Source organism: Hemibagrus wyckioides, linkage group LG16 (genome assembly GCF_019097595.1).
Source record: "Hemibagrus wyckioides isolate EC202008001 linkage group LG16, SWU_Hwy_1.0, whole genome shotgun sequence".
Taxonomy (NCBI): Eukaryota; Metazoa; Chordata; class Actinopteri; order Siluriformes; family Bagridae; genus Hemibagrus; species Hemibagrus wyckioides.
The window spans coordinates 10,925,952-11,070,130 of NC_080725.1; the positions used below are offsets into that span (position 1 = coordinate 10,925,952).

General features: G+C 39.0%; 5 protein-coding genes and 1 long non-coding RNA gene across 12 annotated transcripts in view; 1 reads left to right on the top strand and 5 right to left on the bottom strand.

The window, feature by feature from the left end:
* Positions 1-21,421: 21,421 nt before the first annotated feature.
* Positions 21,422-28,050, bottom strand: LOC131367137 (C3a anaphylatoxin chemotactic receptor-like). The gene is made up of 3 exons (XM_058412394.1): positions 27,990-28,050; positions 23,076-23,133; positions 21,422-22,901 (listed from the first exon to the last, which is right to left on the bottom strand). The coding sequence occupies exons 1-3, from the start codon at positions 28,048-28,050 to the stop codon at positions 21,872-21,874; spliced, it is 1,149 nt and encodes a 382-aa protein (XP_058268377.1). The 3' UTR covers positions 21,422-21,871.
* A 6,459-nt stretch (positions 28,051-34,509) lies between these two features.
* On the bottom strand, positions 34,510-38,503 carry LOC131366565 (C3a anaphylatoxin chemotactic receptor-like). Its single transcript, XM_058411136.1, has 2 exons — positions 37,442-38,503; positions 34,510-36,926 (listed from the first exon to the last, which is right to left on the bottom strand). Exon 2 carries the CDS (start codon positions 36,899-36,901, stop codon positions 35,831-35,833), a length of 1,071 nt encoding a protein of 356 aa, XP_058267119.1. The 5' UTR covers positions 36,902-36,926; positions 37,442-38,503; the 3' UTR covers positions 34,510-35,830.
* A 139-nt stretch (positions 38,504-38,642) lies between these two features.
* On the bottom strand, positions 38,643-68,824 carry apc (APC regulator of WNT signaling pathway). Of its 5 annotated transcripts, XM_058411132.1 has the most exons (17): positions 68,593-68,824; positions 63,613-63,927; positions 58,885-59,037; positions 51,452-51,545; positions 50,752-50,929; positions 50,408-50,516; positions 50,177-50,290; positions 49,500-49,583; positions 48,309-48,389; positions 47,674-47,772; positions 47,132-47,510; positions 46,903-46,998; positions 46,659-46,798; positions 46,490-46,567; positions 46,293-46,409; positions 45,994-46,208; positions 38,643-45,887 (listed from the first exon to the last, which is right to left on the bottom strand). In XM_058411132.1, the coding sequence occupies exons 3-17, from the start codon at positions 59,017-59,019 to the stop codon at positions 39,524-39,526; spliced, it is 8,283 nt and encodes a 2,760-aa protein (XP_058267115.1). In that variant the 5' UTR covers positions 59,020-59,037; positions 63,613-63,927; positions 68,593-68,824; the 3' UTR covers positions 38,643-39,523. The 5 variants fall into 5 exon arrangements, with proteins under 5 accessions (XP_058267115.1, XP_058267116.1, XP_058267114.1 ...); XM_058411133.1 differs by lacking the exon at positions 63,613-63,927 and having other exon boundaries at positions 51,461-51,545; XM_058411131.1 differs by lacking the exon at positions 63,613-63,927.
* Positions 68,825-70,984: 2,160 nt separating this feature from the next.
* Positions 70,985-120,366, top strand: epb41l4a (erythrocyte membrane protein band 4.1 like 4A). The gene is made up of 23 exons (XM_058412227.1): positions 70,985-71,590; positions 90,390-90,494; positions 93,871-93,922; positions 94,113-94,191; positions 94,345-94,442; positions 94,633-94,753; positions 104,794-104,881; positions 104,971-105,059; positions 105,370-105,433; positions 106,958-107,049; positions 110,056-110,133; positions 111,139-111,254; positions 113,928-114,018; positions 114,133-114,216; positions 114,551-114,664; positions 116,804-116,851; positions 117,149-117,226; positions 117,412-117,531; positions 117,931-117,978; positions 118,127-118,195; positions 118,761-118,871; positions 119,011-119,089; positions 119,725-120,366. The coding sequence occupies exons 1-23, from the start codon at positions 71,492-71,494 to the stop codon at positions 119,833-119,835; spliced, it is 2,034 nt and encodes a 677-aa protein (XP_058268210.1). The 5' UTR covers positions 70,985-71,491; the 3' UTR covers positions 119,836-120,366.
* Positions 120,367-126,413: 6,047 nt separating this feature from the next.
* Positions 126,414-131,607, bottom strand: LOC131366871 (uncharacterized). Its single transcript, XR_009206867.1, has 4 exons — positions 131,343-131,607; positions 130,032-130,084; positions 129,026-129,074; positions 126,414-128,890 (listed from the first exon to the last, which is right to left on the bottom strand). It is a non-coding gene; the product is annotated as an uncharacterized LOC131366871 (long non-coding RNA).
* Positions 131,608-133,589: 1,982 nt separating this feature from the next.
* The window catches only part of gal3st1b (galactose-3-O-sulfotransferase 1b), an 11,220-nt gene continuing 630 nt past the window's right edge, over positions 133,590-144,179 (bottom strand). The window contains exons 2-4 of one of the 3 annotated variants that reach the window (XR_009206866.1): positions 139,154-139,307; positions 136,487-138,758; positions 133,590-133,725 (exon numbers count right to left, since the gene is read on the bottom strand). Coding sequence is in view for 2 of the 3 variants with exons in the window: in XM_058411823.1 (XP_058267806.1) it covers positions 137,618-138,758; positions 139,154-139,272 (1,260 nt within the window). In the remaining variant the exon portion in view is untranslated. Of the gene's footprint in view, positions 133,726-136,151; positions 138,759-139,153; positions 139,308-144,023 lie in introns of those variants that run through there. The other 2 variants (XM_058411823.1, XM_058411822.1) reach the window with 2 other exon arrangements.

Below are 144,179 nucleotides of genomic sequence, written 5' to 3' on the forward strand. Positions count from 1 at the left end.
CTGAAATGTGTACAATGTTTATCTATCAATAAAGCTTTAGTTGTGTTGTTCTTGCATATGCTGTTGTGAAGAGATGTGAAATGTTTGCCCAGGGGCTCACACCTCTACCCTTTCCCATTACTCTGAACACCAGCAGCTAAATGGAAAATTTGCAATACTCTATGTACAGAAACCCAACAGTGTCCTGACTAATCTTATAGCAGACTTACGAGAAAATAATTCATTCATACTGATGGAAAATACAATATAGCAAACAAAAGGTGACTCTACTGCTAGAAAGGGTTAAATGACTGAGACGTTTATATTTTGGGAACTTCAGACAACTAAAGTTTTTAGAAAATATTGCTAGGAAGTTAAAATAAAAACAGTAACTGTGCAAGCAAGGTTTAAAAACATTTCATTGTACATCTCTTGAGTTGATGTAGCTGTGGTTAGGAAACAGTCAGAGCCAGGATTCTCAGATCTTACTGATGGTGCTCAGAGTTTGTTTTTTTTAATGAACATAATGGAAGGGATACTTAACATAATGTTAAGGAAAACTGTAGATTTGGCTACACTAAGGTTTCTGTGGATTACTGAGCAGAAGGCTAGGGTTTCAACCCTCAGAACTGCTAAGCTGCCATTGTCTTGAGCAAGGCCCTTAACCCTCTCAGCTCCAGGGGTGCTGAATTATGGCTGACCCTGTGCTCTGACCACAACTTCCTAAAAAAAAAAACCGGGATATTTGAAGAAAAGTATATAATGTACAGTATATGCAACAAAATAACACCTTCTTCTTCTTCTTCTTCTTCTTCTTCTTCTTCTTCTTCTTCTTCTTCTTCTTCTTCTTCTTCTTCTTCTAGTTTCACTCCAAACACAGATATGAATAGTCAGAGCACTAAACAGAGCCCCTTACAAGCTCATTATTAACACTTTGGAAAAGAAGTAAAGTTCACAAAAGTGTCGTTCTGATGCGGGAAAAAATAGGATTCATTAGTGAGTTGAGAGAGTGATACTCTCAGGATTTATAGTAACTCCCACTTGCCCTTCTCCCACCATTAGCCTATCCTCTTATCCTCCCGCTCCCCGCCGATACAATGCGACCCTTTCAACATTCAGCCAGTTCATATGCACAGGCTCCATCAAATCCCTTTGATAGAAAACCTGGCATGTGGGTTCCGCTGGGCTGAACCGTCACGGCAGGATCCAGCGCAAATGAAAAGCTCGGATGTCTGGGATTACACGCAGGAAATCTGCCGTTCCTTTGTTCAAAAGGAGTGGACACCTCACTCCGAGGGAGCCGCAATCATCTCCTCTGTCATGTCGGACTCCAATTAGACTCACTCAGACGAGCTTCAAGACAGCTCGTCCTTTATCTGTTCAAACGAGATCACCTTCACAGGGGGAAAAAAGAGGAAACGATAAAGCAATAATAATAATAATAATAATAATAATAATAATAATAATAATAACAAAGCTCCAGAGGTTTCAAATGAGATCTATTTACTGTCTCGGTGGGGGTTCTTTGTCGTCCATGGGCCCTCTTTAGGAAGATTTCCTTCAGATTTAATGCTGACGCTGACAGCTGTAGATTTGCAACTCAGTGTGAGAAGACTGAAGCAGTGCTGTGAAAAAGTATTAGTCCCTGATTTTATATTTATTGTTATATGTTTGTGATACAATACATTTTTTAGCATTTTTTAGCATTTTAGGCAGAATGACTATACTTCTTGTTCATTGTCACAACAAATTTTAGTCCATTGCTTACCTTATTTAAAAAAAAAAAAAAAAATTACATGCAAGCATTCCACCATGATCTACTCATCTCAGCATCTCCACTAGTTTTGACTACACCACTCCAAAACTCCTTTTTCTTTCCAGATGTTTTGCTGTGGACCTGCAGTTGTGTTTAAGATCATTGTCTTAAATGCTTTCAATCAGATATAGCTTTTTTAATATATATATTTTCTGACACATAACAGAACTTATTGTTCCTCCATTTATACACACGCCATCATCTCATTTAACACTGAGAGATATTTTAGCAAAAGATCTTTGACTGGATCCACAGAGTTTCAATTGTTCCATACTTCATTATTAGTCTTTCTGCATTAGAACATTAAAGATTTGGTTTGTAAGGGACGAGGTTGAGGTTTGAAAGCTGAGGAAAAGGAAATATATGATTAGAGAGACTATGCTTGGCTGAGTTCTTGATTTAGAACACACACACACACACACACACACACACACACACACAGTGTCTCTCTCCAGAAACATGACATCCTTTAAAGTCAGCACCAACATTCTGAGGTCATATGAATGAACTATTAACGGTCTAATACATTATTGTTTCCATAATAACAGGTCATCCAACATGGGTTATGATGTATGCCAATTTTTTCATATGTTCCCTGATATTTGACTTGTGGTGTGATGTTCTTCCTAATAAATGCCAAAGTTTCAATGATATATTTCAGATATTTCATAGTTTAGCAGCAGTTTCTTGAATCTTTCTCCTCATTTGTCTTGCTGCTCATTTTTGCCCTTTCCATTTCTGATTGAAGAGTCATGAGCGCTGACCTTAATTGAAGCAAAAGAAATCTGCAGCGCTGCCCTTACAGAGAAATGTTCACCAGAGTGACCACTCTTGAGAAGATTCACTGCTCGCTTCAAGTGCTCTCTTTCGGGAGACTGTGCTTTAGTGGAATCACGGGACTTTAGTAGAATAACGGCGCCGTTGCCCTTTCCTGGCCTGATAGTTATCATAGGATAAGCCGCTCTGGGAATTTCTTTTGATTGTGCATCAGCAGTGAGTTTTGTCTGTTGGTTAAACTGGTGAGGGTCAAAATAATTGAGGAGTAGACTGAGCAGAGCTGGATGTAATTCGGTCAATTCGGCCTGGCTGTGTTCGGTCAACTGACTCGAATGATCCCTTTAATCGGGGTGATTTAAACATGTAGGCAATTGGGTTTGGGGCAACAGAGAACCTTACTCACTAATTATATCATTAAATAATCTGTCATTTGCTCATTTGAGTTTTTTTTATCCCTCAATATTTTGTTTTGTTTTTGGTTTTGTAAGGATGTAGGTAATATTTCACGACATGCTACTCTTAAACTCCTAAATCTTTTTCCCATAGGCCAAAAAATGAAATTTGCTACTGTTTTCTTGCGTCTGTGTTCAGCATTGAATGAATGGACTAAAATGAATCTTGTCAATGTCATGTCACACTCCAAATTGGTGGTATATATAAAGCTCTTATGAAAGTAGACACTCATAGATTTAAGAATTTCTAGTTTTTCTTAAGTATTTCAGTTTTCACCTAGCCTACTAGGGACCTTATATTCATAGAAAAGTTCCAAGAAAAAAACAAAAACATTTTTCTTCAAAGTAAATAGTGATATCAAACCCATTTCTGCTCTCTGAGATGCCCCAAGTGCTTGTTCATAAGTATCTAAAATGTACAGACGCTATCTTCAAGTACTAAAAGTCTGTGAAAGGCTATCCCATCAGAAGAAAAAACAAACTTTAAAGTGAAAGCAGCCAGCGAACTTGCAGCCAGAAAATAACGTGTCAATTATTTAATCAATTTCCTTTCTGCCAGCAGTGTACTGGTAAAAAAGGGTTAATATATCTTGACATGTGCATTTTATATACTATATATCATGCCATACAGACACACACACAATTCTCTCTCTCTCTCTCTCTCTCTCTCTCTCTCTCTCTTTGGAACGTCAGCTCCAGAATGCAATTCATTGGTGGCAAATGCCTCTGCTCTGTGGCAGTAAACAATGGCGGATGGGGTAAACAAACCCTGGTGACCCTTTCTAACAGGGTGGGAATGGAAGGTTAGCAGGAAAGTGCTGTCTGACTTACACTCACACATCGAGCAATACCATATATCACACCAGCCAGGGACATATTTACCCTTAACAAGCACGCGGGGGAAGGAATCAGAGGTCCATCCACCCAACACACCACTAAAAACCTGCTGGTGTTGGACAAAACTGTAACATGTAGAAATGCAATGATGCTAATAATTGAATTTGTGGTAGTTGATTACTAATATTCCTAAGTAGATTGTTTTATACTGGAACGGTTTCTCAATATGTACAAATATTTATGCAAACGAAGCTTTGTCCAATTAAATATGCACATATTTGCATAGTTAAGTAATAAAAACATCTACTCTTTTGTTAGAATAAAAATGACTTCACTGCAGAGAGAGAGAGAGAGAGAGAGAGAGAGAGAGTTTTACAAAAAGTTTGTTGGAAAATCATTTCTTTTCTAAAGAAAACTATTCTATGCCAAACAATCCATTTTTTTTTCTATATTCAGATTTTTAAATTCTCCAGATTTATGAATTGTTTCATTCTCCAAACTGTTTGTGTATTCATTATTCATGTTAGATTTTAAACTGAACAGTGTTAGAAAATCTACAAGACTCTCTCAATAAAAAGACTTTTACAGAAAAGTGTGCTGTAATAACATTTTATTTGACTGGTTAGTAGAAATAACAATTCAAATAAATAAATAAATAAAATAAAACGTACAGTTTTATCAAAAGTCATTTTTTCATTATTTTCGTTCATTTGATATATTATTTAGATTTTTATAAGCAATAACTTGAGTGAAAGGTAGAATTTTAGAAAAGAAAAGTGGACCTTTTGTCAAAAGGTCAGTATCAATATCAAAAATTTGCTTCAAATGTAAACAGTGGCCTAGAATACTGAACACTGAATATTTAAGATATTGAACATTCTTTGTTTCATACATATATATATATATATATATATCCACAATCTAGGTAAATAAACCTGAGGCAGGACTAAATATTAAATATTTATTTAAGATTTTAGCTAAGAGCAGGAATTGCAGCAATTAAATAACAAATAAAATACACTAAATAAATAATGAAACCAAATCAGGATTAAATCAGAGTCAGCTTCCATCCTTACAGGAGGATTTCATCTTTTAATTCCTAACCACCTTTATTACAACCAACATTGTACTCGATTCCTCTTTCCTTTTCATCTTTCACTTAGGTATTCTTTCTCGAATTTTTTAACCTTTTCGTTCTCACTTTCACCTTTCTTGATCTATGCTGGTGCCTTCCTTCCTGTCTGTTCATTCCTACATCAGAGGCTTCTCTGCTTATCTGTTGGGTGGAGTGTCAATAGCGCAGACCCTGCAGATACTTCCCAGGCCATCTGGTTTCCTCACTGCTGCCAAACTCCGGGGCAGCAGCTGTGTACGAGCTGCAAGTGGTAACAGTCCTATAAAGAACCCCAAATACCAATTATGTTCCAGGCTTATCTTAACAGGCCGAGAGTCCTGACCCTGAACGCACTGCCAAGAGCCGGGTTAACAGAGCCAGTGGGAACCTGATTGCCTCTGGAATGGGACGTGCAATGTTTCAGCCCAAAGCCAGTGACAATTTCAGGGCAATAAGTCTCATCATTACCCAAAAGACAGCTCGCATTGGGCAAATGACAACTTGATTAATAGAGCAGGCGATGAAGTGTGTGCTCCAAACATACTCATCTTCCTGTCGCAAGCAGTGAATTATCCCAGAGGTCCAATGAATGAATTATACAAAGCATAGTACAGACCTCAAAAGTGAAACTGATACAAGATACAAGAACATTTCTATCTAAGCTTTTAGGAAGACTTGGAATTTGTAACTAAGACTAGAGTTAAAGTTGTAAATTCCTACCATTTTTTTTTTGATTGTGTGAGCATGTTAGGTTGATACACTTGCAGAAATAAAGGTATAAAGCTGTACTTTTTCTTGTTGCTGGATGTTTTTAAAAACCACATGCTGCATTATGATGGCAGAATATATGTGCAAAAGAAGTGTTTTCTTCCTAGTCAAATAATTACGATAGAAGACAAATACAGGGCTGAGGAAGCTCTTCGAAGAGCTGAAGAACCCACAGGGGTGTAGCAAATGAAAACAGAGAAGCGAGAGAGAGAGAGAGAGAGAGAGAGAGAGAGAGAGCAACAGAGAGAAAAACTGAGTTATTGAGACAGCTCGGTGGGAGACAGCTCCGTGTGGGCTTGTGGGATTGACGCTCGGGCGAATGGATGGGAGGAGGAGGGTTTAGGTCAGAGTCGAGGAGTGATTACTCCAGCAGGAGAGGACTGATCCTGCGATTTATCACTCCTCCCTGTCCTCCCTTCCCCTATCATCATGCTCTGCCTTCTTCCCTGGGATTACACGTAGGCCGAATGCACCTTGATCCCCTTTAGGCTGTTAGTGTTACTTCCTTAGCACCAGAGACTACAGCCACTTCATTAAACTGCAGTGTAAGTCCATGAATCAGGCAGGCAGGCACAGACCGAGTTCCCTTTCCTTCTCCTGCTTCTCGGGGGATTTCTTAATCAAGCACCCTAACCGAGGGCTCGTTACAGTGGCACTGCTCCTTTTCACACTGTTGCAGTCGGCCCAATTATTCACACTTATTTCAAGTCCTGTAGCCAGGCTTCGGAATGTAGAAAACACTCCACTTTTCATCTAACATCGCTCCTTAAGGCGGTGTCAGAGTTTGTAGGCATACGATCCGGGCATGTGTTCTACTTCTTGGAGACCATTTACACTTTCCTTCATTTATAAAACAAATTTATTAACCATTTCTCATTAAAATGGCCAAAATATTCTCTTTAAAAGTAGAATTCATAAGAAAATTATTCCAAATCTCTTTTTTTCAATGAAGTAGATGTCCCAGGAGAACATGTTGAGCTCTTGGAGAAATTAATGAAATGGGGAAAAAACAGGTATATAATTTGGAAAGAATATAAAATAAAATACACTGTTCTATTATTTGTTACTCTGTTATTAACTTATCCATTATCTATCAACAAAAATACCACTTTGCTTTAAAGAACTCTGATATTACTTATGTAACCTGACAATCAATAAGCACAATAGATAGATAGATAGATAGATAGATAGATAGATAGATAGATAGATAGATAGATAGATAGATAGATAGATAGATAGATAGATAGACAGACAGCTAGGTAGTTGGAAAGATGGATAGATAGATAATCAAATAATTTTAAAATTAACTGTATGCAAGTTAAACTTACCCTATGAACCACTCTTGTGTAAAACACCCACTACATAACAAGTGCACATTATTGTAAAGTCAAAAGTAAGAAATAAGAAAATCAACCCCACAATTCTTTGAGCAAACCCAGTTTCCGCTCCATTCCAATTTTCCTGAAAATGTCAGAACATATCAAATTATGAATGTAAATTCATGATATTCAATGTTATTCTGCTTTAAGCGTTTTCAAGACCTGGTGATTTAAAAAAAAAACAACAACAATAACAACAATATTATTATTATTATTATTATTATTATTATTATTATTATTATTATTATTATTATTATTATTATTATTTAATAATAATTCAGTAAGATGTACCTATTTTGTGAACTGTTCTTATTACAGTGAACTGCAGTTGCATCCACTCTCTAAAAGTCTGTGTTCATGTGTCATGACAAGGGGATTTTTGCCCGTTTTCTTTTAGACAGTGATGGATTCTGCGGTCCGGATTAAGGTACATTGAAAGTCAGTTTAGAAGGTTCTGGAAAGGGTCAGCCGTTAAGTGATCTAAGGTTGCCTCAGGACGAGAGTGAAGAAGGGGGGGCGCTGTTACACAGGATCCTGTGTAAACATCAAGGCCTTTTAAAGACATATGTGTAGAAGAAAATAACAGCAGCTGAAACAAAATGTGTATAAAACAATACAACAATGAACAGAACAGTGAGGCAATGGAAACAAATCAAACACAATCTTGTCTTGATGCAGATCCAGGACACACACGTGTAAAATACTCCAAGTGACTCGCTGGATAAATGTATATCAATTCTATTAAGAAAGATTATATATACAGAATCGATAGCTTTAAAGGAAATGTTTATTTGTCTTAATGTCCTTGTGAGGATTCATTATTGATCTTGTTAATAACACAGCTAATTACTGAAATCTAGCATTAAAAGGATTAAAAGCATTAAATGGTTTTTATTCAATAATTTATTTATTCATTCATCGATTATTTTTTAAATTTTTATTTATTTTATTAAACATGCATTATTTATACATCTTTTACTGCATTTTTAGTTGTTTTTTTTTCTTTCATTTTTTTAAAGTGTAGTTTTCCTACATCAACCAACAGTCAGATTTCCTTCACAGTTTTGATGCCCATAAGGATATAAAAACATTTCCATGCACCCAGAAAGCTGTATGAGCCTAATAAACTTCTCCAGACACAGTTGGAAGTATTGTATGCATGTAATATTCAAAATTTGCCAAAATGAATATGGTAATGGTATTTTTTAATAAAATATGTTTTCTCATGATTATATGCCTCTTAAAAGTGTGTATTTGTAAAAATTGAAACACCATATATAGCCAAACCCACACACACACACACAGATGGTGAAAGCTCTATAATCTGGACTTCTCCAGACGTGGGATTGAGTCAAGCCAGTTGGAAGTCGGTATAAACTTCACGTTCCTGTCAGCACACTGGGCTGGAAATCCTGTACAAACCTGACAAATCTCGGCTCTCCACTCTCCGAGTCTCTCCTCATGAATCTGAAATGCCCCTGATGCATGAGCAAACTGTCGATAATAAGCTTGCACACTGTGCATGAGTAGAGCGTGTACTCAGAGAGAGAAAGCGAGAGATTAACATATGCTAAATGTCTATGGATTCTCTCTCTCTCTCTGTCTCTCTCTTTCTCTGGGCCTGGGAATCGATGGAGCTCGGCCATCATTAACTCCTTGTCCAAGTCCTGGGTCATTGCACATCATCCAGCTCTCTTCTCTGCCTCAGCGCGCCCAAATTTAATCAATCCCTCAGTCTCGTATGACGGTGTCATCTCAGCTGATTTCTCAGCACCAGTGAGCACCAGAGAGCACCACAAACAAGAAGGATTTTTCTGGAACAACTGCTTACCACTAAAAGTGAAACGGTATGAAAATTTTATGGCATAATAACCACAGAACGCAATATTACAGTAGTATTATATCACCGATTTTATTTCTGCACTGTGGCGTCTGTGGGAAAGAAGGAAACTGCAGAAGGATTGTTGTCTAATCTAGATATAGATATACCTTCTGCTCTGCTTTATTTTCTTTTTGCCGATGACTTCACAAATCAGTTTGAACTAAGAACGTATTCTGTTATGCAGACAACAGCAGTCCAGAAGACAAACATTTACGTTTTTCCAACAGCTCAGTATCGCTGTTCTGTATGTTTCAGTGTCCTGATTTTGGAGAAGGCCAAATTCTTTGGTGAAAAAAATGTTACTCAAGAGAGATAAACAACATACTACATACTATTTATTGCAGTTATTGAAAAAGAAGAAGAAATAGAGCAAGAAGATGGAGAAGGAAAGAAGAAGAAGAAGAAGAAGAAAAAGGAAAAAGAAGAATGGTGGGAAGGAGAAGGTGAAAAAATATTGCAATAAGAAGACGACAAAAAGAAGAACAAGAAGAAATCGGACTGAAATCCGAAGCGTTAGAAGCGTTAGGCCAACACCAAGTTTGCTAGCTAGTGCTAGCTATGAAAACATATAGTCAGTCAACTCCTAGATCATTCTTGCATATAAACTTCTTTATGTTTTTGAAAATAAACGTTCTTTAAACAATGAAATGAACAATTATATCCGTGGAGCTGTATTTGTTATTATTATTTTTAAACAAATGGAGTAGCTATTTCAGCTAATGTGTACATTGCACTGTATTTTTTAAACGGCTGCATCGCCTCTAGGTATCAGTAAAGTGGATGCTGCTGTAAAGCTGGAAATGTTCTCAGGAGAACGCCTCCTGAGGGAAGTCATGCTCTTTCTGTTGCAGCTATGAAGCTGTCACTGCTCTCCTGCCATCATTTCCAAGCACACCACTGCTCGAGTCGCGCTGGGAGAAGTGCAAGGCATCTGTCAGCATATTTGGTGTCTTGACTATTTGGCTAAGAAAAAAAAAACAACACTCCTGGGGAACGTGTGCAAAAAAAAAAGTGCTTCCCTGAAGGAGTGTAGAGACGGAGGGAGCGAACCCGGCGTTAATGTGGCCCTGCTGTTGTCGGGAAACGGCAGTGATCAGCATTTATTAGGAAGCACGAAGGAAGCGCAGGGCGTAACACGCAAAAAACCTGCTGCTGCGCTCTTTGAACGGACGAAGTCCGGGTAATCGGTTCAGGAGGATGGAGCGGAAATGTAACACTGCCATCTAGGGGAATGGATAGAAAGCAGCTCCGCGGCATGCCGAGGGAGATTAAGGACTTATGTTGCACATTCAATGTAAATGAGAGAGCGCGTGCCAGTAAGGAGGCGCCCGGATGCCCTTGGTGTGTCTCTGTTGGGAGTTACATGAGCGCGAGACAAAGCTGCAGACCCAAAAGTGCCTCGTCTTCTGCGACAAAACAGGAGGAATAAGAGAGAGGGAACAAAAGAGAAAATGACAGAAATCTACAGCAATGTAGATAGGAGAGAGTGTGTGTGTGGCTGTAAAGTGTTTGCGTATGAGAGACAGGAAGAGATGGAGGTGAGACAACAAGACAACTGGAAAGCAGCAGAAGAGGTCTAAAATGTTTCGAGTGAGAAAATGGGAAGGAATATAATACAGATAGCTTACAGGGGGGAGAAAATGAGTGTGAAAGAGACTGAGACAGAGAGGGAGAAAAAGAGGAAGGTGCGACAGTGAGAGAGGGATAAAGACAAGCCAGTGGAAAGGTGAGAGGAAAGAAGACAAATGATGGAGGGGCAGCCTGGGTGAGAGTGAGAAAAATGGGGAGGGATGTAAAAGAGCTGAGGAGAAGGAGAGGGAAACGAGTGTGAGAGAGGAGAAAGAGGGCAGTGAGACAGTAAGGGAGAAAAAGTGGATGGTGAGACAGCGAGGGAGAAACAGAAGAAGGTGAAACAGCAAATGAAAGAGAAAGACAAAGTAGAAAGGTGAAATAGAAGACGGCAGAAGATAGCAATCTAGTTAGAGTGAAAAAAGTGCAAGAAAGCAAAAGAAAGAAAATGAGGGTGTCAGAGACTGAGAAAGAGAGTGAGAGCACTGAGAAGAAAGAGGTGAGAAAGAGAAGTAGAAACGTGGGAGAGATGCACTCGAACGATGGTGAGAAAGATAATGTGAGAAAGAAATGCAGCAAGGTAGCATGAGAAAGAAAAGGAGTATGGGAGAGTGGCACAGGGCACAGAGTGGCATAAAGAGGAATGAAAGAGAGAGAGAGAGTGAAGAGGGCAGATGATGGAGAGACACACTGGGTGGGAGTGAGAAAGGAGGAAGAATTTAGAAGAAAGGAAATGAGCGAGGAAAAAAAGAGAGAAGTAGGACAAAGGGATGGAGAGGGAGTGTAAAGAGTGAAAGAGACAAGAAGCAAGAGAGGCAGTGAGTGTGAGAGGAAGGGAGGAGGCAGGAGAGAGTGACGAGAAGCGGATGACATTTTTGTCAGTAAAAACAATTGCAATAAATTGCCTCTGGAAACTCACGTGTCGAATAAATAATGGAATAAACGTGAGGGTTTTCTCTCCCGCCTGCCAGTAAATGACCACTTTCCAGCTTCAGCTTCAAACATGCTCTGCTTTTATTTATGGATGACAAATGTGTCCATTAACTACAGCAAATGAGGAATTAGGACTTGGCCAGTTGTATTAACATGTGCATCCACTCTGTCCAAATCCTCTACTGTAAACTATTTAAAGAAGTGTCCTACCATCAGGAACATAAAGAGCCGATAATAGAACTCATGGGCTGTTTTATACAAATTGTCAATGACAGTTTTATTTGTCAGTTTCACTTTAGCCTGATATTTGGATAGAAACATTGCTTATGGCTGCTTCTGTAATGTAATTATAATGGAGACATTTGAGTTTTGTAGAAAAAAAATCTCTGCCCTAATGTAATAATGTACCGTCTGAATGTAATTATTCCTGAAAGTCTGTTAATTCAGCCTTTTTTACACACTGCGCGTTTCTAGGTCTGAAGAAGTAATACGTTGCAAGGGTATCCAAAAGTGACTAATAAAAATTAAACAGCAGTTAGGGGTGGGGCCTTGATGGCTTAGTGGTTAGCACGCTTGCCTCGCATCTCCAAAGGCCAGGGTTTGATTCCAGCCCTACCTGCACAAACTCCATAGACAACAACTCCCTGTTTGTTTTTTTCATCTTTTTGTCACCCTCACCTTGTGTAAACTGATCATATTCACTACATCTGGCAACATAACGGTCGCATGTTGGTTTTGAAACACGACACTGTCCCTAATAAAATGTAATCAATCTCAATAATTAAAAAAGAAGTTGTCTGAAAAGTCAAGCATGAACTAAAAACATGCTTTCTGACATGCATATTGCTCAGAATCATAGCAACTGAAAAATGTAAACTTACCTTTACTGCTAAATAAATCAGAGGCTAATAATAAATAAAAATAATTAGTGCAAAACATTTTGACTCGGCTAGTTAACAACCTACCAGAAGATGAGATGAGATTATGGCATGAAAGAAGCTTTGAAAGCTGATCTGTTTGAGCAGAGCATACAGATGAGGGGATGACAGAACTAAAGAACTAAAGCACAGCTGCTTCTCACATGTAGTTGAACTGCTTTGTGGGTAGTGTTGGAAACCAGTGAACATATAACAATACATGGATGAAAGAATTAAAAAAAAAAAAGCTCAAATGTTTAAGATTAATAATCTTTCAGGATGGATTGTTTTAGGATCCTGAGGATGAGAAAAATTGGACCTGTGGCATAATCTTAAAGAAGCAGAAGTCATTTAACATTACATAATACATATTTAACAAACCAGTTTGTTATTGAAGATCATTAGATGGACGATTTCAGCACAGTTCAAGGCATCTCCATCCTTAGACATGGCGCAGTGCTGAAAAACTTAATGCCAGGCAGAGCTCAATGCTGCCTCCTTGTGTTCAGTAAATAAAAATGAATAAATGTAGATTTTGGCACTGTAATAATCTATCAGGTTTCCTTGCAAAAAGTTAAGGAATGGTCTGTATTCCCAGGATCTCAACCCAGATTCATCCACACACATCTTTTAGGGTTTCACATCTCTACTGGTTTTCTTTCTAGTCTGTTTTTCCAATTCCGTCCTTTAATGTCTAGGGGTGCTTAGGAGACCACTATCAGTTCTTGCTGATTAACGCTATCAGTCCTGACCCTGCAGCTACTCTTTTAGAAATAGACAACCCACACCCCCTCCACCCCCTCCTTACAGTGGCCCCTCTCCCTCCTTCACCCTCTGATTGATGCCTGACAGTTTGAGTTGGGATTTTTGCTTTTCATTAACAGTCCAACTCATGTCCTGCTCTTTAGTTCACAACGGAGAATCTACAAGACATGCAAGGCAAGCAAGGATTAGGGGCCCAAGCACCAGTGAATTCTCTGAAAAGCTGCTCATGAAAGAAAATAATTCTAATTTCTGTAATATATCATTTATTAATAATAAACTTAACTCTGATATTTATTTAACTCTAAATTGTCACACACCAGGCCAAAACTAGGCCATAGAGGTGACAGTGGCAAGGACAATCCCACTGTGACATCATGATGAAGAAACCATGACAGGAACCGGACTCTTCTATACTACAAAGGCAGTTAAAAGGGAAAAAAATGACTTTTTTTTTAAATATAGATCTGTAAACATGGGTTTGTGTAAATAGTTATAGTTTATTATTATTAAACTATTCACTATTTTTTTTTCAAGCTGTTCATTCTGTCAGATGTTATTAGGGTATTTGTAGGATTTTAAAAATGAAGCTCCGAAAGAAAAAGAAAATGGTTACACTCCATTAATCTACTCTGTTTTCATTCCTGCTAATCCTCTTGTTGTTCCCTCTTGTTTTTTTTCCTAGGTTTCTTGTTCATCATGTTTCTCCAGGAGCCATTTGGTGATGATGAATTAAGCCTGTGGGTCGAGTAGAGACTCCTCTTCATTCGTTTTTGGGAAAACAAACCATTAAGATGTTTATTATGTGGCATACTAACGAAGGAATAAAACTGTGTTTATGTACCTAATAAAAAATTTTAGCGTCAGAAAATTGCTGTGGCGTAAGAAGAAAGTAGCATTCATGTGGGGCAAGCTGATGGAGAAAAATAACTGTCTGTCTGTCTGTCTGTCTGTCTGTCTGTCTGTTTACCCAACCATTCATCCATCCATCCATCTATAGTTGTTCCTATAGAAATGGTAGAAAAGATGATGTGCATTATGACAAGTCTATCTATCTATCTATCTATCTATCTATCTATCTATCTATCTATCTATCTATCTATCTATCTATCTATCTATCTATCTATCTGCTGCTATCCAAACTGCTGTTATAGAAAATGAATCCACACTTTCTGACCATTCAGAATGGAGAATTCAGCAGCACAGTTGTCTAATGACAATAATAATATATAATAATATGTCTATGAGCTCGACGTATCACAGACAGACTGACGTTGTGATGTAAATCCCAAGTGGTGTAATGATTAACGAGTACTTCGTTCTCACTTGCATCAGTTGCCGTTGGCAATGTGAAAGGCGTGAGACAGGTCAATTGCCATTTTGGCCTGTGAAGTGCTCAAATCAGCCAACAATCTTTTGGATTTAACACAAGGAAAGTTTGCTGTCATCAAACATGGTTTCACCTATCGGAGAAGCTACAGACAGTGTGTTTATGTGAGACGGACTTGTTATCCCACCATAATGAATTCTCCATGCATCACAAAGCCTGAGCTATGCCTTACACAGGTCCTGCAGCCTGCTTACTACTTCAGTTTTCAGCACCTTCAGCAACACACAGCAGAACCGACAACACTCAGGCAGAACCTGAACTGTGAACACATCATTTCCTCAAGTTGGCTTACTCACCTACACTATTGCTCATGCTTGAAGAAGTAGAAGAATAAGTGAACTAGCAATTGAAATAAAGAAATCAAGATTTTAGGCAGGATTATTAGGCCTAGCTGAATGAATGATGGATATATATATATACCCACACACACTAACAGACTGTCCCTGGCTTCTGCAACTCACACCCAAGAGAATTTCCACCAAATCCACTCAGGCAGCTGACTCTCCCTCTCCTGACACATCAAACCACAGTTTTGTCGTGCCTTCTGTGCGACTAGGATCGCTCGGGGACCATGATAAAAAAACATGTGAATGTGTAAATATCACAGCTGACTCCTCCAGTGTGATCACATCTAGTCACTCTGGCAGGATCGCGTTCCCTATGAGAGAGAATGCTACAATCAATATTTGTAAATCTGCATGTGAGTCAGAATAGGATGTGACATTATCAGAAGGGCATCAGACAAACACCGCAGAGTGCCAAAAGTATTAAAACATAATCACTGGTATGAGCTGGTATTAAAATCTAAAAATATAGGACTAGGCACCGCCAGCAAAAACACTCACTCAGTTTGGTTCCAGCTGTTTTTCAGATTTTATGGACATCCAAAAACGCATCCATCTCTTCAGATTTTCTGAAGAAATACTGAAGGCTATTTTATTTTATTTTATTTTATTTTATTTTATTTTATTTTATTTTATTTTATTTTATTTTATTTTATTTTATTTTATTTTATTTTATTTTATAATGAATACATTTGTGTTTTTTGGGTTTGTGTTCTTTGTGTGTGTTTTTTATTTTTTGGTAACATGATAAGCTGCACTTTTGTCATTAATTTTAGGAGGTAAACGTCACTTCATTGGTAAAGAAACGTCACTTTATAGCTACTATAATATAAACAATAACAAGAACTAGCATGTTTCATGTTGTAGATGTTGCACAACATTCAATGTAACTGTGAAAGGTTATAATGTGCTATTCTTTAACTTAACTCATACTTAACTTATCCTGAGGTACAACACTTTAAGACTGCTAAAGATAAAAAAGGAAATTGAGAACTTGATTTATATGAATATAGGATAGTCATTTCTATTATAAGCAAATTTTAGTCAAATTTTAAGGCCCACAAGGAGAAAAGGATGAAAGTCCAGAGAAGCACATTCAATATTTTTAAACATGTAAATCTTTTCGGTTTCAATTGCGGATCTGTTTTTGGCTTTGAAACTGCTACCACACACACACACACACACACACACACACACACACACATACACACAGATGTTCAAAACAAGTTGTCTGATTTTACATTTTCTTCTTCAAATCTTCTTCCCCTTTGTGTGACTCTGGGGCATGAGAGCAATATTCAGTTTGTAATAGTGTCAGATGCATGACAGTGTTGTGTATGTGTTTATTCTTCAGCAGAGGTGAAAAATCCTTAATTGTATTTCATTGCTATAGTTATTTCTAAGTATGAAATGGCGTTCACACTAGCTATACTTTCACATAAGGATCATTTCTCAGTACCTTGTCTTTTTAAGTATACTCTTAACAGCAACAGAAAAACATATTGAGAATACACAGTGTTTAAAGGCTAGAGAGAGAGAGAGAGAGAGAGAGAGAGAGATAGAGAGAGAGAGAGAGAGAGAGAGAGATTTGTCTGAAAGCCTGAAGGGACCAGCCGTGTTCTGTTTAATCCTCCTTTCATCATGAGATGGTCTGTGGCATGGCCTGGTTGGCACCTCTGGTGTTCTGCTTGGTCGCTCATGCCCTCGGCTCTGGTGGGGTACGGCTTGGCATTGTTGTATTGTAACCGCTCCAAAAAGCTGCCTGTCTGTGGCCCGTGTGGTCTGGATAGACACACATGAACAAGCACGGGTGCTGCACAGATACACCCGATGTCTTTTCAAGATCCCTCTTTTTGTCTTCTGTGCCAAATATTTTATTGGGTTCTTTCCGGACTCACATCAGTGCTCTCGGACCCAGGTGAAGATTAGCACAGAGGTAGGTGCCATGTCTTATCAGTAAGATTTTATTTAACACTAAACTGTCATAGTAGCTCAATGATTAACAGGTGCACCAGTGACTGGAAGCTTTTCCGATCAAATCCTGCACTAGAGATTATTTTTGATCTGTGAGATCGAAAAGCAGCTGCTAAAAGAATTGATGGTGACATTTTACAATAAGGTTCACAAACAAGCATGCAATCACTGAGCACTTTATTAGGAATACCTACATCTTCTGAGTCAATAAATCAGTTATCCAGTCTGCCTGTGGTGCTACCAGTTTGAGTATTGGAGTATGTATGGGTTGTAGGCTGACAAGAGTGGAAATTTTGGCCTTGTAGACCATTGTGTATATTCTGAGATGTTTTTCAGTTTACCATGGTTGTAAAGAGTAGATACTTTTCAAGCATGTTTATTTATTATATGTTCTCATCATACAAATGGACTGGTAATAATCAAACGGAGGTCAGATTAATTAATTAATTAGTCAGCCAAGTTATTTTTATACGACTAACACATATGCCTTGTTATTTACTTGTATGCTAAAGATTAGTGCATTTATTCCTTAATTCCATAATTGAAAAAGGTTTATTTTAAGAAATTAATCTGCCTCACAGGCTTACTGAAGTACAGTAGTACACATTATTTTACTGACCTTTATTTTATTGCTGATTTTATTACACACCGCTAGTAAAAGGCCAAAGCAGCTCCTGAGGCATTGTGGTGGCTCAATACAAAAGCTCCAAGCCATAGCATTAAAGCAGGGTTTGAGAAGCCTTCCTGTGTCTATCAATCACACTAAACTGTTTCATTCCCATCCATGCAGGCGATGAATTTGGCCCGGATTCATGACAAACAAAAGCTAAAGAAATTTTGGGAGCAGAAGATAGAGCGACACCATCAGATGACTGGGAACGAAGAAGCCAGAATGAAGCAAAGCGCTTTATCAAAGTACGTACGCCTGCCACTTCCAGCACCGGCTCAGCCTAAATGACTTTCCTTTGGGAGAAATGGTTTTTTATCAAAACCAGATTATTTGTTTCTGTCACTGGGACTTTCTTCAGGGCTTAGTATTGTCTGGCAGGGGTGATTACCAAGAAAACCCCTGTCTATTAAATCAAAATTGGAGATTATGATGAAAAATAGACTCGGTGTCAGGGAGCCATATGTGCAGTGAAGAAATACATGATTAAGACCGCTTGTGAAGATGGAAAAGGATAATTAGATTTAGAGTTTTTTAGATTTAGTTTTTTTTTTGATAAAGATAAGATTCAGTATCTTCTTTCATTTTACATGCAGATAAAACCAGCACCAGTTGGTTAGTTTTATTAGAAGAACTTCCTCAACTTCCACTGGCATGACCAAGACATCATGATGGAATGACTTAATTGACCATTAGGTTACTGTTTTCATAGAGGAATGTAAAAAATCTAGCTTGCTAGTAGCCAAATGTCATGCCTTCTATAATACTGTATATCTCTATATCTATATCCACCTGGCTTTTGTACTGCTTATCCTACATTATCATACAAGACGGATGACACCCTGTAGTGATGCCAAACCATTGTACACATGCTCATTCACAAACTATGGACAATTTAGAGATGCCGGTTAGTCTACAAGGCATGTCCCTTAACTTGGGGAAAAAACCTGAGAACCCAAAGGAAACCCCAGAAGCATGGGGAAAACATGCAAACTCCATGCACACAGGTCAGAAGCTTGTATGAAACCCTCAAGGCAATAATCCAAAAGGAAAATCAACATAGTAGTCGGTAGACTTTTTTCAGATTCAGACAATTCCAGACCTTAGAGTAACAGCTGAAGACAGAAATGAAGAGAGCTGAGCAGAAGTCCAGATCCTTTCCACTCACTTTTCCTAGCTCAGTAATCCAATCACAAACCGGTCCCCGACCACACTTCAGCTTCCACAATGGTACTTTCTTCTTTTAATTTTCTACAGTTCAGACCGTCATATCATATAATATCAGAAGTAAACACCCTATAAGTATTGTTTCTGTAAATATATTTATTTGCAGAGCCATTCAGCTCATTTTTACAATGCTTATTGCACAGAACACTAAGTTCCTGACTTTCCACAGGTTACGGAAGGAGTGGATCCAGAGGCTGCTGATTCGGAGCCAGGGCATGAACGAAAAAAAGAACACAGAGGAACTCAAAAAGGATTGAGGATAGAAAACTTAATTCTCCTCCCATCATAGATGCAGTCAGTTCACTTTAGTTCAAGTTTGCTTTTTCCCCATTGGATATTTAATAAAATATATTATAAGCCCAAACTGATATTGTGTGCATGTGCATCTTTGTTTAGAATGATTAGGATGGGGTTATTTGTGGGATTTACAGTATATAGATTAATGTCACAAGATTGCGTTCTTTCATGGAGAACCGACACCTTGTACAGAAATAGGAATGGCCTGTGAAACTGCATTATAACTATTTTTAAAAGATCACTTCTCTCTCTCTCTCTCTCTCTCTCTCTCTCAGGTGCATGTATTGGTGAGATGAACAGTTTTGTTTGATTTTTTTTTTGTGAACTGCTGACAATATTTCTCCTAAATTCAAAATATAACTATTGTTATTTAGAGTGAATATTTAAAGGAAATGACAACACATCAAAATAACCCAAGATCATGCAGTATTTGCAGAGCTTTAATAACTCAAATAAAACAAAATGCAAATAAATTGTAAACAAATTGTGTTAGTGTTTTGGCTAAATAACATTAAGACTTCAGTATTTGGTGGAATAACCCCTGATTTGCATGAGTTTTAGCTCCATGCTCTCCACCAGTTTTTTACATTGCTGTTGGGGAACTTTATAAGCAAACAGCTCAGCTTTTCTTGATGGTTTGTGACCATCCATCTTCCTCTTTATGACACTCCAGAGGTTTTCAATAGGGAGATTGGGCAGTCATCTCTTATTTTTTTTGACCGCATATACTGGGTGTGAATACTTATGCAATCAACTTTTTTTATTTATTTATTTGAATACTTTTGCATTATGCATACTGGATCAGTTCAAGATGAAGAATGGTGCTTTAGAACAGGACAAAATAGAACATCCTTCCGAACAAGAAACAAAAAGGTTTCAAAATTAGAACATTTTCTCCAATTGAAAGTGAGAAAAAACAAGTTTAGAAGAAGGTTGATCAGCAAAACTGACAGAAATTTGCATTTTCTGTAAAGTGGGTTTTAGAAGGTTAAACTGTGAACTCGAAACAGGAACTTGTCAGTATGGTAGAAGAAGTGGAGGAAGAAACTATTTAGTTAAGAAAAAGATAGCACACATTCACAGCTATGCATTTGTGCCTTTATTAAGCATCAAATAAGAAAAATTAAACAAAACAGCATTCAACCTTCACAAATGCTTTACACAGTAATAATAATTCAGGTTTATATTTGACTTTTGGTGCCACCCAGTGGAAAATACGGAATACAAATAGGATTCAAGCCGTGCACAAAGCATTAAGACTTCAGCCTTTTTTTTTCTTTTTTTTTTAAATAAGATTTTGAAATAAGATGTCCAGCAACACATACTTTTGCATGCACAATGCTCAAAGACACACACTGCACTAGAAATATTGTGCAAAATATTATACACACAAATATTTGTAACATAATATTAAATTCTACATAACATGAGGCAGGTATCCATGTGAATGCAGTCATTAATTTACTTTTATTTTTAAATCGTATGTCTTGGTACTTAAGGTAGATGTTCTGGCAGAGAAACTGAAAAAATGTCTTTTTCATAACAGATGAAAAGTCAGGGTCTGTAATTTAGATTTTTTTGAAAAACTGTGTTGCAGTAATAATAATAATAATAATAATAATAATTATTATTATTATTATTATTATTATTATTATTAAATAATGATTTGCAAGGCTAACCACAGCCTCTTGTGCATAATAAGGAACTTTGTACATGACACTGTTCTGCAAATCAGGCATTCCCAGAAATGGAACAGCTGCTTAAGCAAAAACTATTTACTGACACAAAAATTGTCTGTAGAACATGAATTGGCCAGGCTATAAGATGCAGAATAAAAAACATCTTTCGCTCAGTCTCTGTTTCAACTGGCTGAAATAACCAAGTCCACAGAGTGGCATTTTTTTTTAAAGGGCTTGTGTTTAAAACTCGTGTGTGGCTGATGAACACCATAATAATTATCTCTCAGCAGTTTCTGAAACCTTAGTCTCTGAATGGCTATAAAATTCCTACAAAGATCATGTTGTGTTAGTCTCTGCTTCAAGATGCCTAACACACTGCCGTCATAGCAAACTGGACATGAGCAGAATGTTTCTGCACACGACATTTAATGTCATTTTGTTCATTTTCACTTTTGAAGCAATAAGATTTTGAAATGCTAAACAGAAACCTAACAAAAGAGAAACATTTTTCCACACTATATAGTACAGTTATTGTAAATTTACAATAAAATCCTTTTCCTCAGCAAATTAAGCATCTAGCAAAAAGAAAAAGAAAGTGCCTTTTGCATTTCTAGGAAAACGTCACCCTGAATGATACTGGATATAAAACGATTACAATCATTTTGGTGCTAATTGGTCATTTGTGCTGTAACAAATATCAGCATTTTCAAACATATGGTATAACGGGGGTTTTTCTCTTAGGTCATAAAAAATGTTCTCTGTTCAAGTGGTGCAAATGTTGAACTCAAAGTCTTTACAAAACAGTTACAGCACAGACACAGCTCAGTTAGTTAGTTAGAGATGACCAGGGCAGTGGTGTCGATCTTAAAAGCAAGAGATTAAATCCTCTCGGCATTACAATCAACAAGCAGTCGCACCTACAGGTGAAAGATGAAAATGAGTACTGATTATCATTATTACATTGATACAGATTGTTGTGCAAATCTTCCAGGGTAGAGTTTTCCTTTAATTTTATTTCTAGAGATATTACACACTACACACGCTAACAAAGTCCAAAGAGTTAATAGGAATATGACAACATGCTGCATCCTTCAAGTCACAGTCACAGCTAGGCAACTGAGGAGTTGGTGCAGCGCGACTGCTGTCCTTGAGAGCTCACCATGATATCGTCACTAAAAGCCTTCTCAAAGACACGTCTCAACGAGAGTTTGATTGTCTTTTTAAAGTCCTGCCCCATAAACACATACAGTACCGGGTTCATGCAGCTGTTGATGTATGTGAAAGAGATGAGCAAAGGGTAAAGCTCTGCAACCACGGCATAGTATGACTTATCATAAATGAATATCAGAACTCCGACATAGTAAGGAAGCCACGAGAAACAAAATGCCAACACAACAGCCAGCATGATACGGAATGATCTTCCTGCCTGAATATGGCTGCTCATAATCTTACAGGCGATACCTGTGTAGCAAAACACAATGCACAGGAGTGGCAGGAGAAAGCCTATCACAAACTCGCTAATGAATATCAGCTTGGCCACATATTTAATTATGCAGTATTTTTTTTTTGTGGTGTCTGAGGTGACTGTTTCTCGCAATAAATTCGGCAGGCTGAGGAGTATGGCCAATGCCCATGCCAAAGCGCAGCATCTCCATGCTAGCCTGACCGTACGGTTGTTCTGAGCCCAAACAGGTTTAACAATCTGGATGAAGCGATCCAGGCTGATGAGGTTCAGGGTGAAGATGCTGGTGAACATGTTGATGATGATGATCGTGGGTATGACTTTGCACATAGCATCTCCATAAGACCAGTCATACTCTAGACGGATTTTATCCACTGTAAACGGTATGGACAGGCAGAACAGGAGGTCAGCAATGGCCAGGTTCAGAAACCAGATGGAGTTAACGGTCTTCTTCATCTTCACACCAGCAATCCACACTACAAAGGCATTTCCAGGAACTCCAAGGAAGCATGATATGCCGAAGAGCACGTATGCTGCGATTTTAATGGATTCCTTTGATTCCTCAGGCCAATCATTTTCAAAGGTAATATTGTCATAATAATCGTAGTCATAGTTGTAGCTATAGTTCATGTTGTTTCCTTTGAGTAATCCAGATGAAATCTCTAACTTTTCAGTTCTGGAAGCAATAGAAGTATGGAAGCAATAGAGACAAAGATTCAATTTACATTAAAGCCATGCAAACCTCCAAGTCTTATAAAAACACTATGCTGTCCCTTTTACAATATCTCACTAGAGAAGATGTTATTTATCATGATCTCGCATGTCAAGTCTAATTCGTGCAGGTTTTTACCCTTCCAGAGGGTAGAAGAAGTGACTTACCCTGCTGGCACCAAGTCCAATTTCAAATTCTGATTATGAAGTGCAAAAAAAGAAGAAGAAAAATAGAAGTTTGCACGAAAAGCTTTCACAAACTGTTGACACAATCGGCCACATCATTTCTTCAAAAGTAATCTTTAACCAGAGGAAACCAAGAAACCAGTGAGAGGAATGAAAAGTGGTTTCTTAACATCCAAATCAAGAGCTGGAATTAATATTCATGTCAAAATTCAGAATGTGGAAAAAAATGTGCTCTCAGTGACTCTGGCATGGTTATTTGTGTCGTGTGCTCTAGTTTGAGAATTTGATTAACTTGCCATTTTACAGTCTACAGAGTTTATGGATGCACCAACCATAGCCACAGTACCACCCACTCAACCATGCCCCCAGTCACCACAGTACTGAACACCTGCACTTGCGCCCAATCGCCGGAGCACTATATAAGCACTCTCACTCCACTGAGTCATCGGCTGGTACTAGGGTTACGGACTCTGTAACTTCTCTTCCTGCCTATGGAGTCTACACCGGTGCGTCTAAACCCTATTCATCTCCTGTGGATCATTGGACTGTTTACTTGCATCAGGAACATCACATAAGACTGTTTCGATTTACTTCACTGTATGCCTTATTCTAGTTATCATTGCATTTACATCACCGTTATAGCACTAATCGTGCACAGAATAAAGAGCACTTTATCTTACCTGCTCTTCCTGGTCTTCGTCCTTGGTGATATAGATTGTTGTGCAAATCATGTTGATCAAAGAGATTATGAAATAAGATTTTGAAATAAGATGTCTTGCAACCTGTACTTTTGCATCCACAATGTTCAAAGATGCACCCTGGACTGGGACTTTGCAAACACTGTGCAAACTATTATACACGCAAACATTTATCTTTCATTTCCAAGTATAGTAAGTTAGCCATGTTAAACTTCCAAAGTGTAACATTTCAGGACAGATAATTGAAGTAATGGATGAATGAATTGAGTAAAGAAAGTCTGAATGGAATCCGCTATTCAACAGCTATTTTACAGAGATATGATTTTTTTTATTTTATGCAAACAGCTTTTCACAACCTTGCTAAGCAGAACAGCTTCTCAAATCGTACGTCTTGGAACATAAGGTGGACATCCAGAGAAACTGAAAAAATGTCTTTTGTCCTCTTCAAACCTTTCAAAGTGATAACTGAATCAACAGATAAATAAAAGGATAAGAGTCAAGGTGTGTAATTCAGGTTTTATTGAAAGTGTGTTGCAGTCTACTTCTTCTTTTCTCGGCTTTTCCCTTCAGGGGTCGCCACAGCGAATCATCTCTCTCCACCTATCCCTATCTTCTGCATCCTCAACACTTGCCACTAGCTTCATATCCTCATGTATTACATCCATATACCTCCTTATCAGTCTTCCTCTTTCCCTCCTGCCTGGCAGCTCCATGTCCAACATTCTCCTACCAATATACTCACTCTCCCTCCTCTGAACATGTCCAAACCATTTTAATCTGTCCTCCCTAACTTTGTCCCCCAAACGTCCAACACCAAACGAACCTTAACATCTTCAGCTCTGCTACCTCCAGCTTTGACTCCTGTCTCTTCCTCAGTGACACTGTCTCTAAACCATACAGCATGGCCGGTCTCACCACTGTCTTGTACACCTTTCCCTTGATTCTCGCTCATATTTTTCTATCACAGGACTCCCAACACCTTTCTCCACCCATTCCAACCTTCCTGCACTCGCTTCTTTACCTCTTTCCCACACTCTCCATTACTCTGGACTGTCGACCCCAAGTACTTAAACTCCTGTACCTTCTTCACCTCTTCACCCCGTAATCTTACTGTTCCACTTAACTCCCTGTCATTCACACACATGTACTCAGTCTTACTATGACTGACTTTCATTCCTCTTCTCTCCATTGCAAACCTCCACCTCTCTTTTCCTCCACCTGCTCCCTGCTCTCACTACAAATCACAATGTCATCTACAAACATCATTGTCCAAGGAGACTCCTGTCTGACTTCATCTGACAAATGGTCCATCGCCATAACAAACAGGAAGGGGCTTAGAGCCGATCCCTGATGCAGTCCCACCTCCACTTTGAACTCCTCTGTCTGACCTACAGCACACCTCACCACTGTCCTGCTCCTCTCATACATGTCCTGCACCACTCTGGCATACTTCTTTGCTACTCCTGACTTCTTCATACAGTACCACAGCTCTTCTCTTGGCACCCTGTCATACACTTTCTCCAAGTCTACAAACACACAGTGCAACTCTCTCTGACTATCACTTTACTTCTCTATCAAAATTCTCAGAGCAAAAATTGCATCTGTTGTGCTGTTTCTCGGCATGAAGCCATACTGCTTCAAATGCTACAAATTTCCACTACCTTCCTTAACCTAGCTTCCACTACTTTTTCCCATAGCTTCAATGTATGGCTCATCAACTTTATCCCCCTATAGTTGCTGCAACTCTGCACATCACCCTTATTCTTAAAGATTGGCACAAATACACTACTTCTCTATTCCTCAGGCATCTTCTCACTCTCCAAAACCCTGTTAAACAAACTAGTTAAAAATTCCACTGCTGCCTCTCCTAGACACTTCCAGACCTCCACCAGGATGTAGTCAGGACCAACTGCCTTTCCACTTTCCATCCTTTTCAAAGCCTTCCTGACTTCATCCTTTCTAATCTTATCTACTTTCTGTTCCACAGAGTTCACCCTGTCTACTCTTTTTTCCCTCTAATTTTCCTCATTCATCAGCTCTTCAAAGTACTCCTTCCATCTCCTATGTACACTCTCCTCACTTGTGAGCACCTTTCCATCTCTATCCTTAATAACTCTAACTTATAACTCTTTCAGTTTGCCTCTTTAACATAGGATGTAGTCTATGTGTATGCTCCTACCTCCACTCTTCTAAGTCACTCTATGCTCCTCCCTCTTCTGAAAACAAGTGTTAACCACAGCCATGACCATCATCTTAGCAAAGTCCACTACCATCCGTCCTTCAAGGTTCCTTTCCTTAACTCCAAACTTGCCCATCACCTCCTCATCACCTGTGTTCCCTTCACCAGCATGTCCATTAAAATCAGCTCCTATCACCACTCTCTCACCCGTGGGAATTCTCTCTATCATCTCATCTAATTCACTCCAGAATCTCTCTTTCTCCTCTAACTCACAACCTACCTGTGGGGCATAACCACTAACAACATTCAACATCACCCCTTCAGTCTCTAACTTCACTCATCACCCTATCTGACACTCTCTTCACCTCCAGAACATTCCTCACAAAGTCCTCCTTCAGGTCCACACCTACCCCATTACTTTTACTATCCACACCATAATAAAATAGCTTGAATCCTGCTCCTGTACTACAAGCCTTACTACCCTTCCACCTGGTCTCCTATGCACACAGTATATCCACATTCCTTCTCTCCATCATATCAGCCAGCTGTCTACCTTTCCCTGTCATAGTACCAACATTCAGAGTTCCTATTCTCAGTCCTACCATACCTTTTCTCTCCTCCCTCCTCTCCTTCTTCGACCAACAGTAGCCCAATTGTCACCAGCGCCCTATAGGTCAACGGCGCCGATGGCGGTCGTTGTTAACCTGGGCCTCGACCGATGTTTTACGCCGGATACCCTTCCTGATGCAACCCTCTCTGTTTATCTGGGCTTGGGACCGGCACAGAAGTCACTGGACTGTGACCCCCATGGCTAAATTAAAAGTGTGTTGCAGCAGTAATAATAATAATAATAATAATAATAATAATAATAATAATAATAATAATAATAATAATAACTCATTTTGCAAGGCTAACCACAGCCTCTTGTGCATAATGAGGAACTTTCTTTGAGACTCGTAATCTCTGGCATGCAGTCAATTTTACTACAACACACTGTTCTGCAATTCAGGAATTCACAGAAATGGAATGGCTGCTTAAGCAAAAACTATTTGACACAGAAATAGAAAAAATATACATGCCACATGTGACTTGCTGATCAACAGATTTGTCATGAATCAAGATTTTAGGGAAATGAGTTCATTTTAACTTTTGAAGCAATACGACTTTGAAATGCTAAACAGAAACCTAACTTTTTTAAAGGGCTTGTGTTTAAAACTCGTGTGTGGCTGATGAACACCATAATAATTATCTCTCAGCAGTTTCTGAAACCTTAGTCTCTGAATGGCTATAAAATTCCTACAAAGATCATGTTGTGTTAGTCTCTGCTTCAAGATGCCTAACACACTGCCGTCATAGCAAACTGGACATGAGCAGAATGTTTCTGCACACGACATTTAATGTCATTTTGTTCATTTTCACTTTTGAAGCAATAAGATTTTGAAATGCTAAACAGAAACCTAACAAAAGAGAAACATTTTTCCACACTATATAGTACAGTTATTGTAAATTTACAATAAAATCCTTTTCCTCAGCAAATTAAGCATCTAGCAAAAAGAAAAAGAAAGTGCCTTTTGCATTTCTAGGAAAACTTCACCCTGAATGATACTGGATATATGTTTATATAGAACTATTACATGCTGAATAATTTTGGTGCTAATTGGTCACTTGGTGCTGTATATCAGCAATTTCAAACATATGGTATAACAAGGGATTTTTTCTCTTAGGACATAAAAAAATGATCTCCATACAAATGGTGCAAATGTTGTACTTTACAAAACAGTTACAGCAGAGACACAGCTCAGTTAGATATTGAAGTTGGATATGACCAGGGTAGTGGTGTTGATCTTAATAGAAAGAGATTAATCCCTGTAGGTATTACAATCATCCAGCAATCCACACTACAAGGGCATTTCCAGGGACTCCAAGGAAGCATGATATGTCATCTTATTAAAAGTGCTGTTAATGAATTCCTTTGATTCCTCAGACAAACCATTTTCATAGGTAAAATTGTCATAATATGTATCGTAGTCGTTGTTGTAGCTATCGTTCATGTTGTTTCCTTTGAGTAATCCAAACGATATCTCTAACTTAGTTCTTTTGTGTGGGAAGTATGGACGTAAGAGAGACAAAGACTTACATTAAAAGACATGTAAAACTCCATAAATGTTATTTATTATTATCTCTCGTATCAATTCTTTAACATCTAATTAATGCAGGTTTTTACCCTTTCAGAGGGTAGAAGTGACTTACCCTGCTGACACTAAGTCACAAATTCAAATTCTGCCCATGAATTGCAAAAAAAAATAAAAGAAGAAGAAAAATAGAGGTTTTGCACGAAAAGCTTTCACAAACCGTTGACACAATCGGCCTCATCATTTCTTCAAAAGTGATCTTTAACCAACAAACCAAGAAACCAGTGAGAGGAATGAAAAGTGGTTTCTTAAAATCCAATTCAAGAGCTAGAATTAATATTCACATTCACACTTCAGAATGTGGAAAAATTGTGATCTCAGTGACTGGCATGGTTATTAGTGTGAGATGGGCTGGTTTGAGTATTTCATTAACTTGCCATTTTACAGTCTATAGAGTTTATAAAGAATAATGTAATTAATAAATAAATGATACCCAGTAGCAGTTCTTTCTAAGAAAATTCTTTGTTGATGAATTAACCAGTCAGGTTTGTACAGGCAGGAATGCTACTGTTACTGAAACTGTGATCTTTCTCCCCTTAGGTCACATCTTTACGAAATTTGGTATACATTTCCGTTGTTATGCAGTTGATACACAACCTTATATGGCCACAAAACCTGACTCTACTTTTCCGTCCTCCTGCCTCACCAACTGCTTAAATGAAATAAACACTTGGTTTTCCTCCAACTTTCTCAAACTTAACAGTAATAAGACTGATCTCCTTATAGGCTCTAAATCTACTCTGTCCAAGTCAAACAGTCTCTCATTTTACATTAATGGTTCCTTAGTTTCTCCCTCTATCCAGGTTAGAAACTTGGGGGTCATCTTTGATAGTATCACATATCAAGTGTTTCCAGATGTTACTTCCATCTCCGTAGCATTGTTTGCCTCCACCCGTATCTCACCCTGCAAACTACTGCCATTTTTACACATACTCTGGTCACCTCCTGCATTAATTACTGTAATTCACTTTTATCTGGCTTACTACGAAAGCTTCTTCACAAACTTCAACTGATCCAGAACCCTGCTGCCCGTATCATAACCCAGATTCCCATCATGCATCACATTAACCCCCTCCCTTTAAAAACTCCACTGGCTCTCTATTAAACACAGACGATTCTTCTCCTCACTCTTAAAGCTCTTCACAACCTTGCTCCACCATAACTCTCAGATCTTATACAGTTATAAGCTCCCTCCTGTATTCTCTGCTCTTCCTCATCAAGGCTCCTCATTACATCGCCTGCCATTTAACCATCATGGATGCTAGAGCATTTAGTCGCACCATTCCAAGTCTCTGGAATTATCTCCCGGAAAACCTCCATAACACAGACTCTTACCACATCCAAAACATGACACAAAGCTTATTTATTCAGAAGTGCTTTTTCCACATGATCTTGGGCTGCACTCAAATCTTCTTTTTTTTTTATATTGTTTTATTGTTGTTTACTGCTATTTTATTATTTATTACTTGCTTGAATTTGTATGATGACCTTGCCTGACTTCAAAGGCACCTATAAAGAAAATGTATTATTATTATTAATTACAGTGAGCAGAAAAGCATCATAAAACAGACAACACACCCAAGTGTTCCTAATAAAGTGAAAGTTGTATATTCAGTATACACACCAGTTTGTGGTTTAGTGCTGCTAACCTGCTCTGATTATTTAACGCAAAGGTTCAGTTTAAATGCTCAGACATATTTCTTTTACTTTGTTTCACTGATTTCATTAAAATTGTTTCAAACAGCCCAAATTTCAGTTCAACATAAACCTACATCCACTAGATGGAAGGCAGATTCTGGGCTTAATAATCTCCTCTACATCTGATCAGAAGATTGAAATTGCTGGTCTTCGTTTCAGTTAATAAAATACATCATCTTTATTAGTTATTTCTTGTACACTGATTTCAAGCTATTTTCTGTCCATTCAAAGTGCTAGATATGGTTCTTGAAGCCTTTTCTTAATTTTGCCCATTTTTAGATTTGGGGTAACAAGATTTCAAAATGCTAATCAGAAAGCTAATAAAAGAGGAACATAATTAAATAGGTTTCAATACTATACAGTACAAAACACCATTTTGTTAACAATATGAAGGGCCACAGCATAATTCAGGTAGGTGGTCCCATATATTTGATAACTCTACAATGTTGCATCATCATCTCTTTATTTAATAAGTGGAATTGGTTTGTATGGAATACCGTAGTATATCACACAACCAGACATACATGTTTATGTTATTACAGAAAATTATCATAACACTTTAGTACTAGGTATAAAACCATCCTTTATTTACATTTTAAAGAATTCAAGTGAGCTTACTCTCAGATTTTAGACTTCATGCTGTTTGTGTGTGCATGCTGGAAATAATTTCTTAAATCATTTTTAATTATACTATTACACTTAATCATATTGAACCAGACTCCAGACTGAACCAGTGCTTATTCAAGAGCGATTAGACAAAAGTCCCTGAATCTGACAAACTGTCCAAGAATGCAAAACTGAGGTCATGTCCTTAAAATAACTACCGCTCCTGGAATGTGTTCTGATAAAATCTTGACTCAGGCTCATGGGTTTGATGTCCTGTAAACAACATGCAATCGTTCACATCACAGGAGGGCAAACATCTCAAGTTCTCCTAATTTAGAAATCCTGTAATTCAAGTGAAAAGGTGGCCTGTTACTCATACCAATAGTAAAATCAATGTGCACCTGATAAATCTGGTGTCCATTTGATTATTAGAATTACAAATGACATTAAGAACCTTGTATATTGGTTTTCCATTATAGTCATTTTTATAACATGTTACAAAAATGTTAAGCCATAGAATTTACCTTAAAAAAGTAATTAGAAATAAAAAAATATATATTTATAATAAACTTAAATAACCTCTCCAATTATTACAACCATGTTCAAATTATTGGAAGACTTTTCCTCAACAAAATAATAGTAGAATAATAAAGTGTCTAGCAAATGAAAAGGAAGACAAAAGTGCTTTTTGCATTTCAACCAAAAACTCCGAACATGTTTTTTTAAAAAAAAAAAAAAACTCTGTTGAACAATCATTATTTTTTGTATAGTTGTACAGTTTCAATGGAAAGAAATACCAGTGATTTCAAACATCAGAAATTCACTTAGTTCCTAAAAACAAAACAGTTTCGTTTCTCCATTCAGAATTTTCCACCATTGCATATTAATGAGGAAACGTGACATAGAACTAGTGGAGATTTTGCAAACGTTGGGACTCAAAGTCTCTACAAAATGGTTACAGCAGAGACACAACTCGGTTAGTTAGTGAACTAGGATATGACCAGGGCAGTGGTGTCGGTATTAATGTTGAGAGTTTAGAAAAACAAGTGCTTTAAAGAGTAAAGGATTAAACCGCTGCTGCATTGCTCTATTTAGTTACATCACCGTTATAGCACTGATCGTGCACAGAATAAAGAGCACTTTATCGTACCTGCTCTTCCTGGTCTTCGTCCTTGGTGATATTATAGATTGTTGTGCAAATCATGTTGATCAAAGAGGTTATGAAATAAGATTTTGAAATAAGATGTCTTGCAACCTGTACTTTTGCATCCACAATACTCAAAGATGCACACCGGACCTGGACTTTGCAAACATCAGATAAGACGGTTTCGGTTTACTTCACTGTATGCCTTATTCCAGTTACCATTGCATTTACATCACTGTTATTATATTACTGATCGTGCACATAATAAAGAGCACTTTATCTTACCTGCTCTTCGTCCTTGATGAACTGTGACATTTAGAAAGAATAGTGTGAAAAAACCAAACCAAAATACCCAGCAGCAGTCCTTCTGAAGAAAATTCCTTGTTGATGAATCTGGCCAGTCAGGTTCATACAGGCTGAAATGCTACTGTTACTGAAACAAGCACTCTTTACTATCACAGCGAGAAAAGCATCACTGAATGGACAACACGCCCAAGTGTTCCTAATAAAGTAAAAAGTGTGTGTATGTTCAGCATACACACCAGTTTTTGGTTTAGTGCTGCTAACCTGCTCTGATTATTAAACACAAAGATTCACAGTTTAAATGCTCAGACATATTTCCTACCAGTTTTTGTTGATGGTTTTTTTTTCATTTCAAAATATTTTGAAACAGCCCAAATTTCACTTCAACGTAAATCTGTCCACTAGATGGAAGGCAGATTCTGGGCTTAATAATCTCCTCTACATCTGATCAGAAGATTGAAATTGCTGATCTTCGTTTCAGTTAATAAAATACATCATCTTTATTATTTATTTCTTGTACACTGATTTCAAGCTAATTTTTGTCCATTGAAAGTACTAGATATGATTCTTGAAGCTTTTTCTTAATTTTGCCCATTTTCAGATTTGTGGTAAAAAGATTTCAAAATGCTAATCAGAAAGCTAATAAAAAAAAGGAACATAATTAAATAGGTTTCAATACTATACAGTACAAAACACCATTTTGTTAACAATATGAAGGGCCACAGTATAGTTCAGTTACTGTAGGTTGTCTCATGTATTTGATAACTTCATAATGTTGCATCATGTTTGCGTATCATCCAAATCGCTCCACAGATGATGCCATCACCACAACCCTCCATCTGGCCCTCTCACACCTGGACTGTAAGGACTCATATGTATGAATGCTGTTCATAGACTTCAGTTCAGCATTCAACACAATCATCCCTCAGCAGCTGATTGAGAAGCTGAGCCTGCTGGGCCTGAACACCTCTCTCTGCAACTGGATCCTGGATTTCCTGACTGGGAGACCTCAATCAGTCTGGATCAGGAACAGAATCTCCAGCACCACCACACTGAGCACTGGAGCTCCTCAGGGCTGTGTGCTCAGTCCACTGCTGTTCACTTTGCTGACTCAAGACTGTGCAGCAATGCATAGCTCCAACCATATCATTAAATTCGCAGATGACACGACCGTGGTGGGTCTCATCAGCAAGAACGACGAGTCAGCATACAGAGAGGAGGTGCAACAACTAACAGCCTGGTGTAAAGCCAACAGCCTCTACCTGAACGTCGACAAGACTAAAGAGATGGTTGCTGACTTCAGAAGAGCACAGAGAGACCATTCTCCGCTGTTCATCAACGGATCCTTGGGGGAGATGGTCAAGAGCACCAAATTCCTTGATGATCAATTCAATTCAATTCAGTTTATTTTGTATAGCGCCTTTTACAATGAACATTGTCTCAAAGCAGCTTTACAAAAGAAGAAAACAGAAAGGGGAGGGGAAAATGAAAAATAATAATAAAAAATAAAAAATAACTAATTAACTAGAAATAAGAATAAATTATTAAATTCTATAATAAGACTATTTTATCCCTAATGAGCAAGCCTGTGGCAACGTCCATGATCATCTGGCAGAGAACTTCACCTGGTCACTCAACACCAGCTCCATCACCAAGAAAGCCCAGCAGCGCCTCTACTTCCTGAGGAGGCTGAGGAAAGCCCATCTCCCTACCCCCATCCTGACTGTGTTCTACAGAGGAACCATCAAGAGCATCCTGAGCAGCTGCATCACTGCCTGGTTTGGGAATTGCATCGTCTCGGATCGCAAGTTGATAGTGAGGACAGCTGAAAAGATCATCGGAGTCTCTCTCCCCTCTATCACGGACATTTACACCACACGCTGCATCCGCAAAGCAAACAGCATTGTGGATGACCCCACACACCCCTTACACACACTCTTCACCCTCCTGCCATCTGGAAAGAGGTACCGAAGCATCCGGGTCCTCACAACCAGACTGTGTAACAGTTTCTTTCCTCAAGCCATCAGGCTCCTCAACACCCAGGACTGAACTGTACAAAACTCTCACACACACCCAGGACTGAACTGTACAAAACTCTGTGTCTCTCACACACACTCTCTCTCTCACCTGTGTGGACACACCCAACTTATATTGTTCATTATTTATCGCCCTACCTCAACCCTTGTTGTATTTCATCCACTGCTATATTTATGTTTATTTCTATTTGCACTACCTCAACTGCTGCTACTGTATTTTTGCACAATATGTGTCATCAGGCTGCTATATATATATATATATATACATACACACACACACACATATATATACATATATATATACTTATTGTTTTTGCACTGTTGTGTCTTTGGCTCTGTTTGCACCTAGTTGCACAATTTGCACTTTATGTGGCTAGGACAAACTTCTGCCCTAGCTCTGTGTTCCTGTTTTTTGTGTGAACTTTGTTGTATGTTTCTGTAGCACCAGGGTCCTGGAGAAACATGGTTTCATTTCACTATGTACTGCATCAGCTATATGTGGTTGAAATGACAAAGCTTCTTGAATCTTGAATCATCTCTTTATTTAATAAGTGGAATTGGTTTGTATGGAATACAGTAGTACATCACACAACATATATGTTTTTGTTATTACAGAAAATTATTGTAACACTTTAGAACTAGGTATAAAACTATCCTTTATTTACATTTTAAAGAATTCAAGTGAGCTTACTCTCAGACTTTAGACTTCATGCTGTTTGTGTGCATGCTAGAAATAATTTCTTAATCATTTTTAATTATACTATTACACTTAATCATATTGAACCAGACTCCAGACTGAACCAGTGCTTATTCAAGAGCGATTAGACAAAAGTCCCTGAATCTGACAAACTGTCCAAGAATGCAAAACTGAGGTCATGTCCTTAAAATAACTACCGCTCCTGGAATGTGTTCTGATAAAATCTTGACTCAGGCTCATGGGTTTGATGTCCTGTAAACAACATGCAATCGTTCACATCACAGGAGGGCAAACATCTCAAGTTCTCCTAATTTAGAAATCCTGTAATTCAAGTGAAAAGGTGGCCTGTTACTCATACCAATAGTAAAATCAATGTGCACCTGATAAATCTGGTGTCCATTTGATTATTAGAATTACAAATGACATTAAGAACCTTGTATATTGGTTTTCCATTATAGTCATTTTTATAACATGTTACAAAAATGTTAAGCCATAGAATTTACGTAATTAGAAATAAAAAAATATATATTTATAATAAACTTAAATAACCTCTCCAATTATTACAACCATGTTCAAATTATTGGAAGTCTTACTTTTCCTCAACAAAATAATAGTAGAATAATAAAGTGTCTAGCAAATGAAAAGGAAGACAAAAGTGCTTTTTGCATTTCAACCAAAAACTCCGAACATGTTTTTTTAAAAAAAAAAACTGTTGAATAATCATTATTTTTTGTATAGTTGTACAGTTTCAATGGAAAGAAATACCAGTGATTTCAAACATCAGAAATTCGCTTAGTTCCTAGAAACAAAACAGTTTTGTTTCTCCATTCAGAATTTTCCACCATTGCATATTAATGAGGAAACGTGACAGAACTAGTGGAGATTTTGCAAACGTTGGGACTCAAAGTCTCTACAAAATGGTTACAAAGTCTCTGCATTGCTCTGTTTAGTTAATGGTAAAAGCATCCCTCCTGGCACTACAATCAACAGGTTGTCAAACCAACAGATAAATGAGCTCTGGTTATCATTACATCATTGATGATCATGCTAATTTTACAGATTGTTGTGCAAATCAGTCAGGGTAGACTTTTCCCCATTTCTTTCTACAGATATTCCACACTATACAAACAAGAAGTTAAAAACATTCTCCATGCTTCATGTCGCCATCACAGCTGGATAGCTTGAGGAGTTGGTGCAGCGCGACTGCTGTCCTTTGGAGCTCATTGTGTTATCTTCACTAAAAGCCATCTCAAAGATGCGTCTCAGTGAGTGTTTGACTTTCTCTTTAAAGTCCTGTCCCATAAACACATACAGTATCGGGTTCATACAGCTGTTGGCATACGCGAAAGAGATGACTAAAGGATCAAGGTCTTTAGCCAGTACAGCTTCCTGTGTCCCACCATAAATGGCTACCAGATCCACCACATGGTAGGGGAACCATGAGAGAAAAAACGCCACCACGACAGCCAGCATGATACGGAATGCTCTTCCCGCACGAAAATGGCTGCTCATAATTTTTCGGCTGATCCCTGTGTAGCAAAACACAATGCACAGGAGTGGTATGAGGAAGCCTAGCACAAAGCGGGCCATGGTTAGAGCCCTATAAGAGCCACCATAGTCAGTGCTCCACTCATCTTCCATATCTGTATTTCTGAATATGCATAAAGTGAAGTTGGTGTTTAGGTGATCGTTTTCGATGACCGTTTCTCGTAGGATTATAGTGGGCAGGCTGAGGAGTATGGCCAGTGTCCATGCAAAAGCACAGCATATCCATGCTAACCTGACCGTGCGGTTGTTCTGAGCCCAAACAGGTTTAACAACCTGAATGAAGCGATCCAGACTGATGAGGTTCAGGGTGAAGATGCTGGTGAACATGTTGACAACAATGATCGTGGGTATGACTTTGCACATAGCATCTCCATAAGGCCAGTGATGCTCTAGAAGGATTTCAGCCACAGTAAATGGTATGGACAGGCAGCACAGAAAGTCAGCAATGGCCAGGTTCAGAAACCAGATGGTGTTAACGGTCTTCTTCATCTTCACACCAGCAATCCACACTACAAAGGCATTTCCAGGAACTCCAAGGAAGCATGTTATAAAGTAGAGCACGAGTGCTGCGATTTCGATGGATTTCGCTGATTCCTCAGACAAACCAGTGCTATAGTTAGAGTCATATTCATGATACGAGTAGTTGTAGAAGTCATACGGGTAGTTGTTTCCTTCCATCACTAGTTTCACAGCTTCACTGTTCCTTGTTTGGGAAGTATGGAAGCAAGAGAGAAAGTATTACATTAAAAACCATTTAAAAAGTATTTAAATTATTTTTCTCCAAAGGTTTTCAATTAGGATCCCTGGACATTAAAGTGTTATTTTTTAACTTTTCAAAATATTTAAAAATCCCATCCTCCCTCAGCTTCACAAATTCATGAATTAAATTTTTTTTTAAATATTTTACCTCTCAGTAATATACTTCAATGCTATGAATTCAAAATGTCAATTAAGACTTCGGTAGATTCTAAAAGTTATGTTTGATCTGTGCTTCCATTTGAAGGATTAATGGAGACAATATTAACTATACATCATGAAATCTCAGTGCTGTCTATCCATGTGTAAGAAAGCCTCAACATCCTGTGATATAATTTGAATACATGCTAAATTGTCACATTAAATAACATCCTAAAGAACAAACCAAACAATAATTCAAATGCTGCTTTTACATTTAATTTACTAAGGTTTTTACCCCTTTAGACAGTAGAAGTGTCTTACCCTTTCTGATACCGTGTCGATCTGCTGATACTGAGTCGAAATTCTAATTCTGGCAACAAGCTGAAGTAGGAAAAAAAAAGCCATCTGCAGGAAAGGCTTTCACAAATAGTCAACTCAATCAGTCGCACAATCTAATCAGCTGGTCTTTACCAAAGGAAGTTGAGAAACCAGAGGCAAATGACTGCTGCAGCTGAACCAGAGGTTTCTTAAGAAACATGAAAATGTTTCATTCTCATACAAATGACAAATATATCACACAAACATTTCTCTATAGTCCCTGTTACATGAATAAGTAGAAATTTTATAACATTATTAGAAAGCAGCAGTGTCATACAGTAACTATACACTCACTGTCCACTTTAATAGGAACCCCTGAATATCTGCACATTCAACATTTACCCAGTAAGCTCATCATGTTACAGCAGAACAATACATAAATCCATGCAGATAAAAGGCCAAAAGCAATAGTTTATATTCACACGAAATATCAGAACGGGGTAAAACGTGATCTCAGTGATTTTAACCATGAAATGGTTATTAGCGTGGTGGTATGGGCTGGTTTGAGCTAACCTCTCCGGAATTTTTCCTTACGACAAAGTTCACACAGAAGGGTGTTAAAAAAAAAAAAAAAAAAAAAATCAAACAAACAAAAATACCCAGCAGCAGTCCTGTTGAACATTCCTTGTTGAAGAATGGCGAGAAAGATTCACACTGACAGGAATGCTACGGTTACTCAACCACTCTTCACAATCATGGTGAGCAGAAAAGCATCACAAAATATACAAACACACTGAAGTGTTCCTAATAAAGTAAAAGTTGTATACATACCAATTTTTCAAAATTTACATATCAAAATCATTCAAAAACTACTTGACTTACTTGACCCCTAAAATGGTAAACCTCTCTTTAGCATCTGATATTATTGATTATATGGCTGTATACATCAGTTTAGGAAGTAAGCAACTTAATAATAATAATGATTTCTGGCACCAGAACTTTATGAACATGTTTACATATTTGTGCAAATTTTGAGAACACTTTTTGAGCTACACCACTGGCAGAATGAATCAAACCATGAAACATCATGCAAAAGTTTAACTACATTACACTTTTTTATTTAGATGCATTTAAAAGGAGAAATAAAGGGGAAAGGAATGTAAACTCTAGCAGATTCAATGATAAAATGCACAGGAGGCAACTCTCACCCAAAGTGGTGTTTATTACATCGATTTGCCATTTGTAATTTGAAAAGTGTCAAACATCAATCAGCCTACTTTATTGCATGAGGGGAAAAAAAAGTGGCATTTTGGTAAAAGAGTATATCTGAGCATGTGCTTCAACAATAACTCTGAATAATGGGTAACGTAAATTAGGTTTTAAAAAACAACACCAAAACCTACAATAATTTAATTCTAACAACTTCGGTCCTTCACAAACCAAAGTGTCCATTTAAAACACTGACCTCAACTGGACAGGCTGTACACAAATAGCAGAGCAATGAATCTATTTATTTTTATAATCTATGTCCGTTGTAAATATCCTCCGAAGTGATCGTTTTTCATAGTTAATTCCTTTCAAAAGCACAGACAAATGTGTAAAATGTTACACTACAGCTATCAGCATATCATGTGTCCACATCAATGTTCAAGAAATAGCAGAACATTGGATGAGATCATGCAAGGAGCGGAAGTCATAACATACAATATGTGGCAGTAAAAATGAGTTTGACATTTGACTTAATACAGGTGTACAGTTCCTTAAAAATTAAATGCATTAGTAAGGAAGGTCAACCAAAAGGTATAGCAACAACCCAAATATTCCACTGTAATTATCTACCTCAAGTCAGGCAAGATCGGATCTCGTCACTGGTTTAAATTAAATATATACATAATTAAATCTGTACAAATTGACATACAATATCCTGCCCCTCATTGTCAGATGATCACGTGTGCCTGTCACAATTCTACCAGCAAAAAATTACACAACCGTATATTTGCTTTGACTACAATAAGTTTAAACAGTTTTTCTCCCATAGAGATGAACAAAACACATTCCAAGTATTGTCCAGTATTAGAACAATTTTTACACAGAGGTGACAATATAGGACCCACTTTCTGTTGTGTCTCCTTTGGAGTCTCTCTTTTTTACATTGCTGTTGACTGGTGTGGGGATCTGAGATGGTCTCGGTGTTGTATTGTCAGCACTGCTCTTTCTTGGGCTTGGTGTATAGTTAAAAGGACTAACCCTGGCAGCAACAGCACCACTAGGGGAGCTGTGTTTGCTGGAATTGGTTGAGCTGAAAGGTGTACGCTCAGCAATGGCAATTTCATGAACTTCTGTAGCAATATTTGGAGTGCTTAAAACAGGCTTTATGTCAGTCACCTTTTTGTCAAGACTCTCACTACTTCTTATCAAGTTCAAATTAGTTTCTGAACCAAGACGTCGACTGGCTGCATTCTCATTGGTTGTTGGCTGCTTATGATGCATTTCACTCAAGTCCCAATCACTAGGATGTAGTCTTCCAGACATGCCATCAATTACTGGTGGTGTGTTTGCTGCTGGTGACTTACTAGACCTAGGGCTGTTGATAGGACAATCTTCAATCCTCACCCAAACATCCTCAGATTTTGCTGTGGTACTTGTTTGTGCCGTCCGTACATCACTAGATGGATCAGGTAAGTCTAGAGTCATTGAGGGACCCTTTTCATTATCTTTTATTTTCCTCCACGTTCCTTTCCTTTCTAGACCCCCATCCTTGTTCTGTCCAGATCGTTGAGTCGGATTAGCTGGCTGACGTTCATCTTCACTTCTGCCCTTTTCACTAGACTCAGATGATGCAGAGAGTATAGAGGAACTGCTGCCTGTTCTTTTCCAAGTACCTACTCTTGGGAGAGAGGATGAATGTTTACTATGCTCCCTTTTCCATGTCCCTCCTCTGTTAATTGGAAGTCTTGAGGGGCTCTCTGAATGCGATCTGGAGATGTCATGCCGTCTAAGTGACTTACCATCTCCATTTTCAGAGGAGTTTTGGCTTTGGGGGGACTTTTTCCAGCCACCTCCTTGATAAGGCAAAGTGAGAGACATGTCTGGTAAGGATGGGCTTGAAATAGGTGTTTGAGACTGACTAGGAGAGGAAGGAGACAAAGACTCAAAAGAAGCAGACTCCTCTAATTTCCTTTTGAGGGTGGGACTTGGGGCTTCTTTAATAAACGTGGATTGGCGAACAAGTCCAGGTTTCTCTGATCTGTCAGACTCGCTCCCACTTGACTTTGTGGAAGACATTCGAGACAGTTCTGCTTTTTTGGAAGGGCCTGTGGCTCCACACTGATTTAGACTTTTCGAAGCAGATTCACTCCTGGGTATACCACTGGTGCTTCTTGGCAAGCCACTATGTTTTGGAGGTGTTTGCTGACTCAGCTGCCTCCCTGGAGAGGGATAAGACATTCGACCAGACCCAGGTTTGGAAGCTGCGCTTGGAGAAACAGTACGAGGTATCTGAGAGAATTTGTTTGGTGGAGTTAGACCATTCCTACCTGGTGAGGCAGAGGTGCGACCAGGAGACTGCATTGGTCTAGCTAGGGATTGCTGGGGTGGTCTAGATGGTGTAGAATCTCTTGATCCTGATCGAGAGGAGGTTTTACTTGATCCTCCTTGAGAGGGAGTTGGTTCTCTGGCAGGACTAGGGTCTGATTTTGATGGCGTTTTCATAGTCCTAGGAGAGTTTCCAGAATTTGTTGCCTGAGGAGCTGGTGGTTTTGTGGCTTGTCCACGAGTAGGAGGCTTTTTTGGAATGGGGCTGGTACTCGGAGAACTGCTTCTCACACCAGGGACATGAACCATTGTTCTTCCTCGTGAAACTGCAGGAACTTGAGCTTGTCTTTGCTGAGAAGTCATGGTCTCATGACTGGGTCGTGGTTTTCCGGTGATAAGACTTTTATATACTTTCTTACCACCTTTTAAGCTTTTAGCAGCTTCTTCCTCTTTCTTTTTTGTCTCTAAAGTGCTTTTCTCACCTGGTTTCAATATTCTTGGTCCTTTATGGGCAGGTGGCTTATTGTCATCTTGATTTGAAGGCAGGTGGAAAGGGGATCCAATGGAAATGCCAGATTTAAGAGAAAGGATAGAATCTGAATCAGAAGATCCTTGTCTGGATAGACTAGCTGCAGCTTGGTGCAGACTGCTAACAATTGAATTAGCACCCTCTTGGATGGCTTTCCAGTCAAATGATTCAGAGTCTGGAGACAATGCTTGCTCTGAAATAGGACTGTGTGTATCTGTGAGATCCAATATGAGGTCTGGTTCCTCTGCTAAAATACCATCAGCTAACATGTGTTTCTCTTCCTTAACACCTTGGTCATCACTCTTACTTCTAGGTGGTTGCTTCTTTTTCTTTGGCATTGCAGAACTGATGCACTCTTGTAGGAGGTCATCCTCAGAGTCAATGCTAAGTGAGCTAAGAGAACTATTTCGAGAGAAACACACAGGAGTATCCTCAACATGAAAAGCTTTTGGTGCATAGCCAGAGGCTTGAGGCCTTGGCATTTCTACTTGTGATGCGTCTTCTTTGTGTGAGCAGTCTTTGTTGTTGTTTTCTTGGTCAATGTCACTAAGTGAACTGAGGGAGGAATTTCTTGAGAAACACACTGGGGTGTCCTCTATTGAAAAGTTTTGCTTTTCATCAGGCACTGCACCAGTATTTTCTTTGGATGCAAGCGAAAAACCTGGTTTTTGAAGGCCCTTTGCTGGGGCAGTCTGAAATGTGGACACACTGCTAGTGTTTCCAGAAAGCTCTCCATTACTCTTTGAAGGTGGAAGGTTTCTTTGTTCCTTCTCTTTTCGAAGCTCAGCTTTCTCTTTGGAAAGGTCAAGATCGTCATCCTCAAAGTCAAGTGAGCTTAGTGAATCATTGCGAGAAAAGCAATAAGGAGTACCCTCAATTGGTGTGTAATGGTGCGGAGAATCAAAGGCAAAACCTGGACGGGCACGTTCCTCGGCATTCAAAGACTTATCTGCCAGTGCCCTGTGGCATGCTTTAGACTCTAGTTTTTTTGTTTCTGTGTTTTTATCAGGATATACTGCCTCTGATAAGTTGCTGGGGGCATCTGGTCGCTTAAGCATCCTTGCTCTATATTCACTGCTTTGTGGCATTGGTTTTACAGGTGACGTTGGCTTTTTCTTTTCAAACTCTTGCTGAACTAAACTTCCAGTAGCAGTAGGTGGATGCTGAGGTTGATCTGACATTTTTTGCACCCTGAATGGCTTGTGTGTTTTACCTTTTGGCATTGCTGAGTTGATGCACTCAGCAAGAATATCATCCCCTTCGTTTTCACCAGAAGTACACTGCATGTCAAAAGCAGCAGCAATATCGGTCGTTTCTGCACTTTTACCCTCTGGGATGGTGTCTCGTCTTTGATTTGATGCCTCTGCTTGAGGAGCTGGAATTTCAATAGCAGCCAGCTCATTTGGAGGTGAATCAATAGTAAGGTCACTAAGAGATGTTGCTGTGGAAAAGTTAGTAGGGGTGCCTTCTACGCAATATACACGAGGCATGTCCTCTCCATGACTTAATGCCATATGTTTTTGCAGTGGCCCTCTGTTTTGTGAGGGTAGTAATTTGTAAACAGGGAGCTGGCTTGGTTTACGGACTACTGGTGGTGGTATTCTTGAAGTGGTTGGGGGTGTTTGTTTCTTGGGTTTTCTCGAAGACTTTGTAGGCATGGCCGAATTTATACATGCTTCTAGGATCTCTCGATCATCATCATCATCATCAGAGTCATCCAATATGTCTTTCTCAGATTCAGTAGTTGCTGGAGGCTTGTCTTGCCTCTTGGACTCGTTAGTGTCTTTCTCGGTTTCAGTCTTGCTTCCATGGTCATCTTCATGAAGTGGGGGCATTATCTTTAGCTCCACATCCTTTTGAATAAAGGGCTCATCAAGACTTAATGCACTGAGGCTAGAGGCACATGAAAAACCCTCTGGAGTACTCTCTGTAGCAAAATGAAGAAGCGTGTCATTATCTGGAAGCACTTGCACTTTTTGCACAGCAGCATTGACAGCTGCATGTCTTGGTGCCAAGTCCCGTTTTTCAGCATGAGGCGGCACACTAACTTTCTGTTTTATGGATGTTGTACGTGGAGGTGGTGGTGGTGGTGTCTTGCTACGACTGGGCGGCATTGTTTGGCCAGGGCTATCGGGCAGGTCACTAGGGCTGATTATGCCACTAACCATTCCACTGTATGGCTCACTTTGTACTGAGCTGGCAATGGAGTGGCTCTCAAAGCTGTCAAGAGAGCTCACAGAAGTGCATCTGCTAAACACAAGAGGGGTTTCTTGCACGTAATGTTCAGGAGGACTTTTGGGGGTCTGAGCACCACTTTTTGATGGCGATTTAGCACCTGATGAAATTTCTACTGCTTTCTGATGTCTGGAACCCTCACCATGCCCAACATGAGATCCTTGGTGTCGTGGTGGCTTCATTCTTACATAATGGCTGGACGACGGACCTTCTGTTGGGCGCTGATCTGAAACATTATTGGATGATTTGTCAGGGACAGGCAATGTTGTGTAATTAGTAGCTGCATTGACATTCTGCTTACAGCTCTCTATTTCATCTTCAGAAGATAAGGATGATAAGGAGCTTCCCCTTGAGAAACATATAGGTGTATCCTCCACACAATAGGTTTGCAATGTTTCTTGATTTATTGTTGTAGCCTTGCAAGTGGTCTTTTGAATTGACCTACCAGGTCCTGGTCGAGTTTGAGCTGAGGGTTGCTGGAGCTGTTTTTGCCTATTCTGAGTTTTTATTGATGAAACTGAAGATGAACTGTCCTGACTCAACTGGTCCTTGACAGAGCTCTGTGAAGATGATGCTTTTGAATGACTGAACACTGGCTTTTTAGAAGACGTATCAGAGTACTTCAGACTATAATCAATAGGTTGTTCTACATGGTGTTCTTCATTGTATTTTATGCTGTAATTGGTAGGCTGCTCATCAAGTTGTTCCTCTTCTGAATAGCGCTCACTGTAGTTAGTTGGTTTGTCATCACCAAAATCATCCACAGTACAAATTGTTTGATTCATTTTTTTGTTCATTCCATGACCAGATGCACTACTATTTTGCTCATTAGGTCCTCTGGCTCGGAATCCTCCAGACATATCCTGTTGAACAAACAGAGGCTGGTATTTTTTAAGCTTATCTTCACTTTCACTATTCCCATCTGTGTACATAGGGTACCCTGGGCTTTGGGACCTGGGTGGATTGTGTTCAGAGCGTTTCATTTCATCCTCCAAAATTTTGGACCTTGCCCACCTCTCACTCTGACTTGGGCTTTGTCGGCCAGAGTTGAGCTGTTCATCTGAATATTTCAAACTATAGTTAATAGGCGTGTCTAGATCACCATCATCATCTTCCATATGATTTGCATTGTGTATCTTATGGGCAAGATCTGCTGGATATTTTCTGTAGACACACCATTTTCCTTCATCATCTTCAGAGTAGGAGTCTACAGATGGTTTCATCTGACCCCTTTTTCCATAGCCATCAGTGCTGCTGACACTATTAAGGCTGTCATTAGATGCTCTATACTCCAGTTTGGGCATTGGGCAGGGTCTCCCTGATGCATCTGGTTTACTATAGTTGTACATGTTTTGGTGACCGTGAACCCCAGTCTGACGTCTGATGAGGTCATCCTGCACTATGTGAGGGTCAGGAGTAGATCCAGCATTTCGGTCATCTAGGCCCAAATGCATGTTTTGTACTTCTTCCATTACCATTGCTATTTGCGCTGCAGTGGTTGGAATTTGCATTCCTATTCTTTTACCAGAGTCAGAATCTGGGAGAACGCCTCTTCGCTCCCGATCCAGGCTCTTGTCTCTCTCAGCCCTAACACTGTCTGCATTTCCCCTGTTCTCCCGAGAAGATGGGCTGGAGAGCACTGGTGTGTTCATGTAAGGAGAGCGAACACCAACACCGCTAGTGTTAAAACCATCTGACCTGCAAACCCCATCATAATCACCATAAACATTGTGCTTGTGCCGAGGCTTGCTCCTGTGAGAAGCCTTGGGACTCAAATTATCTATATTATCAAAAGTTTCAGACAGATGCTGTGCATCCAGTTCTTCAATTAGTGCTTTCTGTTTTCTTACATGTAGTGAAGGCAGGCTAGATCCAGGAGACATTATGTTCGCATCCTTATATTTGGCAGGCCGATTGGCCATGAGGTTTCTCAGAGCTGCAGCACTACCCATTGCAATCATTTTGTGCTTGGAGTGAATCAGATTTTTTAGCATGCTAACTGCACCCATATCCCACAATGCCTCCTGGTCTTTTGCATTTCGAGCAGAGAGGTTCCACAGAGTTCCACAAGCATTGCTCACTATGGTTAAGCTATGAGATTTGAGATGTTGAAGAAGGGTCTGCAGACAGCTGCTCTCCCGCAGGATTTGCCTACAAAAATATTGTGAAGGAAATAAAAATTAGCATTTACAGTGCTATTAGAATAGCAAAAATTACTTATGAAGCATATGTAAGAAGAAATAGAATATAATTTCACCTGTGCTCCTCATTTGTGGCTATAAGACTTGAAACATTCCTCAAGATTCCTCCACCGCTTTCTATAATGGCAAGGGTGTTGGTTTGGCTTCTGTAAGTTAGAGTGCTCACTAAAAAGGCTAATGCACCAGCAACAGAACAGATATCAGCCTTGTTTTCAGTGCAATGAGCAGATAAGTTCCAAAGGGCACTAAGCACACTTTTTAGTGTTGATTCCTATAAAAACAAAGATTCACATAAGAGGTCATCATAGAAAACAGTAACACTTGATGTGTATCCTGCCCCTAAAACAGTCCTTACCTTCTGAACCTCTAGGGCACACTCCATCAGAGCCCTAACACTGCCAACCTCACGCAATGTCTTTTTACTATTGACATCAGCACGCCAAGACAGGTTTCTCAACACACTTGCAATTACCTGAAGGAATAAAGTTGAACAAATTTTTATAAAATTATAGGATTACTGCAAAATAATCTGATACATGATACCCAATTTACCTGTTGCAAATCCTCACTCTCAGATTTCAGTTGAGCTACCATGGCCCTCATACATCCCTTCATGGAACAAAGTGTTGCCTGTAAAACAAAAATATTATGGTTAATAACAAATAACATTACAATAATAAGTTTAAATCTGATACTGAATGGAATGAATGGAATGCACTACCTTGTTGGCTACATCACCAAAAGTTAAATTAGTTAGAGCCATGCCAGCATATCGTCTTAGTGTAACACTGTAGTGGTCACTTGTAAGGCCATAAATTTCACAATCCACCTGCAACAGTTCACCTATAGCCTGTAGTCCACCTACAAACCGCAACCATTTGGTAAGTATGAATATAAAATAGAATATTCTGAACAAACAGCTCACTGGGAACTCTAAGCAAATGGCAAAAGAAAGGGATACTTACCAAGTTCATTCATTGCATGTCTATGCTCCTCATCAAAGGACAGCTTCATAAGAACACAAACTGCTGGACAGATCTGGTGCTCCATTGGGGAAGGCACTGAAATTTGAAAAGTCCATTAGCAATGTCACTTAATAGCATAGTAATGACAGCAATTTCTTAAACCACAGAGCAAAATCCAGCTCATACAGCAGTAAAATGTACGTAGACAAAATCCAAAAGCCAGACTTACTTGGGTTTTTGTCTTGGTCTACTCCACGCTCATGGCTCTCCTGCCACTCCCAGCAAGTCTCGCAGTAAGCCCTGATCTGTTCCAGCAAATGGAGCACACGGATCTCTCTCCGGCCACGCTTGTCATCTGGCTGTGAGTGGATGATGTTATGTAGCGCAGCACTGGCCCTGGCTCGGGCCTCTTTGCTGCCTCGAGAGTTGCCCAGCAGAACAGAGTCTTTGTCATTGCCATGCAAGAGCTGGATGAGCAGCGGAAGGCAGCCAGATTGACGCATGGCTATACAACTGTCCTGAGAACTGGACATGGCCAGGAGAGTGCGAGACATGTCATCCTTATCATGAGTGCCCAACATGGAGAGCAGCGAGTACACCATTTCCACCTGAAAAAAAAGAAAGAGACAACAGTAAAGATTTCATTATGCTAGCTGCATGTTTAGGTGCACAAGGAAATGTTTTTTTATTTCTCAAAGAGAACACATAGCTACATAAACTTTCTAGAGTTCCCTATGCCTTTTGTGAGACAACTCAGGTTTGTTAGTTTACCTTCGTGCCCAAATGACTGGTAAGTCTACGTGGAACAGAGTAGCTTCCTCCACTACTCATCTCGCTGGCTGTGTCATGATCCACACGAGAGCTTGAGACCTGGCAAAGCACAGAGTGTTATCTTTATAAAAATAAAATAAATAAAATAAAATAAAAACGCTGCAAGATAGATAGATAGATAGATAGATAGATAGATAGATAGATAGATAGATAGATAGATAGATAGATAGATAAAATGAAGCTTGCTGCAAAAATAAATAATAAAAACAAAAAAAAATAATCCTTACTGCAAAAAGAGATCTGCTTTAGCAGGAGGTCAATGCAGAACTTTTACTATTAACTGCGTAAAGTCAACTAAGGGCAATAAATCACACTTGATCCCTGTGGCTATTTCACTGACACGTCTGTGGCGCCATCTGTCTGCAAAACGCTATTGTTCAGTGAGCCAGGAAAATGGCATGCAATTTACCAGCAAGCCCACAACAGACATTTAAAAACAAACATTCATTATATTACTGTTTAACACACTCATTGAAAGAACTTTTACATTTTTTTTCCAAATGGCAAAACTAAACTGCAAAAGAAACACTATTGCAGTGAGAAATGTAGGAACATGAAAGTTTGTCTTTGCTTACCTGAGAGCAAGCTCCATTCCCAATGGCCGAGTCTCCTGATGCCTGAGCGCCCTCAGCCTGGGCCATGAGGTCATGCTTGGCCTGAGGATGGGCAAAAGTAGAATGCTACTGAGGTGGGGAGGTAATATTGAGCTTGTGAAAAATCATGCCATGTTCCAGGATATCTTTTTAGATGTGTATGCACATATTTTATATACATACATACATACATACATACACATATACATATATATATATATATATATATATATATAGTACAGTACTCACTTTTGTTGCCAACGGTTTAGACATTAATGGCTGTGTGTCGAGTTATTTTGAGGGGACAGCAAATTTACACTGTTATACAGGCTGTACACTCACTACTTTACATTGTAGCACAGTGGCATTTCTTCAGTGTTGTCACATGAAAAGATATAATAAAATATTTACAAAAATGTGAGGGGTGTACTCACTTTTGTGAGATACTGTATATACACACAGACTTGTGCACCTGATTTATTCATCCTTAACCCCTAATCACCTTAACCTCTAATCATGCACAAATATCCTTCCACTCGCACAGCAAGCCATATGGCCCCTGATCTGTACATCTAAAAGCCGGGTCTCACACACACACACACACACCTGTTCATGTTCCGTCATGCAAAGGAGTCTATATTTGGTGCACAACAATGCTTCATTAAAACGTGATAACAGAATGGTTTACACATGTAGAACATTCAGAATCAGAAGCTTAGTAACTGGTCTTACAGACAAACATTATGTAATCCAAATGAGATTATCTTATAGGCAGGTTTTCATTAGTAATATATTTTAATATTAGCTTATATTTGATAAGATTTATGTAAAACAAAGAGAATTGAATTGACTGTCATTTTCACTAATTTCAAGCTTGACATTATCTTATATTAGATATATTCCCATATGCAAAGATTTAAATCTACACTAAAGAGGAAAAAAAATAAATTAAATAAAAAAATAAAGAGTCGAGACATCCCATCATCTTGGATTAAGATCTCTGACAGGGTGAAATACTTTTGCCTTGCGACCTACATCACCAAAACCTCAGATTAGAAAACCTCTGAAACAGGAGATAAGATGGTTTGATGACTCAATCTCAGTATGCGGATGCAGCTACTGTGTACCCACTGTTTATTTGTTTGAGTGGTGGTGTGAGTTTGGTAGCCTAACCTCAGTTTCTGAAGGCTGAGACTGTAAGTGCTGGCGCAACCTCAGCATGTCCTTCTCGATTTGCTGGATCCGTGCCAACCGTACCTGAAAGCATAACCACGTTATAGGTTTCATTGAATTTAGAGACAGCAGTAGATCATGTTGTTAACTTGTTTTAAATCCCATGATGGCCATGCTGTTGATCCATTAAGTGAAGCCACAAGCTTAATCTACTCAGTGCTTAAATTAGGTTTTGCCAAGTTCACTTTGAATAAAAAACTTGGGTCAAAGGAATAACAGAGGTGCTAACCCTACATTTTTTTTCAACAGTGAGAAAAAAAAAGTTCTAGTGAGGTGAAAGTTCAGTGTACTTAATAGCAAGGAGTCACTATATTTTCTTTTGGCAGGATGTTTTCTATTGGCTCACAAGACCAACACTAGATGAAGTAAGTTTGTGTCTTTCACATCACTTTCAGTGAACTGGCTTTTCCACAAGGTGAGTTTTATTAGCACTTAGTTGACCTTTATTTTATCTTTACTTTTAAGGCAGACAAAATCCAACCATGCTGCTCAAAGGTCAAAAATAAATTGCTAATGCTAATAGTAAACCAAAAATATTGGCACTCAATGCCAATATATTGGAATTCAATATTGGAATGCATTTTTATGTTACAATCTTTCATTAAATGACACCTCACCTGTGCTCTCTTCTCCATGTCCTGGCACGTACCCAGCTGCTCCTCCATTGCAGCCCGAATCTGCCGAGCCTCGTATTCTAGCTGCCTTCGCGTCATGTCTGTCTGTAGCGAGAACTACATGCCAAAAAAATAAAGATGAATAATTAAAATAAATAAAAAACCAAGCTGGCCCAACATGATTAAATGCAATGAAATAAAATTATGTATGATGAATTTAATGTATGAATGTACATTCTCAGTCAGTGGCAGGCTGTCGATCCTTTTAGTGAGGTTTTGCAACTGGGCGTAGTACCAGTCCTTCTCTTTCTCCTCTTTCTGAAGCTCAGCCATTAACAAGGACCTAAATGGATTTAAAGAGGGAAAAAAAACAAAAAAAAAAAAACACAAACTATTGTGTTAAATATGGCAAAGGAATAAGTACATTATTACAGCTGGGAAGTTACAGAGCAACACAATGCCAGAATTGAGTATAAAATTAGCACAAAAACAATTTTAGATCTAGGTGAACCCTCTGACTAAGGGAAGCTCAGGAAAGCTCAAAGAAAATAAATGTTCAGAAAAATGAGGCAGTTCACCTCTCTTTTTCAAGCTCTTCCAGGTACCCAGTGCTGTCTCTGCCCCCGTTCGCGACTCCTCTCCTGGGAAAGGAGCCCATAGGGCTGCTGTCAGCGGAGCGGCCTGAACTTGAGCCCGGCATGGACACTTTCGGTCTCAGCTTAACCCCTGAGAAACTGCTAGGATCCAGATTTATCTCTGGAGAAGCGAAAAGGAAAAAAAAAACATGTCATGACTCATTTTGCTATTGGAAATAGCTTTCTGTTTAGTGAGGGGATTTTTCAATGGGAACAAATATAGAAGCAGGTGACTTTGGATAGTTAAATATATAAAACATAATTTGAATTCTATTGGGACTAAATGATGATTGTATATCTGTCCATCACAGCCACATGCCTTGATACTTGACTATCACAGCCACATGTGCTTTCTAAACATCTCATTATATATTTTAGAGATATATTCATCTAGATTGTGGAGTATGGCTGTTCGGATTTGGCCATTCAGCCACAGGAGAATTAATGAGGTCAGGTAATTATGTGTCTTCATGGAGCTGGCTCTGTTTCAGCAAAACAGAAGCCATTCTATATAAAAATGTGTGCTTCTAACTTTGTGACAGCAGTTTGTTGAAGGCCCCACATATGGCTGTGATGGTCATGTGTCCACACAGTTTTGGCCAATGCAAATAAATAAATAAATAAATAAATAAAACAAACAAACCTAAACTACCTTTAAGCCTCTCCAAAAAGTCAATTGGGCCTTGGGAATCCTTTGCGTCTTCTTCAATACTTCCTTGGAGCTGCTTCAGCACCTCCTGCATCAGACAAACAGAAGATTTTCACCACCGTTTCTGACAAACACAAAACCTCCCACACACGCCATGTGATTTTTAGATCCTAGAGATCAAGCAAAGTACCTGACTAAAAGAAGGGAAATGTTTTCAGCTTGTTTTTTTTGCCTGTACGTTAAAGTGGTTATGATAAAGAGAGGAGAACGCTGAACATCAAAGAGCTTTGAAGTCTCATCAAACAGGTTCTCTTGTCAGAAGCTCAGAACCGCTTTGAAGTCTCTCAGATGTGATCTTGCTAATTCTTTGTAATTCTGCATTAGATGCATCTCTAGATGTGAACAGAGAGGAAGTGGTCCCTCTGTTAAAAGCCATTTTCTTCGGCGTGCCTTTAAACAGAATGTCTGCGTTGCTCAGGAATTTAGCTTGTAAACATTTGTAGAAAGCTTTTTATCAAGTGTCTCTAATACCTGTATAGTTACACAGACTGTTCATTTCTATGTGCTATAATGTAACTGAGGATGTCTAAACTCCTCATATAAATAAAATATTTATATATATATACACACATATATATATACACATATATACACATACATACATATATACATATATATACACATACATACATACATATATACATATATATACACATACATATATATACATATATATACACATACATATATATACACATATACATATATATACATATATATACATATATATATATATACATATTATATATATATATATATCCATATATAAATATATCCATATATAAAATATTTTCTTCAGACTGAGTACATGTTATTTGCTGCTCATACATACACAGATCAGGAATAACATTATGAGCAGTGACAGGTGAAGTGAATAACACTAATTACCTCATCATGGCACCTGTTAGTGGGTGGGATATATTAGGCAGAAAGTGAACATTTTGTCCTCAAACTTGATGTGTTAGAAGCAGGAAAAATGGGCAAGTGTAAGGATTTGAGTGAGTTTGACAAAGGGCCAAATTGTGATGATGACTGGATCAGAGCATCTCCAAAACTGCAGCTCTTGTGGGGTGTTCCCGGTCTGCAGTGGTCAGTATCTATCAAAAGTGGTCCAAGGAAGGAACAGTGGTGAACTGGCGACAGAGTCATGGGCGGCCAAGGTTCACTGATGCCCTTGGGATTGAAGGCTGGCCCGTGTGATCCGATCCAACAGATGAGCTACTGTTGCTCAAATTGCTGAAGAAGTTAATGCTGGTTCTGATAGAAAAGTGTCAGAATACACAGTGCATGACTGGTCAGGGCTGTTTTGGCAGCAAAAGAGGGACCAACACAATATTAGGCTCCACATCTGTACAGCTGTAAGCATGATTCATCATACCTCATTTGTCAATAAACAGTGATCGGTTGTCAAAAATGTTAATGTTGATTGCTAGATAAGAACTCCGCAGTTTTATGTTAACGTTTTACTGCCATAACCTGTAATGTAGGATAAGGCTGTAGTATCTCCTCTTGATAATTTTCATATTTTTATTTGATTAGTGCCAAAGCAAAAACGAAGCTTATATCGTATCAAATTATCAGAACGCTTTTCCACAAGTAACAGCATGAATAATAAGATCAGATACCTGATATTAGTATGGGTATTGATGCATCTCTTGTAACATACTAACCTAACAAAATTAGACAGATTAACAAAGTATAATTATGTCAGTAAATACACACAATTTAATTTAAAGTGTAGCTTTAAAAAAGCTTCTGTACAACCTAAAAACCAGCACTTAATGCAAATGTAATTACTTTTGCACTGGAGAAAATGTAATTTCCTTTGTTTATTTACATCTAGGAAGTGCAGACAGCTGCTTGAACAGATCTTAATAACTGTCTAACAAACAAAATTACAGAGGTAGTAGAGACATTTAATATAAATTCAGACCAAAGACATTCACTAACAATGTAGTTTGCGAATACATATATTTTTGAAGGCCTTGTATCAGCATTCTCACAGTATAAAATGCTCAATGTTCAGTTGATTCTATTCACACCAAGTCTCAAACCACCAAAGAGCTGAGAATATAACACACTGTTCACAATAATACAGTACAACCTTCACTTTTAACATGGAAGATAAAATATCTGCCAACTTACCACATTTTCACATTAAAGCTACTCCAAGATATGTTCTCTAAACCACAGACCTGAAACAACATCGTTCCTACATCCAGTTTGTCGAGTCGTTCAGCTAATCCATGGAGTGGGCATTGTGACTGCCTCTCAGGAAGCAGCGCTTTCCTCCCATCCTATACAGGCTTGTGGAAAAAAAGGCACTTCCCATTCAGATACGTGGCCTTAGGCCTCTGACCTCCTAGCTGACACACATCACCGGCCCTTTTCACAGACGGCCAAAAAGGACGCAAACAAAAACGACTGCTTGTCTGTGACGCTACTGCCCCCCCCAAACAAAATGAGATGTCGCCGAGTAGACTTGGGGGAACAACGGCTTCATTATTGGATAGGACGGAGTCATATGATCGAGGACCTCTTACTATGCTCTTAGTCAGAGTAATATATAGAGCAGATGATAACAATAACGCCTCTCTTGGTTTCGATTTGTGTCGGCTCAGTGTTACAATTTTAAAACCTCAGAGTAACCCGGAGAACAGTTAATTACAGTGTTGGAGCAGCCAAATCCAAATTAGCCCGACAAGTCATGGCTCATGAGTGTAATTTAGCTTTCGCTTGTGCTGTTCAACGTCAGGCATGGTGTCGGCTTGCATGGGTCCAGAAGGGACAACAGATGCCCTTGAAATTCTGTCACATGGAAGCAGTGATGCATAGAGTCCAACCACACACACTTTTAAAAATGTCATTCTATCTGGTAATGGAAATCGATGTGGTACTCATCTATCGGGATGGAGCCAAGAATACCGAGGACACTTGAGTATTCCATAGGGGTAAACAGGTCATCATGGGGTTGTGGGGAAGACCCACCTTCTGTTCTTTTCCGGTGGTAAACATCCTTAGGACGTGGGAAGAAAACCGGACAGATAGGATGGCACCAGATAGAAAGCAAAAGGAAATAAGGGGTTGAAAGTACAAGGATTTATATAAATACAATTGTCAAAACTGTATGCTTTTGACCCAGGATGTAACTGAAGGGCATGTGTTACATGCACCTAGTGGCATGCAGACATGTGGCACACAGCTTGAAGGACTGTAAGTGAAAAACATGCTCACAGCCAGCTTCAAAACAGCTACATGAGCTCACATTCTCAGTGTTCACAAACTTTTTTTCAGGAACTAAAGTATTCAGGAACTATTGCTGAAAGGTCTACGTTTCTACCAAATGGTAGAATTGTGAGATTGAGAGCTGGCTTTAATCACTAGACATAATATACATTTGCAATGTTTAGAGCTCACCACAGTTGTAAAAAAGTCATGTAAACATTACCAGTCAATTCCTATGATGTTCAATAACTGTCATAGCCCCAGACACTCTTATCAATGCTCTGAGCTATCTGATCTTTCTGTACTCTGGCCACAAGGTTCGATCTTGAGTGATGAAATCTGATCTGTCTCACCAGCCAGACTGAATGGTCAGTGTCAGCTAATCACGGCTGATTGGTTGTAGTGATGGTGACCTCTTCCTGTGGAAGTAGGTGGCCACAGTTAATGTTGACAAGTACCAGACTCTACCAGTAGCAGATGCAGTTCACTATCACTTACGTGATAAGTGCTTGAAAGACAGTGATGTTCAGGCTAAACTACACTACTGCTTTCTTTGTCATTACCACAATTATGCAACAGAGCATTAGCAGGCATTACAGGAAAATCAATAATTTCCCACTTAAGCATCCATTATGTCATCACTCTGTATAGATTCGTATAGTACAGACCTTTTGTCTGTTCTAATTCAATGACTAAATGGGCTTCAAATTCATGTCTTACTAAGTGAAGCTCTGTACAGCTACTGTTTTAGGCACTGAGCTCAGATGATTACGACACACTGAGTCACCAGTGCAGGCAGAAAGAACATAAATTCACTGCTAAGTAAGACACTTAACGGGATTCCTCCAGGTCTGATCCACAGGTTAACAATGCATGGCTCTGACTGTCACGTGTCTGAAAGCAGCAGCAATTCAAGCAGCACTGAAGTCATCTAGATGATTTACACTACCATGGCACAAGATTACATTATTTGAGACACAGTTCTAATTTATTCAGTATGTGCTGATGCACAAAGCCTGCTCATTTTTTCAGATGCACTTAACGAAAACACTGAAACAAGTAACAGGGGTAAACAAGTGCTTGCAGTTACCAGCAAGCAAAACCCTGGACTTACAGATGGGCATGTGTCCATTATGGAACAATGGACTGTGCTCTGGATATACAGTCTACCAGAACTACAGGAAGAAGTAGAGTTATTAATGAATGTGAGGTGTTTACTGTCTGCCTGCAGATGTTTGTCTCCGGAAGCCTGGGGAAAAAGGAAATGACCATGGGACAGAAATGGGCCACATTCAGTGAGACAAAGCCAGGAAGGGAGCGTCATAAAAAGAAGTAGAGAGGTGACTGAGGAAGATGGCTGATTTATGCCTGTGTCACAGCGAGAGCAATCGACCAAAACAGGTAAGGAAAAAAAATCTATACATAAATGTGCATATTTTGCTCTGAATGAGAGTCAGTGGATTTCTGTGCCTTGAAACAAAATTAGATAAAGTCAGAAAGCCAATTCTGCAGAGACAAACAGTTATTATATATTTTTACAGGGAAGTAAACGGCTTATTTCATATTCATTGCACCCTTAGAAACTATTTATATTGCTCAAATGGTGAAATAATTGAAAAACATCTTTTAATCCAAGACACAAAAGGAAGCTGTAAGAAGAGAAATCCAGACCTTCTCCAAACCTAAAAAATACGAGTGCACTTCACTGGTTCAATCTAAAGATTGTAAGGAAGACATGCACTGCCCACATTCTTCATGTCAGCCAAACTGCATGGGGCCAAAGCAATGTCTCATTAGTGTCCAAAAGGCTGTGATTACCCCTAGAGCTGGCATAACTACTGGCATGTGGGACAGTGAAATGTTCCCATACTGGGATTTTTCCCTCCTTTTTTCCCCTAAACATAAGTTTCCCCAAATATAGGAGAATCTCTGTCCAAGACCTCTACATAACCCAAACTTAAGCATGGAGAATTTAACATCTTAAATGGCCTCAAAAGTTAGAAGCAAATTCTTCTCTTTTCTCCATGTCCATTAGCAGGCAAGGGATGATGGGAAGGTGCATAAAGGGACTGAATTTGCTTTTGGCAACAGAGCAATGACTGGCTGGCCATCTCTGCTCTCTAATGAAAGCCTCTTTTCTCTTGCATGAAGGGAATTACAGAGATTGCAGCAAAAAATATACAGACAAAAAGGTAAATAATTTCCTTTAGACGGGAGGTATGTAAAGAATGAGGTAGCAATCATGATCCTTTTTTATTTAACTTATTTAATCTGATCGTTCAGATTTAAATGAATATTATCTCTAGCATTCCCATAGTTTTCATTTAACCAACCAAAATGACTTCATTTCCCTTTAAGGATCCAACAACGAATGAATAGGAGAGTGCATCTAATCTGCTTCCGTTTCCCCCGGCAACACAGAATGTGCTTCCAGAAAATGGCACAAACACTCAGACATCATTATTTGACCGAGCCAGTCAAATGTGGCACTGTATAACGATGTAAATAAACTGATCAATCCAAGACAAATAAATAAATGTTTTTAAAAAAGAAACCCAAAATGCATTCAGAAAAAAGCGCTTCCTCTTACACTGTCTTCTCCCCTCGGCTGAAAGCTGCCAGGTCACATCTAAACGACTCGCTGCCCCCTGAGCAGGCGAGCTTCTGATGCAGAAAACCAGCCAAGAGCTGAAGCTTGCCCGTGGTTTTGGAAAAGAAATAAAGGCATTCAGGTGGAAATGATAGATCGAAGGTGATGTTTTTGCCATGATGGCGGGGGGAGGAGTGAAGAAATAAGGCATTATAGTGGGGAAACTTCTCGGCGAGGATGCCAAGAGGGAGTGACAGGCTGCTTTCAGAAGCCAGTGTCAAATTTTCCTTTAGAGCATCTCAAAAGAGCTCATTCGTATGAAATGAAGGCACAAGAAAATGCAGCATGAATGCTGACTCAACCTTTCAAAGACACGAGGTGTATTTTCATTCAAATGCTTTGCAAATTTTAATCAACTATCCAAAGATCAGATTAACTGTTAACATGAAATGCAAATATTTCTAGACTATTCAGAAGGAGGTCATGAGCTACAAAGTCAGTCATGTGGTGCTGTGTGATGTAGTTCACTGGGAAATGCAGGCAACCAAATGCATAAGAATATACAACAGAAATCCCAGGCACGAAAATAATAATTGTGCTTTAGAGAAAAACACACATTTTCAATACTTTCTTCCAGGTTATTCATTCATTCATTCATTTTCTACTACAATTATTAAAGGTCACTAACAGCATCATGAAAAGGGTAATAATTTAAGGGAGCTGGAAATGTCTAGGTCTATAGGCATAATGTGCTGTAATGCTACAACATAATATTTATTCATTTTTAATAATGTTTTCCTCATGGCCATGTGTCTTCATGTCTGGAATGGCTTTATATTAATGACTTAACTTTATGGCTTAGAATCAGTGGCTTAACATCGGTGGGATTGTAATAAGAAAGGAAATTTGCTGTACTTTTGTGAGACAATAAATGCTCTCTTTCTAGTGGCTTCATATCAGTGTGGCATAACTAATGACTTCATATTAAAAAGGAATTTTGCAGTTTCTGTATGACAAAGCTTCTTCAATTGGCTTTATGTCAGTGGATTATAGTCACATTTCAGATTAATGATTTAAGATGACTTCATATTAGTGCGTTTACACTAAAAAGAATTGCACATGTTATTAAAAAAATAAATAAAATAAAGCATATATTCTAAGATTTATGGCTGAACGTTTACTGTCCCAGACTGGTATAAGTCATTTGTATTTATACACAGTTATCCATCAAGTTCACTGCAAGATCTCCAGTCGATTGTAACCATCGGTCGATTGTAAAACCCCCTCGCCGGTTCCGTTCATGTTTTCTTATGTGCAAATTGAATGTTCGAAGAGAACAGGTGGATAGTTCATGCGAGCGCATCATATTCCAGTTCAAAGGCAGCAGATTACAATAACCATGAATAAAGGAACAACATCCTTGACCGAGGATTTAAATAAAACCCACTGGACGGCATTTTAATTACAGCAATAATTGCTGCAATCCGCTCTTTCAAGGTTTCGCTTTCTAAGCAGCCAGTGAAATAAATCGAGGCAATCGCTTCACATGTACCTTCATGTTAGAGGCCTCGGTTTCCAGCTTGGTGAGGTGGTTCGAATTGTCTTCGAGCTCTTGTCTCAGGTTGGAGTTCTCCATCTTCAGGGCCTCCACTTGCTTTAGCAGCTGATCATATGATGCTGCAGCCATCTTGGACTACCTTTTGACCTAGGAAGCAGAAAATAACAGACTGTGAACAGAAGAAAGGACAGAAGAAAGAAAGGACTGTTGAATCAATAACTCATTTTCAGGTCGAGGTCTCATATTTCTCATTCTCATGCTTGAAGAGGAACCGACCCTAACATTTCAATGTGCAATAACTTTCATCAAGTTACTTTTGCTCAATGAGAAGAAAGATTTATCATTTGAACATATTCATTATTTTTATAATTCACTGGGTGGATATTTAGATAAGGGTTTTTCCACAAGTAACAAAATATACAACTGAATATAGATCCAGAGGAAGCCTTCTCTCTTTTCTGTAGTAGATCTATTGTTTCATAGCCATTTTGTAATAAAACACCTACTGGTTTTAGGGCATTAATAACATCCACGTTTTCTACAACACAAAATAAGCAGAAAACTATTCATCAAGACAAAATTCAAAGAACCAGGGAAAAAATTATTATTAAACTTCTATTAAGACTGGGCCAAAATGAACTGATCTTCATGCTTTGCTGTGATCCATATCTGTGCACATGCCTTAAAATCAATAAAGTCACCTCAGTGATAGAAATAAACAATACAAATGACAAAATCACATTTACTCAGGGCTGTGGAGATAAAATGAAGGACCGCATGCACAAGGCAGCTGATCACAACACAGGTGAGGGCTCTTTAGTCCAGACATATGCGATGAGAATAAATCAGAATCTGCCCACGAATAAAACTAATCAACTACAAATTCCAGCTTCACTCATGCGTTCACTCGGTTGCTTTCTGTGCATGAGTTATGAATTGTGAAAAATTATGATTTATCACAAATATTCATCATGATCACTTTTTGGTGATCAGCAGTTTTGGAATCCATAAAGGTTTGATAGAGATCCCTGTTGATAGAGGGAGCTCATTTAAGCTAGATTTATCGTTCACACTGCACGATTTTCAAAGTGGTCGGACCACTGTACGACTATCTGTGGTAGCATTCAGTCGCTGCTGGGTTCACACTGCACGATGGATCGGTGACAGGAGATTTCACACTGCATAACTTCACAATAGGAAGAATCACCGACAACTCTGGTCCGCAAACCGCATTTCACAACCGAACGTACACGAGAAATAATAAGGAAATTTACTCACGCGTTCTCAAGTTCTCACGCGAGACTGGGAATGGAGCCCCACAAAAAGTTTATGATACAAAATGGTCAGTGCGGGGAACAAGGATTGTGCGTTCTGCAGAATTGACCAAATTAATAATTTTGCATTGTGCTGCTGCGACTGGTCAAGCAAATGTTTTTTGCTTTATTTCCGTTTGATATAATTGTAACTATATTTAAGACATTTTTTCTGATAAAAACTTATAAACTCTATTATACTATAATATCATGCTCAGCTTCATGTAATGCATCGGCGACACATCGGCGATTCTCTCAGATCGCGTCTTTGGTAATTCAAACTGCACGATTGTCGCTTGCGTGCACAAGCGATTTGCCTCCGATGTCGAGGCATTTGTCGGTGATTTCGCAAAGCCAGTCAACGACTGAAAATCAGGGCTAAAATAATGCAGGGTGAAATCGGCATTACTGATATATGGAAAAACCCGCGGCTGCCTAAAACGCCGGAGTGAGGAGCGGGTGGAAGCAGCAATTTTTAAAAATAAAATACATATAATTGTAAGTTATATACATAAAATTATAAGTTTATTGTTTTTTTGTGGCTCGGTACTAAATGGTCCACGGCCCGGAGGTTGGGGACCCCTGCATTAATAAACACTGATTACATGCATAGAGATGCAGCATTAAAATGCCTTAACACAGATAATAGGCGAGTGTTGAAATTGCCAGGAAGGATAAACTAGTCCCTGCTGATGCAGAGATGCATGTTATGTGCAAAGATAGTTTTAACAAAACTCATAAAATTGTCATGAATTCATTCATTCATCATCAGTAAGAGCTTTATCCTGGTCAGGGTTGTGATGTCTACCCTGTGAGGCAGGAGAATACACTCTGAATCCATCCTAGGGCACACTCATTCATATGCTGGAGGCGATTTTTTGGTAGCTAAACCATGCTTTTTTGGGAGGTGGGAGGAAACCAGAGGACAAGGAGGAAACTGAAATGGACACACTGAGAACATAAGAGCTCAGAGTTCTAATATATTGAACTAGAGGAGCTACAACTGGACAGGGGATAGATCGGATGAGGTTAAGATTGGATGATATGCATGTTAACCCATAATCGCAGGAAGTAAACGGTTAAACGCCAGCTTAATATCAGGACACCTTTCATAGCTGTTAGTGAGCTAGACTCAAAATTAGCCTGATTAACCTTTATCATGGTCCATGCTTAATCCGTTATACTTAATATTTATAAATCTAACATGCTAATCAATCAGTTACATCCCCCATATGCCTATAAGGCAACATGAGTTACAGCAGGGTTGTCATGGTAACCTCTTTCTTATCGATCGCATTGGTTTTGTACCTTTGTCCATCACCATGCTCTCTGAACAAATGTCAAAAGCTCTTAAATATAAAACCCAGTTTATACGCATCTTGGTACCAAATGTGATTGAAGACTACAAAACTAAACACCACACAGTCAGACAGTAAGTCATACCTTCGGGTGTGATTAGTGGCCTGAGCAGAAGCTGTAATGCTACATTGTGTAGAAATTCATTAAGGGAAAAAAAAAACCACCAACTGGTGTGCGAAAATAATCAATGACAGCGTGGTGAGACACGACATGCCAAATTGGATTCTAATACAGTGTTACTTTTATGTTTTATGTAACTGTTTATAGTTACACGGAACATCATGGAACCAAAGTTCCTGTTATCACTTAGAATATAGCAGCATTCATCTCGATCATTTTTTTAGTCATTCAAGTTAACTAGATACCTTTCGGACAGTTGCACCAGAATCTCCATTCGTAAACGTTTAATAGGTACCTCCTTACAGAAAACCTGTCTTTCTTTGTCGAATGACATTTTTATTTTGGTGGATTAGTCTTCGATTGCATGCCGCATCCACCATGTGACCTGTTACTATAGGAACCATTTTCTATATGAAAGCTTTTGGATTTTAGTATAAATGTGTGATTTGAACTAGAGCCAACACTGCTGTCAGACCCGCGGTTATAGAAGATGAATATATTAGAAGTTATATTTGCCTTAATTTGGCTTGTTCATCATCTGTCTTTTACAGGAGGTGTGTATTTTTGGTTTTAGTCTCCGCTTTAATGGAAAATTCGGTGCCTATGTTACTTATCCATTTAAAAAGAAGGAGAGAGATGCTAGACTTTTAGGCTGATGGTTGCTGGACTAAAATGGCTTCTCTGAAACTTAACTGTGCTGCAAGACAAGTTCGTCAGATTAACAAATTGTCAGCAATTAGGGCTAGAAAGGTAATCTAATCAGCGATTTTTGTCTTGTATTTCCATTGATGGAACAGCGTGGATGGACAGAGAGCTGGGGGAGGCGGCCGAGTGCCACAGATATTCTGCTGACACACATTTGCTGACACACATTTAGGGAAAAAAAAATCATGATCCTCATCATGTTGAACGGTGCACAAACACAGGAAATGAGTTTAAAGTAAACACATAATCGTTTTCTAGCCTTGTATAGGTAGGGAATATCCTGAGCAAATCCTCAGGGTACTGGTGAAAATCCTGTTTAAGGACCGAGGAGAATAAAATGGTCGACAATGCGACAAAATCTTTAGAGATGTAGACGATGTAGAAACGTGTGATGAGGCCAAAATCCATCACTGGGATGAGGAGTAACGTTAACTACAGTAGATTTTATTTATTATAACCGATGTGGTTTTACATGTGCGCGTGCTGTCAGAGCAGTCAGGGGGTTTAAGTCGAACGGGATCCATTTTGTTCGACTGCTTAGGTGCATCCTTCTTTTTGGATGAAGCATGCTTCCCCGCCTCACGGCATGCAGCTTTCTAAAAAAACCCTGCAGTCAAGCTGCAAGAGCTTAAGCAAATGCCCTTCCCTTCCTTTTAGTCCACAAAGACACAGCAGGGCAGCTGCATATGCCCATTAATGTACACCTTGAGTGCTGATTTCTACAAACCACCCTGAAAAGAAAAGGAGGGGGGGAAAAAAAAAAAAAAAAAAAAAAAAAAATCACACATACAGGTTATCAAAAGGGCAAGATGTGCTGAAAAAGCAGCACCACCATGACACATCTGCTTTGTTTGAGCATCGCCGGTAAAACCAGCAGCCCCTCCTTCTGCCACCATATTGACTCTTAATACACTTCTAGGACATTTGGACATTTGTGTATTTTTGATTTTTCTCATCTACAAACAGTTTCGCTTTTGCCTGGATAAAGCAAGTACCAGAGAATCTGTGCACATCCCCCAACACCCACCCAGTCTGCCTCTCAACAAGCATCAAAACAAAAGGCTTAGAGGAACCGCCTCACTATTCAACCCCACACACACACATACACACACACACATGCCCAAACGCTGCTCTTTCACCATAGCAGCTTTTAAATCCTTGTGACAGTAAAAAAAAAAAATATATCAGCTGCACATCCTGTAAAGATGGAAAAGCAAAAACCTACCCCATTGCGATATCAGTGACAGCCTCCATCCCATCTCCCTCTCTTCGAGCTGCCTCGTTTTTTTTTTTTTTTCTTTGCACGACAGCATCCAGCCAGCACGGTCACATGGGCTGCTGAGGGAGCCAATCAGAATGCTCACGTGCTCAAAGCCGGCACTGCAGTGGCCACTTGGTGGCTGGCTCGCTTCCCAATTGCAGCTGCGTCGCCTCAATTAGAGCTCTTGTAGCGAGGGGAGTGGTATGGAGGAAGGGGGTAGGCTGTAATTGGGATGGAGTGGTGTGGGAGGTCATGGTGCCTAAAGGTCATGGCTTGGAGCTAATGGATCAATAAAGAAAAACCCAATTATATACATATTATGGCTTCTGCAAACAATGACTAAAGGAGTAAGTGTAATGTGTCTGGGAGAACCTGAGTTCATCAGAAATTAAACATCAGCATGCACTGATATGAGCAATCACTCAAAAATCTGTCAGATGAGCCCTTCACTTTAACGAACACTGTACATGTATATTAGTGAAGACGAATGAAATTTATTAGGCACTGAAAAAATCCAGATAAAAAACCCCTCCAGATTATAATTATATAACACTACCCAAGCAACATTAACAGTGATGATAATTTGACTAAGTGATTAAAGATAATAATAATAATAATAATAATAATAATAATAATAATAGCTAAACCAGTTAGCACTCCAACTCATTTAAAGTCTTTCATCAATAGTGAAAATTTTGTCCAAGTGGACAACCAGCTTCTTAGAAGATTTTATGGAAAAATGTACTGCCATCCAGCTGTTTTTTAAACTGGCCTTTCACCAATCATAAGGCTGGATTCACTTGTCCCACCCACATAGTTGTAATGAGTGTGCTCTTCATGAAGAAGAAAAGTAAACTAGCTACAGCTGACATCCTAACTAATTTGGGGCATCAAAATGTAAACACAGATTGGAACAACCCCAGTTCAGCTGGAACTGATGCACTGGAAGGTTATAAACAAAGCCAACTCAGTTGGCACAGTGAGCAGGATGGCTGAATCCATACTTTACTCGATCACTTGGCCGACTACATTGTGTCCCTAACATTGGTCACCATGAACAAAATTCTCAGTTAAAGGTGTCGCTCAAGGATCCAGAAACAAACAGTGAAAACACTATTGTTAGTGCCTCACCGTGTCAGCGTACCGGTTTGTTCGCCTGGAATCCAGCGACCGCCTGTATAGCTCAACTCGGCAACGACGCTATTAGTACCGTGCAGCGTTTGTGTTACTGTAGCAGAACTAAAGCTTTAAGAATGGCGTCCTCTGAATAAGCCCTTGTCAACACTGGGCTAAAGCACATTCAACGGCCTTCGATTTCTCTTAGCTGTGTAAATGAATGGAAAGCCTGGAAGGAGGAGGATGTACTCTGGTGGGGTTTTTATTTCTTCTTTTCATGTAAATTAGGTCCGAGGCTCTGAAAAGCTTCAAATGAACACTGGCAGGGACTCTTGTTCAACAGTCTTCCCTCTCAGAGATGCTTACCAAAGAGTTGAAGTGTGGGAAAATGAGTGACTTGCAAAGAATTAGTGTATTTATGCTAGACAGTTAAAACCTGCAAAATTGCTCATTGTTGTAGAAACAATGAGGAAAGGTGTCTTTTGTGCATTTTTCATCACAGTTACTAGGAAGAGAGACGGCTGAATAAGAAACCTAGCGTTTGCAGTTTATACTTATAGTTCATGTAGTCCACAAAATATTATTTGGGGAAATATGGCACAAGGCCCAAAACTGGGAGATGATGACAGGGTTACTGCAAGACCATTAATGTTTTCTCCCTTTAAGGGGGACGATGGAATGATGCATATTTCCTTACAACTCTCAAGTTGGGGGTTTGGTTTTCGTCTGTTGGGTCTGCATGTTCTCCATGTGCTTTGGGGTTTTCGCCAGTTACTCCAGTTTCCTCCCCCAGCTCAAAGACATGTGTTATAGGCTGACTGGCATCTCTAAATTATCCATGGTGTGAATGTCCCCTGGGATAAGCTCCAGGCTTCCCGCAACCCTTTATAGTATAACCGGTACCAAAAAAATGGCTGAATAAATGGATGGAATAATCTTTGCATATCTTCAAGTCTTACTTAGCTAAAAAAAAAAAAAATGTAGACACACTGGGCCAGGATTTACTGGATTTACTGTGGCAAAGCATGCCTGAGAACCTGAAACTAGAACTATCCACACCCTGGTCAAGTACCAGTGTTTGTTTCCAGGAGAGGTCTAGAGTAACTGAAAGAACCTCTCTTTACAACCATGGTAAGCAGAAAAGCAAGTCAGAAAGCACAATCTCTCTTAAGAGAGCTATTTCAACTGAGATCCCTCACTTCAACCAATATTAGAGAAATTTCTGAAATATTTAAACCTACAAGCATGCTACAATCAAAGTCACTGGGATTACCCCCCACCAATGCTTAATGTAAACATGGGGCATAATGGGCTGATTGGATACAAGTCATGCAACCTTCACATCACACTACAGCAGTGTCTTAAAATCACAAAGTCACTAAACATACACCAAACAAGACAGAAACCTGTCCTACAAGGATGCTTCATCTCGAACATCCATCCAGTGGATATCACTCAAACTTGCAATCCTCCAGAAAGAGACGTGGGCTAGCACATGAACCATGTATAGCTGGTGTGCGTTTGCACCTGTATTGCACCTGTATGAAGAACAAACCAGGCCTGTGTTGAGACTGATCATTTTTCACACAAGTCATACAGAGAAAAGAAATGGCTGGAAACCAGCCACTCAAGAATTCAGAGTTGATCTTAAGGATGCAATTCTTTCTGAGAAACGGGTGAATGATGTTTGAGCAGGTGCTTGGGTGAGGGAGCATGAAGGCAAACTCAATTTAGCAAGACAGAAAAAAAATTAATCTTGACCATTCCCAGATATAAGGCTGCTTTGTGTGTCTTTGATTTTTACCATATATTCACTATGTCAGTGCTTTACAACCTTTTATGAGGCATGGCACATTCTTTACATTAAAAAATCCCACAGAAGACCAGCAAGCAAACATTTTACAAAATGACACACTGTGGCCTAACACAGTATATATAATGAAAACTATAATGAAAATCTCTCAATTTGTTTATACTCTCTCAGTATGAATCCTGGGCTCTCTCATTCACCATTGTGTTTTTTTATTAAAGTTGCCTGTTTCTCAGTGTATTCACACGGGTGTACAAAATAGTCTGTGTTCTTGTTTCTATTGTCATAAATTAACAAGGTCATTATTGTGCTGCTTACTGATATGGAGGAGTATTTCATTACTCTGCCAGTCACTACATCACATGCACAGGAGTTCAACAAAGGCAAATTATTTGTAGTAGCCAAATCATTTTTTGGCCAAATTAAGTGTAATTGGATAATTTCTCACAGCACACTGACAATCTCTCATGGCACACTTCTGTGCCTCGGCACAGTGGTTGAAAATCACTGCACCATGTGATAAAACCAATTGTGGTGTCCTTTTTAAAGTAGAAAGTAGAACAGTATCCATAACATGATTTGCACTTAATGTAGTAGTACATGGATTCCTAAAGTGTCTTGCATGTCCCAACATGATGAAACCAGTACATGAGTACATGCTTCCACTGTCCATGCACACACACACACACACACATATATGCATGTGTGTGTGCATGCGTGTATAGAGCGAGACAGAGAGAGAGAAAGATACGGTGACGAACAGGGACAGAATCACTGCAATCAAGTTCCAATTCATTATCATGAACCAAAACATGGATTAAAACATGTCAACTTGTTTTTTTAGCAGTGGTTTGAGCATTTGATTTATTTCTGAGAGATTTTCTTTTAGAAAACCTGGAACTTTTGGAATACACAATAGGTTGGCATGTGCCAATTTCAAAGTGCAGCTTAGAATAGCTTGTGAAAGATGATCTGAAATTTCCTCTGGTGTTAATCCATTAAGAGCTTTCCAAACTTGCCTGGTGCAGACAGAAATCTGATATCTTGTGAGACAGTTATGGATCAGCTCACGTGCCTGTATCGAGACCCGGTTAGAGTAGGGGTTTTTTTTCTGTCAAAAGAGATATCTTTAACAATTTGTCGACTTCACATCAGGCCACATGGTTCTAAATTGTTCTCCTATAACAACACATGCCTAAGTGCTGTTTATTTCAAGATTCAAAGAAATCCCAGGGGGAAATTGCTTTGCCCTGTTACAGTTGGTCTAATAAAAAGGGAAGAGAGAAAGAAAGAAATATATACTATATACAAGAAGAAACTGTAAAGAAAAAAAACAAGTAAAAATAAACCGTAAAATAGGATAAATAAATACAAATACTGCACAAATAATAATGTAGAACTGTACTAAATAAACGGAACACAAGGAACTTTATGAACTGTGTCTTTTCTGTTACTTTGCGAATCATGTATTATTAATGAAATAGTGGTGTTGATACAAACTGAAACGTAAATTAACCTTTTAACAGCACTTTATTTTAATAGACTGATGATGATGCTGATAAAATCCCCTAGACACTTTGCCAAGTGCAGACAATTAAGGCACTCGGAGTGTAAACTGCCTTTTTGGGATGTAGTTGGTAGTGTTTGGATGGTTTAGCTTTATACTACTTCGTTCATTTACCCAAGGCCAGCCGTGAGCTGTATCCCAAACCCATCCTTGTTGCAGGTATAGTGCACTAAGCGAGCTGTAAAAGCCATTATCTCATATCCGATTAAGTGCACTCGGACGGGAAGCCTGGACCGATTTGGCATGCATCCATACTGAACAAATAACTTTCGGGAAGGAGGTCTACACTTCACCAAAGACAGCAAAGGTTAAAAAATCATATTCTCTTATAGTTTACAGAGCTAATATTACAAACGCACTGAAAATGAAAGACATCGTTCAGCCGCATCATTACTTTGTTGTTTGTTAGCTTAGCTTCCGAGCTATCAAAGGTAACATTAAATCTCCTTACCTGCACAAACATTCGTCCACTTCACCAAGTTGAGCGACTTTAACGCCCCGTACTGAAATTATCCAATAAAAACATGATGTCCGCTCACAAACAACCCAGAGCACGTGGGCTTTAGCAACCAACTCACTTCTTGCGTTTCGGACAAAACTTTTTTTTCTTTTGTGTCTGAATTCTCCTCCTTTAACAGCGTTTAGTCCGACTGTTACGCCATATTGTGAAGTAGGAGGCTACTTGTGCGCATGCGCACTGCACTGCTGCGCTGGACTCAAACCTGCCATCTATAGGTGGGAACACGGAAGTGACACAATTCCATCTTATTCCTGCCCCATGCTGGCGTAATTTGTTTTATTCAGTCATATTCCTCTCTATTTCAGTCTCAATCGATTTTATTCCACTGTATTGCAATCTATTAAATCTAATTCCCTTCTTTTTAACTCTTTATCTACCTGATTCCACTGTTTTTTTATTTGATTGCAGTGTTTATTCCATGTTATTTCATTTTATTTTTCCTGTCAATCCCATCTGATTTCCCATTTTATTCCAGTGATTATTCCATCTTATTCCTTCCTCTATCTCATTCTATCTTGTTCTATCTTATTCCCATCTCTTCGAGTGTCATTCCATCTTGTTCCATCTTCAATCCCTCTCATCCCATTTAACTCCCACCTCAATTCCATTTCATTCCATAGGAAAAATAGTAGCAAAAGGTCTTGCTTTTTTTTTTTTTTATTACAGCAGCCATTAATGCAATGTGTATATTCTAGTATATTGTAGTTTCTATACCAACAGCTCATTGACATGGACTAAGCCTAATTATAAATTCATTAAAAAACAAAATGCTATTTAAAAAAGAACACTATCACTAAAAACTATACTTGTTGATAAGCTTTCTGTAGGTAGACATGTATTTAACACTTCTGAAAAGAGTCTCTAGTGTCAGCACTTTGTAACAGTCAGTACGTTTGCCATAACAGAAAGTCTTCAGGACAGATGACTTTACTAATTTACAGATTGACTGATGACTTGCGGTGAGTGAATGGTCATTTATAGCTGCTATAATACAAGGGATAACATCAGACAGACAGACATAAGATGACTTCAGAAAACATTGAGAATTACCCACATTCAGCTAGAGCACAAACTATTTAAAACAGGCTCAACGAGCATGGGTACAGAGGGAGAGTATTGCAGCTGAAACCGTCCATCAGTCTCAAGAATAAGAAATTTGCTAAAGATCATTCACCTAAAGACAGCAGCTTCTTGAAAACCAATCTTCAGATCACTCCAAATTGTCTGATGAATGTTTATATGGAGAAGCCAGAAGGGAAATTCCAATTAAACTGCACAGAGATGGAAATGTCAAAGTACAGGGCTATCTTTCTTAAGCTATGTTTAATACGTTCAGTTTTATTGCTGCAGATCGCCAGTTGCTGTACTAAGAAGCGACCAGTAGGCGTTCCTACTACTGCTTGCCATAGCAATCTTGTTTATTAGCAGGTGGAGCAATAGCATCATATCATACTAGATGAAGGAGAAGCAATGTGTGCTCTTTGCCGTGGATCACGTGCACTATACAGTTCCATAGGTAGTTGCTGCAACAAGTTACTCCATATTTGCATAAAGTTAAACTTTTCTCAACTTTGTTGCACATCTGGACGCGCCCACATCCTGACGCAAATGGTCCCTGTTACAAAGTCGGCACAGGTCACGAAGTCGGCAGCTCTCATTAAAAATGAATGATGTGTGAATGTAGCCTTACTGGGGCATTGGTGATCTTGACATCATCACCTCAGAAGCGTACAAATTGCAGAATGAACCGTGTTAGCCAACAATGCTTAGAATGGCCTAAGCCCAGAGCCCTGCATAGCTAAAGAGCATCTATATAATGCAGTGATAATGTGCAGTTTGTTGATGCTTGTGTGGATGAACTGAAAGTTTTGTTGCAAGAAGTTCTTCAAAAATGACGTCACTAGTGAGTGACTTTTTTTTGTTTGTTTGCAATGTTTTCTAATGCAGGAAAAAACCTGTGGATTAAGAGTCCAAATACAATACTTTTACAACGAACTATCCCGAGTATCTAATAGGTATGGCCCAAATTCAATTTATTCTTTTATGTTTTTATTATTATCCTTTTTTGCCGACAGATGGCAGAAAAGGTGTGTGTTTTTTTACTGCAGCTCTGTCCGACTTAGAAAAGCGAAACGCATGAGGGCGGAGTCCCAGAACAATTGTATTAGGGCGAAAAGCCTGGCTCTCAAACAACTCTACCTTGTCTATACAAGTGCACTACATAGTGCTTAGAATCTATTATATTTATACACTACAGAGGGCGCGATTGTAGTGACTCATAAGCGGTTTGGAATCCAGCCGCGGCCGTAGCGCTCCTTGGCAACGGGGCGCTGGAGGAGTGAATTTTACGGCGCCTTCAGTTTCAAGTCGGTGCGGAACATTTAATGCGGGAATATATTTACACATAATATACCGACTTTGGGTGAAAATTAATAATAAGCGATTACTTTCTTTCTGAGAAAAATAAAAAGGAATGACTTTTGGGACTCAGGAGCAGCAATTACACCTGAGCTCACGCGCAGAGCTCTCGTGAGGGTCGTCAAGTGTTTGCGCGAGCGGTCAAAAAGAAAGATGCTGAAGAGATGCTAGATGTTTTTGAGAGTTTTTGTCTCTTTCTTTTGCTATAACAGCTAACTTTAAACAAAAGCGTATTTGAAATAATAATTATCCTGTTCTGTAGGGTATACCTAACAAAAGAGTCGTGTGAACAAAGTAACTCAGGACGGGGTTTTTTTTTATAGACCCGGAATTCTTCAGAGCACCATGACGAACAGCGCAAAGACAAATTAATTTGTTTTTAAAGAACAAAATTGGACTTTTCAGTGCAAATATGAGTTGTTTCTGCTCCACTCAAGAGGAATTTTACTGCGAAGTGTTGCTTCTGGATGAGACGAAGCTCATTTTAACCACCCAGCATCAGGGCATTAAGGTAAGCCTCAATTTATAAAGTGAGAAGTATTCCGCAGTTACTGTCTTCACTCTCCTGTGGGTATGTGCCGATAACCGATTATGTAACATATCGCGATTTTTTACACTTATAAACACTAAAAAGTATCAGTTCTCCTGGCTCTGCTTATTAGGCAGAAATTTTGGGCGTGCTACCGAAATATTTTTCACCTGTCACTCGGTTTTTTCCCCTCTATCTCTCAAAAAATAAAAAAAAAAATTATGAAGTCGTCCATTAATTTTCATCTACATCCGGTTTATCCTGGTCATGGGTTGGACACTGGGCACGAGGCGGTAACACAAACCGTAATGAATGGGATGCCAGGGCACAATGACACCACACACACACACACACACACACACACACACACACAGTGTAGGCAATACTCATACCTGCATTTTTCTTTTCCATTCCTTTTCTTTTTTTCCCTTTTCTTTTCTTTTTTATGAGAAAATAAAAAATTCTGCACAGACAGTAACCTAAGGCTCATGACTGAAGTTATCTATAAAAAAAATATCTATATTATTACCTTTCCTGAGAACAACCCCAAAATTATTATTTTTTTATCTATAAAAAAATCTAATAAATATTTAACACTGATTTGAAGAAAATGTGTAAAATTATGTAAGTAAAATAAAATAAAATAATACATGAAAAAATGAAACGATTAAAAAAGAAGAAGAAAGAATTTAGTGTATTGTGACATCGTTTATATATAATCTATATTATCATCATCATCATCATCATCATCGTCATGGTAGCAGATGGAGTCTTTAACCAGTTTACAAACATACATCGAAATAAGAAAAAATGTCTGCAATGACTATCACAGTCTGCAAATGTGCACTGTATTACAAACATGTGGTCCGAATTCCACACACAAGTGAAAAATATAAACAAGCTTAAAAATGTTCTGGGGATTCTGGAGATCAGGGGAATGTTAACAACTGGCTTGCAGATCATTTAAAAAGCATAGTGAAGAAATGGCATGTATCTGGCCACCAAGGTATTCACATAATACTTTTGGTGATTCATTAATTTATAATATCTATCTATCTATCTGTCTATGTTTCTCTCTCTCTCTCTCTCTCTCTCTCAGGATTTTATCTTAAGGTTCAGTTTTCCATTTCATTATAAGATTCACGTCCCAAGCTTCCAAATCACCCACTCACTCTCTACTTCTCTCCTTCTAGGTCTGGTCTCAGGCCCTGTTTTTGTTTCCCTGATTGTTTGTGTTTTATTTATTACTTTTTTTTTTGCTTGCTTGGTTATTTCCTGTGTGATTTCCTAGTGCAGTTCATTCAATTCCACATTCAATACATCCAGTCTGTCTTTTGTCTCTCTCTGTCCATTTATGTCTCTCCATCTAGCCTATCCACCTGTTATTCATTCAGCTCTCCATCTGCACGTGCATTCATCTATCCATTTCCTGTGCATGCAGCACTTGTTTATTAAACCTGCATTATGTTATATGTTGACTACAAGGAACTAGTAAATGTGAACAGGTTGTTTATTTTACACTACAGATCAGAGTTCAGTTAAATTGTATTTACTTTCTGTCTTCCGCCTTAAGTGTTCACAATTCGTGCACTGAGTGTACAAGCTATAACATATGGACATCATGCGAGAGAGACAGGTGGATGTGTGAGACAGGTGAGGCAGATAAACAGAATAAAACACTTTCAGGTCATAAAAAAGTAACATTCATATGTTTATTGTTTACTCAACAAATTCAGTCATAGATAGATTCAATCATTAACGTCTATTGTAGACACAGACTAATAATATGAGTAAAATGAATAGAAAGGACTTCATTTCAGTAATTTCACACCACAGTAAAGAAGCAGGAGCATTACAAGTAATTATCCATTATTATAGTTATAAGTCACAGATCATTGAATTCAGCATTACCTGTACATCCCTGTGGACAGAGGTAGGTGTGTGTCTTAATAACATGTTTTAAGTAGCTCATCTCCGCTGGTGCTCATTCTGCGTTTGCTTCAGGCAGCAGTTTTAAAAATGTGAGGATTCACATTTACACACACACACACACACACAAAGAGACAGAAAGGAAAGGAAAAAACCATCACAGATTTTGGTCCAAAACGATCTGCTAGAACAGCTTCAGTACACCTTGGCATCGATTCTACAGGTTTCCGGAACCGCACCAGAGCTGTTAAGTCTAAAAGATATTCCCTCTAGATGTTGATGGTGGTGGAGAGCAGACCTTTACATGTCACTTCAGAAGCTGAGAGAATGTGCATTTCAGGACACATTGAACCCTGATGTGGATGAGCTACAAGAGCAGAAGATCACACCTAGGCTCTTTTCCTGGCAGCTAAGAACAGAAATTTGTCAGAGACTGTTGTGCATGAAGAGCTCAGGAGATCAGCAGATCCTGAAATGCTTAAAAAAAAAACCCCACCATTGTTTAACATTTCTGATGTTTGATGTGAACATCACCTGAACTGTACCTGAAATATTTGTATTCTTTGAATTGCTGCTACATGATCCACTGATTGGATAACTGAGCAGGTGCTTCTATTAAGGTGTCCAGTGTATGTTAAGTCTTCTTTAGGACGGATTTTTTAAACAGGTGATCATTACGAAGGCTCTCGCCTCACCAAACCCACTGATATGCATCAAGTTGCTTCTTATCACTAACCTCTGAACAAACCATGTTCCTCTCTGTGGTCTCTGGAGCTATAATTGCTCGTCTCACATCTCTACGCTGTCCCCTCTCTGATGATGAGGAACACACATGCTCATTCACACACACACTCATGCTCATACACGCGCACTCTGCACAAAGAGTCCATTGACTTTGCCCACAGGGTGTGTGGGATTTAATGCGAGCAACAGAGCAGCTCACATGTTTCCCTGCCACAAAAGAAAGACCAGCAAGGCGAAGTTTGTTTTCTCAGGCCTGCGCTCACACTGGCCTCTTGACATTTGGTAATATTTTAACAAAAACAAGTCATTCTGACTTCATGACCCATACTCAAGGTGACTCCCGGGTGTGACTTAAATTGTCACTGTTTTGTCCAACATGATGGTTTCTGAGGCCTAACAGAGGAAAAAAAGAATCATACTCATTACATGCCAAGTATTAAAGGCCCTGTGTCCAGAACAGAAGCCAATCCAGTTTTCTATCAGAATAAATCACACCATGTTGTGATTATTGACCTTAGATCAAAGCATTATGGCTTACGACATATGGATAACGATTCATTTGCAGCAGTACTGAAGCACCACTGACTCGTTGCCGCTACAGCGAGTGGGTCGGTGGAGCGCAGTGTTATATTTGGGAGCGTGCCTGGTGGCCTGCCCCAGCACAACGGACCAGGAATCCATCTGTTGTACGCACGTGATGAGACGGAACAGATTTGCTTTGACTGGACCAGAAAGTGGACTAATCTAATTGTTTGGATCACAGACCTTAACGGCGTGTTTAATGAGATTTCTAATGGGACTCCTGTCTCTCTGCTCCTAAAGCAGCTCCGTTTCACACACTGCCATATGGTCACTTATTCTGGAAAGTCATCCTGCAAAGTCATCAGGTGCCAACGAGCTAATCAGTTACAGGGAAACACTTTTTATGTCCCATATTCTTCCTGATTCATGACAAGAATACAAAAATATTAAGGGTTAGTCAAGGTAATGCAAGGTAATGAATTAATAAATCATCCACCACTGCATTTGGTCTAAATATGAACAGTTCTCACAGGTGCATCTCCACAGAAATCTCAACATACACATTCACACTTCTTTCTACGTTCATGTAAAATGCTGTAATGCAAAATAGAATCTAATCAACAAAGATAATCTACAAAGGTGTCAGAATTGTGCAAGTTGTATAGCCATGTGTAAAAGCCAGAACAACAAACACATGCTGCTTTTCTTACCACTTGCTACAATTACACTTACTGATCTTACTATAGTTATTTACAGGAACAATGACGGTCAAAGGCTTCATTTCACCATAGCTTAGTGCCCTTGGTCCCCATCACCAACGGCTACATCACAAGCACGTGAGCTGCTTGTTGATTACCATTGTGATAGGTTTTATATCTATTTATTTGCACATTTTGATGGAAACAGCTTTGTGGATGTGCTGTAGCTCTTCATCCAGCTGACATAAATCCATTTGCAGATGCACTCTTGCACTGAAGGGATGCACCTGACTGGCATTTGGATATCCTGTGTCATTTCTACATTATTCTGTGATTATTAAAGGACATCAGTGAGGGACAAAGAGAAAAAGCCTCTGACTCTGACTGTAGACATACCTAGGTTTTATATATTCAGGTCACTTTTGCCTTCTGCAGGGTTTCATAAGACACAACGCCAAACAACACTAATATTGCAGGAGATAGAGCACATGCAGTGATATGTGTTTCTCATAGTAAGTGTGTAAGAGTGTGTGTGTGTGTGAGAGATTTAGTGCCTGGGTTTATGGCCCAGCTGGAGACAGGCACAGGCATTCTCCAGGCCTGCACTTAGAAAAAGATCTTATCTGACACCTCTGCCAGGAAATATACATCATCCACCCAGTTTTTCACCAATATCCATAATAAATGCAAGGTGGAGAAACTAATTAAAGTGATTGTCACATCAATCAGCATACTCCTTCTTAATCCTGTCCCACCCCATTCTTCTGACACGTAGTCTTCTAGCTCAGAGCTGTCATTCCCGACAATTAAGGTCAAACCGGGAAGTGCGCCACCAGGGCAGAGGTGTGAAAAACAAAAAAAGCTTTGCCCTTGAATAAAACATTGGTGCAGTGCAAAGCCTGGTTTATGCTTCTGTTCTATTCAAACAGCCTGGAAACCTTTGGGGGAAAAAACCTTCCATTCCTGGTGGATTCAAAACGTCATGTTTTAAGACAAAGCGATATAGAATTCACCAGCGCTGTGGTGTAAAGCTGGGAACGGCAATCATAAAACAAATATAGGAAATACAAACTCAAAATAATAAATGGCAGACTACAAACAAAAGATAAAGATAAAAGCTAAAGCAAATTAAGAGCTCTGTTAAAATGCATGTGTTTTTGTTTATTGATCTAAAGTAAGATCCTATAACGAGCTGTACGATGTTGAAATGGCGTGTTAATCTATGCACATAACAGCTCAAACTGCACATAACAGCTCATCACACAAGCTGCAGGCTTATTAGAGATGCAAAGATTGTGCTGAGTAACAGGCGTCCGTGAGCGAGGCATTATTTAAATGGGCTTCGGTGTGAATAGGAGCGCGAGGATTTCACAGGCTTTCAGATAGCGCCACAGTAATCTCTGCATCACCGACTGATCCGAGTCGCACTGAACACTGGAATTAACGCAGATAGTGCTGTTTAGATTTCCACACAGCACGCTCCCATGATTTATCACTAAATGACTTTCCTGTGTGGGAAAATAGAAAGATACAGCTTTACCTTTCACACCAGAGACTCCATCCATTTTCCTTTACTCAGGAACAACACAGCGGAAATCACGCATTAAACCCATCTTGTGAATTAAATTGTATTTTTCATTGTCTATTATGTCATGATGGATGTAGAGAAGATAGGTAAAAAAACATTGTTAAAAGAGCATTAAGCTGAAACACACTAGGGCTGCAGCTATCAGTTATTTTAGTAATCGAGAATTCTGCCGATTATTCCATCGAGTAATCGGATAAGAAGTACTTTTTCTTTATTAAAGAGGAATACAAAATATGCAAGAGAAAATAAGACAAGTCTCTTAAAAATGAACAAATAAGTTGTTTCCTATTTACAAATATGCAAATAAAATCTAAACCTATTTAGTGCATTTAATTGACATTCAAAATGCAAATACAAATATATAAATAAAAAACTTAATTACTTCAAAAAAAGGTAAACATAGTACAATTTAAAACAAAATAATAATAATAATAATAATAATAATAATAATAATAATACCTAAACATTGCATTTATGCTGTGCAACTTAACTTAACTTTGACTTTGTGGCTTATGTAAGAGGCAAAAATTAGTGCAAAGGAAGGTAACTTGGAACAAGAACAAGAGTAACATGAAAGAGTTATTTGGAGAATAAACCCTCTTAAATGTCTGGTGTGTGTGTGTGTGTGTGACAGAGAGAGTGAGTGAGGCTATCAAAATGAATGACGCCTAGGCTTTTACAAAACTAAGCTAAATTAGGGACATCATAACTAGCCACCATACTGATTTAATTTCAACTAGTAATCATATTGTTTTAAGCTAAGTGCGAACGTTCATATTGATTTAAGCTAAGTGTGAAGATTGTGTCAACTCCGTGGACTTAAAGCGGGGACTGTGTGTGTATGATATATTAACGCGGTGAAGTTTGATATTCGGACATTAGACAGACATTCGGAAGCGGTATTTTAGGGACCGTCGACAAATTTCTGTACAACTGAAATGTGGTACTTGTTACTTACCTGGCTACGTCCCCCAGTTATTCTAATTTCTTCTTAAATATACATATGGCATGCGTCATTGCATACAGCTTTTGTTAATTTATTAATAATAATTTAATTAATAGATAGTATTAATTATGTGTCATGTGAATAAATTTTTTTATTAAAAAGTCACTATTCCTTCAATACCTTCTAGGTCATGTGACCCTGTGACCCAAAACTAGTACCAAAATAATCTAATTGGAAACCCTACGAGGTACACCTCTTGTTCAAAATATGTCTTCACTGATTCGCTTCCGAATGTCTAATGTCCGAATATCAAACTTACTTCACTGTTTCACGGTTGAGATGTTGAAGTATGGAACTTGTAGTGTTGTGGTACACCAGTTCAGTCTTACAGTAATCACACTGTACAGAGTTTTCTGTCTGCTTTAGTTTGAAATTATCCCAAACTTTCTGCCGTTTTCTTTGGCCTGAATCTTCTCTGTGTGTAGTTACAGTAAATGAACTAAACGAAGCTTCGAGGCACCTAATTTGCCTCGATGATTTTTTGTATTTGAATTACTCGAGTTACACAAGGATTCGTTTCAGCCCTAAAACACACCGTCAGTCCCTTCACAATGGCTCAATATCAATATGCAGCTGCAAAAGCATTTAGAAGAACCTACTTCTTTTAAACAATAAAGTTTAAAGAAGGCCATTGCCACTCTCACTTTTCTGCAATCTATTATTAAACGTCTTTAAGAGCCAAATCAAATTTTATAGTCAGTTTCACTGTAGAGTGAAAATACATGTGACTTTCTGGTCACAAAAAATAAAAAAATCCCTATAGATAGTCGGATATAATTTCCCTTTTCCAACACCTGATTTAGTTCCTCAGCTAAACACTAAGCCTTTGCTCAGTAGATCACTAAAACTTGGCAGGAATCTCAGTGTCCAGAGAACATGACGTGTCTAGAAGCACCCACTGAACAAATGTGTGATTAGAGACAATAACATTTTGATAACAGTTTAACATGTTTAACAAAAACAGTCTGATATTCAAGTATAACACATAAACTGTGGTGTAGGGCTGTAACACAATATTGCACCTGTTTTTATGCTGCAACTCAAATCAGAACTCATGCTTGTAAACTCAGGACTTTCTCTTCAACCACAAGTTCAAGTGACTTAAATCAATATGATTAAACACTGAGTTTATACGAGTATATGTTTAGTGCAATCAACATACAGACATCATCACATGTTGAGTCTATAACACTGGCACTTATGTTCACCGGTTTGGCTAGTTTGTGGCACACTTTGTAGCTTGAACACACACACAGAGCTAAAATGACGTACACCGGATCAGGCATAACATTATGAGCAGTGACAGGTGAAGTGAATAACACTGATGATATCCTGCAAATCACTGCAAAGGGTGGTGAAAACCGCCCAATGCATCATCGGCACACAACTTCCTGCCATTTAGTCTCTTCACCACGGTAGATGTCTGCGCAGAGCACACAAAATCATCAAGGACTCCTCCCACCCGAGTCATAAACTGTTCAACCTCCTTCCATCCAGGAGGAGATACAGGTCCATCCGCACCAGAACCAGCAGGTTCAGGGCCAGTTATTTCCCTACAACCCTAAATCTACTGAACTCTACACTACACCGATAGGACACTCATGTCTCATTAACACTTCACCACCTTGCGGTTCTGCTCCACCCTGCTGTAATATAATTATAATATTTTTCTCTGTGTAGTATAATTATAATGTACTTATTTTTTATTTCATAGATTACACCTAGTTTATCTATCTATCTATTTATATATATATTTATATATGCTACACTATCTGTATATACACTGTTTATTATTTCTGTTACTGCTGCTAACAAATTTCAGGTTTCATCTGGCCTCATTTAAACCACCTTGATCCTGACCAGGCAGATGAACAAATAAACTCTTTGTCTTTGTCTTACAAGCTTCATATCTGTCAGTTCATTCACACCAGCATGAGCATCAGCCCTGTGAACCTGTATCCGTAGTAGTGTATTTAACTAGAACACATTATCTGTTCATTCTGATTAATATTCGGTTATATCGCTGCTCTGGTGAAACATCCTGCAGCTAATATTATTGTAATAGTAATATTAAAATAGGCAAGTATTGTTTCCAAGATAAAGGCTCCAGTAAAATAGTGTAAGAATGAATAATAAAAGCCTAGCCCAGGGGACCACATCCTCCCAGAACAATATCCTTCTATCTCATCTCTATCTTTCCTTTTATTTCTCTAGCAATCATGCTTATGTGTGAGATACACATGTGTTATTGAGTGGTACTTCATTATCATTGCATTTTTTTTTTTTGCCTTCAATGCAGCTTCTGTTGTGTGTGTGTGTCTGTCTGTGTGTGTCTGTCTGTGTGTGTGTCTGCGTGTGTGTGTGTTCGTTCTTTGGGGGATGGGGTGGGGTAGCATTGTGTGTGTGTGCAGCTTTTGATTTGGCTTAATGTGTTTACCAATGACTTGATAGCGTATTACTGTTATCGCTGTGTGTGTGTGTGTGTGTTTTGATCTACAGGGAGTTTCTGCAGCTTTCACAGGCATTAATTGGAGCAGCATGCACATGGCAGTCCACTTAGCAATTAAGTGCATGTGTTTTAATATACAGGTTATAGTCCTTTTCTCCCTGTGGTTGTGTTTAATGCGCACCTTGGCACTGCTGTTATTCCTCACTGCTCTGCTCTTGTTGTCTGCCCTTAACAGTGGGGCTTTTAGAATGCATTCCCTTTTCTTATTATATTTGATATTGCGTTGACTTGTGTAATGGAATAAATCCCAGAATTTTTTTTGTCCTTGGAGTAAACTGGCTTTTGGCTTTTGTTCAAATTGGCTAGCAAGGCCCTATAGTCGATTGTGGGGAGTCTGAATTGCCCTTTTTAGAGCATTTCTAAAAAGATATTCGGTAACTCGGGAGACGGAGGTGGCCCTGGAGACAAAGAGCTCAGGCATGTGGATGGTTTTGGTTGGTCATCATGACCCAAGGAAGCTGATAAGACATTTCTGTTATTGCACAGATTTTCCATTGATAGTTAAATGGTTAGTTAATTAATATTAAACCACTGTTCCTGAATTTAATTGGTCAGAAGGTGTTGATTAATTATATTTGTTATAACAGCAGCATTGAACTCAGAACTGAGCTAACTTTGGTGCTTGGGCCCACAAAAATCACATTTAGATAATGTGGATTGAAGCAATATAATAAACATCACAGACCCATGGCTATGCTTCACAGGCACCTGAGGCCGCCCACAGAATCTAAGAGTAATAATAAATGGATTAAGGAGGACACATTTATGGACATTGAGGGGAAGGAGTCTCTGGTGTCAGCTGCTATAAAGTGATACTAGGAACTAATTTGTCTTGTAGATGCTCCACGAATTGTACCTATAAATGGATAAAAGATGTGTTTTAAAGGAAAATTAGCAAAAATCTCTTTGGCGAATCTTTGTGGTCTAAAAAGGATGTTATTGGAAAAGAATTACGTCAGGTGACATTAACTCTGACATTAACAGAAACTCTGCTCTGTGTCAAATCATCACCTCCTTGTTGATTATTTTCAACTAACAGCACACCCAACAAGTGTTTTATTCCTTACTTTTGGGATACTAACTTCCAGGCATTGTTCCCTAAAACAACGCAAATATAATTCTGAAAAGAATCCCTCTCTCTGTCTCTCTCTCTCTTTCTCTCTCTCACTCACACACACACACACACACACGCACTGAGAAACACCATCCTCTGGCAGACAGTGATTCTCCCACATACACACACAATGACAGTCATCACCACACCCCTGCAGCCAACAGCAGCAGATGGTCCAGTCCCCTCCTGTAATGACCCTGTTGCCATGGGGACAGAGGGGCATGTCAAAGGAAGTTAAATGTTTCCAAGAACATTTCAAATGAATCTCTTCCCTCCTGACCATGCACACACACACACACACGGCTCCTAATTACTGCTAGCCACACAAACAAACACACTGACTAGCCTTTTCATCTCAGTGTGTCATGTTTCTTGTTTATCCTGCTGCTAAAGGAGATTTTTTGTAATGTTATACATTAACATTATAAAAAAAGGCTCATGCTCAACAGTGTGGATGATCCTAATGGGCTTTGCTTTAGGCGCTATGAAGATTATGAAGCAACTGAGCTGAATTATATATTGTGGAATAAAACACATGCTTTCTCTCTGCTTGGGTTTCCACTGTGCATGCAGATACACACAAAAAGAACAGAGCACATGGGTGGGGTGATGGTGGAGAGACAGTCAGTCAGGATGGACTGTGTGTTCCTTGTCTGTACAGTTGAGGCTGCTCTTTGAATTGATGTTGTACAGACACTCATTCTTAATTCAGCTTAATTAGCTATACTTTCTCTACCACTGCAGCATCACCATTGTTCAGTATCCACTTCCTGCCTTTCATTTTTATTCTGTTATCTTTAGGATTTGCTCACTGACCCTTCAAACTACACTGTACTTATTTACACCTTCAATTATAGTTAATGCTAGTTGCAGATTGTTGCTGTCACATTCTCCCAGAATCCCCTGCTACCACACCCTTCCTCTCAGCTTAATCATCCCAGTTTGCCTAACCAGTATCCGAGTTAAGAAATAGTGTGTCCAGAATTGTAGTATGTTGAAGTAAGGATCCCAAATGTAACCGCATGGTCTACTATTTCCAGTCCATTTTTGATGTGTGTATTATCCGTGGACATTTTGAGCTGATATTTCCCACAACTCCTTACACAACGGAGGAGAAACAAAGTGTAAATGTATAAAATGTGGAAAAATAAATCAAGGAAGTGGTAAATGAACTGATATTGTATAAATGAAATAAGGAATAATGAAAGATAAAATGCTGAAAAGCAATGAGAAGTTTGTTTTGCGTAACAAACCACTTTCTCCTCAATGACATGATGTTCCTGTAATCGTGTACTCTTTTGCCTCACACTCAAAATTATATGCTTTTTCTTCACCGAAAGTACATAGTTTAAGTGCGTAATATAAGTAGGTAATTTGGGACACAGCACTGGTCATTTTGCTGATATCTACTGCTTCCTGTGTATCCTAGTTTCTGCCTTAGAATTCGGCCTGGTTGATTAGCAAATTTTTGTTTTTGTGTGGGTTTTTTTTGTTTTTTTTGGCGCCATTATGTTTTCGGGATGTTGTATGTCCATCCAAGATTCTCTTCACCACAATATCCCAAGCACAAGTGGTTGAATGGATTCATACGTACAATGCATCCGGAAAATATTCATAGCACTTCAGTTTTTCCACATGTTGTTATATTACAACCTTATTCCAAAATGGATTCAATTCATTATTTTCCTCAAAATCCTACAAACAATACCACATTGTGACAACGTGAAAGAAGTTTGTGTGAAATCTTTGCAAATTTATTAAAAATAAAAAACAAAAAAATCACATGTACATAAGTATTCACAGCATTTTCCATGACACTCAAAAACTGAGCTCAGGTGCATCCTGTTTCCACTGATCATCCTTAACATGTTTTTACAACTTGATTGGAGTCCAATTGTGTTAAATTCAGTTGATTGGACGTGATTTGGAAAGGCACACACGTGTCTGTATAAGGTCCCACAGTTAACAGTGCATGTCAGAGCACAAACCAAGCCATGAAGTCCAAGGAATTGTCTGTAGACCTCCGAGACAGGATTGTATCGAGGCACAATGAGCACAGTGGCCTTCATCATCTGTAAATGTAAAATCTGTTAAAAGTTTGGAACCACCAGAACTGTTCCTAGAGCGGGCTGCCCGACCAAACTGTGCAATCAGGGGAGAAGGGCCTTAGTCAAGGAGGTGACCACGAACCTGATGGTCAATCTGAATGAGCTCCAGCGCTGAAGGACTCTCAGACCATGACACACAAAATTCTCTGGTCTGATGCAACAAAGATCGAACTGAATGGCAAGCGTTATGTCTGGATGAAACCAGGCACTGCTCATCACCTGGCCATTACCATCCCTACAGTGAAGCATGGTGATGGCAGCATGATGCTCTGGGGATGTTTTTCAGCGGCAGGAACTGGGAGACTAGTCAGGATCGAGGGAAAGATGAATGCAGCTATGTACAGAGACATCCTTGCTGAAAAACCTGCTGTTTGTATAAATTTAAGGAAAACAATGAATTTAATCCATTTTGGAATAAGGCTGTAATATAACAAAATGGGGACAAAGTAAAGCGCTGTGAATATTTACCAGATGCACTGTAATTATAATTTTAACGACCAGTTGAAATTTTTTGAGTTGATCCAATCGATCCCTTGATTTAAATATGTGGATAGTATTTCTTTCCTGTTTGTCATACAGAAATGTTATGTACACACTCATGCCCAGGAACTTAAGACCTGTTTTCTGGCTTCATCTGAGATTCTTGTCACCATGATATCTCAAGAACGAGCAGTTGCATGTAAAACGTAATTTTTACATGGAATCACCATCGTAGCTCATTACATTTAGCCTGCTCAGGTTTTTTGCTTGAGATTCATCGTTAACATATCTGGCACTCAAGTCAAAATGCACCAATTGCCATGATGCAATTTCCAACTCACATGCTACCAGCTAAAGCACATAATCGATCAAAAAAATATGAAGGCAAAAGCAGCAAGGAGTTCAATAACTCCAATTAAATTGAACATTTACAGATCGAACATGTCAGCGAGCTCAGCTATTCTACTCCCGCGAGCACAAAACAGCCAGGGAAATGTCAAAGCAGCGATTAGAAGAGGCATTTCAGAAACGTTTAAATGAGCATAACTGGACAAAGAGCAAATTTCTGTTGGTTGTGATTTTTGAGTGTTAAAATCCACTTGGGTGTGTTTGTGGGCTTCAGGTCTGTTAAAGCTGTTTGTATTTTTCACAATTGCTCTATAAGAAAAAGACCTTTTTTTACGGACTGTGGCCTTTACAAAATTAAACGCTACCTTAAAAAATCTAGCATCTATTGTGTCCTCTCAAAAATGACTTATTCTTAGTATCAGTAATTGCTTGAGAATAAGGTGTATATCTCAAGGGTGCGTCTCAATTAGCTCCCTTCGTGGTATATGTGAATATTAGAATTAAAAAAAATCATTTAAAAGTTTCTTTAATAACTGCTTATTGCAGCCTAAACCCAATATATTCTTGCTGTGTAAAAGACATACCCGCATAAAAGCTCCTCCACTTGCAGAGAACATAAACAAACAGTGACAGAGTTAAGGTTTGTAACGTGGTGTAACCCTGTAGAGAATAATCCAGCACACAATGCCATCTGCTCCTGTTCAGCCAGAGAATGCACAGCTTTAACAGAAGGAAAATCCTGGTAATTAACTAATCCTCTTTGTGCCTCTGGGATGTAAAGCCTCAGTCAGGATTTCTGTATGGTTAGCTTTCGTTTTTAACCAATTTTCAAGGATCAACACTTCCTCAAAAGCAAGCCTTTCTCTTGGCGAGAACCTTGGGCTAATTTGGCTTATTGATTCTGTTAAATTAGGGCAAAGGCCATTGAGCATGAGAGATCCATCATGGTCTGTTGAAGTCACTTAGATTTGGAGCTTCACTGAGAATGAATTAGCACTTAATGAGATTTTAATGTCGCTTACTTTAATAATGTTTGTGTAATTAAACATTTAAAAATCTTGTTTTTGTCCATAAAACATTGTCTGGGTACAGCATTTGAGATAGCGCTTGAAAAGAGTTTCAAGTGTAAAAGCTGTTTAAATTCCACGAGTCTGGTGATGAAGACAATGATTTCTGAAACAGTTAAGCGATTTGCATTGTGTGCAGCAGGATGTGCAAAATGTTATACATATTTTAAAGCAGATTTAGTTTAAGAGCAAAGCATATCGAGTGAAAATCAGAGAGAATTGTCCTTCTCCGTTGTTTGCATTGGTCAAGTCAGAGCAATCCTCTAAACAAATCAATTTGGACAAACATTATAAATAATTTCATATTTGCACTACTGCTGAGATTTTTGTATTAATTATTTTCTAATTAAAAACTATATTTTTTTAATTAATTTATTTGTTTATTTATTTATTCTAGTTGTTTGGTTAATGACTTTCTGGCTTTTTTTCATTGTGGTGTTGTGTATCAGCGCGTGTGAAATGATCATTCAATCAGCTAAACTGTATAAGTTATGATATTTTATCAGGATAGGTTCCAATATGCTCTTATTGGCACATCGTACTGTCTTCTACTACGACACACTAATGACTGCAATTAACACCACTGTAAAAAAAGTTTTTGTGCTGTTAAGCTGCCCTTCTGGGCTTAAATGTCATGAATACATGAGCTGTCTCATCCACTTTCTAAGGCTAAAGGCTCTGGACGAGTCGAGACATATGCAGGAGTTTATATACTTGTTTCTTTCTCTGTATTAATGTTTAACTATCTAACTAACTCATCATACTGCAATACGGTGTCAACTTGTCCAATGTTATTTGGTTGTATGGTTATAATAAAAGACTGCTCCAAACAGGAATCGCTATCTCTAATACACAATCTCTTCCAAAGAGAGGAGAGAAAGAAAACAGCAGAACTAAATACTTGGAAACACATTTCCTCCAGTTTTCTCTGACCAGTGTTGTTTTTGCAGCCCCACCCCATTTCAACCATCTGCATTGTCTTATCAGGGAGACAGATATGTCAGGAATGTGAGGAGCAGGTTGCTAGTGTGGATCCTACTGACTGGCCAGCACTTCAGAAAGGTTTCATTTTCAGCTCAGAGCCCCTCAGGCCTTCACGGTTTGAGTTACACCACTGACAACAACTAGGGTTACTGCACTTTGCATCAGTGCCATTTCAGGGCTAAGACGGTCAGAAATGTTAGCACTCCCAAAAGGTAGATGTCAAATAGCCAAATTAGACCTCATACAAAAATGACCCTGCTTTAAGTTAGGAATAAGTGTTCTCTTCTGGCATTGACTCAAGTCTCAGTGTCAGAGCCTATCCTTGTAATTCGATAGTCTTTCCATTCTCCACTTTCCAACAGGAAAGTCATTTCAAAACGTTGTGTTTAAAACCATCGATGATGAATAAAAGTCTCCTTTTCCTGTAAAAGTAGACACCGTTGTTCAGTGAAGTACCGGCCACTCTAGCCAACACTAAAATAATCCAACCTACAAAACTGGATTGACACTGACGCTCACAAAGTCTCGAGTCATTACCTGATCACCTGGAGTTCATTGCTCTGGGCTTTTACTGAGTAATGTGAACCAGAGTGACGCATTGGGTGGCACAGAGAGCGAGCATGAGCTGGAGTAGCATAAGAATAACCTCAGGGACAGATACCAGTCACTGGTCAAGTTTCAGGTGCTGTTACTGAAGCCTACATGTGTCATAAGTGGCAGCTTTGGAACAAAATAAAAGCAGTATCACAGGAAAAATTTTTTGGTGTATGATGTCACTGACATGTGACATTTTATATGAGAAAGGTTTTTGGTCAGTTCACACAATTCACACACGCCTGAAGCACCGTGAATCTCGTAAAGGAAAATGACATCGGAAAGCTTTTTTTTTTTATTACAGTGACAAAGAGCAAGTTTGTCCCAAACTAATCATAATAACTCCATGTATTTTAAATTCTATTGAAATACCTGTTACTGCTTTTGACTGACCAAAAAAAATACTGTTTGATGAATGATTAATATGTACTAAATGTTCAATTTCCAATTACTATATACAGGAAATGAATGAATGAATGAATGAATGAATGAATGAATGAATGAAAATACGACTGACTCATGACTGCAAGAACCGTCTTGCTCAAAACTCGCCAATGACGCATTATTACACCTCAAGAACACTAATCAGGACTTTTGACACACAAGCGGCTTAAGTTGCATTCGGCAGAAAGACAGAAATATGTTGGAGTTATGCTCCTTATTAAATCTTGACTAAGAATCTAAACAGACATATATTTACATATTGATATATATGATACCTATTTCATCAAGAATGCAACTGTACGGTTTATAAATACTGCAAAAATGTTAAAAATCACGCTATAATCCATACATTGTTGAGGGATTTCTAAAGCATTTAGCTTTTAGGAATATCACAGGTAATAATGACAGCTGCCTTTGTTCCTCAAGTGAAACAAAAACAAGACACTCTGTGTCACATTCACAGTGCAGATAAAACAGCAGCTGAATGTTTCACTGCTTTCAGGGAGAAAGAAAATGTGAAGGAATTAAATGCAAGTATTAGAAGCTTTATGATAACGCATGATGTAAATGAGTATGTTAGTGGACTATACTGCAGATTAAGACACGGCTATTGAGAGCTTGAACTGATGTTCGTTTGTTGCACGTTTGTTTCATGTCTACATGAGCAGATGAAGGCAAATTCACCCGTTTGTACTGTTAGTTAATCACGTTTAGCTTCACGAAGATCATTATGATGGTCCACAGGAAAAAAAATAGAACCCACAGGAGTGTGATATTTCAGCTTTCATTATTGGACATTTTTTGCCTTTAATAGTTTTTGAAGCTCTGGTCATTAGAGGATCTATGCTACAAAGGTGATGATGTTGCAAATGATTTTTTGTGTTAATAAAGTAAAATAGAAAGAGTGTGTATATTTTCCGAGAGCCGATGTAGATCAACGCATGTGCATTTATTTTGCTTTATATGGCTCACAGGAATATTTGATTGTTTCAGTGAACAATAGAAATGGATCTGAAATAAGTGTGTGCATAAGAGAAGGCTGAAATTGCTTTTTTATGAATGGATTTTAAAATAATCATGTATTTCCTGCTGGTGATGATTAAAATACTGGTTGATTTATATTAATGCATTTACCATGTTATCTGAGATTTACTCTTAACGTTACTGATGAGGTGTAGGAAGCTCTGCCTCGCCTTGAAAGATCGAGCAATCATCTTAAAGAGAAATCATATGTCCAGGTGGGACAAGGAAAGAGTGCACCATCCACTAAACACTGAGTTTTTGTTTGTTTTTTTCCCGTAACACACACACACCCATTCTCTCCCAGTGAAGCCATGCATCCAGTTAGGACTCGGAATGACATTTAATTAGAAATAAATCCTCTTGCTCACATTCAGTCTTCTTTCTTCAGCAGTTGAGTTTAGAGAACAGTGAGATATTATAGTAAGATGCTTAATCAATTCATTCGCTGACATTTTGATTTATAATAGGTGAAGAATATAGACACTTCCAAAAATTTCAATGTTGCATTTTCTATTAAATTTTAGAGAAATCTTAAACCATGTGTGGTTATTAGTCAGCAGCTATAGATTTTGTTATATTTTTAGCAGAGAAAAATATAAACGATCCTTTAAAGCTCATGCCAGAGAACACACACACAATCAGTTCACAAGATGCGCTTGAAAAGAATTCAGACAAAGGAGATGCAAAAAGGGCTGAAGGCTACCGTGAAAATAAAACAACAAACAACTCTAATAAAATATTGATCATTTACACAACACTGACAGTTTGGTAAATGCACCCAGTTTCTTAGGTAAAGATCACACACACACACACACACAGAGGCATCTTTATCTCCCGCTTTATCATCTTGACTCTTGCCCACACACTTTACTTTCCTTTGGGGATCACATTCTTTTGTGCATCCACACAATAGCATAAGACTTAAACACAACACGTTTATCACACATGTGGTTTGTGGTCTTGCTCCTTGTCAAAGCTGAACACAGAACCTCTCCCAGTGTCAGAAGATCTGTCAGAGATAAGACAATGGCATGCTATGACAGATGGGGAGAAGCTGAAGCAAAATCGTTTACAGGCTGAGTTTTGAAGCTACAGCAAATTTGTACTCACTGGAAAAGGCAGTTTTAATTACATTTATTATGTAAAGTAAACAGTAAGGTTGTAGGGAAATATCCTTTCTTATTAGTTTTGCCTGAATATTTTGGAACCTTCCATTTGTTCCCGCACCCACCTCTCTCTCTCTCTCTCTCTCTCTCTCTTTTTTTTTGCTTGATTTCGCCATCCCTTACATACATTTACATCCACCTCAGCGAGTTTTTGTGACACTGTAGTATAAGAGAAATAAAACTCTTCAGGACACGCTGTTAATCCCTTGAATAAAATGTTTTCTACCTCAAAGTTCTTCAATGAACACCTTTCTCCCTGCTGACATACGTTCAAACTATTTTTAGTCATGTTTTCCGAATGTTTTCAGTTGTTGTCATGTTGCACTTCCACATTTTCATCATTTTAATCGGGATGCCCTTTTGCACCCATCAGTGCATTGGTAAACCATTTTATTTGACTTGTTTTTAGCTTCAGAGTATTTGATTTGATTTGTTTTTTAATCACCTTTCTTCACAGAAATCCACCAAGGGCTGCGTGGTGTTGGATTACGTGTTCAGCCATGTGAACCTTCTAGAAAGCGACTACTTCGGCCTGCGCTACTGCGACCGCAGCCATCAGACAGTGAGTGCAGACGTTCCACATCACCCCACTTCACTTTTCTGAAACTCATCCCTCTGATATACACATTGGAGAGGTGGGATTTTCACACACAAAAAACAGCACACAAAGGATGTTTTAAGAAGTGTAGAGCGATGGTGTTTGCCCGGGAGGGGGTAAACACCGGGCAAGGCAATGAAAGAGTCAGAGAAGAAAAACACGACAGTAATTTTTCCATAACCTCCTTCCAACCCAGATGTGATTTGCGCCTTCACACGGAGGCACAGAACCTCTCGGGGCTTGTCTTCCCAACCGGCGTTTTAGTGTCTGCCGAGATTCATTGCAGTTATTGCTGACGCAGGCAGAACAAGAATAGTAATTAACAAAACGAGACATGATAATGGGGGAGGGAGGGGGCAAAGGGGCGTGTTGTCATACTTTCACTTCGGCTCATGCGGTTTACCTGACTTCGTGACTCATCTATTTAGTCATTGCATTCGATAAGGAAAGTTTGAGGTTTCTGCCGAATGTTGCCTTACTGAAACTTTATGAGGAATCAATAAAAAAGAAAAGCTGCTTTCATATTATAAAGCATCTTCTAATGATATGATTATTCCATGATTATTTCACAAGCCATTCATTGCCCACACAAACACACACAGGAAGGAGCTTTTCAAAAACTGAACTGCCTTCTTCTTTTCTTTTCTTTTCTTTTCTTTTCTTTTTTTATGAATCATGGTGCTGTTATTTTGTGTTGCATTTGCATAAATCAGCATGCACCGGGACACACCAGCTGTAGCAGCATGATTATTAGATAACATCAGCCAATTCAATTAACTTATTCTAATTTCATCATGCCCAGCGGTAATTGACCTCCCTCTGTATGCAGGACGTTCAAGGAAAAGGATAGGGGGGATGGAGATTTTAAATAGAAACCCCTCTGCATAATGAAGATTTCAATTATTTTAGGCACGTTCATCCGCCTGCACAGCTCAAAGTCGTAACACGGAATTACGATCCGTAGCTGTGTCTGTATAGCGCTCTAATTACTCATACCTGTATCCGAATTCGAATTGAAAATCAAAGTGGGTGTGGCTTACACCAAGACACATTGGAGGTCCAAATATCAGCATGGTGTGTGAACTCTGGCTCTGACTCTGGATCCTTAATTCATTTTTATTTATTTATTTATTTATTTATTTATTTATTTATTTATTTATTTATTTATTTATTTATTTATTTATTTATTATTATTATTATTATTACAACTATTATATTTAAATTTTTTTTGTTTGTATCTGCTCACAGTATTGTAAAACAAACTAGTCACTGCAGTTCAGATGAACTGACACAGCAAGAGTGTTCATGACATGTCGTTATTCAAGCTTCGTATATCTCTGTGGGGTCAATTCCTTCTGGGAAGTTCATATTTACAAGTTGGTAAATCGTAATTACGATATCAGGCGCGTTCAAGTCACTTTGGTCCGAGTAAGATGGAGATGTACTTTCTTTTAATTGGCTATTATAGTCAATTAAAATTATAATCGACATATAATTGAATCTTCGAGAAAATAAAGAATAAAAAAAATCAGATGTGCTTTACTTTTTAATGAGTTTATGAAGCCTCTGTAAACTTTAGATTATGTTCCATATTATAATTATATATATAATTGCAAAGTACAGTATTGTAAATGAAAAAAGCCTGAAAAAACACATCATTGCTAAATACCCATAAGGGTCATGGTGTATATTATACTTTTATTATCTCTCTTCCTCTCTCTCTATTTCTCTGGCATGTTCCTCAGGCACACATTTCCACCATGTTTTCTTGAAAAACCAACTCAGAAAATCAGGACTCAAAGAAAATCCTAAGTTTCCCACATGTAATAGCGACTTCGTGCTGGCATTCATGTCGTAATTACGACTTAGTGTTGGCATTCATGTAGTAATTACGACTTTGTGTTAACTTCACCTTTCCAACATGATTTGAATACACCATCTGGCTGCTTGCTTGTGCCCGGATGAAAGTTTACACCTCCTGCTCGTGTGATTTTTTTGCTATTGTCCAGGGCACAGCCTCATACCCTGCGAACCTTTCTGGTAAAAACTAAAATACATAAATAAATAAACCCACAATTAGAAACAGTGCACCTTTTATTTGTATTTCCACATCTGTTCAATTAGAATAAAATATTCATACTCATTTTTCATTCCTACTCCAGTCCTCGCTTGAAGTCTAACAGACTTCTGTCCCTTCACATACTGAACTCTTTGTGTCGGTAAAGCTCATTTATGCAGTGTGATTTTATGCATAAAAAGATGAAAAGTACAAGCAGTGTCATTCTTAATAAACCTGAAACAGCAAGACTGAAAGCCTTAACACTGTAACAAAGCAGCTGCTCTGATAAAACTCCTCTTGACTTGCTGTTGAAATATAGCTTCTTTTTTTTTAAAGAGCCTGTAAACCTGACAGAGTGGATCTGTTGAATATGTAATACATCAGATCCGATACTCTGACACGTCTAATAGACCAGCCTCAGCACAACACGTCCCGTTAAGCATTTAAAACACGTTTAAGACACATGAAGAGTGTTTCCCTCACCTCTAAGCAGCGTGCCGTGACCTGCCGCTCCTTCATGTTTTATTAATGCAGGCAGTAATGACTCTTATCCAGAATTTTTAACAAGCCTGTTTTACAGCCCTGTTTTAATAGGCTTCATATTATGCTGCTGCTTGCCTGACTGAACATCTCTAGGCTTAGCTCACAGTCAACTTAGCACTTGAGTTTAATACACTGTCACTTCTTTGCTAGTTTTTTTTTAGCATATGATCACAATGGCATGTACACACACCATATTTGCAGGTTTGTCCTCATCAGTTTATTGTCATTGTCATTAGCTTTCCAAGTTTAATTGACTGCTTAAAGAAAAGATTCAGCTGAATGACTTTTGTATGAAGTTTTATAAGTGACACGTGATCTCTTAATGGAATCAGTGACTTTTTTTATGGTCTGTTTTGGTTAATATGTCAGTTTCATACATTTCCCACAATCCACAAAAAATGGTGCACTGGAATTTAGTGCAATTTATCTAATTGGAGGTTTCTTCTGGGTACTCCTCCTCCATTTCAAAGGCATGCATTGTAGGCTGACTGACCTCTCTAAATTGTCCATAGTGTGTGAGTGTCTCTGTAATGTTCTGACACCTTCTCCATGGTGTCTCCGATGTGCCCTGAGGCTCTCTGTGTCCCTGTGTAGGACAAGTGGTACAGAAAATGGATGGATGGATGGATGGATGGAGGGAAGTTGTACCAAGGTTGGGATGGGAACTAGGGTTGGGATGCTGTGGCCTAAAGGAATTAATGTGAATTTATTTTATTTATTTATTTACTTATTTTGCAGTATTGGCTAGATTCAACAAAAACCCTGGCAGAGCATAAAGACCTCATAGCAAGTAAGTATAACTAAAGGAAATCATCCAAATGTTAGAAACATATCATCCTGGGACTCCACTGATTTTCTGAACTTATAACATTGCCTTCCCTTTTTTTTGCTCAGTTCAATTAGCTTGTACTTGCACGCGTGTCGATATGAAATGTGTCGGCGCTAAATATTCCGTCCCTAATATCAGGCTCTCTTTGCAGCCGGCCCACCATACACACTGTATTTTGGCGTTAAATTTTACGCTGAGGATCCCTGTAAACTAAAGGAGGAAATAACCAGGTGGGATTTCTGTGTGATACCATATCTGATACCATAGTAGCTAAAGGGGAGAAATATGAAAATGACAGGACAATAACAGTATTGAGCCTTGGTGTAGTGCAGCGTGTGTGTGTGTGTGTGTGTGTTTGATGTGGTCTGATTGTCTTGTGTCAGGTACCAGTTCTTCCTTCAGATAAAGCAGGATGTGCTGCAAGGAAGACTTCCATGTCCCTTCAATGTCAGTGCACAGATGGCTGCTCTGGCGATCCAGTGTACGTATGAATATTAAGTTTTCTCTCCCTCCATTAAAACAGATTTTTTTCCTAGTTGGATATTGAAATCCAGGTCTTAAAACTCATCTGCTTTTTTTTTTTTTAAATAATTTTGCTTGTGTTTATGCAGAGTACAGATTGTATAACTCGCAGACCTGCTAATCTGCCTGATTGATTTTGTCTTTTCCAGCTGAGCTCGGAGATTATGACCCGTACAAGCACATGTCAGGCTATGTGTCAGAGTATCGCTTTGTTCCAGACCAGCAGGAAGACTTGGAAGTTGCTATCGAACAGATTCACAAAACACTAATGTAAGCAGGAAATTCACTCACTTTCATCCCATGCCACTGCACACACTCTTCCAAGGACTGTGAGACTCACAAATGGCATGTATACATACTTGCAGTGCAGGTAGTGAGTTCACACCTGGATAATACACTAAAATAGATGATAAATTAATTGTGGATACATTCATAGTGGAAGGGCGGCGTCATCAGAAGACACTTTACCTTATAATGAATTAAAACATCATTGAGCACAGCAGATGCCAATAAGGATTTTTTTTATTTTTATTAATTCAAACACACATTTTGGGGTTTGGCACGTGTGGAGGTTTATTATTGCATGGTTCAGTAATATGAGGAACCATGCTGCAACCTGTCCTTTTCCTTTTAATGATAATATTCATTCATGTTTGAAATGTTTCCAACTTACAAAACTCAAGTGCTGCAAAAAAGAAATGGACCAAGCATCAAAGTACAAAGAAATATTCCAATTTTAATTTATCAATAAATAAAGCAACATACAGCATATTCAACATCATTTTATTGCTTTTCTTTGCTTTTTTTTTTGCGTATAACTCTTATATAAAAGACACCATAGGTAACATAGTGCTATGACCACCATAGCAACACTTTCTGTAAACTCCAGCATGTTTACAATGTTTACCAAGTCGTGGAATGCAGTAATTACAACTCACAGCATCCACCCTGTACTCCTGACATCCTAAAATCCACTCCCTCTCAAACGAAAAACCTTTCTGTTCCCTGTTATTCCCGTTAACTCCGTATGAAAGGACATGTTTACAGCTTTGACAGGTTAGCAGGTCCTTCTACATTGCCACTGGAATGTTGTTTAAAGCAGAATTAGGATTCCTCCCTCAGGACTCAGACAGGACTCTATGATCTGGACTTTCTCTGAGTAATGCTGGAAAATGAATGCTTTAAGTAGGAAGAAAGATCACACCATTGAGGAAAGGTCATAGCATGAGTGCATGTGTGTGGAAGTGTGTGGTTGTGTTGACCTTCAAGTAGCAATAACAATTCATGCTGTAATAACAAACATAAATGATCAGAAAGTGGAAAACTACTACACACACTGCTACACAAATCACTACTGAAGTCTCTTTTTCAGTGAAAGGAAGAAAAAATCCAACCCTGATTAACTCCACTCCTCCCAGTGCACACTTAGGTGAAGGTGTTTTCTGTGTCTTATGAGTGTTTTTGTTCTCACCTGTCAATCACAGGTGGGAAACTAGCCAATCAATCATGGACATCTATGAGCTCATGAAGAGAGGCAGAGGAGGGCAGATAGAGCTTGGCCAAAGGAGATAAAATGGAAAAAAAAAAAATATATATACATATATATATATACACACACACACACACACACACACAGTACCAAGTATCTCACAAAAGTGAGTACACCCCTCACATTTTTGTAAATAGTTTATTATATCTTTTCATGTGACAACACTGAAGAAATGACACTCAATGCTACAATGTAAAATAGTGAGTGTACAGCCTGTATAACAGTGTAAATTTGTATATATTGCAGTGTAAATAAAACACAGCCATTAATGTCTAAATCACTGGCAACAAAAGTGAGTACACCCCTAAGTGGAAATGTCCAAACTGGGCCCAAAGTGTCAATATTTTGTGTGGCCACTATTTTCCAACACTGCCTTAACCCTCTTGGGCATGGAGTTCACCAGAGCTTCACAGGTTGCCACTGGAGTCCTCTTCCACTCCTCCATGATGACATCACAGAGCTGGTGGATGTTAGAGACCTTGCGCTCCCCCACCTTCCGTTTGAGGATGCCCCACAGATGCTCAATAGGGTTTAGGTCTGGAGACATGCTTGGCCAGTCCATCACCCTTACCCTCAGCTTCTTTACCAAGGCAGTGGTCATCTTGGAGGTGTGTTTGGGGTCGTTATCATGTTGGAATACTGCCCTGCGGCCCAGTCTCCGAAGGGAGGGGATCATGCTGTACTTCAGTATGTCACAGTACATGTTGGCATTCATGGTTCCCTCAATGAACTGTAGCTCCCCAGTGCCGGCAGCACTCATGCAGGCCCAGACCATGACACTACCACCACCATGCTTGACTGTAGGCAAGACACACTTGTCTTTGTACTCCTCACCTGGTTGCCGCCTTCTGGGACAACAGCCATGCAGAATTAGATGCAGTGTGCGGCGTACGGTCTGAGCACTGACAGGCTGACCCCCCACCCCTTGAACCTCGGCAGCAATGCTGGCAGCACTCATAAGTCTATTTCCCAAAGACAACCTCCGGATATGACACTGAGCATGTGCACTCAACTTCTCTGGTCGACCATGGTTAGGCCTGTTCTGAGTGGAACCTGTCCTGTAAAACCACTGTATGGTCTTGCCCACCATGCTGCAGCTCAGTTTCAGGGTCTTGGTCTTCTTAAAGCCTAGGCCATCTTTACGTAGAGCAACAATTCTTTTTTTCAGATCCTCAGAGAGTTCTTTGCCATGAGGTGCCATGTTGAACTTCCAGTGACCAGTATGAGAGCGTGTGAGAGCGATAACACCAAATTTAACACACCTGCTCCCCATTCACACCTGAGACCTTGTAACACTAACGAGTCACATGACACCGGGGAGGGTAAATGGCTAATTGGGCCAATTTGGACATTTCTCACTTTTGTTGCCAACGGTTTAGACATTAATGGCTGTGTGTTGAGTTATTTTGAGGGGACAGCAAATTTCCACTGTTATACAGGCTGTACACTCACTACTTTACATTGTAGCGGAGTGTCATTTCTTCAGTGTTGTCACATGAAAAGATATAATAAACTATTTACAAAAATGTGAGGGGTGTACTCACTTTTGTGAGATACTGTATATATATATATATATACATACATACATATTAGTACCACATGAGACATAAGAGACATTCATCAAAGTATTGACTTGAACATGAGAGATTTCCTCAGGAGGACAAATGCAGAAGTTGTCCCTTTATTGTACCTGAGTGTTTTATCTTGTTAACCTTCTAATGCAGGAGAACCCAACATCAGCACAGCACATTGATTGCCTTGCTCTAAAGCGCCAAAGAAACCTGATTATTTCAAACAAGAAAAACACACATCTGTGCTGGAGGACCTTGAATTTCACTTTAGAGGACTTATGTAGTTTGGGATTCTGGTCTCTGCTTTACACAGCTTAAGTTCTAAGAATAAAGATCAAGTTGATTGGCTTGGTATATCCCTGAAAAAACACAAGTACTGTGAGAAAAAGTGTTAAAGAAAAGGAGAGTGACTGATAGTAGCACAGAAGCACCAGAGCAGGCTCATCCATGTTATCAGAAAAGGAATAATGAGGTATCTGTAAATATAAATAAAGTTAGTATTTAATATGTAAATTGCAAGAACGTCCAAAAACAGTATTATCTCAAATAAATATAGTTTTATTTTCCAGATTTGATACACTAAGTCTGTTATAAGGTGTATGAAAAACATGAAAGGGTGAAACCTGACTTGTCCAAGAGTTTGAATGTTTGTTTGTGAGAGGTGTTGTTCAAAAGTTTATAGTTTTGTGCAGAAAAGGTGTTGGACATTTGTTCAGGCATTTAAACTTGGTGTTTGAGAAGAAATAAGCATTGAATAGAGAGTGGAGGAAGCTCCTTTTTTGTGCAACAAAGGTTGAGTGTTTTTGCATAAAATGTTCATCTGCTTTTTTGTGTAAGAGAGGCTGAACATTTGTGCATGAGAGGCTGGTCATCGTTTTTGTGTAAGAAAGTAGATGGTAGAACGTTTTTTTTTTTTTGAAAGACATTGAATATTTCTGTGTGAGAGGGGTAGAGCCTCTTTTGTGCAAAAGACATTGAATATTTCTGTGTGAGAGGGGTAGAGCCTCTTTTGTGCAAAAGACATTGAATATTTCTGTGTGAGAGGGGTAGAGCCTCTTTTGTGCAAAAGACACCGAATATTTCTGTGCGAGAGGGGTAGAGCCTCTTTTGTGCAAAAGACATTGAATATTTCTGTGTGAGAGGGGTAGAGCCTCTTTTGTGCAAAAGACATTGAATATTTCTGTGTGAAAGGGGTAGAGCCTCTTTTGTGCAAAAGACATTGAATATTTCTGTGCGAGAGGGGTAGAGCCTCTTTTGTGCAAAAGACATTGAATATTACTGTGTGAGAGGGGTAGAACCTCTTTTGTGCAAAAGACATTGAATATTACTGTGTGAGAGGGGTAGAACCTCTTTTGTGCAAAAGACATTGAATATTTCTGTGTGAGAGGGGTAGAACCTCTTTTGTGCAAAAGACATTGAATATTTCTGTGCGAGAGGGGTAGAGCCTCTTTTGTGCAAAAGACATTGAATATTTCTGTGTGAGAGGGGTAGAGCCTCTTTTGTGCAAAAGACATTGAATATTTCTGTGTGAGAGGGGTAGAGCCTCTTTTGTGCAAAAGACACCGGATATTTCTGTGCGAGAGGGGTAGAACCTCTTTTGTGCAAAAGACATTGAATATTTCTGTGCGAGAGGGGTAGAGCCTCAGTTGTGCAAAAGACATTGAATATTTGTGTGTGAGAGGGGTAGAGCCTCTTTTGTGCAAAAGACATTGAATATTACTGTGTGAGAGGGGTAGAACCTCTTTTGTGCAAAAGACATTGAATATTTCTGTGCGAGAGGGGTAGAGCCTCTTTTGTGCAAAAGACATTGGATATTTCTGTGTGAGAGGGGTAGAACCTCTTTTGTGCAAAAGACATTGAATATTTCTGTGCGAGAGGGGTAGAGCCTCTTTTGTGCAAAAGACATTGGATATTTCTGTGTGAGAGGGGTAGAGCCTCTTTTGTGCAAAAGACATTGAATATTTCTGTGTGAGAGGGGTAGAGCCTCTTTTGTGCAAAAGACACCGAATATTTCTGTGCGAGAGGGGTAGAGCCTCTTTTGTGCAAAAGACATTGGATATTTCTGTGTGAGAGGGGTAGAGCCTCTTTTGTGCAAAAGACATTGGATATTTCTGTGTGAGAGGGGTAGAGCCTCTTTTGTGCAAAAGACATTGAATATTTCTGTGTGAGAGGGGTAGAGCCTCTTTTGTGCAAAAGACACCGAATATTTCTGTGCGAGAGGGGTAGAGCCTCTTTTGTGCAAAAGACATTGAATATTTCTGTGTGAGAGGGGTAGAGCCTCTTTTGTGCAAAAGACACCGAATATTTATGTGCGAGAGGGGTAGAGCCTCTTTTGTGCAAAAGACATTGAATATTTCTGTGCGAGAGGGGTAGAGCCTCTTTTGTGCAAAAGACACCGAATATTTCTGTGCGAGAGGGGTAGAGCCTCTTTTGTGCAAAAGACACCGAATATTTCTGTGCGAGAGGGGTAGAGCCTCTTTTGTGCAAAAGACATTGAATATTTCTGTGCGAGAGGGGTAGAGCCTCTTTTGTGCAAAAGACACCGAATATTTATGTGCGAGAGGGGTAGAACCTCTTTTGTGCAAAAGACACCGAATATTTCTGTGCGAGAGGGGTAGAGCCTCTTTTGTGCAAAAGACACCGAATATTTATGTGCGAGAGGCACAGAAATACTTTTGCAAGTTAAATTTTTTTTTTTGCAAGTTAAACTTTTGATTAAATGTTTTTGTTGAACAAATTGTTGACCATTTGTGATTAAAAACTTTTCTTGCACAAAAGATGGATTGTATTTTTTTGTGTGTGAGATGCTGGGCTTATATGTATGTTGCGTGTTTTTCTTTTTTAAACACGCACACAGTCTCTCAGCCTCTCATTCATTTCTTCTGTCTTCAGCAAATTCAGCCTCTTGCACACAGTATTAGGCATCTCATATACAGAATATAAAGAAGTGACCCCTCCACTAGACAGAGCTGAACCTCGCTGTATTGATTCGCATTAGCAAGTGCATAACTGTGTGGTTCTTGATATGTCAGGTAAGACACGTGTACCGCAAATCATAAATAGAGTTGTAAATTTGATCACATGCTCTGTGACTGAAGCAGACAGGCAGCAACTCGGTCATGGACTGAATCATGTTCCTTTTACCCAGCGTTCTCATGTGAGTCACTGTGTGTGTGTGTGTGTGTGTGTGAATCATGACTGCCACATTGGTTGCGCTGCTGGTACTTAAGTTTCCTCTTCAGCTTTCTAAATTGCCTTCAGTTTTGAATCATTACCAGCATGCTGCTATTTCTTTGGGCATGCTGTGAGGAGTTAATCTGCCACGGATGATGGGAAATCAGTGAGAAGGGATTGATTTCTCCTCGTTCAGCATCTCCATGATAGATGAAGTGACACTCCATGAGCTCCGTTATAGGAAAATGAAATGGAAGCGAGGGAGGAATGGAGGAAGGAAGAATTTTGAGAAGAAAGACTATAAAATATAGGTGAAGGAGTAATAATCCCAAAAAATCTGCCTCAGTTTGATACCCATTCTCATTCACTACACTAACTGTAGTAATTGAGAAATAGTTTTATCATTTCACATCATTTTGCGTTTGTTTCCAGCAGAGGATATCTCTCAAGCTTTTTTTTACAGTCAGATGAAAGCGTAATGAAAGGGACGAGCAAAGCGGAATCCCTGCAGCGGCAATAAATAACAGGGCACTTACAACAGGCGATCTGCAATCATCTGCCACTCCACCCAGCCTCACAAAGCCTCCAACGGCCTGCTCACGGAGGGGAAATTCACACTGCAATCAACTGTACACCATTCTGAAGCAAAGAATGTCATGTTTCCTGCATATGGTCTGAATAAGGCAAAAGGCTTGAAGGGGAACATATACATTATACATCACTGTAGTGCCATGCTCAGGGATTTTGTATATCTGTTTTCAACACCAGTCTTATTTATTTTGCTAAGACAAACAACTGATATTACAACATTGCAATTTAATGCAAGTCGTTTGTTTGCTCTCTCAGAGCACATGAAGCTCATATAAATAAATAAGTGGCTATGACTATAGTGAACTTCAATAGTTTGTGGACTGAAATTGCAGCACAGTAACAACAGCAAACGATAAGAAGTCAAGTCAAGTCAAGAAGCTTTCATTTTCATTTCAACCACATATAGCTGACGCAGTACATAGTGAAATGAAACAACGTTTTTCCTAGCTACATAAAGTGCAAAGTGTGCAATAAGTGCAAACACAGCAAAGACAGGACAGTGAATAAAAAACAGTAAGTACAAAAAAACAACACAAAACAGGACACATAGCGGGGGAAAAAACATGTGCAATTAAATTAAATTTAATTAAATGATGTACAACTTTGAGAATCTGTAAAAAAACAAAAAAAAAACAAAAAAAAAAACAGGTAACTAATAACATATATGACTGTTACACAGTTTGGTTGTGAGGGATTCAGTACCTCTTTCCAGATGGCAGGAGGGTGAAGAGTATGTGTGAGGGGTGTGTGGGGTCATCCACAATGCTGTTTGCTTTGCGGATGCAGCGTGTGGTGTAAATGTCCGTGATAGAGGGGAGAGAGACTCCGATGATCTTTTCAGCTGTCCTCACTATCAACTTGCAATCCGAGACGATGCAATTCCCAAACCAGGCAGTGATGCAGCTGCTCCAGACACTCTCGATGGTTCCTCTGTAGAACACAGTCAGGATGGGTGGAGGGAGATGGTCTTTCCTCAGCCTCCTCAGGAAATAGAGGTGCTGCTGGGCTTTCTTGCTGATGGAGCTGGTGTTGAGTGACCAGGTGAAGTTCTCTGCCAGATGTACACCAAGGAATTTGGTGCTCTTGACGATCTCCACAGAGGATCTGTTGATGAACAGCGGAGATTGGCCGCTCTGTGCTCTCCTGAAGTCAACAACCATCTCCTTAATCTTGTCGACGTTCAGAGACAAGTTGTTGGCTATACACCAGGCTGTTGTTGCACCTCCTCTCTGTATGCTGACTCATTCTTGCTGATGAGACCCACCTCGGTTGTGTCATCTGTGAACTAGATGATATGGTTGGAGCTGTGCATTGCTGCACAGTCTTGAGTCAGCAAAGTGAACAGCAGTGGACTGAGGAGCACACAGCCCTGAGGAGCTCTAGTGCTCTGTGTGGTGGTGCTGGAGATTCTGTTCCCGATCTGGACTGACTGGGGTCTCCTAGTGCTGCACTGAAGTCTCTGAACAGCATTCGTACGTATGAGTCCTTACAGTCCAGGTGGTTGAGGGCCAGATGTAGTGTTGTGGTGATGGCATCGTCCGTGGAGCGGTTAGGATGATACGCAAACTGCAAGGGGTCCAGTGAGGGTAGTAGCTGTGTCTTGATGTACCTCACGACGAACCTCTTGAAGCATTTCATCATGATTGGTGTGAGTGCAACGGGATGATAGTCATTGAGGCAGGAAACCGTAGACTTCTTTGGCACAGGGACGATGGTCATTGTCTTGAGGCACGTTGGGACGACGGAGCTGCTCAGGGAAATATTGAAGATATCAGTGAAGACAACTGCTAGCTGATCTGCACAGTCCCTGAGCACTCTGCCAGGAATGTTGTCTGGTCCAGCAGACTTCCGTGGGTTAACTTTGCATAGAGTTCTCTTCATGTCAGCTGTGGAAAGACAGAGCACCTGGTCGTTAGGAGGACAGATGGTCTTCCTCGCTGTTACGTTGTTCTGTGCCTCAAACCGAGCGTAGAAGTCGTTCAGCATGTCTGGGAGGGAGGCGTCACTGTCACAGGCAGGTGAAGTTGTCCTGTAGTTCGTGATCGCCTGAATGCCCTGCCACATGCCCCAGCAGTCTTCACTGTCCTGAAAGTGGCTGTGGATTCTCTGGCCGTGCGCGCTTCGCCTCTCTGATGGCTCGGGACAGTTTGGCCTTTGCTGTTTTTAAGGCCACCTTGTCCCCTGTTCTGAAGGCAGAGTCTCTCGACTTCAGGAGAGCACGCACTTTTGCAGTCATCCATGGCTTCTGGTTGGAGCGTGTGGTGATGGTCTTGGAGACGGTCACGTCATCGATGCAACTAAGTAACGTTAAATTAGTTATAGCAACAGCTAGAATGAATTTCCTAATGACACAATTTAACTTTTTGTCCATATAGTACACAGTCATAAAAAGGAATTTATTTAATAATCACACTTTCCGGGTGACACCCAGATGAGGATGGATTTCCTTTTGAGTGTGGTTCCTCTTAAAGTTTGTTTCAGGGAGATTTTTCTTGACACCCTCGCCTATGGCTTGCTCATTAGGCATAAATTTATACATTCGGAACTAGAAATGTAAAGCTGCTTTGTGACATTGTTCATTGTTAAAAGCGCTACACATGAAACTGAATTAAGAAATGAGAGGGATTGGGAGATGGTGATGTGCGACCCACGGCTCTGAAAGAGTTCTTTGGTTTTTAAAGGACAGCAAAAATATCTGTGAATGGATAGAGTACATTTAGCCAGGATTCTTCACATCTCTGCACTTCACAGCGGTATCGAGTAAACGCATCAGTCAGCTAGTCCATGCAACTCACACGTTATTCACAGAAGGAGATTTAACAATGGCTGATATTTGCACGGCTGTTAATCAGTAAAAGGAAAGCACACGTCTAAGAGCTGCTAGTTAGGGAATATTTTTGAAGGAATGTAAAAAATTCTAGGAGATTTATTTAGACTACAAATGAAAGTTAATCATTTACAGCGTGGGACAAGTTTTAATAATGCATTGCTCACCTTTACTCACCAGCGATGTTATCGTTTAACGTTTTTTTAAGCAATTGGGATTTTATTGTACAACAACAAAGTGTTTTATTCCACATTTGCTATGCAGTTGGTCCAGCACAATGCCCTGTGTAAGATTTACTTTTAGAAATATTGCACACGTGTGACTTGAATGAAAACTAAAAGGAAATAAACAAGAACCTTAACCAATCAGATTCCAGAATTCAACAACGCTGCAAGAAACCGAAAATTAGCCGTGCCATTCATCTTAAATCGGACTGTAAGACGCCACCTCACTCGGTATAATTATTCTTTTGCTATTCAGACATGTTTGCACTACGAGCTTGTAAAATGACAAGCAGTTATATGCGTGAGCCGTGTTTAAAAATAAATGACATCATCAACAAGTATCTACTTAGTAATGAGAGAATTTCTCTCCACAGGGGTCAGACGCCTTCCGAAGCCGAGATGAATTATTTAAGCATGGCCAAAACACTGGAGATGTATGGGGTGGACCTTCATCCTGTGTTTGTAAGTCGGAATATTAAATATTAATACGCTCTACATGGTTGTTGTAATTCATTTGTACATTTAAAATAACCTCTCTGGTTTCATTTCAGGGGGAAAAGCAGTCTGAATATTTCCTGGGGTTGACACCAGTTGGAGTTGTAGTTTACAAAAATAAAACCCAGGTTGGGAAGTATTTCTGGTAAGTAAACATACTTGTAAAGTCTATTTAGTAGAATGTCCACGTCAGATTTCTTTAGTTAATATATTTTTCAAGTATAAGATAACAGCACATGATATATGAATCTGTTCACGATATTTAGACTTTTGTTGTCTGTTAGTCAGGAAGTCACTTTGTTCTCTGAACATTTTGTGAGATATAAACCAACCGATTGCATCTTTACTCTCAATCAGAGCTGGTTTTCTCTGTGGAGGAAATGTCTTTTTTCTGCACAGGAAGTCAAAGCTTGGTTGTTATATGAGAGCATTTATTCATTTGTTTGATGTTTCAGGCCAAGAATTACAAAAGTATTTTTCAAAGAAACACAGTTTGAGCTGCGCGTTCTGGGGAAAGATGTAAGTCTCATTATTTTTTAAAACGGACCGACTAATGATAGCCATTTTGTGTGTTAAACTCTCTAGGCATGTACATTACCATGGAAACTAGACGACTGCCAATTGAACAACCCCAAAATATACAGACAAAAGTCTACTTTATTACAATAGACATAAAGTGTATTCGTCATTCCAATATTACTTCTGCACTAACTTCTCATCCGTATGTTTTTAATACCATTCTAATGAAAATTTTCTAGTTCCCATGGTAACACCTTCACATATTTAATTTTATCAGCTTGCTCATATATCGTATATGATAAAACCCGGCTTTGCCGTCCTCATAAGATTCATGACATTTTGATTATTTTACTGTGCAAATACAAAGACTTTTATTTGCCACTCAAAAAGAAAAGAATCTTGGGAAGAAAAACTATTTTTACTGATAGACTATTAGGCAGAGATGTTTAGGCAGAGTTCTAATGCAGGGATGAAAAAGCGATTATTGACCCGGGACTACAACTACCCCCCAGGACTCAAATGAGATTTTATAAAATTCCTGCACACTTATTCTCCTGCAGGCAAATTTATGCTTTAAATGAAAGAGGTGCTTCCCTAAGGAGAACATCCAATCTAGTGGAAATATGCTAATAAGATTCATCAAGTCTATTCAATTACTAAGCAAAGAACCACTACACACACAATCGGCTCTAGAATGATTGGCTGAGCCGATCTCATAGTGAAAATATTAGATGTCACAATTATTGGCACCCCTGTATTTCAGTTCTTGGTCTCGTGTGAGCTCATCCCACAGGTCAGGGAATGCAGATGGCCAAAGCTTAATTCCATTGCTCAATAACCCTTTTGTGTGGATTTTGGTGATCAGTTGACAGTTCTGTTCCTGGTACCTCATTGACTTCTGGGATGCCATGTATTCTAACAAGCTTTCCAAAGTTATGGATGTAAAAACAGCCCCACGCCATCACACATTTGCATCAAACCCCAAAACAGCATTAAAACCTTGTAGCCAAAATGTTATATTTTTGTCTCCTCTATAGAACATAGAGTTCCATTCAAAGTATTAGTAGCATCTAGCAAGTTTACATTTGTGAGTAGTTTCTCCCCAGTTTGTTGCTGTTTTAATTGTAGATTAGAAGACTCAGTGACCTGAAAATGCCCCCAAAACTCCAGCTGTGATCCTTAGAAAATATCCTTCCAGCTGCAAACTTCTTAATTATTACCCTAAACATGGGTTTTAAGGCACATGGCATGTTTTTCTGTAGCATGTCTGATTTTTGGCACACTTTTTACTCATTTCATTTGTCCAAGTTTAATCTTCCAAATGGTGATGATAATTAAAGAGTTGAAGAGAATCTTGTGTTTGTGTGAGCTCTTATTTATGCTTCAGTGAAACAGTTTCTTGTATAATACAATTACTGCATTTTTAGTGTGAAATTAAGCTGATCAGCAAAGTCATTTTCTATACTCAGGGAGGCAATAATTCTGGATTGTAGTAATGTTTTCTAATGGCCTTTTTTTTTGCAGTGCAATGAGACATCATACTTCTTCGAAGCTCCCAGTAAGGTGTCATGTAAAAACCTTTGGAAGTGTTGTGTGGAACACCACACCTTCTTCAGGTACAAAAGCAGTTTGTTGATCCCTGATCAGGGGCCACAACAAGTTTTTTTTTTTTTCAACCACAAAAGCTTTGAAATTACAGCAGTAAAAGAAGCCCTTGCCCTTTATAGTGAACTGCTCCAGTCTCGGGTCAGTCATGGTGCAGCTTCACATTCCAGGTGTTACATTGCCAAGATGAATGGAAACACCTCTGGGGAAACAACCCTCCTGTTTTTGAAGGCCAAACATCATTAATGTCACATCAATTTTCACTGACAGGAGTTGGAGAAATAGAATAATATCCATGTAAAATTGAAATGATTTTTATATCAGAGGTTTAACCATGTAAGAAGTCTTGTGACATCCATGACGAATAGAATCCTTTCTCATTATTGAACAATACTTTCAATAGATTTCTAGTAAACGGTTTTGCCTTCAGCTATTACAATGGGAACGTAAAGGGTTCAGTGATTAACGCTCTGGGCTGCTGATCAGAAGATCGTGAGTTAAAGCCCTTGGGCATGGCTCTTAACTTTCACTGCTCCAGCACTACATCACAACTAACCCTGTGCTCTGACCCTCGTTTCCCAACATACAAAGGTATGCTAAGAATTTCATCAGCTTGAGAAAGGTGCTGTGTAGATTTTTTTTCTTCTTCTTCTGCTATAATTTTTTGTTACCGGTTCTTATCTATCAAATTACAAATTCATTAAAGTAAGTGCACAAAAAAGATGCAATCCTTAATAAGTCAGGCTTTGTTTTGTTTCATCACATTGATATGAGCTTGAACACAAGCAAGCCTCAAGGAAATCATAGTAACGTAGTGTTTTTACGTCTTTGAGGTCTTTGTAATCAGTCAGTCAGGAATGCAAGACGTATTGAGAGGTTTTGTGTTGTTCGATAAAAGCATTTCCATGATGCATTTAGAGCACCTCCTGTGACTTGGGTGACTGAGGTCACAGGATTAGTGTGCTCCTGTTGGTGTGTTAATTCATCTTAGAACCATTATTTGGCCAATTAGCCAGTAAGGAACCTTTACAATACAGAATTTGTATTGGTTAGAGTTTCTAGACCAATGTAATTTGTTAATTTTATTGAATTAAAAATACTAGGTCAACCAAGGAAATTAAAGCATATCCATTTTTAAAGAATGTTGTCAGTCGCGTCTGAACTAATCACATAGCGTTTTGAAAAATGTCTACTTTAAAAGTACAACGATAGGTGATTTCCCATCATGCATTAACATCCAGCACTTCCAACACTTTCGCTTTTCTCTGCTTGCCTTTTATCACACTTGTGTCAAGTCCATGATGATAAAAAGCCTAACACTAGCTTCAATAATCTTAAGCTTAGTTCCTCTGTCAACTCTAATTCCTTAGAGAAGTTGCTTTTACTCTACTCTCTGAAAGAAGTCCCTGACTAGTGCGCTAGCTCCCCAGTTTTTTTAATAAGTTCCTGCCTTTGAGAAGATGCTAGATCCTGTTTCTTTTTCTTAAGTCTTTCTTTGAGTGAAAGCTGGCTGTTAGGGAATACTCGATACAATCCCTCCCACCAAACTCACTGCAGCTGCTGCCAGATCAGACTTAAGTGACCCACAAGACATGAATCCAGTGGGTTTGGTTTTTTGTTTTTGCCTGTAATCCATGTGCAAACAAAAAAGAGAGTTTGTGGGGCTGTTAGAATTCATTTTTACTAAGGATTTCTGATTTTCTTTAGTGTTAAAACAATCATATGTTTAAAATATATGTGAACGTGGTACCAAAAATATCTGAAAACAAAGATACACATCAAGCCAATTTTACAATTTTCTAAAGTCAGCGCACATAGGTCAAGCTATCAGTTAAAAAACTCTTTCAAAAAAAGATTTCATAAAAGGTATCTGTTACGTAAGTGTACCCTAAAACATGAAACGAAGAACAAATGAAGGAATCCTTACTCTGCATATGCTACTAATTACTGATTACTAAAACCTGTTAATTAGTGCAGTCTCATTATCATAATTCTAATTTCAGCGAACTTATTAATAACCAATATGCAAATTCAACTCCAAAACAATAAACTACCTGTTAATCGCTACTATCTCATTACCATAAAGATCATTTCATTTAATTAGTGATCAAACAAATAGTTCCGCCATGTATGGTAATATAGCTAAGAATGAATGAAGGCTAAGTACCGTAGTATCATTACCACGATGCTAATTAGGTTTAATATGCTAATTAAAGAATAGTACTACCAGCGTGGTGAAGAATCGACAAAGGGCAGTATAATTACAACAAAAGATTTCAGTTTCAGATTGGTTATTTGAATAGCTAACATTTCCAGAGATCAGGCAGGATGGTCAAAAAAAAAAGGTATATAAAAGCACCGTTATTATTAATAAATACAGAACAGGTTTATCTTTGAGTTTAAGCTGTTCTCATTATGTGTACTTTTCTGTAGTCGTTAAGCCATTTTTTTTTTTCTTTCTTTCTTTCTTTCTTTCTTTTCCCTCAGAGGTGCACTTCAAAGCTGTGAATGCTAATGCAAGCCAAAAGCTCTCCGTAGTGTTTTCACCTTTAATTCACCTCATTAAAACAAAACAAAAAAAAAAAAAAACAGTTGTAAACAGGCTCTGTCTCCGAGGTTTACACAGAAACAGTAAAAATTTAAAATGTTCTCAAAGACAGGGTGTTGGATGAACGTGTTATAACTTCAATCCCTTGATCTCTGAAGCCATTTTGTTTCTATTTGGGTTTGTGTTATATGATTATCGACTCTGCTGTGGAGGAATGAGTTTGATGAATCACACTGTTCTATCTAATATGATTCTTCATGCTGCATTATTGATTTTTGATCGCACCGTTTAACAGTGAAATACAACCACGGATGAAAAGTAAGCTAAGAATATCGCATGATGTTGTGTAATGCTTCCATCTTTAAGAAAATTGAGTGTAAGCTTGTGTTAGTGGCGTAACCTTTTGGTTTTCAATCCCCCAATTCTCTCTCTCTCTCTCTCTCTCTCTCTACTCTATTCTGTTTTCTAGAATGCCGGAAAATGAAGTCAACACACTGTCAAGCAAACTGTCCAAATTTAGCTCTCTGGGCTCCAAACATCGTTACAGGTTAGTGACTTGTGTTGCGTTCATCCAAACAATGCATCTGAACCACAACAGTGAGAGAGGGGAAGAAGGGACGAGGTCTATTACATATATAGTTGAATGAGATTTTCAGTGTTTGGAACATTCAGTTACCTCTTTAACTTAATCCAAGTATAAATTCATTTATTGTTTAAATATTAAACTGATTATTTCAGTGTGTACAGTGATTATTCTGTCTGTTTATTTAAAGACATACAGGTTTTATTCGTGACCTTTACACTTACAGAACACTTTTTAATTAAAATTTGATTCATGAGTTTATTGAGGTTTGGATTAAACTGGCTCACCATGTCTAAATCTTTAGGCGTTGCGAAATTTGGTGGCAAAATATTTTAGATTTTTATCACATGATAAACAAGACACATAGACAGCTGATACAGAACACAGTGAACCCTTCGTGTGTACCCCCCCTCCTCCATCTGAGTGAGTCAGAATCTCTGTGAACTTTGTACATCATTGTTTTTGTTTTGTTTTGTTTTTTTACTTTACTGATATCCATAATGAACGGGTTTAAACCTGTATAATAATTCCAGTAAACATGCTGAAACGTGCTAGTATTATAATAAACAGACAAGGACATGACCTAGCATGAACCAGGCTTAAACATGAACTAGCTTTACATTAAACACACTACCATAAACTAACATTAAAGTAAACAAACTAACACATGAACTAGCATTACAGTAATTCTAGCATTATAGAAAACAGACTGCCTATCATTATACAAGCTAACACGTACTAGCATTATAATTAAGTCTAAAACATGAACTAGCATTATAATAAACAGACTATTCAGCCAGTTAACCTGGAAGTAATACTAATCCTAACTGCACAAAATTTCCCAGGCTTAAATAAGTAGTGAGGCTAATTAAACTGTATGTACTGAAAACTGAAAAATGTGTAGATGTGCAATGACACTGCAATACAGGTAGCACATGAAGTGATTCAATTCTATGTTATTTTCCATAGCGGGAAGACGGCCATGCAGATGGGAAAAGATCAGGGTGTCAGTTTGCCCAGGTCGAATCTGGAGGTGGTTCGCACACGCAGTAAAACTTACCCAAAGAGGAGCACTCAGCCTACAAGTGAGCATCCAGCTGTCCATCTAACATCATTAACATGCTGTCGCTTGTCCTAAAGTTTCGTTGTTTCTATAGTAACAGCTCAATTTCAGGGTCTAGCAGGAAGATAAACAATACAAAGACTGATATAAGATGCTGGGATTTAGCAAAGAAAAAAAAAGTAAAGGTTTTTATAAAGAGGTATTTATTTATCAAGTAAGGAAGGGGTCTCCAGTGTCAGGGAAAAGGAGTAGAACAGAGACAAGGGACAGTAGAACAGAGACAAGCTGGTGAGGGTGTGACTCTTTGTAGATTGTAACAGTGACAAGATTACAAGAGTGACCAAAATGGCAACATATTGTGATATATACAATTATAATCATTGAGGAATAAATCACTTGCTATTATTGGGATGGTTTTAGGTCCCAACATGCTGTGTCATTGATTATTTTCCCCCAGTGGCACACCCTGTAGCAGTTATTATTTACATTACACCATTCCAAGCTGTCTTGTACATGATCACACCACAGCCTCAGGATAACGAGACTCCAGCACAGTTGTGTAATTGTAATTATTAACACTAAGCTCATAAAAATTAACATTTATATTGTAATGTGCAGCCCTGGCGTGTACTAATCCTGTTATGCTGGATGTGCAAGTCATTCTGCTGCTAGCCGTGTTAATTACAGCGATTGTGAGATTAGGTTCACTTCAGTAACTCGCAGGTGTGTCGAAGGAAGCAATTTCAACCTATAACAGCTTTCATTTAGTCGTCTGTCAAAGAGTGCCTGGTTCCCTGAGGTTCCCTATCACCCAAATATGCACTTGCGCTGTCTCTCTTTCGCAAATATTGCCTGAATGTACACTGTGCATGCCATAGCACATTGTAAATTATAGCCATTGTAAGTCTACAGGATGTGGAAATCAGTATGATTGCAGGGAACTATGAATGTATAAACATCACTATAGCCATCTCCACCAATAAAACATTTTCGCAAATTTCAAGTATCAAAGGTTTTTCCAAAGAACATTTCCTTTTCCTTTTCTTCATGCGCATGTAAAACTAAGGCTTTTGCAGAGAAACAAGGAGTGTTGATTAGGTTTAGGTGAATGTGGGCCAAAAAAAAAGGATTTGATTGCTACTAAGACTCCAAGAAAATGAACAGATGCGTGTCAGATGTGAGAAAAAATTGCAGAAATCTTGAATGTTTTCTGGACACATTTTGAAAGAGGGTTGAGGTGGAATTTGAAAAGATATGTACTCTTTAATATAAAGACACAAACACATCCCTATTATTAATGCAAAATCTAAATTGTAAGATTACAAATAAATTCTTTATATGAGGAAATATTTAATCTAACCCTTTCAAACCACAGATTATGAATCACTTAAGAGCTCAGTAATGAAAACTAGTCATGAACATTATAGTTAGTCAACTTAACACACATACACTGTACTTGCAGCTTCCTAATCATCACACCCATAATGTGCATAACATGACATTCCAGATTTATTCCCCCTCTTCTGTTATAACCTCAACTCTTCTGAGAAGGCACAAGGACAATGTAGACAATTTTGTGCTTCCAGTTTTGTGATACAGTTTGAGGAAGGCTCACATATGAATGTGATGGTCAGGTGTCCACATACTGTGAATTTAAACAAATTGCTCATTTTTATCTTCATCAATTGATGTAGTTAGCTTTAAGTATAAAAATTCTCTTTGCTAATCAGATTATTTCCAGTGTTAAGTAGACATCTAGCCGATGCACAAAAATGAATGCAGTTTTTACACGGAAAGCAAACCATTAGTTATTTATCTTAGGAAATATTATTCAGTCATGTCTATGAATTATTCAGTAACTGTACTACAAATGATATGTATAGTATATAGTTACTAGAGTGAGTAATGAGAATCTGGAGCCATTATAATTTCTTGAAAGGTTGAAGGGGTTAGAAATTCCCCGTCTAGCTCCCTTCCTGTGATACTGGTCCTGTCTTCCATCCAGTCCAGTGCACATTGCTGAGAAAGCCTGAATGTCACAGAGCGAGGATGCTTTCACTAGTCCATTTAAAGCGAACCCTGGTGTGTTTCCCAGCTTGGTGCATTGTGTTTGGGAGGATAAACACAGAGATTACACTGGTATGGAACAAAACAGACAGATCATAGAAAGACATGAACCCTACTGTGGTGCAATTGCAGTGAGAAAGCGTTTTGTATCTGAATACCAACTACAGGATGTTGTGTGTTTTTAGACATGTGAGCTTGGACCAGTGAAGAAAAAACAGATCTATTATTAATTAATTATTTTCTATTCTAAACTAATTTAAAAGTTTGCTGGGTTCCAGTAAGATATTTTGATTTTGACACACTTGATTAAGTTTTGATGATTATGTATGAAGCCAAACAAAAGAGCAAACAACTGAAAGGTATGAAACTGACTGAAAGGTATGAAAGGAATTATGAAGATAACTCTTGGATCAACTCCTACTGCTCTTCTAAATCATGTATGAGTTAGTCAGCAGTTTCAGCCTGAGATAATTAGATCTCTAACTTTACAAAGTTACCTTTTTTGGTGATAGATCTCCACAGACACTCTAATGTATGCTTAGTCCTGACAGTGATGTATTGTGCTGTGGTGCTGTAACATTAATCTAAAAGTGAAATAGTGCACAGACTCCTTCAATGTGTCTTCTAGGCTTGAACAATGGGAGCCGATCCGTCACAAAGGCAGGAAATTCCCTGGGTGAAGGCCAGGCTAAAGCCAGCACACTCCCACCAGCCAAGAGGTACTGACCTCATCCACTTTTTTGATAAAAGGCGGTGCAGTGAAGCAGATTGTAGACCTATTATCAATGCGGTATTACAGAGTGAGATTAAAGACTTGTTTCATTTTGTCCAAGCCCCAAAGTGTCAAAGACAGAGTGCGTTTCAGAAGACCATCCAAGCAGGCCCTCGGCCCCCTGGGACGAGAACGCACCACAGAGGTACGGTTATAATAGAGGTCATGTTTAAGACTGGTTAAAGGTTTGGATAATCCTGCCTGAATGCACGCAAACATGCACAAATACACACACAAGCCACGACTTATTGCAAGATAAAGATCAAGTATTGGATTAAGTCGACTTCCCTTCCAACCCTTTTTGAAAACAAATCACAAATCACTCCAAAGGTATTAGTTGCCAACTGTGTCTCCCATTACTTCAGAACTCAAGCTAAGCTTACTGAAGAAAATGCCAAAAGCTTTGGATTTACAATTTTCCCTTTTATTTCACGCCATAGTTTCAGTGTTAAAGTCTGTCATTCTTTGTTTTTCCTCAGCGGGCTGTACAACTCGGCCAGCGACCGAAACAAATCTCCCAAATTCCCGAACACACGCAGACGTTCGCCCTCAGGAGGCAGCGAGAACGAGGTTATGAACTCATCCAGGCACAGGTACAGCATGTAACATATTCACATGTGGATACCTGCTTAAAAACACTTCCTACTAGGAACTGTTATTATTCAATTAACAAATTTTACCAGCAGTATCACATATCGACTAACAGGGGGGAAAACATTATGCCAAGATTTTCAGGTAGTGCTTTCATTTTAAGGAATAGCCTTAAAATGCCTTATTTTTATATTTAAGGAATAGCCTTATTTTCATCCTGTGGTCATTTCCCAAGCTCTAGTACACCCATGTGTTTGCCAGTGAGTCAGCTCAGGTGTGTTTCAGGCAGCACAGGATTGAGAAGCACAATTCACAGGTGTTCTCAGTTCAAGCCATGCATATTTCCGATAATTCCCTTGCACCGACACAACCGAGTAAGCTAATTATCAAGCTGTTTATGAGCTGATTCAAGCATGTTAGAGCAGGAAATGCAATAAAAGGTACATAGTATGGAGTATCAGTGACGAAAGCCTGTGTGATTTCAACGGGCTTATAAGATCACTAACAGTCACAGTGTACAAAGATCAGCCGAATAAAATCTTTTTTTTTTTATAACAGCACAGTTCAGGCAGTAGTCCCAGGTGTATTTTTATATTAATGAGCTTGTTTGAATACGGTGTAGTTTCTATAGTAACAGCTCATACATAGGGATTTGTACAGCAGATGCACCATGTAATCTGAGATTAATATTAAAAAGATTAAATAAGTGTGCTGTTTAACAAAGTAATATATACAGTCATTGATGTGGTGACGGTTTTTGTTAGGAGACTTTTTTTATGTTTAAGGAGTTTCGATAAGGCGGTCAGTGCTTTGCAACAGTTTCCCAGCACAGGAAAGTTCACGCTTTCTCTGTACAATAAAAGGCTGCATTTTTTGAGCGGGCGAGAGAGAGGAAGAGAGAATGTGAAGTGATAACAAGAAGTAACTTGTCTCTCAGACGTTCCACAACAGTAAATCAAAAAGCCATGAACGTGACGTTCATTAATAAATATAACATTGTTATCAGAGGCAAATCACTGAAATGTAAGTGGAATAAAAGACTCCAGAATGTGGTGTGTTATATGTCAATAACACACCAGCTCTTTGTCTGTCACGTGTTATTCCTTATTGCCTTCTGGGGTTGCATAAATAAATATATATGTTTTGTAAAGTATTGTCATTGCCACTACTGTATATGTAGCTGTCTTGTGAGCTTTGCGTCATTTTGTGTCATTACTCTATAGGTGGCTTTTAAATGAGATCTTTGCTCACAGCCTACTATGAAAACTAATCAAAACTAAAGACTTTGTTTATTTTTTTGTCAGTGAACGCCAAATCAGGTATAAATTATACAGTTTAAGTACTGCTGTACCTGGCAGAGTTGATTTTTTCTCTGCTGCTTGCAAATTGCCCAAAATCGTGAATCTTGATTGCGTTTTTCCTTTAACATGCTCATACGCTTTCCTTAGAAATTCTCACAGCAGTGGCAGCTCAGTGTGTAAAGTTCTACCCAGTGATCAGAAGGTCATGAGTTTTTTCCCACAGCTTGAGTTTTAACCCTCTCTGTGCCACATTATGGCTGACCCTAAACTCTGACTTCCTCACAAAGCTAGACTACATGAAATAAGGAGTTTCACTGTGGTAAAATTGAAGTTCTTTACTTTCTATGCGTTTGTGGAAATGTGCTCATGGTACTTGGACTCCCTCTAGTGAGAAATCTAGGGTAACAACGTGAGAAGATTCACTTTTCTGATTAAGGTGACACTCTGTTACTTGAATATACCAAGCTAGAAAAATGCAAACAATGTACTGATGTACTTTGAAGAGATGCTCAGAAAACAATAGAAGTGTTTCAGCTCTTACTATCTACAAACACAATTTGTTATTTGTGTCCAGCATTTCCTTATACCGCATGATTTCCTTTGATTCTCAGGCTGAAAAGCATACAGAGATTCAGATCATGAATATCCTAGAGATTAGGAAGTTTTTCGGAGTCAGAGAGCCGCCTAGATCCATCCCGAGGCTAGGCACTGATGAAAGAAACCCTCTGAATAAATAAGTAGAGATCTAGCATCAAAGTGTATAGGGAGCTCATCTCACAGCCTGAATTTGTAAAGACATTGATGGGAAAAGTCAACTGCTATGATCATGTGCTCTTACAGGAAAGGCCAGGGCAGTGAGGATCCATCCAGCAAACAGCACCGGAGAAGGTGGGCAGTTCACTTTATTTATGGAAATCACTGCAAAGATATTCTATTGATAAAAAGTGTGTAAAATATATTTAGATATTTTTATGCAGGTCTGAATATTAAGTGTAAATCATATCTAAAAACAGGACACAACACATGCAGTAATATACCTTATTATTATTACAAGTTGCTGAATAATACATCTGAACATAAATAGTAGGATTTTTTTTCTTTTTTTTTAATTAAATGCATTATTCCCTCACCATATCTTAAGATCATTTTTGCCTTCTCATCAACTTTTAACCCTTCTCGTTTCAGATCACGTTCCCGCGGCAACACAAGCAGCGGCAGTGAGTCGGAGAATTCCAACCGAGAGCATCGTAAAAAGAGGAACCGGTACAGGGACTTATCTTTCTCCATGCCCTTAAACCAACACAAGAGCAAGTCTTAGTGGTCTTCATATAGAAACTGTCTATAGAATATAGGTTAATTAGACTCTGGCACGGCTTATAGAGAAGATTTCCACATCTAAAAAAAGAAGATTTTGGTCTGTAGTAGTTGTTTGTACGTGTTTGCTGTAGATCCCGACAGGAGAACGAGATGGTGGATTCCGGGCCGCAGTGGGAGGCTGTGCTTCGCAGACAAAAGGAGAAGAACCCGAACGACCCCAACCATCGCCGCTCGCGCCATCGCTCTAGATCGTTAGTATTTCTGATTGCAAACACAGCTGAGGTTTCTATCAGCAGTTGTTTGTGTTCTCTCTCATATTACTGTTATATCTGTTACATCCCCTGCTCAAACAATCAGAGAAACAAAAACATGGCAAAGTTATTAACACACAAAAAAGAGAGATTGAAAAAAAAGTGTGGTCTGAATGAATAAAACGAAAGTCAAAGGAACTTAAAAAATCCTGCTATTATTTCTGGAGAGGATCTAAGAATTGTGGGGTGATGATAATGGATTTTGCAGATGAAAAATTGCACTTCTTAAGAAAAAAACCATCTGAAAAAATAAAACTACACAGCAGCTCATTCATGCATTGTATGTTTACTCATTGTCTTGCAGGGTGCCAATAAGTGACTATATTTTTTCTTTTGTAGAAGAAGTCCAGATGTTCAAGCTAAAGAGCAGCTGTGGAAACATATACAGTAAGTAATGATGAGTAACTTGTTTACTTGCTCCTGCCAGACAGATGCTACGCTTTGGATGAGTCACTCTGTCATGGTTGTAATACTTGTGTGTGTGTGTGTGTGTGTGTGTGTGTGTGTGTGTGTGTGTGTGTTTGTGTGTACACAGGAAGGAGTTGGTGGATCCATCCGGTATGACAGAGGAGCAGCTGAAGGAGATTCCATATAAGAAAGTAGAGTGAGTGCATCAATCTCTATTGTCTTTGCTAATCAAAACAGCATCAAAACAGTGTTAACAATAACTGTATCCAAAAATCCTGTAGAAGATGTGAGAATCATTTTATTAAGTATGAATATTCAGTACTCTTTTTCTGTAAAGGGTTGAACAAGGATCTCTATTAATGTTTTTCTGTTATTGTATATCATTGTCTTAATGGTAGCAGAAAGCTAACGAAATTACCGGAAACTTTTCAAAATCTTTTTAATAGAAACACAGACACAACAGACAAAATTATCACTATTGATTCAATAACGAATTAGAAGGTACAGAGCAATTTCATGCAAACAACATTAGCTCTAAGAATAATTCTGTGTCAAAATACTGCGGTAAGTTTCTCTAGCTCAGGAACAGTAGCAGTGATAGAGCTGAAATTCACATCCATATGGCAGTTTAAATGGTAGAGATATTTGAGCGCAAAATATGTCTTATGGTGTGATTTTACCAATTACATCATGGAAAAAAAAATAGCTTTTGATTCTATCTTCCCTACTGACCGTCAAAATGACAAAATATCTCATTTCAGAACTCAAGGTGACCCGATCCGTATCCGGCACTCTCACTCTCCTCGGAGCTACCGACAGTACCGGCGCTCACACTGCTCTGACGGAGAGAGGTCTGTCCTCTCAGAGGTCAAGTGAGTCCAGGAATAATTTTGGTCAATTCAAAGATCACGTTTCCCTCAATAGGTCGTTCACAAAAGAAGCAACCAAAGTGTCAAACTCATCCACATGACGTTTTATTGCTGTGTTTTTTGACCACCATTTCTTTTTCAGCTCTCGGACTGATCTGGTGCCTCCACTTCCTGTTACACGCACCGTAGACATGACAGGGTCCAGTACTGCCACCTCACAGGTCAGTTATTGTACACTGCCATACACATATCTGTGAATGTCTTTTATTGAAACTTGAGAAAACCACAGCCACCCAGGGCTGTGCTGTCGAGGTGGGATGGTTACTTTTTCCACTGTCAATCAGAGTGACAGTAACCACTAAACACGCAGATCTGCGAGCTCATGTATGCGGAAGAGGACAGACATTTCCTCTAAAGGTGTTAAGCCACCCTGTGACTATAGCTGCCCAGGTAGCGTTTTTGTGTGGCGGGGGACAGGGGGTTGACAAATAGGGTATAATGTGTTTTTATTTTTAATGAGAGGAACATATATACTAAGTATCCATGGCTTAACACATATCAAGGGCTTGGAAATCAGCACACAGGCATTATCAGGGGATAATGCCAAATGCAAAGCTCTATGTATTTCTTTCCTATAGCTAATTCTTTCTACAGCTAATACCTAATCCAACACTCTGAAAACACTGAAAGCATTTCTTGCCTATAATTTGACAATCTTCCACATACCTACCTACTGCTCTTACTGTTCACGTAGGCTAGACAGTTTTTGTTTGTGTGAATGTGCTCAGAAATGACAGGTTCCTGCGAGATGTTTTTACAGTCTTGTTCAGAAATGTCTGTGTTTTTCTTTGTGCAGAAGAAGAATGGCTCCAAAGACAATCTGTCGGAGAGCTCTGGACAGGAGACAAAAAGCAGCATCAAATCGGTGAAAAATCCTCACAGCACTCGAGCGAAAAGCGAAACATGACCCCTTTCACGATTTTCACCATGAAAAGTTAGGAGAGGTAACGGACCATACGCTAAGACCTGGAAGTATTCAACACTGATAGATGGAAATATCAGACGTACGAGCTTGTCTGATATTTAAGTTAGTGTTAATTTAAAAATTACATTTTGTAGATTTAACATGATCATTACAAGCATACAAGTGTTTTAAAAACCATTCATTCTATTCTGACAATCAAGTGAAGGATAATGAATCATTTATATAGCGAACACTGCACAGTCTTTAAGGTGTTACACAGAACACTGATTTGGACATTTTATACAGTATTAAATATTCTTAAACTCGTTATCGTACATGTGGATATTATCACGCAAACAGATTTGTATTTTGTGTCCTCTGACACAATACTGTACTTGTGTCCTCTAACTACATTTCTGTAGGAAACTCTTGCTGCTGTAAGTCTTTGTATCGTCTTTCTCTGCTGTAAGGAAATACACTGTAAATGGTTAACTGTAGCTGAGCTGGAGACTCAATAAAAGAAATTCTTGTCAACGGCGATGTAACATTCGCTAATTTTAATGATTCATGTATGAATAGATATAAACGTTTACATACCCTTGTTAAAATGGCAGGTGTGGCTGTGCTCAAAATGAAGCGATCACATGTTCCAAAGTAATCATCATACAGCTATCATCACTGAAATTCTTAAAGCCAAATAAAGATCAGCTGTTTCTGTAGGATTTTTTTTTTCTCAGTTTCGTCCAACTGCTGAAGCATGCATGGGGTCTCGCTTGTTGTAAGGTTTGGAAAAGGAGATGGATATAAATAAAAACGTCTAAAACATTAGATGTATCATAAAACACCATAAAGGCCATCACCAACAAATAGAGAACATGGAGCACCACAGTGACATCACCAAGAACAGGATGTCCCTCAAAAATGACAAAATCTGACCAGGAGACTGCCAAGAGACCTAAAGGTATTTAATATTTGAGTGATTTTTAAACAGATCACTGAGAAGATCCCTCTCACTTTTCTTTGCTTTTACACCTGATGTTTGTTGTTTACTAAGGTGGCCCCTTGGAAGTATTTTTGTGTTCATCTTTGATAGAGATGTACATTAATGGACCAAAATTGAATAGCTTTTTTCACAATTGCAACTGATCTCTCAAGATACACATTTACATATACATATATACATATATATCAAGAATATAAAAACGGTTTGGGCACACAGTCTTTCATACCAGAAATGATCTGTAAAATGTAAAAAACACTTATTTAATCTCCTCAGCAATCCCATTGCAACAGAAACGGTAATAGATATGCTGTTGTGTGTAGTCTAGTATGTCTTTTCAGACACATATTAAATGCTCAGTATTTTTGTTGGATGTCATTTCAGAATTATTCCGGGATCCGTAGTGGTTAGCATGTTCGCCTCACACCACCAGTGTCCTGGGTTCAAGTCTCGCTCCCGCTCACTGTGTGTATGGAGTTTGCATGTCCTCCCTGTGCTTGGTGTTTCCTCCCACAGTCCAAAGACATGCTTCTAGGTCTCTAAATTGCCTGTAGTGGGTGACCATAAGTGGTACAGACAATGAAATGAAAAAAATATTCAAAAAAATTACAATTTCCCGCCACTAGGGGGAGTCATTCAACATGTCCTACTGGTTCAGCCTTTTTGAGAAAAAGCATCAGTCATTCCAACTAATGTTTTTTGCAGTTTTAAATAGGAAAGATATTTGTAAATTTTTATCTTATTTAAAGTTCTCAAAGAAAATTGCAGTTTATCATTTCAGTCATCAGTACGCGTATAATCCTGGTCAGGATTGCAGAAGCACTGGGATGGAGTAGGGTAAATTCACAGTGAATTGGATGCCAGTCCAGCACAGGCACCATGCACAAACACACACACACACACACACACACAAAAACAAGTAAATTTGCTGCCCCCCGATCTGATGAGCTTTCATATTTTAAATCAAACGTTATATTCCCGAAAAGTATCATTTGCCATGTCTGCTGATGATGTCACTATGTCCACTGCAGTAACAGTTTCGAACTAGGAAGTGGAATTATACATGGTCACCTCAGACAAGAGGAGTAATGCACACAGAGACACATCCCAGTGCTGGTTATATGAAATGTGAGCACTCTTGGAACGCAGCTCAATCAATCAAATTAGTGGATTTATAATATTAAGTAATGTGGACATCATTTTTGAAACGTTGAATTGTTTGTTGTTTGTTTTTATTGTGGACTTATATAATGAAATAATTTTATAATTTTACCAATAAATGATTTGTAATGAGGCGGACACTAACGTCACAGAATATTGTGGTATTTTTAGCTCTTGCTAAAACAACTAAAACCTCTGTTACTACATGAAGAGGGACAGGGAAAAACACAGAGTTGTATTGAACAGAAACATGCCTTATTTATAAGAACACAGCAACTTTTGTCAGAAAAAGCAGAATGTAATAAATGGTTTGTGAACCCAAACGATGCCCTAAACCCAAGTGGCACTTATTTGTCGGTGCTTACTTCCTGGTATGATTCCATTTCCTTTTATATTATGAACACAAGGAATATGCATATGTCTTTTATTATAAGAATCTATGCTTCAGATCTGAGCTTCTGAGCTCTGTGCTCTTCTCTGCTTGAACCTAATTGAACTTAAAGGTTTTGGATGAAAGCCAAATACCAAAGATTTCACCGAGCCTTAATGTATAATTTAAGCATTTGTAAAGACCTTACACAGCTTTAGAAGCCATGGGCATTATACTGATCTTGTTAAACTACTAGTATGTGCAGTCTGAAAAGCCATCATATGGAGGTTAAATAAAACTTGCTGAGACATGAGGTTTTAAGCCTAGAGTGTCCAATGGAAGACTAAGTTAACTTCATTTCTTTTAACCAAAGACATTCATTTTAGTTTAATCACAACATATTGGGATTGGGAATGGGATTGATTTCTGTGTTTCTGATAGGCAAGCTTTGTTTCTGCGAGGCAGCTGGATTTGATGTTTACTTTTACAGAGCTGTGTCCTCATCTCAACTCGAACTAGCATGACTTAGTATGCTTAGGTTTAGTCTACACTAGGAACATGTTTGGTCTGGCAAAAGCAAACCTTGATGGTTAATTTTGGTTAAGATGAACAAAAAGGTGTGTCCTCTTAAACTGCAGCTAGTAATACCCTTATTGTTTGGTAAATGCATGTACGTCCATGTCAGCTGTTCTAATACATCTGCAGTGAAGCCACAGCAGGAACAGAGTTCTGTGCGTTGTGGCAGAGCTCCAACAAATGTATGCCAAATGCACTCGTTCACCTCGATGGATTGTGAAAAAGTGGAAGGGAGGGGCGAGATTCTGAGAGAGCTAAGATTCTGACTTGTGTTTTGGGACGGACGTTTTTCACCTCTTGGGAGATTGCAATGTTGAAAATGGCTCTATGATTAAATCTGGGAATTTTTCGAGGCATTGTTGAAAAGTTTGTATTTGTATTCGATTCTGCACAGCCTTTCTTGGGCATAGACCTGTTTTTTTTTTTGTTTTTTTTTCATAAACCTGGAAACCCTAACAGTTTACAGATGGCCTCATCACAATGGTGTTTAACCCTGTTTTTAAGAGCAGCGTTTCTCTCAGTTTTTTCGTTCAGGAATGGAAACAGTTTAAGCTGCATCTGGCAACCCTAAAGCATCCTGTGGGTCCTTGAGGACAACAGCGTCCTGCACAGGGCCTTGCATAAACAGGATTTCACCCTTTCCTGTGTGGAGCCCTATTATCAAATTAGCAGAGCGAATACCCATCATTCATGTGGTCTTAATGGTTTTTCCAGCTATTATAGCTCAGCTTTAAATCCTTGCATTGTTCTTAAAGAAAGCTGTCCTGCTCCTGGTTCTAGAAATTCCTGGTTCATAGATATTATAATTGTGAATTAAATCAGGCATTTTGGAGCAAATCAAACACTAGGATGAAAATGAAGGTTTCCCAACACAACTGACATAAACTATTGTCATAAATGACTAGTGTCATGAATGACTTGTGCTGAGAACATCGTTAAAGCTTTTTCCCCTGGGGCGCACCGAGGACAGAAATGGGAAGTCCTGCTTTAAGATTTAAGACTGCTCCTCATGTCTCCAAAATTTAGTTCTAGCCATAAAACTGTTACACACCTGCCATATTAAATTGATCATTTTTTCTGTCAACCAGGTCATTTCTCAAAACTGATGAATTGAGTTAGGCACCATGCCTGTACTTGAACCTGAAAGATGTTCAGTCTTGAGGAATTTGATGATCTTGGATATGCACATATCTGGGCTGGATCTCTCAACCAGACCATGTTTTGGCTGAATGGTATGGAGAATGATTTTGGACATCTTTAATCAGAAGTTCAACTGATGTCTTTTTGGTGTCCTTTGTCTTTGTCTATGGCATGTCTAGGAGATAAGCACCTGGTCAAGATTTGACCTGGAAGTGTGATATAGAAGTCCTTGGCAGAGAAGTAAAGAGATCCAGGGAGAGATGTTTTGAAGAAGGTTAATCACAGCCGGGTGGACTTGTAAAAGGAATGAAGTGAACTTATAGGAAGTCAAGTAGAAAAAAAGGTGAAGCTTCAGGTGAAGTAAATTTTTTTAATCTCTGAAACAACAAATCTTACTATGGGAACCTTCAGTTGCTTGGTGTCCTTTAAATCAACTGCTATGACTGCTGTTTTATTTAACCTTCACCCTGGCAGTAGCCCATGCGTACCCATTAACTGAGAAATGGACACCTTATTAATTCGCCCTCAACTTGGTTAAAAGCATTAACGTTATGTGAGCACGTAACACACACTACTGGTAACAGATTGGCAATGAAAGGCCTTTTTGTGCTAGGAATCGATACAAATCAGATTTAATCCATGAAGGAAAAGATGTGTTTACTTTCACTGGAGAACAGAACTCATCATTTTATATTTCATAACCAATCATTCAGATAAAGCCAAAAATGACATAAGCACACACATTCAAGCCAAAATTTCAAGCCACACCTCCTGCCTCATAGAAAGCTGTCATAAATATTAAGAGAGAACATTAATGCATACTGGCATTTTCCAAACTGCAAAAAAATGAACTTGGAAAAACCAAAAGACTAAGGTGTCTGTGTTGAAGACTAGCGCTAAGTGGGTCGAGATCAGCGAGGCTTTGTGCAACTCTAGTTTCCTTGCAGCAGTTTCCATGTGATTAAAACTGAGAGATGTTTCTTTCCCTCCAGAAGGTCACCACAATGAGGGGTTTCTAATGAAACTGGTTATTATTGTGGAGTTTATTTTCCACCATGTAGTGGAAAATCTACTGCCTAAGATCACGAGTTGAAATAAATATTCGATGCTGAAATAAACTATGCTAATAATACCCTTAGTGGATCAAGAACTTGTCATGGGGCTTGTAAAGGGGTTTGTGTACTTGAGTAAACCTCAGAGCTATAGAGCTTAAGGCTCACAGAAGGAACACACATGATCTGAGGGGAAAGGTACAAAAAGAGCTGTGTATAAACTACACAGACTTAATCTGGAACCCGGTCAGGGAGGGGGGGTCTTCAGGAGAGTGCCTGGCTAAGCCATCTACAGTCAGTTCCATAAGATTTAGTGACATCAGTGACACAGCTTTCATACTTTTTCATACCTCTGTACACCATGAATTAAGAAGTAACTGAAGTATAGACTCTCAGCTTTAATTTAAGTATTGTTTTTTTGCAGCATTTGACTGAATCGGAGCAGAAAGTATAGCAGCTCAATACACTACACAATTCATTCTGTAAGCAGTCACATCATCAATAAACACCAGTGATTCCATTAACAGTCATACATACTAATGCCATAACACTGCCTCCACCATGTTTGACAGAATAACTTGCATCATTCTGCTATAAGATAATCTTGGTGTTATCTGGAAGGCAACAACCCTGTTCCACAACTGGGAAGGTTTATTAGATATTTTCTAGCAAAGTCTAATCTGGCCTTTCTGTAAACCCTCAGCATTTACTTATATGAAGGTGTCTCTCGTCATACTCCTACCTATTTGAGTGTTCTTGACTGGGTTAAATGTTGTGAAGGGGTTTTACTTCACCAAGGAAACAATTATATCATAACAATGTGGTTTTCCATCCTTTTGATGTGGCTGGTGAAAACATTCTATCTTTTTAAACCAGACTGTTTGGCCTCTTTTAAAGTTTTTGTTAGCTCTCTGATAGGCCTGTTGTTGTTTTTTGGCTAAATGATTGCACTTGCATTAAACACCTCTTTGAAACACAAGTTCCCATGAACAGCTACCAAATCATCTCCAGATCTTTCCTTCATTTGTCATGAAATAACAAGAAAATAGGCCACACTTGGCCACGAAACTATTTATAGGTCAATTATCCAAATATTTTGGAGTTTGTGAAAATGGAGGCATTGTGTAAAACCCAATATATTGCTAAATGTTGGGGATCTAAACAATGCTTGTCAGGTGGCAGACATACAGTGGATAATCGTATATTGACATGACCCTTGCAAGAGAACCGTTTTCTTCTAATAAAGCTTCTAGTAAAAAAAAACACACTCACACAGAACACCTTGAGAGCTTGCATGTTTAATGGTCTACTGCTTAAATGGTCAAAATTACTTGTACAATACAGAGTGCTTCATTATTGATCACAAGCTGACTTTTTTTTTTTAAATCTTTTTACACCAATAGTTATTATAGTATTTCAACATAGTACAGCAGACCCTACCTAATCTATGCTATTTACAGGAGCTAGAATACCTAGCCTATGAGAGAAAATGCAAACAGTCAAGATGAAGATGAAAACGAATCAAAGCGGAAAGCATGCAGCTGATGCACTAGGGAAGATCTAGAGCAAGCTGGGAAGGTTCCCACTATAGTAGAAAAAAAGGAAGACGAAGAAACTAAAGTGGGCTTTCAAGTTGGTCGTTGAATTGGGAATTGTTTAAAGTATATGTTTAACTGGAAGCAAAGACAAAACTGCAAATACCGAAGGACGACATTTTGCTACTGAATCACCCAAAATAAAGAGAAAGCTTTTTGGTTTCTGTCCTCAATGTGACCTACAAGTCATTCACAAAACTGTTAAATAAAAATATAAATGAACAAGAAAAGTTGATGAACACTAATTCATCAGTGCTACATTTCAGCTTAGGAAAGAGCATGATCAGATCGTGTGCTATGAGATGTGAGCCTTTTGGCTGCAAGAAGCATCTTGTAATTACCGACTAGTAAAGACTATGCAGCTGATTGGTAACCCTAAACCAACCTTTCCATGGACAATCTCCCAAAAAAAAACAAAAAGTATGATTTTGGAGTTGTCCTATAGGAAAGGTGGTGCCTTTCTCTGGGTGAACATATATTTACATATTAAGCAAAAGACACCTCAAAAGAAGCCTCAACTCTCTGCCCAACATTTAATCGCTTCACATACTTCAAGTGCTAAAGACTTCAGGTCCTTGACATAGTACTATCAAGGAGAAAATGCTCACAGATGGTATGCTATTTTGCCACTGCCAAATTATCTAGAGTCAGTAAGTGCGACTAATCCATCGTATCAGCTCTTGACCTTAAAGGTATAAACATTAATAATTGCAGTTTTGTGATTGCTCCCGCTATTTTTATTTATTTATTTATTTTTTTGCTATCACCCTGTTTGAAGAGACTGTCTCCTCTGAGAAAAATTATTGTGGTCTTTGTTAGTGTGCATCATTTTCTTTATTTATTTTTTGTTTAATCCAAAGAGAAAGCCGCACAGAAACGACAGTGGGAGGAAGGAGGGCGGGACAGAGGGACGGACGGAGGCAGGGACAGAGGGAGGGAGGGAAGGAAGGGGAGAAGGAAAAAAAAAAAAAAAAAAAAAAGTCGATCCAGACCAAGTTACAACAACCATACGACAAAGAACCAAACACCTTCTCCAGACGTGAATAGATATGAAATAAAAACCATCTCAGCTACCTTACCAAGGAGCAGATTAAAGTCCAAAATAGCACCATTCATCAGTGTCTCAAATCCGTGGCAGCATCTCAATCACTTACCACAAGGAAACAATGCGGTTTCTACAGCTACTTCTATATCACAACGCACATGATTACACTTTAATATACTGGCAAAGCAAAAGAAAAAAAAAAAAGAAGCCAAAAAAAAATATTTAATCAAAGCAAGGTTAAAAACGTTTTTAAAATTACTGTGTACTACAAAGCGTCTAGTAACTGCGTGGGAATTTGGGGACTCTTAGCCTCAGTAAATACTGTTGAGTTTGTAAGTATAGGTTTCAGTAGTTTAGTGTGTGAAGACAAGATCAGTTGCTGTAGGTTAAGGGCAGATCTGAAAATGAAGAAACAAAGGGACAAACTGACTGATGAAATCTGGCAGAGTTTAGTGTGCTGGAAAAAGTGTGGACTTGGCTTGTGGGTATATAGATCATTTTATTTCTCCCTCCTGAAGTATTTGCCCCTAGCAGTGTGACTGGAAGATGTAACATTGGAACATATTAAATACTGAAGTCTTTGAGAGTCTGTGGAAAAACACAATGGTACGAACACTGGAAAAAAAAAATTAAAAAAAATAATAATAATTAAAGGATCTTGCTTCTGTAGGTAGTGGACAAGTGGGTGACATGCTGCTGCAGGTGGTCTCGGCCCTGTGGAGGTTGTAAACGATGCAGACGTGTGGGTCTGTACAGCTCCAAATCGGTCAGCTCTGTCGCGAGGTGCTTTGTGGCTCTTGACGATACTTTGTGTCCTCCCAAGAACATGAACTTATCAAGGCTTAGAGTCCCGAGCGTTTCTATCATAGTATTTAAAAAATCACATAGATGGGGAGGAAAACGGCCCCAGAGTCATATTTCATCTTTACCACACACCATAAAAATGAGAATATACACAATTTAGGAAAAACAGAAACTATACAAGGAGGCTCTTGAGACTCCGTTAAAGGAGATTCCATGTTAATAAACCACTTCTATCCTACATCCAGCTGAAGGAATGCTGAATTTTCACTGTGGTGCCCCATCACCCTGGCCTGCACAAGGGCCCAGATGTTAACCCTGAGACAGAGATGAGACATGAAAGAGAAAAGAGAGGAAGTGATGTGCTGAGGCATCTGTAGCTCATACAGCCTGATTTCTGTTTGAACTTAATTCCATATTCATTGTTTTAGAATTTGGAGTACTGGAACATACCTCTGGGGATCCTCCATCAGTCCTGTCAGTTCAATTCTGCAGCAGGAAGCTTGAAGAGGGAAGAAATGTTAATAATAATAATATTAAAAATTACGGCTATTAACAAAGTTAAGCACACAATACACATGCTAATGACATGACAACATTTGCCCCTGACAGCTACACATTTCTGACTATTGTGCAAAGTATAATAAGCTAAGCAACAATCAAAGCCAATGCCTTTAGGGGTGGAGGATATTTAGTCACCATCAGATGAGAGTTAGACTTAACTGTAACTTGATCTTTCCTCTAATATATCAGACCACAGACTTTTCCAAATAAGGAATGTGTAACAGTCTTGATTGATCTCAACTAAAAAGGAGCTTAGCAGGCAGCCGTACAAAATCCTAAGAGAAGAATGAAGAAAACTGATCATCCTTAAGCAAAGTACACATGGCCACAATAGCATGGACCGGCACCTGTTCAAATCCCTTCTATTCTGCTTCCCCGACTGCAGCTCTGGAGCGCTTCCAAGCCAAGTAAAAAGAGGTCACTTTCCCCCCCCTTTCTCCCTCCTCCCGTCCTGTCTCTACCCGCCACTGCGAACCTGATGAACCCTCAGTGCTGCTGCAGCACACAGACAGAGAGAGCGAGAGAGAGAGAGAGAGAGAGAGTGTGTGTCAGGAAAATGCAAACTTCCAACTGAGCAAGGAATGCTGGCAATGGTGCTCAACATTGCCTGGTACTGCTGCAGAGTCAAGACAAGATGAGAGGAAATCCAAAAAAGGGACTGTAACATGCATGCAGAAGAAACTAATTATTCAGTCGGGGCTATTAAAAAAACAATACATATGAATGCAACCAGAGATCAAAGATCAATTGAAAGGAAATGACACACCTGACTGCATTAAAAAAAAAAAGGCAATGAGAAAGCAAGGACATTTTAGAAACTGAAGCACATTTTAATGCAGCAACAAATTTATGAAGCATTTTTATAATTTTCTTTAAAGATAATGCACAAGCTCACCATGATTGTCAGTCTGCGGGAGCGGCTCTTGCACTGCAGAGGACTGGAGAGCTCTGTGAGACAAAATAACAGAGGGGTGTCTCGTGAAAGTGGCTGCAGCTTTAATGGAACAGACTGTGCTTTGCCCTTGGTGTGTGTGTGTGTGTGTGTGTGTGTGTGTGTGTGTGTGTGTGTGTGTGTGGACGCATAGAGCATTTTAAGATGGGAGACACACTGGCATGTCGCAGCCCGCCTGCATGACCTCATCGGCCCCTGCAGCTGGCTAAATGTACGATAGTGTATTCCATAGAGCTGCTGGAGCCTCGAAATAATAATTATAATAAAAAAAAAATCAATATCTGAGACAAGCCCGAGTCATGTTCCTAAATGGAGAAACCTACTGACATGCAAACATATTCACACGCAAAATATCACCAAGTTTCAGAGGAAATTCCTCTCATTCAAAGCCGTCGTTAGTTATATAAACTCCACGTTCAAAGGAAACCGCGGTGTGTCTATGTGCTGGACAAATTTAGCCTGTCTGGCACATTTTACAGACGGCTACAAGACCAAGACCGCTCACTTTCCACTTCGGTTAGTCCGAGGAAAGACACTTGCCAAACATTCTACATTTAAAATAAAGCACCTTAAAAATGAAAGTACAGCTGTAAGCCATATTCCCCCCCCCCATTGCTAATGTTAGCGCGCGCACACACACACGACTCAACCGACTTCGCCTCGCTTTGCTAAATACAAAGTTCATTTCAAATTAAAGCCGGCTAAGATGGACTTCTTCACAGTGCTTCGTGAAACGACCTTAAAAACGGCCGAATTTTACTCACCGCAGTGTCGTTCTGCTACAAACACCCGACTTTATGCTTTTAAAGCGAGATTTCCGAACAAAGAAACAGCTTGCTAGCTAGCTAACTAAGCTCGGCTAGTCATATCAAATGGAGGTAGCTAGCACTGCTAACTGCAAAGACAAGAATGACAGTTTAAGAGTTGGTTCATTATCAAAGTCAACACTGTCATTTTTTTTAAAAAATGATCCAGTTTTCCATATTCAGACTTATTTAAGAAAAAAAAAAAACGACCCACAATCAAAATGCACAGAAATCAATTTAGCAGTCGAGTTTTGAAGTCAGTCTTAGTTGTGAACTTGTGAAGTCCTTATTTGACCCGAGATACAGTGCCATGAATCATGGTTTATATGAAACGTGGACAAACAGCAATTCTTGCAAAAATACTAATCAGCAGTTCACACAGAAAAGTCTCACAACTTTTAACCTGAAATTACAGCTTAGGATTTTCAGGCTGGTATGGCAAACTTACAGTTAAAATCTTGTTCTTGTCCGCTTTCAACCCAAGTTTCCACCATCGACTTGTTATCAAAACTGCTTCCAATAGTGAAATACAGCCTCTTCTATGTGGTATATGAAAATGCTGCTCCGAAAAAAAACCTCAAAAAGGTTTTATCAAGAGGTGGTCAGCAATTCAATATTCAGTACTGCCTGAATATAGTCCACACACTGAGCTAATTCGGACTGATATTAATGGCGTGGGGCCAGGAGCCCCATTCGGGCTGCACTGCAGCCTCAGCCAGACTGCTTACTCGGCACGGCAGCAAGAAGAGTCTTCCAGGCTCCCCTCAGTCTGACGAGGAAAAGGCTCGGTCTCAAATCGTTCCACAATTAATAATAAAGTGCACTATATAGGGAGTATATTTTGCTATTTTATACCCTATGTAGTGGTCCTAGACAGGAAGAAGGACTGGTTTGAACGCATCCAATCACCGTGAGATGCCATACGGACAACAGTTTGGTTCCGGCCGGAAACCAACGCTGATTGGACAGAACTTTCTTTACCGTTATCCAATAAGGACGCGGAGAGGTATCTACTCTTCATTTCTATTAGCTAGAACTGAAATGGCCGTTGTGCTGTAGAGACAATGATCCGTGTATTTCTGTTAAAAGGTAAAATAAAAATAATTTAGTTATTGTTTGAGTAAATAGCCATGTTACTGTTTTATTCTCTTATTTAATGTTTGATTAAATGTTTATGAATGTGTATGTAATTTGATATGTTCATATATTTATCCTGTCAACAACCATAATAATAAGAAGAAGAAGAAGAAAAAGAAGAAGAAGAAGAAGAAAAAGAAGAAGAATTCACCACTATCAGTATTTCATTGATATTTTATGTACAATAAATATCTATGTGTTCAGATGCAGCAGATAGGGCTCTTGTGGAGCGTGGGTGTGTGCCCACTCAGGAAAGATTGTTGTCTGACACAGTGATATTCATGGCAAGAAAAAGTATGCTGTTCTAGTCAGAAACAAGGGCTTGCTCTGCAACTGTGTGAGAACATGCAGTCTTCTGACTCCTCAGTGCCATCCTCAGCGTCCAGCTGGTAGTACAATTTATCTCTGCATGCATTTACCAAATGCTTTCTGCCTCTGAATAATGACTTTTAATGATTTAAACAAATGTATTCTCATAACCTGTAATAGAATGTTGTGTAAGAACACCATGAAGGCTTGATTTCACAAAAAAATGCTGAAAGGTAGGGTTGGAGGAAAACTGAACATCTGAACTTCTCTTATTCAGGATACATTCCTGCCTTGCCTCCAGTACAATTTGGATAGGCTCTGGATCCCCGGTGACCCTGGTTACTGAAGGTAGAGTGGTTACTGATGATGTATGAATAATGAGTGTATATTAAAAAGAATATTGTGCTTGTTTTTTTGTTGTTGTTTTTAAGATAGTTTGATACTATTATGTTTAAATGTTTAGTGTTCATGTGGGCTTGCCACTTTTTTTGCAGTGCTCTGAAGAACACGGAAGTGAACAAAATATTCTGAGGGGTTGATTTCTGATGAGCCTGTACACACACTCCTTTTGCATCATCTCTTCCTGTCAGACATGGTGATCTAATATGCTGTCTGGTGCCTCCATCTGGTGCATGTATGACTGCTGTTTCACTTTCGTCATGTTTGCAAAGGCCCTACCTACACAATGTCACAGTGCAGAGCTTGAAAGAACGCTCTAAAGTGTTTTGCTCATAATCACATCAACAGATTGGCCAATATGTCACTAACACTTTAATGCCAGCCACAATTCTTGGGTCTGATCTTGATCTAATAGATGGTAATGATATTCTCCACCATCCACATGATGACTGTATACTCAGTCATATCTAGTTTATTCACTGAGTTGTCAGGGTCATCTGTCTGGCTCAGATTTGTATAGAATGCTATTTAGAGCCTTCTTGCACAAAAAGCTTTTAATGTATAGCTTATGTAGTATATCTAACTACTAAGGGCACTGATGAATTAGTAAGTTCTGGTCTTCTTGCCAGTAATCAAAGTAGCCTGTATTACCTGAAGCAATACATAGAGCCCTGCCAGTCTTGTCCCACAACTCATGCAAAATAAAATATATTTATTTGTACATATGCATTCTAAGTGTCCAGCTCTTTAACAAGCTCAGAATCCATGTGTCAATCCTCTTAGGCTCATTTTACTTTTCTACATGGGTTCATGGTTATCTACACATATATATAATACTTGACTGTTCACTGGTTAGAAATCCAAACCCACACACCTATGGATGGTGTTCTGTCATGTTTTGTGACAGAGTAATGACCCATTTTTGATAGAAGATGGGGTTGATTCTCAGGAGTCAGACTCATCTTCACCTGATCGCAAGTTATCATCTGTGAAATGCAAGAAACCTGGTGTAAGTTATAATGGAACTTGTAAACATTTGCAAACCAGTGGTGACGTAAGTAGTTAAGATTATGATGCAATGGCCATAAGACTGTGTGGCTAAGTCATGAGGGCTTCTAGAGAGCCACTGTTGGTCTTCTGAGAGAAAGTTTTAACCCACAATTGCATGTATTATGTCTTCAGTAGTTAATGCGCTGACATTTTTATGTAATCTAAGATGAAGCTTAAAAAAGTAGCAGGAAGTCCAGTTACAGTAGGAATTACTGGTGGGCCATTCTCCTCATGATCCACTGCAAAGTCATTTATCTTGTTATCAGATGATTCAATTCCTTAAGTTGGTACAATGGTTAAAACACTATTTATTTGCGACTTGTACCTTTAAAGGAATTGACTCATTTAGCACAGAATGTACTGCACTGCAATCAAATTCCTTAATAATAAATGCATCAGTGAAAGACTATACAGAGGAATTATGATAACTGACTGATTCACTACAGGGAAATTTAAATGGAAATTATTTCCCATGCTAATACAACATACCAGCGTGTGTATACAGTAAATTTACATCATTCATTACCTCACATTTCTGCACGATTATGCAACCTAACAAGTGGCTGGCATTTAATTTTGGATCTGTTACTGTTACCACTCTCAAAGATCTCACTGTCCATAGATACACTATATTGCCAAAAGTATTCGCTCACCCATCCAAATAATCAGAATCAGGTGTTCCAATCACTTCCATGGCCACAGGTGTATAAAATCAAGCACCTAGGCATGCAGACTGTTTTTACAAACATTTGTGAAAGAATGGGTCGCTCTCAGGAGCTCAGTGAATTCCAGCGTGGAACTGTGATAGGATGCCACCTGTGCAACAAATCCAGTCGTGAAATTTCCTCGCTCCTAAATATTCCACAGTCAACTGTCAGCTGTATTATAAGAACGTGGAAGTGTTTGGGAACGACAGCAACTCAGCCACGAAGTGGTAGGCCACGTAAACTGACGGAGCGGGGTCAGCGGATGCTGAGGCGCATAGTGCGAAGAGGTCGCCAACTTTCTGCAGAGTCAATCGCTACAGACCTCCAAACTTCATGTGGCCTTCAGATTAGCTCAAGAACAGTGCGCAGAGAGCTTCATGGAATGGGTTTCCATGGCCGAGCAGCTGCATCCAAGCCATACATCACCAAGTGCAATGCAAAGCGTCGGATGCAGTGGTGTAAAGCACGCCGCCACTGGACTCTAGAGCAGTGGAGACGCGTTCTCTGGAGTGACGAATCACGCTTCTCCATCTGGCAATCTGATGGACGAGTCTGGGTTTGGCGGTTGCCAGGAGAACGGTACTTGTCTGACTACATTGTGCCAAGTGTAAAGTTTGGTGGAGGGGGGATTATGGTGTGGGGTTGTTTTTCAGGAGCTGGGCTTGGCCCCTTAGTTCCAGTGAAAGGAACTCTGAATGCTTCAGCATACCAAGACATTTTGGACAATTCCATGCTCCCAACTTTGTGGGAACAGTTTGGAGCTGGCCCCTTCCTCTTCCAACATGACTGTGCACCAGTGCACAAAGCAAGGTCCATAAAGACATGGATGACAGAGTCTGGTGTGGAGGAACTTGACTGGCCTGCACACAAGTCCTGACCTCAACCTGATAGAACACCTTTGGGATGAATTAGAGCAGAGACTGAGAGCCAGGCCTTCTCGTCCAACATCAGTGTGTGACCTCACAAATGCACTTCTGGAAAAATGGTCAAAAATTCCCATAAACACACTCCTAAACCTTGTGGACAGCCTTCCCAGAAGAGTTGAAGCTGTTATAGCTGCAAAGGGTGGACCGACGTCATATTGAACCCTATGGATTAGGAATGGGATGTCACTTAAGTTCATATGAGAGTCAAGGCAGGTGAGCGAATACTTTTGGCAATATAGTGTATGTCTCTAATTACCCTAGAAGCCAAAACCAAACCGTATACTGTATGTGTTGAAAACCTTTCATATGAAGACTTCCAACAAGGGTTATATTTGTGTTACACTGTCCCAGGGCAGCACTGAGCACAGGACGAAAGAAGTCTTTCTTCAGACCTCCCTTAAATATATAATTAAATAACATTTTTCTATACTTATCCCATGGTGGTTCCTGTTCCTGTAAAATTCTACATCATACCACATACTACACATTCTCACATAGTGCACATACTGTACATATGTTCAACAAAACACAAGTATTAAGGTCCAAAGCATTACATATTGCCTTAGAGCAATGGTTCCACAATGTTGTTGAGGAAAATAGGTTCTATAAGACACTAATTAACTTCTTTTCTCCTTCTATCTGTTTGTCCTAATCACTTTCTGATGTACTTTGTAGTCTCCATCAAAAACACATTCACATTAGTACGAAAGAATAGAAAGCCTTTATTGTCACACATCTAAGTACGGTCCTAAATACTGAACCACAACACCCCCTGAGGAGTTAGCAAAACAAGTCTATACAGCAACAAAAACAGTACAAAAGGATTTTCTTTAATTAGTGCTAACTCCTCTGGGGCAACCACCACTAGTGGCTAGGGCCCTGGGCTGCTGATCAGAAGGATGTGCTCTGCTCCAGTGGCCCTAAGGAGTTAGCACAATAAGTGGGCAGCAACAAAAACAGTAAGTTCTTCTTCTTCTTCTTCTGCTTCTTTTTTTTTAATTAATGCTAAATTAATGTGCTTAATGAAGAGGTAGGTTGGGTCAGACAGACAGAGAAACAAGCACCTGATTAGCTTCTGTGGAGATCCTTCTGTTGTTGAATGACTGAGTCAGGTTAGCAATATGACAGAAGCATAGTTGGTTGAACAGGTTACGTGCGTTGTCAGATGGTGTGATCTAAGCAGGGTTGCATCTAAATCTTTGGGAAAGGTAAACAACATCCTACATGGAAAAAGAAGGGGATGAGATGAGCAGCAACAGTATAGCAGTGGTATCAAAATCACATGAGGATATAACCTCAGCAGTAGTATAGGCTTAGAGGGAGAATTGAAGAGGGCCATGAGCTGAGCTTTGTGGGACACCAGTGGAAAGTCTGCATGCATGCATCCTCTCCATAATACTTCATATGACTCACTGTGACTGCCATACAATTGCCCTCCTGTACAATTGATTCCAAGGATTAATCACCTTGGATGGGCTGAAGAGTCTTATAATTGACCATGCTGACTAATGATAGTTTGGTTGATCGAGTGGCATGTAGCTTCTGGGTGGTGAGGTGAGACTGGGTAAAATCCTGGTTAGGATCTTGAAGCTCTTCTGGGTAAAAACCATAGACCACCGAGAGTACTGCAATACATTCAAGAATTTTAAATAGAAAGCAGAAAAGTGAGAGATGTCTAGTGTGAGCTTTTTCAGAATCGGTTCAACTCTGATTTGTCAATAAAAGACCAGTTATTTACAATGTTAGTGATACAGCCGAGGAGATCTTGCAGGTGGTAGGCTGGAGAAGTGAAGCTTTTGTAGAAAGGGGAGAAAACTGATAAGGATGTAAGGAGTGGAAAACAGATTGTGAAATCAGATCTCATCAGAGAAGGTGGCAAAGTCATCTGCAGTCAAAAGGGAGAGGAAAGAAAAATGTAAAGGACCTTGCATGGATCAGCTGATTTTTGCCTTCTCTTAATTATCCTTAAAACAATTACAAAAACTATTATAGTACATTTCATATTATCGTTCTATCTAAACATTGTACAATTTATTACACACACAATAATTATTAAACATACTAATTAACTGCAAAGGCTGTCATTTCTTTGTTAAATTTGCCAGGAAATGTGTTTACCATATTTTATTATTTCAAATTGTTCTGTTCTATTCAGAATGATGAGGTCAGACAAAGAATGGCACTATTTCTTTAAATCATAGTCTTAAAATAGTTTTGAACCAGCCCCATAATCTGGTCATCCACAGATTTACTCCCAGGTCTGTTAAGTACTGAATTTCAGGTGTAAGCATTTTTCGGCAGAGCTCCCTGTATTGTTGCTCAATGTTGTTCCTCATGTTGTATCCTAAAATAGAGCTCTCTCCAACAGGCTGCCAGGGCCTCATGCTTAGGTCCCTTATGTCCTGATCCTCCACAGCCATCCCACCACTAATGCAGATGGCTGCCATCTTGCTGTTCCTCTGGCGCAATTTTTTCACCTCCTTCTCCATGCGCTTCCTCCCGTAGGCGTTCACTTTGGCCCAGAGCGTGGCGTTGAAGTAACGATAAAGCTTCCAGTCAACTCCGTTCCACTCACGCGCCTTGGTCCTCAGCTCAGGTGTGAGCTGGGACACACTTGTAGGCCTGCGGGTATTCATACTGAAGAAAAGCAAGTCATCCATCTGCCAGCAGAGAGCATCCTTGAGCAGAATGAGGGACTCCTCAAAATGTTCAGCAATCATGATGAGCTGGAAGCGCTCTGAAATGGCACGAATGGCCCTATCCACTAAGGGATCCTCTGGTTCCACTGTGTTGTCAAAGCCGAGGTCAAAAAAATGAAGGTTCTTTAGGTAAAAGGAGTTGAAACCATTTGAGTCAAAATGGACCTGTGGATCATTCAGAAAATCTGTCAGCTTATCCTCACCGTGGATCCTCCATGTCAAGGGTACAACACTTTTGTAGTAATGGAACGAGGACTCGAAAACTAGAGCTGGGTCTCGGAGGATAGTGAAAAAGAATGTGTCGCTCGGTAGAAGTGCTTCAACCTCAGGAGCATTAAAACGCATGTGGTTGCAGATGATATTGAAGCATGCCCCTGGCCTGTAATCCTTCACATGCACGCGCATAAATGTAGCAGGATACGAGAAATCATTGCGACCACTGGGGAGAGCGAACTTCAGCCCGTTCTTCTCCCCATAGCGCAGGAGAATATTTAGAACAGTGCTGCTTGCTGCTTTGTGGGTCTTCAAGAACATCAGGTTCATTTTTGGCACACAGTGCTTCACCTCACTTGTAGTGAAAGAAGACTTCTTTTGCCATATTGAGGATTTATTTGCACATGGAGCTGGCACTGGAAAGCTGTGGATGAGATAGATGCAGTACAGGGTTATTAGGCCTTTTGCTATTTAAGGAACATGTATTATCAGGGAACTACCCCAGACTAGGAGTGAGATTGCATATCCTAATAATAAAAAATTAAAACTGGGTAGTTTTAGGGTCAACCCCTAACCAATAATCTTAACTCCTAAACCTAAACTCTAGCCCTAACCCAGCCCTATACCTATCCTATCCCTAACCCACTACTCTAATCCCTAACCATAATTTTGGCCCTAATCATAACCAAATACATTTATTTAATAAAGCAATCTTCCAAACAAGTTGATGGAAAAATTCATTCAAGTGTAATATTCTATAGTGAATAATACATAATCTAACATTCCTCCCCAACTGCCTCAAGAGAATGAATGACAAACCTTTGTGTGTTGGCTTGGAATGTTGGCGCCGAAAAACAGTACAACATCATCGTGATGCAGGTGAACAGGAATCCCAACATAAGCTTATGTGCACCTGACCTGGGCAGATGATGGTTCATTTTCTACAACACCTCCAGATTTGATTTGCAAATGCCTGTTGATGCAGAAACAAAAGTTAGGAATTTTCGAAGAACCTAAATGAAAGTCACACATGTGTATCAAATTTGGTCAGTATGTACACATATTGTCTCCAAGCTTTACTTCTGGAGCATACAAATTCTGTCAACAATTATATCATCATCTTATATTGTATCAACAATTAGTTTTTTAACTCTTTTCAACCTTCAAACCATGTCTTAATGAAGCTTGCTTTGTGCACAGGGGCATTGTCATGCTGGAAAACATAGTTCTAGTGAAAGGAGATTGTAATGCTACAGCACACAAAGAAATTGTATGCAGTTGTGTGCTTCCAACCCTGTGAAAGACATACACATATGAGTGTGATGCTCAGGTGTCCACATAGTTTAGGGCATAGTTTACGTCACTTTGAATGACAGCATCTCTAATAGCATCATAATAGTAGCAGTCCTACTACAATATCATCATCTGTGTCAGAACAGGGTGGAAAGAAAAACAAAACACCTACTACAATTAAATATTTATGATTTATTACTTTAACATTGCTGTTACATGTTCAACAGTTGGTCACACTGGAATGTTAAGTCATTCGTAAGACACAGACCTCATTAATTACTTTTGCCCTTTGGTGCCACTACGATTTCAAAGCTGCCTGTTTCTAGACATAAAAAGGGCTAATTTTGTACACTGCTGTCTGTCATTCAGTCTCGAGGCTTTGTTTCATAAAAATGGCAAGAATGTGTTTGTAGGCATTGCATTCAGCCGAGAATGAACAGCCTCCACAGTTAAACCATGATGATTTCACAATGGCTGAAAAAAAAACAATGGATTAACTGTGTGTACATTGTCAGTGGATTGTGTGGAGTATTTAATATTTAAAAGCAGTGATTACTATGGGTTTATGGTGTAGACCATTATATATCAGGAATATTTGGACAATGTTCAGTGGTGTAGAACCAGTTGATTTTTGGCAATTAGAATTGAAGTTTTGCTAAGGTACTAAACTGACTACCACTCAACATCACTCTCTTGTATCTTTTGTACCTTGTGATGATTTTAGGTAGACACCTGAATCTGAATGAGAGGTCTTGCCCTATTAACTAGCTTATATACACAATAAGGATTAAAAAAAAAAAAGCTTTCCTTGACAGTCCATCACGTCCAGTTGCCCACGCCCCGTGCGGAGCACGAACCCTGACCTCCATGGTTGCTGCGTGTGTCTGCACGCCATGGAGCAGACACATACGCAGGATTCAAATAAGTAATGCTTCATTAACATGAACATAAGGCATGGGGAAAACTAACCTAAGGACGAACACATGATGCTACTCAAAACTGAAACCAAAATGGTAACAAAAACCTAAAACATGACCAGAAACCTGACCTACGGACAACAAGCATGGAACAGAGAACATAGAACAATGACAGGTACAGAAGGATCCCTATTTATAGGGCAAAACATTAGGACTAATGGGAAACAGGTGACACGGCGGTAATTAGAACAATAGGAAAGGCGTGGCTTCACAGTATCACCTGCCAGCACCCCCTCCAGGCCTGGCAGAGAAATGTCCAGGAGTTCCTGACACAGCCCCACTGCAATGACAAGGAATGGTACTGTTCAGTACCCAATTTTCTGTGACTGTAGACAAACCCCTTTAACTCACATTCACATTTTGAAAGAAAGTACATTCACATATATTACAAATTTACTTCAGGAATAAATGCACTTATAAGACGTTTTACAAAGGTACGAGCGTATAGTTTAGTCCACAGCCTAGTTATAATAAATGTAGTGAATACACATTCATAGTAGTAGCGATCGTTAATCTGGTTTCCTTGGCCGATTTGGTCAGTTGCCGTTAAGCATGTGGGATCAAACCGCTATGAGGTTAGAAATGCGATCCTCGTCATTCCATAATTCCTAATAAACAACTGGAATTTAAATACAAGCCAAGAGTCATGCTGCTGAAAAGAACGGGTTGAAGGAGAAGAGTGATGTGTTTACACAGAAAACATGCTGACTAATGAGCCATGTTATTGTTATAATAACTATTGTTACACCCCACCAAACATGTCTCAGGGTAAGCAGCACAATACATCCTCGAAGATGTAATAACATTGATTATACTGATACATAAATTCATTTGTTCATGTAATTTCCTTCCAACAGAGAAGGTCTTTCCAAAGATCTCAGATCAAAGATCTCAGGTGACAGAGGTTAACTCGGGTCAAATTTAACTTATTACATCCTTATAAGTAGTCTTCTGTAGTGGGCTGGTAATAAAATGTTTAGATATTACAGTAGTCCTATATTATGAATCTGGAATTGTTTTTTTTTTCTTTTTTAATAGTCAAGGATTATGGGTTGCCAAAAATTCATAACTGGGCTAGTGGGAAAACCAAATAGGAAGCTTTTCACACTCATAGAAGTTAGTAAGAAGATTTATAAAGTAGCATACTTTGACCAAGCCCAGCTTCAGGTTTTTACTTTTCCTGTGTGAATGTGCTTGGAGAACCTGTTCTGCTGGACATAACCCCCCTGTTTGTGTAATAGTGTCACAAGAAATACAGGCTGCACTGGTTATTCCAAAAATGACTGAGAAGAATTCTGACCTAATAACTAAAATAGTCATCATTTCTCTCTCTCTCTTTGTCATTTGTGCTTTTAAACTACTATGCATTGGAAAGATCAGTGACAACATTGTTGTTAAACGTTATGGGCAAAATATTTCTTCTTATTATGTGAAGCTGCAGTGTTTTAGATTAGTCAGGATGTATACAACACACAGTAAAACATTTATGAGCCGGATACAAAACTTGCTTTCATACTCCACATCCCTCATGCAAAGTCAGATTCATTCATTCCTTGTCACAAAGAATGTTTACAGTCAAGAATCTGCCGATGATGCACATTTGGCCAGTGTGTACAGTATACAGTATACTGTATATAGGTTATAGTATAACATATAATTGGAAATATTTAAAACGTTTATTTTCTTTTTATAAGAAAATAAAGAAATTCATTTCATACTAGAAAAAAAGGAAAAGCTGTCTTAGTTTTATTCAAGGATTGGAAATATCCTTAGAACTTTTGCCTCACATCTCCAGGGTTGGGGGTTTGATTCATGTTTCGTGTTCCATGTGCTCAGAGTTTGGATTTCCTCCCAAACTATGTTCCAGGGTTTCCTCCAGGTACCCCGGTTTCCTCCCCTGGTCCAAAGACATGAACTGTAGGTTGACTGGCATTGTCCATAGTGTGTGAGAGTGTGTGTGTGATTATGTTTTGTGATTTGTTGGCACTTTATGCAGGGTGTCCCCTGGGATAGACTTCAGGTTGGCTGTGTAGGATGTGGTACAGATAATGGATGGATGGATGGATGAAAAATATCCACCAAAAACTAGTTAGTTTAATAATATTACACTTTCAGTTTTGTGTGTCAGGGGTTCTCCAAATTTGGATCAGGGACCAGAGACCACAGGTACACACAACCATTACAAACATTACACACGTCCTCTGATCAGACAGAACGTCAAAATGAAAGACAAAGTGAAAGACAAAGAGACGTGTCGTAGGTTAGATAATTCCACGTCTTGAATCATTTCATTATTTATTATATGTGTTTAAAAAAAAAAGAGTCAGTGAATAGCTCTGATTTAAACTATCCATAACATTTAGAAAATGCAGATGGGACTTCTACCCTCAAGATATAGTTTATTCTGATGTTACAACCTTAATCCATTGCATAAGCTCACCATTGTTGTTTTGAATTTTAAAGCTGCTGCTGAAATCTAAAAGACTGATGGAGATCTTTTGAGCGTGCTCGTTTAGAATCTAAAGCAATCTCCAACTTTCCGAAAAGCTGCTTTGTTACAATATCTCTCCTTAAAAGCGCTACGCAAAAGAAAGTGAATTTATTTTTACTTCTACGTCATTGTCTAACTAGCTTGCTAAAACTGTTGGCTAAATCTAGCTAGCTGGATAGTTAGTATCTGAGCTGCTACAGAAAAAGTGAAGTATAATAAGTCTGATAGTCTTTTCAGACATCAAACTTATATAAAGCCTAGATCACTACTATCTGAAGACAAGAATGAGATCAGCTTAAAGTGCTAAAATGTGCTGGAAGAATAAATCTCAGAAAAGCAAATGAAGTTTCACAAGCAGCAACTCAACAAATGTTTTGATGCTATCATTTGGTTAGGAAAATAATTAGGTGAAGAGTAGTCAGTGAGGCTTTTCCTCCTGTCTTTGTTTGTGACATGTAGGGTAAAGAAAAGTAAATGCTGAAATAGTGAATATGTATTATGTATCAATCAGAGGTCTTAAAATAGCTTTGGGACGTGAAATTGGTATTGAATATGCTGTATATACTCCAGACTGCACATACTATAAAAAAAAAGTCAGTGTAAATCTTGAAATTCATTCATCATAATACTTAATACTGTATTTTCCCCTTATGTTTGGTTTAACCTTGTAAGTGAAAGTGATTTTAAAAGCAAAGGTTGTAAAGCCAAGAATTAGAAAAATATATATTTGCCTAAATATATTCAAAACAAGAAAGGCGTATTTTTGACACGGTCATTGCACTATTCATTTACGGGCTGAGGTACGCAAAATACAGCTTGACGTTATTAAGAATAAACAAATATTTTTTGAGTTGTTTTTTTTTTTTTTTTAACAAAGACATTGGAAAGATCACTTTTAGATATTGCGTGTGTTTTGAATTCGCCTTACCTCTGAACTGAACTGAGACCTGAGATGTCTGAACTGTGAGGTTGAAATCAAATGTTCAGGTCAGGATCATCCAAAAAAAAAAAACCTTTAGAGTGAACTATTTAGTCATATGAAGAAGGATCCACACATCTTACACTGTGATAGTAACATTATCAG

Coding starts and splice junctions, on each gene's coding strand:
- LOC131367137 (XM_058412394.1), bottom strand. CDS start 28,050: ATGAACGATAGCTACAACAACGACTACGATACATATTATGACAATTTT. Junction 23,134..27,989: donor CAATTTTACCTATGAAAATG/GTTTGTCTGAGG, acceptor CTTCATAATCAG/AATTTGAAATTGGACTTGGT. Junction 22,902..23,075: donor TTCTTCTACCCTCTGGAAGG/GTAAAAACCTGC, acceptor TATTGCTTCCAG/AACTGAAAAGTTAGAGATTT.
- LOC131366565 (XM_058411136.1), bottom strand. CDS start 36,901: ATGGAAGGAAACAACTACCCGTATGACTTCTACAACTACTCGTATCAT.
- apc (XM_058411131.1), bottom strand. CDS start 59,019: ATGGCTGCAGCATCATATGATCAGCTGCTAAAGCAAGTGGAGGCCCTG. Junction 46,999..47,131: donor AGACCAAGACAAAAACCCAA/GTAAGTCTGGCT, acceptor TTCAAATTTCAG/TGCCTTCCCCAATGGAGCAC. Junction 45,888..45,993: donor GCCACAAATGAGGAGCACAG/GTGAAATTATAT, acceptor ATATTTTTGTAG/GCAAATCCTGCGGGAGAGCA.
- epb41l4a (XM_058412227.1), top strand. CDS start 71,492: ATGAGTTGTTTCTGCTCCACTCAAGAGGAATTTTACTGCGAAGTGTTG. Junction 94,443..94,632: donor GGCTGCTCTGGCGATCCAGT/GTACGTATGAAT, acceptor TGTCTTTTCCAG/CTGAGCTCGGAGATTATGAC. Junction 111,255..113,927: donor GAGGAGCACTCAGCCTACAA/GTGAGCATCCAG, acceptor TGTGTCTTCTAG/GCTTGAACAATGGGAGCCGA.